The 144,179-nt window shown below is 41.4% G+C and overlaps 2 protein-coding genes across 4 annotated transcripts; one reads left to right on the top strand and one right to left on the bottom strand.

Annotated features, from left to right (window-relative positions):
- Positions 1 to 52,082: 52,082 nt before the first annotated feature.
- Btg3 (BTG anti-proliferation factor 3) lies at positions 52,083 to 68,011 on the top strand. 2 transcript variants are annotated; one of them, XM_051191777.1, is made up of 5 exons: positions 52,083 to 52,102; positions 55,022 to 55,199; positions 59,662 to 59,799; positions 63,586 to 63,793; positions 67,341 to 68,011. In XM_051191777.1, exons 2-5 carry the CDS (start codon positions 55,027 to 55,029, stop codon positions 67,578 to 67,580), a joined length of 759 nt encoding a protein of 252 aa, XP_051047734.1. In that variant the 5' UTR covers positions 52,083 to 52,102; positions 55,022 to 55,026; the 3' UTR covers positions 67,581 to 68,011. The 2 variants fall into 2 exon arrangements, with proteins under 2 accessions (XP_051047734.1, XP_051047733.1); XM_051191776.1 differs by lacking the exon at positions 52,083 to 52,102 and adding an exon at positions 52,511 to 52,571.
- Positions 68,012 to 68,399: 388 nt separating this feature from the next.
- Cxadr (CXADR Ig-like cell adhesion molecule) lies at positions 68,400 to 114,818 on the bottom strand. Of its 2 annotated transcripts, XM_051191775.1 has the most exons (8): positions 114,629 to 114,818; positions 92,427 to 92,593; positions 88,973 to 89,177; positions 84,777 to 84,932; positions 83,967 to 84,089; positions 83,318 to 83,456; positions 81,836 to 82,022; positions 68,400 to 68,643 (listed from the first exon to the last, which is right to left on the bottom strand). In XM_051191775.1, exons 1-8 carry the CDS (start codon positions 114,669 to 114,671, stop codon positions 68,602 to 68,604), a joined length of 1,062 nt encoding a protein of 353 aa, XP_051047732.1. In that variant the 5' UTR covers positions 114,672 to 114,818; the 3' UTR covers positions 68,400 to 68,601. The 2 variants fall into 2 exon arrangements, with proteins under 2 accessions (XP_051047732.1, XP_051047731.1); XM_051191774.1 differs by lacking the exon at positions 68,400 to 68,643 and having other exon boundaries at positions 77,616 to 82,022; positions 114,629 to 114,817.
- Positions 114,819 to 144,179: the final 29,361 nt, after the last annotated feature.

Genomic DNA, 144,179 nt, shown 5'->3' with positions numbered 1-144,179 from the left:
CCCTCTGGTCACTACAATCCTTCCTCCCTCTCTTCAGCAGGGTTCCCTGAGTGCTGCCTAATGTTTGGCTGAGGGTCTGTATCTGTTTCCATTACTTACTGGATGAAGGCTCTCAGATGACTATTGGGGTAAGACTTAAACTTTTAAACTTTTAAACTTAAACTTTTAAAAGATGGGATATTTTAGCCTGCACACCTTTAATCCCCGTATTTGGGAAGCAGAGGCAGGTGGGTCTCTGTGAGTTGGAGGCAAGCCTGGTCTACAGATCTAGTTCCAGGACAGCTAGGGCTATTACACAGAGAAACCCTGTCTCAAAAAGGAAGGAAAGAAGGAAGGGAGGGAGGGAGGGAGGCAGGGAGGCAGGGAGAAAGGAAGGGAGGGGAGAAGAGAAAAGAAAAATTGAATATTTTAAAAAGGCTGAAATTTTGATGTTTAAGTGTATAAAGACTGTGGGGCTTTTAAAATTATTTATCATGTTAACGTGAGGTCTTGGGAATGAATAAGAAAGGAAGGGATGTGGCTTAAGAGTGATATGTTTGTGTGTCAAGCTGACAAGGGGTCAGTTTTACTGGCTGGTTTTGTGTCAATTTGATACAAGCTAGAGTCATCAGAGAGGAAGGAGCCTCAGTTGAGGGAAGCCCTCCATGAGGTCCAGCTGTAAGGCATTTTCTCAATTAGTGACTGACTAGAGAGGTTCCAGCCCACTTCCTGTGGTGCAATGCCTGGGCTGGTTGTCCTCCTACAATCCTCCCCAAAACACAGCCAGGGTTATCACAGCCATACCCACTACCTGGCACCAATTTGTCTCAGTTAGGATTATCTACTGTTGCAATGAAGCACTATGACCAAAAAGCAAGTCCTGGAGAAAATCGGCAAAATCTGATTATTGTTTTCAAATACCATAAAAATGACAAAGCAAAAGCAAAACAAACAAAAACAGAACTATAGATTCCATGTTCAGCGGCTGCAGGAGAGCAAACAGGCTTTGAGTGTCAACTCACTCATCTTTGAAGTACCAGCATGCCCTCTAGTGGTGACTCACAGTTACTGTCTTTTCCATAACATTAATTTAGTTGGTATCCACTTTATGATTCGTTTTACAAGACGCCACTTTATCTTACATCTCGTCTGTGATGGTTTCATATGGAATAGCAGTTAATAAAGTCTGATTGAACTTTCTGTATCAACTTCTAAAAGTACCCTGGGCAATGATGAAATCTGATTAATGCTGTTTTACACCCACCAAGACTTTCTACAAACAGCATAAAATCTAACATCCACTTTTCACTCTCTAGAAACACTGTTTAACAAATAAAGTATTTATCACTTTCTTGCATGTTGGAAATTATTTGAAAAACAAATTCCAACATGAGGATATGAATTCACATATAAGCATGAGTAACTTTGTTCTGGGGCAGAGGAGATTCTCTAAGTTAAAAGAGGGAGGGGGCATTGTGGGAATCAAGTCTACATCCCAGTTTCTGGCTGCCTCTTCTTAACAAGAGCTCTGGGTAGCTGCTCCAATCGGCTGACCTTGGGAATGCACTTGACATTGGATATTACATAGCACAGGAGTCAGTTTGTCCCCTCAAGGACATCTTGAGTGGAAGCCGCACTCCCAGTGACCGAGCTCCGAACATGGCACAGGTAGCTTCTCTCTCATGACCTATTTTCCTTGCTCTGTTTATACCATCCCCTCTCTCCCTATCATCTCCCCAGGCTCAAGAGTGCAGGATGCTTCCTTTCTTATTTCCTTCTTTCTTTTGACTGTCTATGTCAACAAGTGCCACACTCAGTAGTGTCGTGGCTTAGAAATTGTTCCTAAGTTCACTGAGTACTTTGCACTGAGGGCAGTTTCCAGTTTTCCCTTGCCCATCTCTGAGATGAACCACAGAAGTTGCAGTTCCTCCCTCTAGGGCAGTTAGAGGCTGGTCCCTCCCCTTCTGCAGGCCAGAAGCCCAACAGAGGCCATTCTACCCTGTCCCTGTTCTTGGGGTCATTTCCAAGGATCTGTCCTGTCAAATGGAAGGAAGGCATGTCACAGAAGGAGTCAAGAAGAACTGGACAGGCCATGCAGGGCTTCCTCCCTCTGGGGACAGGTCATCTGTTGGAACATTTTGTCCAGTCACATGTCTAAGTAGTTCCTCACTCTTGACCAGACTCCAGCATTTAAAAAAAAAAAAAAAAAAAAAAGCAAGCTTTCCTGGGAGCTGGAAAGATTTCTCAGTCAGTACACTTCTTTCTTCCTAGGCAAGCATGAAGACCTAATTTGGGATCTCCAATATCTACATAAAAATCTGCCTATGAAGCTGGGGAGATGCTTAATCAGTAAAGTGTTTGTCAAGTACGAGGGCTTGATTCCAGATCCTAGGCACCCAAATAAAAGCTAGTCACGGTGTTACACATCTGTGACTCTAGCACTGAAGGGTAGAGGACACGAACAGAGCCTAGCTGAATCAGTGACTTCCAGGTTCAATGTGTCGCAAAACTAAGATGGAAAGTGATAAAGGAAGACATTGGTCATGGACCTCTGGCCTCCACACATGTAAGCATCGGTGAGCATACCTGGCATGCACACACATCCACACACTATACTTATACAAGGAAAGTCAGGGATGTGACACATATTTGTAATCCCTGCACTGGGAAGAAGAAAACAGAAGGATCCCTGGGGCTCTCAGGCCAACCATCCTAGCCAAATCAGTGAGTCAGTCCTAGGGAGAGACCCTGTCTCAACAACTAAGGTGACCAAATCCTGAGGAAGGACACCCAATACCTGCACATAAATCACCACATACACACATACAAAAATGCTTGTACTACACACTTCCTGAGTCTTTGGATTCTCATTCCTGAAGATTTCTATGGCATGTACAACTGTTTTATCTTTGTTAATCCATCATTGCTTATAGGATTATTGGCTCTGAAGCTTATGATAAGTAATGATGTTATCATGCCGTTTTGCCCATATGCACCCTCTGTAAACAGGCAAGGCTATGTTCATCATCAATAAAAAAAGAGATATTAATAATGGTAACCACCTATAACTGTCATGAGGATTAAATACAATAACAAAGCTAAGTATCTAGTATGAGACAAAACAGGCTAAAAAAAAGTCTAATAGGTAAAAATCAGTGTTGTTTCTGGATCATGTAAATACATTCTAGCACTGTATTCTCTCAATAATCCTCTTATCATTTTTTTTTTTTTTGCATGATTCAGCTTTGGTCTGCTTTACTGATTTAGTGTGTTTGTTTTGCCTGGTATGTGACAACGGAAATAAAAGATTTTAGAGTATAGATTCTTGTTTCAGAATCTTTAAGATTTTTTTTAACTATCTGTATGTTAAATAGTTAAACATGTAGAGATCAGGCAGAGGGAGAATGGAGGAAGAGAGTATGGGCAGAGAACAGTGGGATTAGAGGGCACTGGGAAGGGGGATGTAGAAACCTAGTACAATAGAAACCCCGGGATTCTATGAGGGTGACCCTAGTGAGGACTCCTAGTAACAGAAGGTTCAGACCCTGAACCAGCCAGCCTCTGTAACAAGGTAAGTGGCCACTAACCCAGCCACAAAACCTTTCATCTACAACCTGCCCTGCATGTAAGATGTGCTGGTGCAATGGGGGCTCAGAGCATGTGGGAATGGCCAACCAATGACTGGTCTAGCTAGAGGTCCACATCACCAGAGAGGGAGGGAGACTATGCCCTATACTGCCTGGATGGCCAGAAGTAGAGACTGAACAGTTCAGAGACCTAAGGTAGAACCAAACATGACTGGTCAAAACAAACAAAACCAATGAAATGATTCCTAATAACACTCTGCTATACTCATAGGCTGGTGCTTAGGCCGATCATCATCAGAGAGGCTTCACCCAGCAACTCATGGAAGCAGATGGAGACACAGCAAACATTAGATGGAGCTTGGGAACCCCAAGGAAGAAGGGGAAGAAGGAATGTAAGGGCAGAGGTTAACACACCGGGAAAATCAGCCCACGGAATCAACTAAACAGGGCTCATCTGTGCTCCTGGAGACTGAAATGACAAACACAAACCCTGCCTGGGTCTGAGCTGGGTCTTCTGCATATATATTTTAATTGTGTAGCTTGGGGTTTTTGTGGGACTCCTAACAGTGCAAGTGGGGGTGTCTCTGACTCTTTTGCCTGAACTTGGGGTGCTTTTCCTCTTACTGGGTTGCCTTGTCCAGCCTTGATATGAGATGTGGTGGCAACTGGAGGGACTGGAGGGAGGGGAAGCTGCAGTTGGGATGTACTATATGAGAGAAAAATTTTTTAAAGATTTCTTTTTAACTGTTTGCATGTTTATGTGTGTCTGTGGGGGTCTAGGCATATGAGTGCAGTGGCCAGAAGAGGGCATTGTATCATCTTGAACTGGAGTTCACGGTGAGTCACAGGATGTGGGTACTAGGAATGGCATCTTTCAAGAGCAGCAGGTATAAACTACCATCTCTCCAGCTCTCTTCCAGAGTCTTAAACATGAGTGGAATTAATGAGTACTATTTCTCACACAGGCCAACTGTGTTGCACAGCCAATACCTAGAAATGTAAATAGGATATTTGGGGCTACTCAGGTCTGACTCTTTGGCTACCTTCCATTAAAACTGAAAAGGACTTTTGTGTTTTAAAAGTAAGAAGAAGCAACACATGTAAATATGTGCTGTTTGCTTTTATAGTGTTCAGAAATTCTTTTCTATTTGACTATAAATTTCTAGTGCAAGTTGGTTTTGTGAGGAAAAGCTCTCCCAGCATCTCTGCTGAATCTTTAATATTTTTTGTAGTGCTGGGAGTGAGCCCCACAGTCTTGCCTAGGCTAACTGAGAGTTCCCTGTACCAGTGAGCACATCAGCAGCCCTGTGTGCTCAAGCATAAAGAGTAAACATTGGTATAACGTCACTGGGTTGAACATACACTGCATCCCTGAGAGCGTTTCCTGCCCCATGGCTTCCTCCAGCATCGACAGACTTCCTAGGCCAGCTGCTGCTGAAAGGGGCTTATTTTAGTTCCCTAGTTGTTTGTTTCCTTAGCAATGTTGTGACACCATGCCCACATCTTTGCACACAGACCTAAGGTCAAACATGCTTTTTCATTTTCTTTGTACAACCTATATTTGGAGATGTTTCCATCTCTTCACTAATAAGACCCACAATATGAGGGGGTGGGAAATAAAATAGCATGCTTTTAAATAGGTAATTCAAAATAATACTTAACAGATTTTTAATCGTGTCCTTCCTAGTACACACAATGTTCCCTGTTGCCTAGGAATGAAAATGCAGAACAGCAGGTACGATCACCATGGTAACCTGAAGAGCACTGGAATATTGAAAATGGAAACCAAGTGAATACATTTATCAGCTTGTTTCTACAGGTGCTAATTTCCTTCCACACATCTTCCACGTATACCCAAGGAAGCTTTCTTGCTAACTTTTCAAAATCATTCAGGTTGTCATGAGATCATGAATTCAACCGCTGAGAAGATTAAAAATAAAAACAAACAAGCATGTGCACACTAGCAAGCTCTTTTTTCTTCTCTTTTGTTTGCTTTTAGAAAAAAACAAGGGTGGTTTTTTTTGTCTTTTTTTTAACATAATTTAAAAAGTAACATGACCCTGTGTTATTTAGACTTCAGTGGATAATAAATAGTACAGATATCTTTTTATGGACATACACTTTTAAGTCGTATTATAAGATCAGAAACACACTGCCTGACCTGAACTGCTTACTGTCACTCATTTTAGATGACACTCTGTAGTAAAAACTTCCCTACCCACAAACAATCTTCTCCCTACCCAGGTAAGATCAAACACTACAAACTTACATGTTTGTAAATTTGGTCACATAAAATGCAATGTCTTTAGAAAATAGACAATGTAGATGTTTGGCATCGACGCAGAACGGTCTGCTGGGTGTGTATCTGTTCTCAAACTCCAGGCAGTCACTTTCTATGGTTTCTTCTCTACTTCCTTCCCCTCTGCCTCTCTGAACCAAACTAAGGACCTGGATGTTACATCTGACCTTCAGTTGTGCTTGACTCTTGGGAAAATACTATGTCTAATGGAAGGTCATTCTGCTTCTTTGAAATACCTGGTCTTGCTTCTTTAGTGGTGTTGACACAAATCTCTGGGCCTTGCCAGTTGTCCTACAAATAGTAAACTCTTGAAGACAGACTGCACAGCTAGTGAGACAGCTTGCTTCACCCACTGCCTATTGTCTAAAAATAGCAGCAGCTCACAACTAAAGTGAAGGTGACATTCTTGGATTTTACCTCTGGAAAACTCCAGTGAAGGGCTGGAAACTATACAATATTGGAAAGGGACTGGTCCCAAGAGGTAGTAAAATAAACACATGTTCAAGTTTCTTATATAAAATGGCTTGATATTTGACTATAACCTATGCACACCCACCCTTCATAAGTCAACCTAAATCATACCTAATTCAATGTGTGTGTGTGTGTGTGTGTGTGTGTGTGTGGCTTTGAACTCTCATCTTCCTGCTTCAGCTTCACACACACACTGTGCACCACTGGTGCCAACTTTAGCACCTAAAATAACACATATCCTAAGTAATTAGTGTTATAATAAATTGTTTACAGAATGCTAAAAAAAAAAAAGCCTATATACATTCAGAAGCTTTGATCCATGGGTAAACCTATAGATTCAGTCAGTGCTCATGGATAAGAAAGGATAACTATAATTTCTTAACAACCAGATCCTCAGAGTGAGCAGAAAGCTTCCCCCAAATTCATACTGGGCCACTCACAACCCTCTGTAATTCCTTCTAGAGAATTCATTGTCTTCTTTTGATCTCTGCAAGCACCTGTGGGTGTGCACACCCACGCGTGTGCATGTGCTGGCGCGCGCGCGCGCACACACACACACACACACACACACTCACACACACACAAATGGAAGCAGAAGAGAGTTTACAAATCCATGAAGGAAGTGAAAGAAAAACAGGGAGGAAGAGTCTGGCAATCCATGAAGAGAGTGAAAGGAAATCTGAAAAGAATAGAAAGATGGGTGATTGACCTGGAGGAAGTTAGCCAATGGCAGCAGGCAGCCCCTGGCAGGGTGTGGTGGTATGACTGAGAAGTCTCCCATAAGCTTGGGCATTTGAACACTCAGTCCCTCCTTGGTGGTAGGATTCGGCGTTTTGGCCTTGCTGGAGGAAGTCTGTCATTGGCAGTAGGCTTGGGGGTTTCAAAAAACCCCAGTCATTTCCAGTTAGCCCACTCTGCTTCCTGTTCTGTGGTTGAAGAAGTTCGTTCATCCTCAACTGTCATCTGTTGTCCCAGCTGCCTGCCACATCTACCTATGCTGTGCAATCATGGATTGGAACCTTCAGGAACCCTAAGTCCCAAATAAACTCTGTCTTCTCCAAGCTGCTGTGGTCTGGTGTTTTATCACAGCAATAGAACAGTAACTAATACAAGGGGGAAAGGGAAACAGAAGATGTTTCCAAAGGGAAATATAGCAAGAGACAGACAGGCTCACCAAGACAAGCCTCAATTCCAGTTGAAGGCTTCACTCCAGCGAATGGAGGAAGGGCATGAAGAAACCCATTCTGACACCCAGTATGACTTGGAGAGCAGCAGAGGGCCATGTGGAGGGGCAACCTACTATTAAAAGCTGAGCTATGCTGGAGGCCTGAGAACAAGGAACAATCAGAGGGCCAGAAGATTTAATTTGGCCTGCCACTGCCCCAGGGTGAAGGAAGGCCGGGGAGGCAACTGTGGAGAGCATGAGAGCCAGTACTGACAAGCCAAAAGGTGCAGGTGGGCAGGAGGCTCAGCTCAGGCAGGGGACCTCTTAGGTAGGGAACTGCTGCTCTGTGTGATCAGGAGCCCGGAGAAGATCTGGGCAACCGATAGCAGTAACCCTGGAGCTCAGCCTCAGGTCAGGTAGGTCAATCTCTAGATCACCTGGCTCCCTTAGCTGCTGCAATAGTAGAACACACTGCTCGATGTCCACAGATCTACCCTCCAGCAGGGCCATTAACACTCAGGAGGCTGTGAAGGTGGAGAGGCAAGTGCTGCCCCTCAACAGACCTCAGGGAGTACTCCCCACACTGCCAGTGCACCTGGGAGACTCTCCCCCAGCTAGCCCATCTGGGGGATGTAATCTAAGGAATCTGAGGAGGGTAAGAGAACATTCTCAACACCTACATCACAAGCCAAAGCACGGCAAGGCAGCCTCTGGAACTCAAAAACTCCGGCAGGTGTTAGCCATTTGTCAAATACAGAGATTCATCGAGGGAATGAAACAGAGTAAAGACAAGTGTTCCCAAATGCAGCCTCCCTACATGTGGCATACAACTAATGGTCCCCAGTTCCTGAGGCCACAGGAAGTAGCCACACTAACACTTCTTTGATTCTAACCTCTTTTCTTGCCCTTTCTTTCTTGTTAGTTTGTTTTAACCAACCAAGATTGCCTTGGTTGTACTACACTTATAAAAATAAAATGTATCATATGTTTTTATGTCTGATATTGTCTTCATACACTGACTTAATTTTTGTTTCAACATTTTTCATCATCGGATATTACATTCACTTAGTTTTTTTTTTTAATATATATATTTGCACTGATCCTTTTTTCTGCTTTTAGTAGTAATTTGGCTTCATTAATTTTCAAAAATACTCATGTTATTTTATTTTTGATCACCTCCCATTTAGATAAATTATTGTTACCGTCATTAATATTTTCTTGGGGGTAGGAAGAGAGAGAGTGTGTGTGTGTGTGTGTGTTTGTGGAGATCAGAGGACAACTTGCTGGAGTTTGCTCTCCTCTCCAACCATGGGTTCTAAGAATTCAGTTCCCATCAGCTTTTCCCCACTGAGCCATCACATCGGACCCACCTACCTAATTTTATTTCTGTACCTTTTATTATTGGCAAATCTTTTTCTCCCCGTTCTTTTTTGTTTGTTTTTCTAATTTCTAGCTCATTTTTCTCTCCACTACAATAGTCCCCACTCCTCCTGTTTTATGTAAACTCGCCCCTCCTGTTTCCACCATTATCCTGCTGCCTTTGTTTGAGGCATCCATTACCTGTTCCCATCGTTACTCTAAAGCATTTAATAATTTTAGCCTGTCCTGTGATAGTTTTTATACTTCCGGTTTCATGGCCATTGTGTTGTGTTTATAATTGGGTTTTAATTTCTTTCAAGCACATTTCATGTCTTATATGATATGATGTTGTATACATCCATTCAAGAAATTCAGATATGAAACCAGGAATAGCAGTAGGTGTTGAAGCTACTGAAATGAATAATTTATGTCTACAATGCCAGGGCCTCTGGATTCAGCATTCTACTGTGGGTGCAGCAAAAGTATAAAGAGGCAATAAGAAATCAATAGTGAGGCAGCCCTGTAAGCACTTGTGTCCAGATAAGACCACTATGTGGTGTTGGCCTGGAGGGAGCTATTCTTTCCTAGGAAAGTTTCACAAGTTGAAAGCAGACACAAGAACACAAAGAAAGCATGTTCACTGAAAATGGTCCTGGGTCGTAGCTTGGCTCAGCCAGTTCAAAGTGGGTCTGTGCTATTTTGCACAATAGGTTCTCCTTTTCTACCCCAGTGTTGAACAGCTATGAAACAGAAAAGCTGCCAGATGCCAAGAGTAGAAAGGGCAGGAGGAAAAGGCAGCATGGATCTGAATATAGGTCTAATGTCTAGGACTATGGTGTGTGAACTTGGCAAAGAAATACAGCCTGAGTGGGCTACACAACACAAATGTATTTCTTCCCGGTTGTAGGGGTTACCAGTCCAAGATGCAGGAGTCAAAATAGTTGGTTTCTTATGGGTTCATCTCTCTGTCTCTGTCTCTCTCTCTCCTCCCTCACTCTGTCTCTTTCTCCCTTTTCTCCTTCCTTCCCTCACTTCTTCCCATCTTTCCTTGGCTTACAGATGTTAATACTTTTGACCACGCAACATAAGAGTCATGGCTGACACCCCTAAACACCTGTGCTGCAGTTTGGATCTTGAATATCCCCCAAAGACCTATTTCTTAAAGATTGGATCCCCAGATGCCTCTATTGGGGGTGGTAGAGGTACAGCTCTTTAGAAGCGGGGCCTACCGAGAGGACCTTAGATCACAGCAGCTGTGCCTTTGAAGGGGGTTTCTGGACCCTGGTCCTTGATGCTCTTTTGCATCCCATGGTGAGGTAAGCATATTTGCTGTCGTCACATGCTGCCTTGCCCCTGGCCTAAGCTAAGGGAGCCAGCTAACCATATACTGAAACCCCCAAGACTGTGAGCCAAGGTAGGCCTTTTTCCTTTGAGATGACTCTCTCTGTTAGAGTGACATAAAATCAATGTAACAAATTTATAAGAGAAAGAAATAACCAATGTATTTCATCAGAATTTCACATGGCAATGAGGCATCAGAAAATAAAACCCAAAGGCTTGATGAAGAGTGGACACCTTTGTGGGAATGTGATTGTAGCCTAAGGGAATAGTGACCAACGTGTCCAGGGAACTTAGCAAGTTCTAGGAGTTCCAATTCTCCCTGGCTGCCTTGGGTATCAATCCTACTTACAGACACAGGACAAGACATCAAAATCTTTGCGGAGAAGGGCCAAGGTCAAAGAGTGGCACTTGTAGGTTTTGTGGCTTGTTTTGGTGAAGAAGAGTCTAGCTTCTATGACCCACCTCAGAGGAGAGAAATTTTGGTTTCTATGACTTGCCTTGGAGAGAGAAAGGGAAACTCCAGAAAGGATGGGAAAGAATTACAGAGGTACTGCTTCAAAGACCCTTCCGATCATTCAGTCCAAACTGCTCTGTAACCAATATTCTCTGGGGTGGTATGTGCTTAGCCCCAACACTTGCATACTCTATAACTTTCACAAGGTCTTTCCTCTCTGTGGATGTTCTTGCAAGGGCAATAATCACACTGACTTTATGGCCTAACCATATGATCTCATTTTACCTTAATCACTCCATGTTGCTGTTTGAGTTCCCTAGCAGACTCATGTTTTGAACACTTTATCCTCAGCTGATGACAATATTTTGAGAAGTTATATAAACTTCAGGGATTAGGACCTAGTTGGAAGAGCATCATGGAGGATATATCTCAAAGGTTATATAGTGTCCCCAACCCCTTCTGGTCTCTTTCTCTCTACGTCTTTGTCTGCTGTGAGGTGAAGAGTGTTCCTCACCATACACTCCACTGCCAAGATGTTCTTCACAAGTGTGTATTTACAAATGGGGCCTAATGGGAGCACTGAATCTTCTGAACTGTGAACTGAAATACCTACATCTCACCATGAGACCTCACTATCGCATCTGTAAAGAGGAATCACTCTCCTCTTTAGGGACACTATATGAAGCAATGCATGCAACATTATTGTTTCTCTTATCATTAGCCTTTCTTAGGGACTACATACAGTATTATATATAGCATATGTAGTATATTCATATATTAGCATTGTATATCCTAAACATTTTAACCTTTGGCTTATGTACCTTATTTACTGTATTTAGTCTCATGAAAAATAAATCATTACCTCCAGCATTATAGTATCCCACTGTCCCTTGCTATTACTGATCACAAATCCAATGGGAAAATTCATAAAGGCTTATACATTCTGAAACTGTCACAGCAATTAAAAATCTGTCTTCCCCCTTTTTAGAAGGTGCATTCTACCTGTGTGTACCTGCTTTCCTAGTACAGTTCCTATGACATTTCTCTGAGATGTTTGCTCTTTCCAAGTGTCAATAGTACTGTGGTCCTTCCTGTTACCAAACAAATAAGCAAAAATACATTAGTAAGATCATAACTAAAAGGCTACCTTTCTTTAGTGATAGCTAATCTCAAAACGATTCTACAATGCTGCATCAACCAAGACAATAAATCCCTTTGAGCTGTTTCCTTAAATGTTACAAAGCCCCATCTGTGCTGATCCATTTGCAGCACAATTATTAGAAACATATACAATTAGATGTTGTAATGATTAGGCAATCATAAGCACCAATTCAATACAAAACAGAGAGATTTTGAATGCTGAATTTTAAAATTCTCTCCTTTACATGTCTTTTGTCTTTACTATCTGCTGTAATTTTCATAACCATATTCTAACAAGTGAACAATGGAATCGAATGTGTAACGAAGGCATGAACTGGCAAGTGAGATTTGATGATGGAACTAACTAAGCGGCACTGAAAATTATTTATTAGAATGTGGACTTCACTTCCAGTGGGTATGTGTGTGCACACACATAGGGGATGGGGGTTGTTGGATTATGTGGTATGTCTTTTAACAAAAATAAATTTCGTATCTCAAAAACATCAATACTTATGAATAAAAATCAACACAAATTTACTATGTAACCTGTTAGAGGAACTTTAAATTTGGAAAATTAATGGAATTTAAGTTATGTAATATGAGAAATTAGGTCTCTATTTTTGCAGGAGCAACATAAACTGACACCTGCCTGGTCCCCAGTGCAAATGGAAACTCCACTGACCTGTTCATCATTAACACTCCTATCTCTAGTGAAGCCCTTCCCTGTCTTTATTTCAAGTATTTGGGAGATATGATGGTGTTGTGCCTGCTTCCCAGGAAACAAACAACCTGTTTGCTTAATAAAGCAGCCTGGGTTATGCCTAAGAGTAAGAAGGACAGTACAGAATTCCAATGACTTCCAGTGCGGTCCCCATCTAATGACATCTGTGGAACTGCAGATCCTCACTCTGACCGTCAACACACTTGTAAGGAGCAATGTGTCTAAATGTCCTTCCGACACACTGGTGTTTATCTTCATTGCAGTGCTTATGGATATTTATGCAAATCTTCATGCTAACTTCCAGGCTCATTTCCTCCCTCCCCATTCAGTAGATCTGATTTTTTTTTTTTTCTCTTAGGGCAATTTAAAGTTTGCATTAAAACTAAGTAGAGAGTACATGGTTCACATATGTCCCCTACTCTCCTGTTTCCCCACTGTCAATATCCTACTGTAAGGAGGTGCATTTCATTACAACTAATGAATCTACATTGATCATTCAAAATCCTGGTTTAAAAAAAAATAAGTCACCAAAATTTAAAGATGCAGTAGGCATTCATTTGAGCTTTCAGAACTTGATAACACTCATTCTGAACAGTAGAATGTTGTGATAAATAGAGAAAGGGGAGTTGACTTCATATGCAGAAAAGCAAGGAACACAGAAGATCACTCATATAAAAACTCGCCTACTTAATGGCAGACTTCTTTACTATGCTGACTCACGTTGACTAAAATCTCCTGTTACTTGGAAAAACTGTATCATTTCAAAATTTAGTTTGATGATGTCAAACACTAGTGACAGAATTCTGGCTTGGTCTGGTCTGCTGGGGGCTAGGAAGCTCATCCAAAGCAATGCTTTCTTTAAACTTAAACACCACACACTATCTACAGATGGCACTAAGGTTCATTTGGCCGATGTACATTCTGAGTACGTTATGACCTAGATTGAGGAGTAATACCAAACAGAATATTCTCTCTGCTTTGCTAAGAATCCTGCATGTTTTACCTATTCATCTTCTGACAACCCCTGATCTTTCTATTACTTTCCTTACAATTTTATAGAATTAATATGCAGATAGCTCCCTATTTTTGATGGTTTATCTATTCAATAAAGACAGGATTTTGAATTTTGACTTTTTCTTAGGCTATTAAGCCTAAGCACATGTTTTCTTGTTACGGTAGACAGCTCTACTGTTCCTTACCTTGGCTACATCCACATAACACTGTGAAGGAAGCTGATTAGAAATATTTGAGATTTGCTCAGAAAAAAAAAAAAAACTTTAAAGGCCTAAAGGTACAGAGGAACAAAGAATTGGAAGCTGTTAGTGTTAAAGCTTTGCAAACAGTAAAACAAATTCACTAATTAGTATTTCAAGTTTTCCTGCTTCGTGGAGTGATCCCAAGCTGCTTAGACACAGCTACTTATGTCAGTTTTGTTACCCTGTTATATGCTGCAGACAGCTCACACAGCTGGCTCTTAAGACTGAGGTGCTGAGTTTTTATAGCCACTTATTAGGTAGAGCTATTATTAAAAGTGAAATGATATAAGCTTCCAGTGCTGGTCTGGCATGGTGCTGTACACCTTTAATCTCAGCTCTCAGGAGGCAAATGCAGGCTGATCTCTATGAGTTTGAAGTCAGCTTGGTCCACATTGTAAGGTACAGATGACTAAGGCTACACAGTGAAACCCTGCCTCAATAATAATAATAATAATAATTTCCATCATTTCCCTTCATCTCTCTAGAGAAATCCTACCCCCACTTGATATCCCAAAACATTTTGCAAGAAGGTGTGATACAGTGACACTGGCATTGTCCCTGGTTGGCATTTTTCACTAAGCTACCGTCCAGCCTATGGGCTTGTCAATAAGATTTCTTGTTCTTATTTGTCTCTCTGGCTAGTTGAGAGCTTGGCAGGTGGTAGGAATTCAATAATAATTTTGTGAGTGAATGGAGGCTAAAACATTTTCCCTTTCTGATATCTTGATGTCATCCCTCTACCCAGAAACACTCTATTTCCTCCCTGCACCACCTCCACCCAACCCCCAATCCGTTGTACTCCCAGGAACCTGAGCTCTTCCATCCTTCCATCAATCGCTACCATGCTAAAGCTTTGTTTCTCTCCCAAAGGGTCCCACTTTCATTCTCCGGGCCTCTTTCCTGGACAAAAGGCCTTAATACACACAGGAAAATAGAAGAATCAGAAGTGAGCTGGGCTTATTGGGTTAGGGCACTAGCTGCCAAGTCTGATGACGCCCTCCCCCAACGAGTTCAATCCCTGAACCCACAGGAAGAAGAAAAGAGCAACATCCAAATATCGTCTGACCTACACACACACACACACACACACACACACACACACACACACACACACAAATACATATGCATGCGTGCACAAGCACATGTGTGATGTGTAATAAATAGAGTTGAGAAACAAGGAAAGGTACAAATTCCCTCAGGTACAGAAACAGAGTGAATTAGAGTCTAAGCCACCATACAGTATTATGTTTTGATGCATAAGCCTGAAATGGAAGGTCCACATGGGCTGGCTGCTAAACCCACAGAAGCCTCTTTTCAGCTCAACTGACATTTTTGAAAATAGAAGTGGATAAGGGGATGGCTGACATGTAGAACTGGTAAGTGAGTCGCTTAATGGAAAACTAGCCAGGAGAGTTGCTCATAACATGCATACACCTGGAAAACATTTTTTAATACCTTCATAACATTCTGGATGATTCATGACACAAATGTACCAATGAAAAATAATTAAAAATAAATAAATAAAGCAAAGGTTGAAAACCATTCTCTTTTATTTCAGACTATTCAACCTCAGAAAGAGAACTGCTTGACCTAACTTCTGATTCCACAAACAGCTCTGGGGAAATGGTTATTGCTTTGCCCTAGTCTTTCTAGAACAAGAACCAAATGTCCCTAAGGGCACCAAATGATACCACCACCCCACTGCCAAGCTGGCATCAACAAAGAGAGGCTATTTGCAGAGCGTGCCGCCTCTGCTGTGAGTGGGCAGTAAGCTACCAGGGAGTTGTTGAGTGCTGCAGGCCTGGAGACAGGGTTGCTAGGCGCCTCTGAAGTAGTGAGACGAGAGGTGTGCGTTAATTCCCCCACGCTTCTTATTTTACACACAGACAGTTGCAGCCCAAAAACAAAAGTGAAGAACGGTGTCTGTGGTGTGAGGAATAATGGCCGGGTACCCAAGTGCCCTGTGAGGCAGAGGGAGTAGGGGTGAGGCTTTTATCGCAAGCAGCAGCAAAAGTAATGTCATTGGGTTTCACCATAATTGCTTAAGCAGCCTGTGTGAGAACTAATTATGAGTTCATCTGGCTCCAGAGAAACCCCACCTCTTCCCTTCTCTAGAATGCTACTAAAATACCAGCATTGCATCACCACACTCACTCCCATTGGCAGCCTTAAAGAAATCAGCGCGGTCTGTCACCGAGAGCCACTGAGATCTTTACAGACCCAGGAAGTCACAGCTTTCCATTACAAACAAAATGTCCCTGGCACTCATTTCACCTGAAAACTCAGTGCTGGTCAGTGCTGATTTTAAATTCCGAAGTGGTGAATCTGCAGGTGAATGAAGCCTAAGTTGCATGCTTTGTATCATTACAATATTCCTGTTACTGTTCGATCCAGAAGGGTTCTGAATTTCATAAATGCAATGCTCACTCATATCTTAACTCTTCCTGGCCTTTACCAGACCTCAGTGTTCCTAAAGAGACAGATATTTTTGACCAGCAAGCTAAATGTACAGTTCTGAGGACAGGATAAGACTGGAATTCCATGACAAGTTTTAGTCCAAATTTAAAATCTACATGAAAATTAGGTAAGACTGCTGTTCTTTATTTGCTTGTATGTGCTGCCATATGCATGCTCTGTGTGAGCTCTGAGAATAAGTAAGCTGGCATACAGTAGTGGGGAGCATGGAATTAGACCCCACATTCAACCTGGCCTCAAGTCCTGACTCTGATGCTTAATATGCAATGGTAACATGAAGGTTACTTGCCCTCTCTTTCTCAGATCCCACCAGCAAATCAGGAGGAAATAGACCTTCCTTGCCTGGTTTCTGTAGGGACGAGGAGCATGTGAAATGCTTACATGGCACTTGCAGGAAGAGATGCAAAATAAATGGTGGTACGTGTCATAGATGTGCCTCTCCTGAGAGTCTCATCTGAGTCCTCTGCAAGCAGCTGGGGAGGGGGGAGCAGGTTATAAAGAGGTTCACTGCCTGACTTTCATCTTGTAAGCCATCACAGTTGGGTGAAATGGAGACGGTGAGAGTATAGGGGGTAGTGCCATCTGGAACAAGCAGTAATAAAATGACACTACTTAATTAGAGTCCTGCTCTTCCTGTGTAATTTCTAGTTGGGGTAGGAATTCAGGGGAAAGGAAGAAAGATGAGATAGAGCAACTTCTTATTTTGTACCATTCTTTTATTTTTATTTCATTTTTTTCTTTAAACTTTGTAGACCTTTAATTTTGATTTTTTTTTAAATATTCAATGGTAAAACACACACACACACACACACACACACACAAAAGAAAAACATGCTGTAGAAATATTGCATGAGTGACTACTTACAACTTAGAGAAAATTCTGTAATGGCAACATCAAGTTCCTCCTAGCCCTGGAGTTGCCATCTTGCCTCTAAGATTCCCATAGCTTTTCTTACTGTCGCACATGACTCCTGCTTCCAAATCCTTCCATTCAGTTTCCCTGTGTCCACCCTCATGATTCACCAGCTTGTGTTCCTTGTTGAGAGATAGGAGCATACTAATTATGATAATTTGACATACTTACTTTGCATGCCCGATTATAACATAAAAATCTTGAGAACTAAATGTATGTCTTATGTTTCTTTGAAACCCTAACACCTGATTCCAATCTTCTTTAATATTTATTTTTAATCATGGGTATATGTTTTGGGGGTGGTGGGTTTGCACATGTGAGTACAGGTACTCAAGAGTCTGGAGAGGGCAACAAATCTCCTGGATCGGGAGTGATAGGCAATAGGTGCTGAGAATTGAACTTGGGTCCTCTGCAAGAGCAGAAAGTACCATTAACCACTGAGAAATCTCTCCAGGTCCCTGATTTCATATGGATACATTCACATATGAAACAAATACAACTGTAATACAAGGTTCATCGTATTTAATGCTGAAATGACTCTACAAGAGGAGTTTAATAGCTACCATTTTGCACATGGTGAGGGAAAGAGAAGGCACTGAAAAGTCAGCCTCAGCTTTGGATGGAAGAAGTATCACCATTTCCTTATCAGTTTAAGCTACCTGACACAGCAATCTACTGGCAGGAAAATCCACTTCAATAATTTGTGAACTTCCCTCCTCCACTTCATTTCCTGTTGGGGGATATCTGATCACACTGTGAATCTCAGTTCCTATCTGTAGAGCAGATGGACAAGCTTTTGGGGGAGATGCCAGCAAAGAGAGAAGGTTAGCTAGTTCTTCCACAGCCTTTCTGAGCTAACAAGTTTTCACCCCAGCCTTTGACTCTCGACTCTTATTTATAAGTAGGATGACTGAGATTTAATAGTAGCAGGCAAGAGAGCTGGTGCTCCCAGGAACAGAATTCCCACCAGGCTGTGGCCCGAGTGACAGGGCCACTGCCAGAGAAGTAGGTCAGTAACTGCAGTATCACGGTTGCTGGATAGAATAGCATCAAATTAAGACACAACCACTGTAAAACAACAATTTCCAAGTAATACAAAAATTCAGAGGTGTCTTTTGCAGTCCAGAATACTTAAATGATGGTCTGAAGCCCCAACTGGTCCCCACTGATACCCATATTGGTGCTGAGATCAGGCTGTGATGTAAAACAGTAGTTTCTCAGACTGTACCTTGCCCTGAGAGACTCTGTAAGCAGCTTCTGACTACATTCTGAGGATGGAGGATGACTCAGCACCTGGCTGGATAAATGCACACTATCACATGTCTAGCACCACACCCACAGCACAAACTGATAATTTATACCTGGGAGTAGAAAGGGTACCAGTCTATATAAATTTATCAAAGTGAACTGGGACTGTAGGAGCACACTGGAATATTAAAATCATATCATGGAAACTGGGCCCAAGATCTTATCAAACATACAAATGAAGGGTGCATTTCTTCACCTGAACCCCATAGAGATGTGGATAACTAACACAACAATGGTGTTAGCCCCCACTACTCTGTCATCATGAGTTTATTTCAATAAACCCCAAAACAAAGAATTCCTGAATGTCCCAGGGCCTTAATCTCAGGTCATTTCCTGCTATTGACAAGGCCCACTCAACTATTTTATGCCCTTCCTCCTACTCAATGGTATATATATCTGCTGTTCACCCATTCACCTGTTCATACATCTGAACATAGTCCTGCCCTTTGCTTTAATCTCCTCTAGCAGCTTAACCCAGTCCCAGCATCCTGACTCTACAGCCAACAACCAGCAGTCAAAAAGCCCTTTTTTACCTTCCACAGCTCATTGTGTTAGTCATGTCACCAGTACAGACTCTGATTGCATTTCTATCAGCTTTACAGCTGCTCAGGCTTCTGCAACCTCAACTTAGCTGTAGCATCTTTAACCTTCTGCAATCATTCTGTAACCAATGTATAGTGTATATGTACATAGAGATCAATTTACTGTGGCACATGTAGTGTGTGTTCTGAAATTTAATAAAGGTAGGAACGAAAGAATTCATGTTCCCCTTGGGCTATCAAAGAAAGAGAATATCTGGCAAATAGATACCACTGAAAGCCCTCGTGTCAATTTGTTGTTATTCTGACATTGTGGAAAGATACAAATGTGTTCCTCCCATGGGGTGTGATGCCTGAAGAGAGAAGTGCTAATGATTATCTTGGGAAAGACTTGTGGACCTTTTATTCCAGAAGATCTCCACACCATAGCCACTAGAGTCTGTAGTCTAAGAGTCTGTAGCAATTTCTCACCAAGTGAGAATTAACAGGCAGGACCTCCACTGCCCTCTTTAGAAGCTACCCAAGCCATCTTCTTTCTTTAAAAAACTGTCACCTGCAGTCATTTCTGCCAGCATGTCTCAGCACCTGCCAAAAGACCTCATCTTCTCCTCCATTCTCTGGCCGATATGAAATAGTTATGACAAAGATTCTAATCTCTCAAAACAAAATAAAACAAAAACAGAAAAAGGCTGTTCTATGGCAACATCTGCTTTCTATTTAGCAACCCAAAGCCCCTGGGGCAAAAGAACACAATGGCTTGGCTACTTTCTTGGAAGGGGAAGGGGAAAACACCATTTAGCAGTGAAAACAAAGCACAGATCTGTACTACAGAGCAGGGGTAAAGAGAGCACTTAAGCATTTCAGGGAAGCAGAGAGAATAAATCAAAGACTATAAAGTATAATTAGGAAGAATAAACTTTGAAATCTATGGCATAGCAAGGTAAATACAATCAATAACAAATAATAATGTATACCATATTCAAAACACTTGATAAACTTCATATGTATCACTACAAAAAAGGCCAAGAAAGTGAAGGATATGCTAATTAGCTAACCCTTGTTCACTGTATATAAACACAGACATCACACAGCTTCCTTAAATATATAATTATAGCATTAATTATAAATATTAGTACTTATATGTTCCAATATAAGCAAATATGCACATTAAAATAGAACCATAGGAGAGTAGATATATATGTATAAAGTGATACTCATGAAACACTTGAAAATGTTGTGAAAAATGAGGTTTTGATTGTAACAGAGCTGTTATTAAAAGACCCTGTTGCATCCTCGATTGCAGTACCATTACCTTTGAACTGCATTCCAAACCCTGGGAAAAAAACATGTTTATAAAACTGCAGAGATCATGGCCAGTAATGGAAATTGATTTTACATGCTCGGCAAAGTGTTTCTAAAGCCATGGAACAGTACAAGGGAAAAAGAAATCTATTTAATTACTCAACAGTCTTTCGTTGTCCATTACAAAGGCTCCACAATCGTCTACTCCCCTGAATCAACTTAACATAAACGCTCCCATTACAGAAGGGCTTCTTAGAAATTGCACGAGTGAACCTTCAGAAGAGATGCAAACTCCAGAGGATGAATTCAAACAGAAAAGAGCTGTTCCTGCACCAAGATAAACTGCATCTTTCAAATGTTTTTAATCAGCCAGAAACGTTCACTGCTACCTGCCTGCTACCAGGCCCTGTGAACTTGTATTTTTCTCCCTTCGTTTTCTCTTTGATTGGATAATGTAAGAAAAATCAATAGTCCCAGATTCAGGTGCAATTGTGATCTATTTTTTACCTTATTCTGTTTTGATTATTGTCTATCATGTTCAACACTAAATTTTTTCTGTATTTAAAAAATTCATGATTTGAAATAAGATTTTACTCTTAAGAACTTTTAGAGCATTTTTAAAATCTTACCATTTTAGAAGGGATATAAGTATATAAATTAGTTTTAAGGAGTTGTGATTGTGATTGTGAATTACTAGTTGCCTCTACTATCCTGTGACAGGTCAATAGGCAAAACAGGCCCCAAGGATAGCAGTTCTAGAACGACAGGAAGGCAGACTGAAAGTCCTTCTACAGGTCACTATAGTCATTCAATCATTATTCTATTAATTCCATTTCATTAAAATTTCTGAAGTTCATAGTCAGGCACTGTGTACATGAATTTTAGTCATCTTTCTAAATCAGCCACAATTAATTAATCACACATTAACTGTAATATATAGTACCTAGTCAAGGATAGTAACATGGAAACCATGACAAATGTCTCTTACTGCAAGTAATGGCTTGAAAGACATACAGTTCAGATTGATTGACAGTAGTCAAAGACTGGACTTTATCCTAACTGTTATGGCAAGGTAAGTTTTCACCTATGCTAATACTACTTCTGTTGATTATCTCAACTGGAGTGTAGCTTTTCTGATTCTTTCCCCTGCAACCCACTGCAACAGCATCTACTTCCTGCTAATCATCCCAAACCGGAGAGTTACCATTTATTCTTCCAGAGGACAGTTCCCAGACATTTTTGTTTAAGCACACTTGAAACTTTATACTGATCTTTTGAAACTCATTAGCCAGCCCTCTCAACTGTTCATGACTTCCAGTAAAGCTCTGAATTTCTAGGTCACTTTTATTCTCCAATACGAACCCTAAAGACAGCAGGCCATGGCCTAATCCCAAAAGTCTTTGTCACCTTCACATATAGGATTAGATGAGGCTCTTAAACTGAGGTGATTCTCCTGGATTAACTGGGTAGACCCTAATGCAGGGGCATGTGTCCTTGTAAGAAGAAGATCTGGCACATGTGGGGATAACAACATGAAGAGAAAATGAAAAGAGACAGGGGCATGATGCCCTTGAAGACTGTAGACACATGACCGCAAACCCTGCAATCCTGTGACCTTTAATACACTTCTTCATGTTGTGATGACCGCCAATGATAGAATTATTTTCAATGCTACTTCGTAGCTGTAATTTTGCTACTATTATGAGTCGTAATGTAAATATCTTGGTGTTTTTTGATGGTCTTGGGTGACCCTGTGAAAGGGTCATTGACCCCCAACGGGGTCAAGACCCACAGATTAAGAACCACGGCTCTAGAGGCAAGCGGCCATACTGACATTTTGACTGCAGCTCACCAATACTCACTCTTTACTTGTGGCCTCCAAAACCATTACACAGTAAATTGTCAGATCCCATTGAGAGCACAACCCATGCCATAAACCTTAAAGTAATTACTCCTGTTCTCACTACTAGAAAATGATGTCACAAATAATTTGCAATATGAAAGATAATGTGAGTAAAGTGTTATTTGTGTCAACCATGTTTGAGATATTAGAAGATAAGAAAAGAGCTTAAAATGTTTATCAGTAGAAGATACATTATATAAATTATTGAACAACCATATGAAATACTATGCAGTAATCTTTTGAAAGGGAAATGTTGCATGTCCTGATAAGTTCTTTAAAATAAACAAAATAAATTAAAGGTTTTAGGAGTGAATATAACGTTCTGTCGTTTGTTTCTTTAGAAACAAAAAGTTATGTATGAATATGCATACATGCTCATGTATATTCATATTATTGTATGTCCATAAAATATCTCTAGAAGGATATGTAAACTCTGGTGATAATGAGTTGCTTCCAGAGGAGGGGAATAGGGTACGAGGAGACACACAGCAAATATGAGTCATTAACGTTCTCTTTGATGAGGAACCACGTGTCTTAGTACTTTGTGATTTGTAGAAATGACTGGATTCACTGAACAGGGTAGTGTGGCTTAGATTTGGATACCATAGAACACAAAGAAATAGGGATTTGGGTCATGGTCAAGATATAAAAGTAACTTCGGTTTCATCTCCAGAACTGAAAAGAAAAATTAGAAGTGATGGTGAGGGTCTAAGTGACTATCACCTCCTGACGAAGAAACACGGACCAAGGAAGGCTGTACGACTTCTTCAGAGAAAACTGCCTGAGCATCAATTGGTATCCATTGGGACAGGATCATGGTGAGTGCCATGGGGAGTATAGTGATCTAAACAGGAATGGCCCCATATGCGCTTGGTCCCTAGTTGGTGGAACTGTTTTGGGAAGGATTAAAAGGCACAGCTTGTTGGAGGACATATATCACTAGAGAAAGCTTTGAGGTTCCCAAAGATGGAGATTAAATTATAGACAGTAGGTTGAACAACTGGACGAAGTCGGAGCAATGCCAAAATCTGGAAGAATTCAACAGGGGGGAAAACGCATGTGATAGCATATAACTTAATAAGGTGGCACTTCTAAGGGAAGGGTTGTCTTAGGATGTCCCAGTTTATAGACTGTAGGTGGGAGAGGAAGTAACTGGGAAAGAAGGGCAGATAGAATAGATAAAGCAGACCTGAGGAACTGAAATTCCCAAACAAGCAAACTAGAGTTGGACACTAGACACATTGGCTCCTTCCTGTAATCCAACATGTGGAAGCTGAGAAGAGGTGTGCTAAAAGTTTGAAGCCAGCCCCAGGATGCAAAGGGAGTTCCAGGCTTGCCAGGCTACAGAGGAACACCTTGCCTCAAACTCGTGCACACACACACACACACACACACACACACACACACACACACACACACACCAATAACAGTTTCGAGTTAAATAACAGAGCAGGTTTCAAGCAACGAGAAGCCAGGAGACAAGCTTCATTGATTTCAAGTGGCTTAAATTATGGAGGCTGAAGTACAGGGCAAGGCGAACATAGAAGAAATTTATGACAGCTTTTCTGGGTGTCATGACAGGGGACAAAGAAGGGTGACATAAAGATGAGCTTTAGGTAACGTGAGTGTGGAATAGCACCAGTTGCCACCATTAAATGTCTTTCCAAGCATGGCATAGTCACATATAAATGAAGTGGAACATATTCCTAGGGTTATGCAGATTAAATGAAAAAAAAAATGAAGTTAGAAGAGGAAGACATAACTACTCCTAAAGTATTAAAAAAATGTATTGTAGATATAAGGGTGAACATAGACAGAGAGAAGAGTTCAGACTAAACATGGCTGTGAGAATAAACCAGACCATAAGAGGAAGAGAGGGGAGGGAGAGCAAGAGAGGAGCCATGGACAAAGAAAGGCAGGGGAGGCAAAACAGCAACACTTCTTTACATAGTTAAACAAATGTAGCATAAACAAAAGCAACACATCTTTATGTAGTTAATTATTCTGCAACACAAACAAATGAAATACATCTCTACATAGTTAAACAAATATTCTATTCCATAACAGTTAACTCCTTGTACTTGTCTTGTACAGCTTTACTTTCGTAAAGCACATAGATAGTCTCCTCTTAACCAAGCACATGTTATCTTCTAATTACCTACTGAATGATGCAACCTGCCTTCCCGGTTCTAACTCCCCCACATCCTATTCTACATTACTCATCATCACCAGAATGTACCAGTGCTTTCCCAACTCTCATTTTATTCATACTGCTCTCACCACCTACAATGTCTTCATACCATTATCACCATTCAAAAGGACTACATCTTTCATTCAAAGTCTGATGGATACCCTGGCATCTATGAGTTTCTTTCCTCATCAACTATGACAAACTTAATTAATGCATCCTTTCTCTCTCGCTGAATCACTTACAACATGGTAAGGAAAAGTATTGCTTATGGAATCTAAGTGCCTGAGTGGTGCCATCCATGCATCTTAGGCATCAGTCCCTACCAGTTAAATGAAAAAACTGTTTCCAACTCAATAGCTTATAATGAAACACCATGCAGGCAGATATTAATAATAGTGATGGAACTGGAGAGGGTTTTGAAGCTGTGGATTTTCATTTCACATTTCTCTTTAGGGCAGCAGTATCCTTGCCAGTCACTCACACCATATGCTTTGGTTAGCTCTGACTCCATCCTAACTCCTTTTGGCACACTGGAAACAGTCCTGACCTGTCACACTTCCAAAGCCATAGCAACTTACTTCAGGGTCTGCAAGCTGATCCTGCTTAAGCCAAAGAAATTCAGCAAGACGTTTTCTTAGACTTCCAATACAGAAGTAGATACTCCTCTAGGGGACTTACAGCTAAGACGATGTAAAGAATAAAGCTACTGTTGCTATCACAAAAGCAGAAGTTATCTATCTAATTAGCTTTCTATTGTGGTGATAAACACCATGAGCAAAAGTAACTTGAGGAGAAAAGGGTTTATTTTGGAAGGAAGTCAGGGCAGAAACTCAAGGCAATATCCTGGATGTCATGTAGGAGTGCTGTTTACTGGCTTGCTCAGCCTGCTTTCTTATAGCACCCAGGACTATCACCCCAGGGGTGGCACCACCCATAGTGGGTAGGGTCTTCCATATCAATAATCGATCAAGAAAATGCACCATGGGCTTACCCACAGGCTAATCTGGTGGGGGACATTTACTCAATTGAGGTTTCCTCATCCAAAATGACTCCAGCTTGTGTCAAGTTGACATAAACTACCCATCACACTATCAAAGGGCAATGCCAGGCAAAAGGAGAATGGAGTCTAGGAAAGAGAAATTGGTCCTAATGGCATCGCCTCGGTCTCTATGGCTGACTTTCAGTTACAGATGCAAAAAAGCCTTTATCTTTGAAGAAGAGTAGTTAAGATTCCTATTCAAAGAAAAGTTCCAATTGACTAAGTTATTATAATTGATAGAAATGTCATTATAATTTACATCAAAATAGAAGAAACTGGGCCAGTGGATAAAGGTGCTTGCTGTCATGACTGATAACCTAAATTTGATTCCCTGTGACTCACATAGTGTGAGAACCAACACCCACAAGTTGTTATTTGACCCCTACAGAGGTATTCTGACGTACAGATACCTGTGTACACTTGTTCCTTTGTGTAAGCATGCATGTGTGTGTGCTTGTGTGTGTACACACATACAATGAAAGAAATGTAAAAGAAAAACATACTGAATTAAATTTAAGAAACTAACAGATACATAGTTAATTCTCTATAATTATACCAATCTGACAACTACTTTTGCAGTCTGCATATTATCTCAGACAAATAGAGATACAGTTAAACTACTTGACCTAAGAAGAGGCATGTGTGAAAATCTGCTACAGATAGTAAACACCAAAAGACTGAATTCAACCCGACTCTCATGTATCAATAACAATTCTTCAGTGAAACAGGTATAATATGATATAAATATATACATACATACATATGCACATACATACACAAATACACACATACATACATAGCAAAGAATTGGCTCATAGGAATATAGAAGCTGAAAAATCCCATCATCTGCAAGCTGGAGAACCAAGGAAGTCAAAAGTTAAGGCTGAGTCTGAAGGCTGAGAACCAACTGAACCAATTATGTAAATTCCAGTACAAAAGAAGAGATAAGATGTTCCAGCTCAAGCAGCCAGGCAGAACAAAAACAAGGAATGGGAGGTGAATTCTTCCTTCCTTTGCTTTTTGTCCTACTTGAGCCCTCAACAGATTAGATGCCCTCCCACATTCAAACACGCTAATCTCATCTATCAACAGATACATGCACAAATATGCTTAATCTAGGTAGATTGTGACCCAATTAAATTGACACAAAATTGTTCTCCCCGGATATCCATGCTAACTATCTCTAATCAACATTTTACAGAAAGTTCTACCATTATAACAAGACAAGAAAGAAATTGTAGGCAAACAGATTGGAAAAGAAGACATTTATAGATAGAAGGCATGATTATCCATGTTAAAATACTAGAGATTAACAACTATGGTATTAGCACTAAAAGTGAATGTTAAGTACCAGTCTGTTAAGGTGATATAAAAGACTAATTATTGGGCTAGGGGTATATAGTACTTATCTATCATGCGTGAGGTTCATAGGCTACCACCACCACACACATATACACACTCACATGTGCACACACACACACACAGTATATTTCTAACTGTTAGAATGAATATAGGAAACTGAAAATAAAACAGATTTATATTCGCATCAAAAATATAAAATGCAACACAAAAAAAATGTACACTGAGAACTACAAAATATTGCTCAGAAATTTAAACAGAAACACATATTCAACATATTCCCATGTTTAAAGATTACATGTTGTTAAGATGCCATTTCTTTCCAACTTTATCTACAGGTTTAAGATTTCCCAATTTAAAAACAAAACAAAACAACAACAACAACAAACCCAGCATGTTACTTAGGTTACTTTACAGAAGTGACAAGCTGATTTGAAAATGTGAACACATCTAAAATAGAGACAACTATTAAAAGAAACAAATGGACAAAGGCAGAGGGTGTGTGTGTACCTGACTTTCTTTTGGGGGGGTGGGGGACACCAACCAGCTCCCAAGTCATGATACAGAGGCTTATTATTAGTTTTGAATGCTCAGCCTAGCTTAAGCTCTTTTCTTGCTGGCCCTTACAACTTAACGTGTTTCTCTTCATCTACATCTTGCCTCTGGGCTTTCTTACTCCTACTTTCTTATTTTCACTGCTTCTCTATGTCTGTCTGTCTGGTGTGTCCCTCGTTCTCTCCTCCTTCTGTTCTCTCTTCTTTCAGCCTAGATTTCTCTTTATTCTCTCTGCCTGCCAGTCCCACCCATCCTTTCTCTGCCTAACTATTGGCCATTCAGCTGTTTATTAAACAAAGCAGATGCCTTAGGCAGGCAAGGTGAAACAGATGCAGCATCTTTACATCATTAAACAAATACAGCATAAACAAAAGTAACACACCTTTACACAGTTAAAGTAATATCCTACAATATAAACAAATACACATCTTTGCCCAGTTAAAATAATATTCTACAGTGTGTGTGTGTGTGTGTGTGTGTGTGTGTGTGTGTGTGTGTATAATTGTGGGTTTGTATAAAGTATCTTCCTGGAAAGTAATTTATAGCAGTAGTTTTAGAGAATGAGATGAATACATTTATTAAAATAATATACTACTAAAGTAAATCTTGTACTAAAAACCTTTTGGTTTAGAATACTTCTAAAGTAAATTGGAAATTTTCATCAACTTGAGAAATGCCTGAGTGGCTTCCCCTTTGGAGACTGTTCCTTGGAGGCCCCAGCTTGCTCATACCTGGCCCAGGAAATTCCCCATTCCTGTCTCTTTCTCTCTCTCCAAACCCAACCCACCCAGAGGGTCTCCCAAAAAAGTAAAAGCACCAAAAGCCACATTCTTCAAAAGTACTGCAACTTCCTCCTTGGATGCCACCAATTGCCCAAGAACCCTTGCCTAAGCACTCAGCTTTTGAAAATACACAGGCATAAACCCAGCTTGTGACAGACACGTCATCACCCCTCACCTAAAATCTATAAAACCTCCCTACCTTAGCTCTCACACAACTTCCCTGGCCTTGACCTCTGTGACCAGTGAACCCGCCTGAGAGTTGCTTTGCTCTCCATATACCTGTTGTTATATCTTTTCAATTTTGCTTGATCTGGCTTACTGTGTCCCTGTGTCAGCGGAGAAACTTATTGGGGGGAGGAGGAGGAAGATACAGAAAACCAACTAGAGCCTAAGTGAGAATCAAATGAGGTGAAGTCAAGTGAAATTACTAGTCATATGCATGATGGACATGAAAAAATACAATTTGTAATAATATAAATATTATAAATGATCTATAATATAGATATTATAAATTAATGTCGTGGTAATTAATGAAATTACTAATAATACAGGAAAATATCCTATTTTTGAGTGTATCCTTCAAATATTTCATAGTTATAATTGTGTTTTAACAGCATAAAGAGTAACTAACCTACCACCTATTAACAGAGGTTCTCTCAATGAACACTTGTAAGTAAAGATATATGGACAGAAGAAAAGTAGAGGCTCTAGAAAGCAGCTTGAACTAAGAATTTGCTGAAATAAACTTCACTACTGAATCTGTTAATAACCAGGCAGTTAGTTCACTGTTGTGGTTTCAGTGGGTATTCGTTTGTACCAGCAATTGAAAACTTTCCCTTTTTAGAAAAGATATCCTCTTCCATGGAGTTTCCCAATATTCAAGGGGAGGGACTCGATGGAGATCTTCAGTTTAGACTCCACACAATGTCTAGCAGTGGGTCTCTGTAACTGATCCAATCTGATGCCAGAGGAAGCCTCTTTGATGAGGCAGATCTCTGTAAGTTCAAGGCTAGCCTGGTCTACAGAGCTAGTTCCTGGGCAGGCTCCAAAGCAATACAGAGAAACCCTGTCTCGAAAAACAAAAAGCAAAACAAAACAAAAACAAAACAAACAAACAAAAAAGAATAATTATCTCTTCAAAATGAACAATATTTCAGATCCAAACAATGGTCAGTGTGATTGCTGGGGGAAAATAAAGAAAAAGAAAAGATTAACAAATGTTGAACTATATTGTATTTAAAAGGGAAAAATGTATTTTTTGTCATTTTAGGCATATGGCTTGGTTAAAACAATATTCTGGCTAATTAAAATGAACTTCCATTGGAATATCTCAAAATTTTCAAGTAGAAGGTAATGTATCAATAGAAAAATACTTGTTCTATGTCCAAACCATATAATATACTTGTTAAATTTAAGCAGGGGAACTAGATATATACAAGTTCAGGGTCATATAAGTTTCTTATTTTTTGTATAATTTGAACATAAGCTGTAAAAGAAGATATATGGTTTGTATGAGTATGTGTATGTATTCACACATACACACATATATATATATGAATATATGAGCCTGTTTGCATATGTGTGTGGTGTGTGTAGGAATATGGTTTCTTCCCATTATTTTATTAGATTGGCTAGGACTTACATTAAAGTTTGCTGATAACCTCAGACAAATGTTATGACTAAATGGATTGAATGAAAAGCAACAAGCCTCAACAAGCACAGTGCAAACACTGGATCCCAGAGAGGAAATACTTTTCCACTGTATTGATACATGGAACCCACCAGTGATAACTGCATAATTCCTAATGAACAGACAAAATCAAAAGCAATGTGGCTTCCAAATGCTCATCATTAAAAGAAACAGAAATGGAGACTCATTAATGTAGATAAGTCCTTTGAAAGTACTTGGTGAGGGTGCTCAGAAAGGACAGAGAGAGAGAGAGAGAGAGAGAGGGAGGGAAGGAGGAAGGGAGGAAAAAAGGGAAGGAAGGGAGGGAGCAAGGGAGGCAGGGAGGGAGACAGGGAGGGAGTGAGGAAGGGAGAGAGGGAGGGAGGGAGGGAGGGAGGGAGGGAGGGAGTGAGGAAGGGAGAGAGGGAGGGAGGAAGGTTCCTTATTCACCACTAAGAGCAAAGGCAATGTGGTACTCATTTATGTAGCCAACCTGGTCCAGCAGTATTTCTGACACACCCTGAACAAAAGACTAAACCCCTTACATAGTACTGAGTTCAGGTATATGTCAAGATTGAACAGACTGCAGCCAGAAAAGTGAGCTCTAACCATAATATAAAATCTCTTCTCCTGACTACTAACCAGTGTTTAAGTTAGGAGGAGGAGCAGTGGGGATAAGAGAGATTAAAACTTTGTAATGTTTCATTTCCTTTTATGCAAATGTGAAAAGAAAAAGAGAGTGAACCATCTCATAGAAACTTAAGAAGAGTAATGTACCATTTGTGTGTTAATTTACATGGAAAGTCTTAAAACACCATCACTGCCCATCCACAGGAAGCCATTTTAGGGTGTATGCCTCATATAATTGAGGAGGGGTCAAGTAAAATACTTTCTACAGAATTACCTTAGCATACTCTGGTAGTTGGAATGTAATTGGCCCCTATATTCTCATAGAGAGTGGCACTATTAAAACGTGCGGCTTTGCTGGAGTGTGTATGGCCTTGAAGGAGGAAGTATGTCACTGTGGGGACAGGCTTTGAGGTTTCTTATTCTTAGACTACCACCCAGTGTCTCAGTCTACTTCCTGTTGCCTGCAAGATATAGAACTCTCAGCTACCTCTCCAGAACCTTGTCTGCCTGCATAAATACTACCATGATCCCTACTGTGATGAAAACTGACTGAACCTGTGAAACTGTAAGCCAGCCACCCCAATTAAGCAGTTTCCTTTATAAGAATTGTCAAGGTCATGGTGTCCCTTCAGAGCAATTAAAGCCTAAGAAACACAGCTTTTAAAAAGCTACAGACACATAATCTTTGAGACTGTCTAGTTTATATGATGAACCAGAATTTGAACTCCCACAGAAGGGCAAATCCTTCAGAGCCCATAGACTCATACTTTGACATAAATCTATCCCCCTTGGTCTTTATGTTGTTGTTTTATCTTTTTTTAAGATATCACCTATCCCAGGCTGGCTTCAAATTTGCTATATAGTTGAACTTGAGCTGCAGCTTCCACCTCCAAATGCAGGGATTACAGGCAGGTACCACCCTGCTCTCCTGAGTCTTACAAGCAAGCTAAACTCTAGTGACTGCCAGAACTGCCAGCTTGGTTTGTGTATCTTAAGGCTGCCTGCTGGAAAATCTGACCAGTTTGTTCCAATTCATTTTAGCAGAGCCTACATATCAATATGCAACTCTGTTACTCTGAGTATCATCCTTATCTGTTCTTTTAACAGCTCTTCCTCTCCTCAATCTTTCCAAAGAGAACAGTAACCCACATTGACTTCTCTGAAGTTCTTTGATGTGCCTTTAGTCTTTGCTGTTCACATATATAATCCAGTTCCAATCTTCACTACAGATCATACATGCCCTATGCCTGGAGAGGTGTGTGCATTTTGTTGACCTCAGATTTACTCTTAATCTTTCCCTTTGTAGCATGCAAGCCAGAGGTGGATGAGTGAGTTATCAAGTCTGAATTCTCACAGCCCCACTTTTGCTCTCTGCTGAAGCCTGCAGCAGGCAGGCATTTTGAACCAGTGTGAAATGTCTCGTCTTCTTCACTGACCCTGGGAGCAAGTGTAATTAGGGGACCACACTTACCTAAGGGAGCGAGTGTAACTAGGGGACCACACTTACCTAAGGGAGCGAGTGTAACACGGGGACCACACTTACCTAAGGGAGCAAGTGTAACTAGGGGACCACACTTACCTAAGGGAGCGAGTGTAACTAGGGGACCACACTTACATAAGGGAGCAAGTGTAACTAGGGGACCACACTTACCTAAGGGAGCGAGTGTAACTAGGGGACCACACTTACCTAAGGGAGCGAGTGTAACTAGGGGACCACACTTACCTAAGGGAGCGAGTGTAACTAGGGGACCACACTTACCTAAGGGAGCGAGTGTAACTAGGGGACCACACTTACCTAAGGGAGCGAGTGTAACTAGGGGACCACACTTACCTAAGGGAGCGAGTGTAACTAGGGGACCACACTTACATAAGGGAGCAAGTGTAACTAGGGGACCACACTTACCTAAGGGAGCGAGTGTAACTAGGGGACCACACTTACCTAAGGGAGCGAGTGTAACTAGGGGACCACACTTACCTAAGGGAGCGAGTGTAACTAGGGGACCACACTTACCTAAGGGAGCGAGTGTAACACGGGGACCACACTTACCTAAGGGAGCGAGTGTAACTAGGGGACCACACTTACCTAAGGGAGCGAGTGTAACACGGGCCTACACTTAAATGTGGAAACTAAAAATGACAAGAAGAGAATAGGAAATGAAAATCATCAACTCTGCCATGGCAGCTTGAGTAGGTTTTGGTGAGAATGAAGAGTTGATGCTTGAGGTGTTGCTGGAGTCTGCACTGATCACTACTGTGCAAGAAATTTACAAAGGGGTCCTGGAAATGTTTTAATATGTTTAGAGTTCATAGAACCGTTCTATTTAAAAACATACCAGAGTTGGTATCTGTGAGTGCTATCCACACTTCAGGAAAAACAACCAGCAGCCAGCTGAACTTTTATTTGACACTGAAATATTTGGCTTAAAATGAACTCATGCACTGAGCCACGATAAGCAAAAGGGCAAAAAAAGCAGCAGGAAGATAGGATTGGGGAGAGCGAGACATTTTCAGTTCAACGTTTTATTTTATGGTCTAACACTGTAAAGGCAACAAATTTTAAAGCTGTGTTGTACTAACCTGGTTACTACAACTGGGCTTGACATGATGCTACAATAAAGTCATAATCTATCTGAATGAAAAATGAGGACCTGGCTGTTCCTAAGTATGGGTGAGGAGAAGGTTTGCTGTAGATGTGAGGGAGAGAGTAGCCAGAGGCTTCTGGAAGAGTCCACATTGAACATGACCAGCAGACTGGGGGGTGGCAAGGGCAAGCAAGAGGAGAGGGCAAGCAGACCAGGAGAGATTAAGAACAAAGCCAGCCAGGGGTCAGGGCCTGGGAGCCACAGGTACTGAGTGAGACTTGTCCCGGGTTCCTTTGAGTCCTAACACTACCCTTTTCTAAAGATGAATGTATAATCTATGTTCAGCCTAAAGGATCGCCAATGCTAATGAACCAATGTTCACTAGTTAGTGGGGAAAGCATTTAACTCTTGGTATTCACTTTTCCTAGTCATTTAAGACTGACTCTTCTACAAGCACCTCAGAGTTTCAACACCTGGCATGTCTATTAAGACTGGAAAAATTACATCTCAAAGCATGACACTTTAACAATTACAGACTTCAAGTCAGGAGAAAGTAAAGGTCTTAAATTAGCTGTCTTAGAGCCAAGGTTTCTCTAACCTCTTTTTTATCCTCTGACAGAGAGGGGCTTTTGTGAAATTCTCTTTCTACATGAAGACCAGATCTGCCAAAAATCACAAGACTGCCTTCATTTTCCTTCTCCAACATCCTACCAACCAGGAAAGATTAAACTTGTATCACAGTAAGGAAGAATGGGAATGTCACCATGCTCACACAAACTTTGTCACAAGTTCATTGAAGTCCTTCAGCCCATTCAGGTCTGAGATCTGGACCAGTGTCCTTCAATGAGCCCACTGAAACTCAGACAATCATTTCCTACCCTCCACGTGCAGATATTTCCCTCACATTTACCACCATTTTCACCAATTCCATTCATTTCTTTGCCTGGGTTACAGGTAGACCAGGATATACTCAGTATCCACTACACACACACACACACACACACACACACACACACACACACACACACACACACACACCGGCCCCATTCCTTCGTTCTCTTGTTCTGTATCCTGCATTTCAAATTCTGCCAGTCCTTTCCCTTTTCACAAGGTCTGGAAAAGATCTCTAACTTCCAGGTCCAGCAAAGCAGAGCCGGGACCAGAGTAACACAGCTCAAACATGGGACATTTTAAGTGACACCAGATCTGACTTCGTCAACAACATCAGGAGTAGTAGGAGAATCAGAACAGGGAAGTAAGCTCATCTCTAAAGACTTTAGTCAGGATATTCTAGTGCTATACAGGACCTTGAACAGTCCAATTAATCAGCTGTACAAAGGAGTATTTGAGGCACTTAAGGCTACTTTAATGGTCTACACACATGTATATACCAAAATGGTATTAAAACATATCATTACTTTTAGGTATAAATGGCATTAAATTATTTTTTTAACAGTATATATCTGGGGATGTATTTTGAAGTATGTGGAAGTGACATGGAAGAATTTCTCAGGTTTGCTTCCAGAATGTAGCAAAGCAAGAAAAAGAGATTCTGGAGGTATGGCGTGTATGTACTCTCTAGTTGCATGTTTAATTTTTTTATTTTACACAATTTTCAATATTAATAATTAAAAATGGGGAAGGGAGATGGTTCAGCTGTTAGGACCACTTGTTGCTTTTGAAGAGGATCCAGGTTCAGTTCCCAGCACCTGAATGATGGTTCATAACCATCTGTAACTTCAGTTCCAGAGGGCCTAACACCCTCTTTGGACCTATGTGGACACCAGGCAAGCACATGGTATACTTACTTACATTCAGCCAAAATACTCTTACACAAAAATTTTAAAAATTAAATAATAATAATAAAAATAATAATAATAATAAAGAGCTTTGTTCTAAGGTAAATCACGAATCTCAGAAATTTTCACCTGAATATATTCTCCATTAAGAATCAGTCCAACATATTATGGGCAGCCTTGATTTCTCCCTAGACTCTTACTCTTCACTGTGGTGAGATTCTACCTTCAAATGCCCATTCACTTCCCATGCAGAAGAACCTAGGGATATCCTGAGTGTTCTCAAAATAGCCAGAGACCTAATATCCATAAAGAAAATAGCACATCCAAGTCTTTTACTAAAAATGCTGCCTTTCTTCTGAGTATATTGACTTCACCTTTCTCCACAGGTTGACTTAATCATTCTGTCATTTCTATTTTCATAACATTTTAAAAATAACTATATTGAAGCACAGATTAGAAAAGAAACCTAAGATGTTCTAAATTTAATGACAAAGAGCTAGAATAAGGAGGAAAAGGGGATTGGTTTATAATCTTGAAATTTTAACTCAAATGTTAATGTGCTATTGTAGCTGCCATTCTAAACTGTTTACAAAGGTAACTAGTCCAGAGGTTATAGTGACTTCCCTTTGTAGACTGACCTTCTATCCCAACTGTTCTTCTGATAAGCCCAACCCCCTAGTCAACAGGAAAGTGTAAGTCCACTATAACTAAGTTGTTTCCTGCTCAAGTTCTCATTTTAAAATATTCTGTCTTCCCAAATCTTTTAGGCATTGCTAACAGTTCTGGGAACTTGTCCCAGGACTCTTCCTTTCTTGTCTGGACAGTACCTCCAATGTTTCAATACACATCTCTTGATCTCAGGAGTTGGGTTTAACATCATTAAAACTATGTGTTACCATTTTACCTTTCTGTTTACTCTAAATTAGAAACTCCTTGAAGACAGGAGCGGAGCTGTGAGGACTAAATGTAAGTACGCACTTGACTGGGCTCTCAGACATCTAGTCACATGTTATCGGTGTTCCTGGAAGGGTGGTTTGGATGGGTTTCACATGTGAATCTATGGGTAATAAAGCTCTAAGAAGTGGGCATGGCCCATGGAAGAGGAGGAGGAGGTGGTGGTGGTGACCTTCATTTGATTGAGAGAGGACCCTTCTTTCCTTCCCGACTGTCTCCAACCTGGACATTGGGACATTGGGCTTTTTCAGATATCCAGACTTTCCAGACATCAGTTCTTCCTAATACATATGACAGAGAACCAATATCTGTTCTCCTGAGTTACAAGCCTGTGGATACAAACAAGATCCATCCAGTGAGTCCTGGAACTCAATTTCCTGACTCATCCAGAAGCTGCCATCGCTGAACAAGCCAGTTTTTTGAAATGAGTGATTTGTGCATATTACTACACATCCTGCCTGTTCTGTGTCTCTGCAGAACACTGACACAAAACCATGTAATTCTAAGAACCCAAAAGTTGGCACAATCTAACAAAAGCAGATACTTCAAGGCATGGTAAATAAGTTGACATTTTGAAACAATATTCTTATAATAGCCTGTTATAAATTTGGTTTAATTTTTTTTGTTTATTAAAGCAGGAAGAAAACTATAGAGAAAGTTTAGAGAAGTCAAATTATGCACTGATGTGAGAAAAAGCGAATTACTGGCTTTTATAAACAATACAACCAGAAAGTTACCATGGAGCTAGGCTAGAATTAAGCATGTTATGTATTTTATTGATCCAAACTTTGAATTTGTTCACACACCCACCCTTTCCTCAGCCCAGATCTTACTTTTGCCTTCCCAGACCATGGAGTCTGTCCCTCCAATTGTGTCTCCTGACTGTCATCTTTCTCTCATTTCAGCTTGTCCTATGGCAACTGCAAGCTAATAGTCTTAATATGAACCTTTTATGTTTCCCAAAGGTTTTGGTAACTGTCTAGCATCCTCGCCTTTACTTTGATATTTGAGTCACTCACGATTTGATCACCATCCATTTGTCAGGCTGGCCTTTGATCAGTCTCTCAAACCCTCTGAGCTTCTTCCTATGTGGGTTAATAGAGAACTGACACACACAGAACTAAATTTACCTACGTTTCAGAACATCTCCCCAGTTCTTCTCATCGAGGCCAATTATCTCAGTTGCTAAAGAGTGACGTTGGAGACCTGGATTCCAGAGTTCTCCTATACTACTGTGATCTGTGACAAGTGCAATTTTGTCAATTGACATCCTTGATATCAAGTTTCCTTGATAATGGAGAAAGTTTCAGTTAGAGGACAGCATATTCACTTTTTGGAGTGACTTTCATTATTAATACAACAAACAGGCCTCAAGTGCCCCTTCTGAGCAATAAACATCCAGTTCTCACTTTCACCATGCAAATTCCTGGATCTAATTTGGGTGGGTGCTCAGGCTGGACAGCAGGCAGCTATACCTGCTGGGCTGGCTTGCTGGCCCTGTAATAGCTCCTTAAACTTAGACCTCTATATATGTGCCAAAAAAAAAATTGTCAGACTTTGAAAAGTGTAATGTGAGATATTTGCTGGAAATATATGTAATTCCCAAACCTCCATGCCTTTCCAATTCTGATTCAGTAGCTAGTAACCAATATTATAATGAGCAATTCTCTCCCTGACCCATGGTTCTGATTCAGGACTCCATCAACCACACTCTAAGATGAAAGCAACCTCTCCATCTATAAACAGCATGTTGTTCTGTCCTTACAGCGACTGTAAACTATATGTTTCCATCTGAGGGATAGCAATACTTGCGTGGACAAAGATCCAAAATAGCAAATGAGTCATGAGAGGCAGGTAACTGTAAACCTGACAGCACATGCTATCAAAAATAATAGGGAGGGAGAAAATTCAGAAGACACAAGGCACACTGGACAAAGTGCTGTCTGATGTATCAGCTACAAGTACAAAAGGCAGTGACTGGGACCTATTACAATGACAACAAGAGGCAAAATGTCAGACACAGCTAGTTCGTCACAAGCAGAAGCTGAGCCAAGTTCTGACACAGACCCTTCAGGTTCTCTTTCCTGTCGTTCTTTAATGCAGGGGAAACTCAAGTAGGAAACAGCAAAGCCAGTATCCTAAGGAATGGAGTTAAAGAGAAAGAGGAATAGTTATTTGTCGTCTTGGGGTACACGGTTCTACTCTCTGAGGAAATATTTTAAAAAGTACCCAAAACTGGCAAACATGTTCATTCCTGGCTTTGAAAGAAGGGAAGAGGTAGATTCTGAAAGCTGCAGACCTGATCTTTAGTTCAGCCAAGATTGTAGCACACTGTACTAAAATCTTTGTGGCTTTTGTGTTAAGAGCCTTCAGTTAACATAAGCCCACCAAGGGCAGTATTGCCAGGCGGCTTGTTTGTTTGTTGCAGACCCGGAGATACTTACAAAAGTTGCTAGTGATGCCTTTAACAGGCATTTCACAAACTAATGATTTTCTTGTGAGTAAGATCTCTTTCAAGTGATTCTCAGAGGTCAGTTTGGAGTTAGTTGCCTCATATTTGTCAGAAATAATTAGCAACTGCAGTCTCTGGGGCTTTCTTTCATTATTGGTAATTTGAATTCATGCAACACTTAACTGCACATTTTACCAGTATCAAGGACTGCTCTAGGTAGTGGGAATCCAACAGTAAAAAACATTATAGTCTCTGCTCTCATGAGTCACAGATAAGAAGACAAAATGCAATAAAAGAAAGAAAAAAATTCAAAGTGAATAAAGGGTAAGTGAAGAATGCTTCCTTCGAAGGAAGACAAGACAGAGAGCAGAGTGTGGTGATAACGAACGGAGCAGAGAGAGACTTGAAGGTACAATGGCACTGGCTCTGTAATTATCCAAGGGAAGACTATTCCAGGTAGTAGGACCTGGAGCGCATGGACGGGCAATAGATATCTGCTTAGCTAAGAGACCATCTCTCATAGCAGAAGCTTAATTCCCCAAGTATGTTCATGAATGTATTATTTTGTTTTGCACCACTGCAACAAAAATACCTGAGACTGTATTGCTTTATAAAGGAACAATTTTCATTATCTTGCAATTCTGAAAAGTCAAGGAGCCCAGATGATGGCAGCTTGCTTGATGCAGTTCTGAGTAATGCCTGCCATCACATAACCAGAAAGAAACAGTGTACATAAGTTTGTGTGTGCCCCCCACCTTCTTACAAAACAACCAGCAGGGGGCCATTCTCATGGACTTACCTGATGGGAGATGTCATTCTGTAAATATGTTTCTCTTATTGGTTAATGAATAAAGCACTGTTGGCCAATAGGAAAGGAAGATAGGAGGGACTAGGAGACAAGGAGGAAAGAGGAAGTAGTAGGGAGGAGTCAGCATGGGGAGACCAGAGAGAGTAGACACTGGCCCCATTCTCCAGTAAAATGAGACCACATAGAAATACTTAGATTAATAGAAATGGGTTAATACTTAAGACAAAGCTGGCCAATAAGAAACTAGTACCTGGCCAAAAGCATTATATCCAATACAGAGTCTCTGTGTATTATTTGGGGCTGACGAGGTGGCGGGACCAGGCCAGCAGGGAAAAACCTACTCCTAACACCTATTCCTAATCACTCCCCAAAGGCCCCATTTCCAAATACTAGAGTTGAATTACAGTTTTGCCCTTTTGTTAGTGTGTTTGATATAGGGTCTCACTATGTGGCCCTGTATGGCTTAGAACTTGCTGTTGCTGGCTGGCCTTGAACTCACAAAGATCTTCAAATGATAGCTGAGATTAAAGGTATGGGCTGGCACACTCAGCCTATTTCGCCTTTCTAATTCCTCATAAGGAGGTTACATTTCAACATATGAAGCTTTGGGGACACACTCAACTCATACCTGACCCTCAGTAAGGCACTGCTTCTTGGAACATAGGAATTAGTTGTATTACATGGCAAAAGAATAGTTAGACATAGAATAGTTTCAAACCTCAAGATAAGAGATAATCCCATATTATCCAGATAGACATAATCTTTTCACATTCTGTGACTGCAGCAAGAAGAAGTATTCAATACAAAAGGAAATCAGAGATGCTAAGTAGGAGGAGGACACCATAGTTGCTGACTTGAAAACACAGGGTCCCACCAGTGAAGCCTGAGCAGAGGCCTCTAGGAGGTGAGGACAGCCTCTGTGCCACAGCCAGCAAGGAAATAGGCACCTGGCATGTGCAGATTTAAGGCTCTGGATTTTGCTGACACCCAGAGAAAATGCCTAAGCCAACCCCAACTTCCAGCCCAGACCCGCCTGATAATAGATGTGTGTTGTTTTAAGCTGTGCAGCCGGGGGCAATCTGTGATCATTTGTTATGACAGCAATAGCAGAGTCATACAGATCGTGACACCAGACTGAAACAAGGGAGGAGCATGGTAAGAGACCAGGAAAGAGAAGTAGAGGGCATGGGCAGGCTTCCTGGGCTTTTCAGACCGCTCTAAAGCCTTTGTCTTTTATTGGAGGGAAAGGTGGGGCCATGGGCGTTGGGGGCAGAAGCATGGTATATTTACACTTATAGTATATAGACCATTTTTAATGTTCCTGTGTAGAATCCAGATAGACACACGTCACCACAGTTCATGCAACAAGAAATCATAATGGAGACTGTATTAAAGTCTCCTCTTAAGTGGATCCAAAGTTGGAAACAAAAGGATGAGTTAAGAGATACGATGATGGGCGGCTTACCGGGTGTTGTAAAAAGAGAGGCGTCACTGTCGGCACCATGATCCTGGGCCTGAGCCATGAGGAGAAGAGTTCCACCGAGGTAATAAAGAATGCAGGGCAGCAAGTTTAGTGCAAGCTGGGTGACAGAGACAGACACAGGTTCATCTTGGGACTTGTTATGTATAAGATGCCTGTCAGACAGCCAGAAGGAGAAGGATATTCATCCAGCTGCTAGATATACAGTCTGCATTTCAGAGGATTTTCTGGAAGAGGAGCCATGAGGCCAGTTTAGAGAACACTGGCTCCTCCTGGCAGACTCTTCATGAACACCTTCTATAGAGTATAAGGCTTTTTTGCTGACTTGTGACTACAATTGTGTGTGTGTGTGTGTGTGTGTGTGTGTGTGTGTGTGTGTGTGCGTGTGTGTGTTTGTGTGTGTGTGTGTGTGTGTGAGAGAGAGAGAGAGAGAGAGAGAGAGAAAGAGAGAGAGAGAGAGAGAATATCTTGGTATGTATCTCTAACTTTGACATCAGATTTTTAATCCTCCTGCCTTCTAATTGCTGACTTTACAGATGCATGTTATCATGCCCAGCTTCAACAAAAAAGAGTATTATTATAATTATATTTGTTTGCATATGTGCGCACATAATCCATAGGCAGAGGTCAGAGGTTGGGTCTAGCCTTCTGTCAGCTCTGGGGACCGAACACAGGTCACCAGACTTAACAGCATATATTTCACCCACTGAGACATCTCACTGGCCCAAAACAAAATACATTTTACATTATTTATATATTGATTGAATTGATTTCTTAATTGTATTCCAACTGCTGCCACCCTGAGACCTCCTAATGTCTCAGAACTGTACACTTTTTCATGCAACAGTCATGCTGACCATCTGATAAGAAATATTATTCATTTCAGTTCCTCGGTGTTATAAGAATTCAGTTTTTATATGTGTACAATTGAAAACAAAAACAAAACAAATGGAACACCAACCTGGCTCTGGGTTCTACTTTTTTTCCCTTGCACTCAGTCCCACTGTGTCACAGCTAGCTTAGTGCCTTCACTGACGGCCTTCTAGAAAGAAAAAATGTGAGCACTTTAGTATAAAAACACTGACAACAGATCTCTGTTATAAATTCTCTTTCCATTACCCTTAGAAATAAAGTACACACACGCATGCACAGCAGTGAGGAGAACCCTGCCCTGCTGCAGTTACCTCCTAAAGCGCTCCTATAAGCACACCATTAGGAAATATTTTTGCTAACCACATCACAAACAATTATTAATGTGCTAACTTTAGTCCATGCTTTCAGCTCCGGCTGGATCAGGGGCAGGGTGGGAACACGCTCATTATGGAAACATCTCATTGGCCCATCTGCTGACATGGCACCTTTGTGAAGCCTACCCATAATCATTCTAATTAGGCCATCAAGTGTCAGGACTTGCTGTGTGAATTTCATTAATTCTAGCCATCTCTGTGGTGTAACTAATGCTGCCTGCATTAAAGGACTGACTCTGCCTGGGAAGCAATTTCCTTATGTTTATGGCTGCTCCTGGCTACCTGCTGGTACTGAGGAAGGCTTATAAAGATGTCCTCACACATCTGTCCTCACACATCTGCAAAACTTCCTTCGGCTGGGAGCCCAATCCCATCCAGACACTTTGATACACCTATACTACCATTATGGTCTTTACATCTTTATCTGGCCCTTAATTAGTAATTTAACCTGTAAAATCTGAAGTGGGATGTTTGCATGTATCTGTGCTGCTTTGGGAAAATCCCAGAGACTGAGAAACTTATTTTTAAAAAAAAGAAAATTTAAATTTATTTTCCTCAGCCCCAGAGAGTAAAGCTCAAGAAAAGGCATCAGCAGGAAGAGTCCTCTGGTGAGGGCTCCTCTGCATCCAATATGGCACCTTAGGAAGGCTTTGCCCTCACTCTGGAAGACCAAAGGGCAAAGGACACAAACTCCACTAAGTCACTGTATAAGGGTATCTGCTGTGATCTGCAGCGGGAGGGTCACTCCTATGGTTAAGTCTCTACAAGGATGACTGACTGATGAGGAGTTCCTGACTGCAGGAATCAGATCCAGAGGCCATCTTCATTCAGTCTTTTAACAGTCCTTCATTGCCCATGTCTTTGTCTCTTACCTAAATCCTTTTACCTACCAAAGGGAACATTTTAGAATATATTAAAGCAATAGATGCCTTGCATTTACCAATCCAAATGCTGTAAGAATGCCATCATATAGCATCTGAGACTTATAGTCTCACTTTGGTGTAATTCGCCTACCGATGTTTCCACAGATGTATTTGGAAAGTTTATTGATTTATGACTTTCTGTTCTTTAACAATAATAGTTCATGAACTTTTTTCTACATGGAAACACATTATTTGGGACAACCCTGTCTTGTATTGTAGAACAATATTGTTCTATTGCTATGAAGAGACACCACAACCAACAAAACTCTTACAAAAGAAAGCATTTAATTGAAGGCTTGCTTACAGTTTTAGAGAAATGAGTTCATGGTCATCATGGCATGGCATTGGAGCAGAAGCTGAGAGCTTTGCATCCTCATCTGCAGGCAACACACAGAAAAAGACTGGACCTGACATGGGCCTTTGAAACCTCAAAGCCTACTTACTCCCAGTGACACACCATCTCCAACAAAGCCACACCTACTCCAACAAGGCCATGTTTCCTAATCCTTCCCAAACAGTTCCACTAACTGGTGACTATGCAGTCAAATATATGAGCCTACGGAGGACATTTTCATTCAAGACACCACAAACTTGAATCTGTGTTCCTGGGGCAGGATCACTCACAACTGGCTCAAGAATAAACTATCTTCTTAGTCTCTTTTAAGGTAGGGACTATGTTTTGCATCAGTACAACTTTCATCTAGGAAATGAGTCTTCTCAGTAGCCTCATCACCTAGGAAAGGCCCCTACCTCTCAATACTATCGCTTTTTTGGAGGGGACACATTGAAACCATACTAACATGTTTCTACCTTTGAAGAGATTTATTAGCTCAACTTTTGTCCTTAACAGCTGCACTGTCCCCAGTGCTGTAACAAGTATTTGCTTATACAAAATATAGCTTCTAAAATCAGACATCCAATCTTCCCTCCTCCACTTCTAATGTGGTTGTTTAAATGAAAAATGCCATCCACTCCCACTACATGCTCGGGCACTTGAAGTCTTGGCTCCCAGGTGATGGCACAGTTTGAGGCGGTGTGAACTTGCTAGAGGAAGAATGTTACCAAGCTGTGCTTGGAGAGCTTAAGTCCTCACCCTACTCCCAGTTGGCTCTCTCTGCTTCATGTGTGGGTCAAGATGTGAGCCCTCACCTTCCTGTTCCTGCTGCCGTGCTTGATTCTTACTCTCTGGAACTATAAGCCAAATAAACTCTTCCTTCTGTAAGCTGCCTTGGTCATGGTGTTTTATTACAGTAACAGACAAGTAACTAATACACCTTCCTGCCTTTCCTTCCACAAAACTGTTAAAAAAAAAAAAAAGATCTGATTTAAATACCTGAAGGAATCTGTTTTCATTGTGTATGAGTGACTGTTTAGTTGTGAGGGGCATGAATGTGTATGCCTGGGCATATGGAGACCAGAAGAAAACTCTGGCTGTCAATCTCAGGCACCATCCACTTTGTTTTGGGAACAGAATCTCCCATTGTCCTGGAACTGGCCAACAGAGGAGGCTGGCTGGCCAGTAGGCCCAAGAACACTGCCTGTCTCTGTAAGGAGTACGGTTTTTTCCTCCCGCCGCCCTGTCTTGTCCCGCCACCACGCCGCCAGGCCCAAATAATGCACAGAGACTCTGTATTTGATATTATCCTGTTGGCCAGTTACTAGTTTCTTATCGGCTAGCTCTGCCTTAATTATTAACCCATTTCTGCTGATCTATGTATTTCTCTTACCAGGGAGCCGGCGGCATACTGCTTTCTCCATACTCTCCATCTTGACTCCTCCTCACTACTTCCTATTTCCTCCTTGTCTCCTAGTCCCTCCTATCTTCCTTTCCTATTGGCCAACAGTGCTTTATTATTAACCAGTATGAGAAACATATACAGAATGACATCTCCCATCATCTCCTCTTTTCTGTCTAAAATAACATGAAGGGTTTTAACCTTAACATAGCAAAATATATCACATAACAGTTATCAAATAATCACAGTTAACACTATTTAGTCCATTAACATTTAGCAAGATTTGAAGAAAATATTCCATCATCTATCCTATCTTTGTGTGTCTAAAGTAACTTATCTTTAATACTAAGGAAAACTATAACTATAACTATCTGTCTTCAACTCCTTCAAAGACCACAGAAGGATAATATATAAGCTCTAGAAATGACAGAGACATCTTGCCTTTTCAGTCACCCGAAGTTCTTCTGTAATCTTCCATCTTCAGCCCATAGGCCATAGTATGTCTGACAGACTCTCCAGTAAAGCAGAAAACTTTAAACTGTCTTCTTTATTGGCAGTTTGTCAGTCACTTTTCTCCGTGTCCTGCATACTGTCTCGAAGACTCTTCCATGAAGCAGGATCTCTGTAGCAATGTCCATCTTGAATCAGGAGTCACTTTCCTGTGGGTCCTGCATGTCCAGTTTATACATCACAAAGTCAAACAGTCCAGACGAGAGCATTATCTTGTCCACATGGCTAGTCTTGCCATATTGAAAGCAAACTCCATAACGAGTTTCTTCAATGTTCATCTTCCTTTCTGGTGCAGGTGGTATTGCCAAGAGCAATTATGTCTCACTGTCATGAAAACCCTAAACCACTTTAAATGCCATATTTTGTAGATCTTTGAAATGTTTGAAGAATGCCTATCCATCTCAAATATGTCTGTATATCTAGAAATACTAACTAACTTAACTATAAGTTCTAACTATCATAGGTAACTATCTATAATCTGTAGTACATTATACAATATGTTTCTGAATGAACTATATAAACACAATACCTAAACAAAAGGAGAAATATATACATCACAAAATTGACCTTAAATTGTATCAATAAATGAAAATCCATTACAAAACAAAGTATTCATATCTATACCATAATTCCCTTTTTACCTTTAAAAAGAACTGGCTGTGATCATTAACCATTTATACCCAAGTCCATTTAAATGAAAACAAACATTTATAAATAATATTTGGGAATTTGGGCGTCGTTCTTTCCAAACTACTTCCTGCTGACAGGGGGCGCTGTCATGGGGGATCCTGAGAAGACGCAGAAATCTTGGCTGTAGTCTGCAAGGCTTCTTTGTTCAGCTGTTTTGAATGTAGGATCACCTGGTACTCTGTTTCAGGCGGTCTGGCTTGCTCAAACCACATTAGTCTGGAAGGAATCCACAGCTTTTTATTTTCTGTGGAAACAAAAATAGAAATCCTTTTCCCCAGTAACTTGTCCTTGAACTTAAATGTTTGAGTCAAAGCATTTTTAAAATATATAAATTGAATTAATCCAGCAACATTTCCTTTATCAATTGTTGTTATTTTTTCAGTAGTCAAAGAATGCAGAGACAACACAATAGCATACAGTAACCAGATTCTCTCTGAGCTTTTCATCTTTATGTGGCTTTATTATTACTCTGTTTCTTTTACTTTTTATTTTTTGAGACAGGTTTCTCTGTGTAACTCTTATCTGTCCTGGAATTCACTCTGCATACCAGGTTTACTTTGCAAATCACAGAGATCTGCTTGCCTCTGTCTCCTGAGTGCTGGGATTAAAGGTGTGTGCTACAACACCCAGTTCCTCTTTGTCTCTTTAAAACCATTTTTTTTCATGTCTACGTATATTTTAAAACACACTGTAAACCTTTAGAGGTTTTTCTTAATATGAATCTGTCTTTGCTGTAAATCTTTATCTTTGTCTGGCCACAAGTCTTTTATCTGGTAAACAACAACATTGCTAAAATGAAAGTCATAGCTGTGTCAGCCACGGTTTACCAAAGATGGTGGCGGGTACTTTTACCGCCAGCACGGAAAGCTGTGCTCACCACCTTGGTCTGCGCTGCCACCCAGAAAGCATGCTGCCGGCTTGGAGATGTGGTCACTGCCATTGCCATCTCTCATACACACCAATAAATTGTTAGCAGAGTTATTTAAAAGCTGTGCGTTTTTTTCCCGCTTATTCAAAGTAAGTAATCTTCCCTTACAGGAGCCAAGCGAATATCTGCTTGTCTCTAGCAAAGCAGAGCTCAACTGAGAAAAATGCTGCTACCAAGAAACCTTGCTTGTCTCTGTTCTTTTGTTTCTAAAACCTGTTTTTAAGCTTTTGTTAAATTTTAAGTGGAAGTTCTTATTAACCACGTGGGCGCCATTTGTAAGAGTATGATTTTTCCGCCTGCTGCCGCTGGTCTTGTCCCGCCACCACGCCGCCAGCCCCAAATAATACACAGAGACTCTGTATTTGATATTATCCTGTTGGCCAGTTACTAGTTTCTTATCGGCTAGCTCTGCCTTAATTATTAACCCATTTCTGCTGATCTATGTATTTCTCTTACCAGGGAGCCGGCGGCATACTGCTTTCTCCATACTCTCCATCTTGACTCCTCCTCACTACTTCCTATTTCCTCCTTGTCTCCTAGTCCCTCCTATCTTCCTTTCCTATTGGCCAACAGTGCTTTATTATTAACCAGTATGAGAAACATATACAGAATGACATCTCCCATCATGTCTCTGCCTCCTTAGCACTGGCATTACAATGCTTAGCGTTGTTTTTTGTTTTGTTTTGTTTTCCTAGCTTCTAGATATAGAACTTGGGCGTACCAAGTGAACAGAGCACTTTACAGATGAGCTATGTCCCCATCCAGGGGTTTGTTTTCCTAATGAATCATGCTATATGTGGTTCATTTAAATAAACAAGACAAAAAACTTCTGGTTTTAATCTTATCAGAATGTCTTTGTGAAAACATTAGCTAGTTGTCGTCTTTGGTAACTGGTTTTATGTCAATAAGCTCATATAGTACTCAGTTTGCTCAAACACTATCTAGATGTTGATGTGAAGGATACTCTGTAAATGTGATTAACATTCATCATCAGTTGCCTTAAGTGAAGGAAGTTACCCTCAATGATAGATCTATGCCTGAATCACTTGAAGGCCCAAAAAGCAAAATGGAAATTTCTCAAGTAAGAAATCTACCCTCAATGATAGATCTATGCCTGAATCACTTGAAGGCCCAAAAAGCAAAATGGAAATTTCTCAAGTAAGAAATCTTGCCTTAAGACCTTAACATAGAAATCTAAGTATAAGTGTAGGGCTCAAGTGATAACTTCAATTATAGATGAGTTTCTAGACTGAGGGACTTATAGATTTTGAATTTTCCATCTCCTATAACAATACAAACCAGTATTCTCTCTCTCTCTCTCTCTCTCTCTGTGTGTGTGTGTGTGTGTGTGTGTGTGTGTGTGTGTGTGTGTAGATGTATACATAAGGCTGTACTCACTAATAAAATTCAGTTTCTTTTATGAACTGGAAAAACAAGCAATGAGAAAGGAAGATAACAGCAAAAGGACGTCCTCTCCTGTTAAAGAAGGGAAGTTTGCATCGGGCACTTCCAATATGAAGCTTTCTGAGTCCAATGCATCTGGCCCACCTAAGCAATATGCTTATCCAGTTCATATACTCTTAAATTTATCAATAAAGCATATGAGAAGTCTGATCAAAGTATTTCCTTCTGGAAAAGGCAGATCATGTCTAGGACATGGCTGAGGCAGTCAAGTTTACACAGTGAGAAAAAATAAAAATTGATATGCCAAGATTCTATTCCTCATCCACCATGTGACTGTGTGACTTATGGAAGTCAGCCTCAGTGCATGATAAATGGAGAACATAAGCATTATTTTTCTTTATGCTTGTATCTTTCAAACTACCAGTTTACAGATATTTAGACAGCCAAGAGCAAAGGAAGCAGATTTAGTTCAATTTAGGGAAATAGCTAAGTCCTAGAAAATCTTGAGACTATGCTGTAGTTTGATGTTCAGCATCCCCAAAAGTCCATGAACTAATTTCATGTCCTACATGGGACTTGGTGGGAAATCATTTCCTAACCATGATTGTGGGACCCTTGGTTCCTGAACATGAGGTGAGCAGTTTGCGGTGTCACATGCTTAGGATGCTGCTATTTAGCATACCTATCAGAGGGCTACAGTATTGGAGTCATCTGATCTTGGACTAGGAGCTCCAAACTGAGAGCCAAAACCAAAGCTTTTCTCTTTGGAAGTTCATTTTCTTGAGATTTAATCAAAGGGATGGAACACTGGCTGCCAAAAGCATTATCTTTAGACATAAGCATGCTTAGACCCCCTTATTTGATCTCCAATGATTCCCTAGGACTATATTGGTGCAGAGCTGTTTTCAATATAAAAGTGATAGATGTGTACTCAGATTCAAACTAAACATGCACACTGAGGAGACTGTACCTGAAACAGATATATCTCCTTTTTGAAATGTAGTTTTATGTGCAGGATGAATGTGTTTGCACTATGTGTGTGCAATGCTCCTGGGGACCAGTAGAGGGTATCTGAACCCCTGGAACTGGAGTTACAGGTGCTTGTGAGCTGTCACGTATGTGTTAGGAATTGAACCCAGGTCCTAGAGAAGAGCAGTTATGTGCTCTTAACCTCTGGAACACCTCTCCAGCCTCAAGACTGTTCTGATATTCAATGCAGAACTTCCCTGAGTTGAAAGAAACAAACGGTTATTTTGTGTAAACAAAAGTTAAAGTAATACTGTTATTTACTGAAAATGAGATTTCACAGATTTGGTGAAGTATGATTTCTTACTAGGAAACCATATAAAATTTTCTGAGGATTATGTGACTGTTTAGCTTCAGCTCTATCAGGATGGTTCATTTTAAAAAAGAAATCACTTGTACTGAGGCATATCATACTAAGAGCCATCTAAACGAACATTTTATGTGAGCTGTGAAAGGGAAACATTAACATATAATTGTTTACATCAGCCTTGTTTCCTTCATGGTTCATGCTGCTATAACATGAGGCCAAAGGCTGAGTGAAGATTGGAAAACAGAAATTATTTTCTCACTGTTCTGCAAGGTGGGACATCCAGATCCCTGTACTTCCTGGCTTGCCCTCTGTCTTCTGCATGTGTCTTCTAACAAAGAAGAAACAGCGATCATGTCTCCCTCCGCTGTCTCTTTTAGAAGGATACACATACCTAAGGCAAGCTACACTCACAATCCAGTCACACCCTGAAGACCTTGTCTCCAAATACCATCCTGACATGGCTGAGGTATTCTAACCAACTCAACACAAATTGCCACTTACACACTTCCTGCAGATAACGGTCCCACTTGCAATCAGAAACCAGATATGTCTGACCATCCAGAGATGGAGTTACCGGTCCAAATGTGGGTGCTGGGAAACCAACTTGGATCCCCTGTAAGAGCAGCACATGCTCTTACTGGCTGAGCCATCTATCTCTCCTTCAATTTGTTACTTGTTGATTTTAGGGACTAGAACTGGGAGTAGTTCTGAAGTATACAGACAGGCTAAAAAAAAAAAAAAAAAAAAAAAAAAAAGCAAGGCAAGTTTGTATGTATCTGAGTGTTTTGCCTGTATGTATGCTATGCACCATGTATGTGCCTGGTGCTTGAGACAGTCAGGAAAGGTCATGGAATCAGCTGGAACTGGAGTTACAGATGGTTGTTAGTCATGTGAGTGATGAGAATCGAACCCCAGTCTTCTGTAGGAACAGCATGTCCTCTTAATCACTGAGCCACCTCAGCATGGGCAAGTCTTTGAAAAGCACAAAGGGATCTACCATGTGGGAGAAGTCTGAACGAGAGAAAACAGAAATGTTTCAGACATGTTTGGTACCACTGAACGTGTGAGGTTTCAGGTTTTTGTCTTTTGTTTGGTTTTAATACCGTACTTTTTCCTGAACCAAGATTAACAAAGATTATGTAGGGATCCTAGCCAGGTGTGGTGGCACACACCTTTAATCCTAGCACTCAGGAGGCAAAGGTAGGCAGACCTCTGCGAGTTTGAGGTCAGACTGGTCTATAAAGTGAGATCCAGGACAGGCAGCGCTATTACACTGTCTTGGGGAAAAAAAAGAAAGAAAGAAAGAAAAAATGAGGACAGGGAAAAAAAAGATTTAGAAATTTACTGACAATTAAAAATGTTTGTAACTACCTATTTTATGGAAGTGTAGGGTTAAAGGCCTATATGTGTAAAATAACCTCAACATGATGATCAATTTTACACTCTTATACCATCTCCTTCAATGGCCCAAAGACTACTTCAACTGAGAAGCAGCCTTAGTTCTACAATAACAGAAATGCTTCTCATCAAATAAAGGCACATTACACTAGTTTTACAATGGCTTGAGGGTTGCATATTACTGGTTTTAAAAAAAAATGATCATTTTTGAGTTGCACAGGCTACAATCCCCAACATCAGTTAAAAAAAAAAAAGTTTAAATATTCATAGAGCAAGGCCCTAGTTAACAACAAGAAACCTGGTTAAGATAAAGCTTTAACAGTTAGTTCTAAATTTGTATTTTTAGTCTTCTTTTCCTGAGTGTCGTGTGCTTTTCCTGGCCTGTTTGACTTAACTGCTGTCAGAACGCTACCACTCTGTCACCAGTTCCGCCCCAGGGATGGGAAAGCCACGCTCCCCTTTCTCGTGTTTAGTCAAGACGTAAGCCTTACTCCTGGGAAGTCCTCGAGTTGAAAGCGCCTCAGAAACAGAAAGTCACTCAAGGATGCTTCCTTCATCCACCGGGGCGGGCCGTCCCTGGGGCGGCTCCTCAGTCGCTGCCCAGCAGACCCAACACTCCGCAAGAGAATGCCACGCGTGCTCAGACGCAACTCTGCCAGCAAAATCCTCAGGTAAGAGTTATCTTACACGAGCCACCTCCCGTACGGGGAGGAGAGGAGGGGGACGGGCGGCCAGTGAGGACGAGGCGCGTCGGGGCCAAGCTGCCCTCAGCCGCCCGGTGCTGCCCCTCGAAGCCGGGTGGCTATCCCGCCCCAACTCGCCCTCCCTCGGGCAGCAGGGAGGCGGGTCGTACCCAGGGAGGGAGGCTCGCGTGAGGAGGAGTGGCAGGAGAGCTGAGGAGGGTGCACCCGGCCGGCCCCACCGCGGGAGGCCAGGCCCTCGGGGCCCCTGCCGCGGGCACGGCGGCCTCGTGCCAGCGTCGCCGTCGGAACCCAGGCTCGGCGCTCGGCCCGGGGCAGGAGCGGGCCACGCGCACGGGGCCGGGCGGGGGCGGGGCCGGGGCGGGGCCGGCGGAGAAAACCCCGCCCCCGGAGCGCGCCCATTGGTCCGTCCGCCGCTGCGGGCCCCTGCCGGCCGCCGCCCCTCCCTTCTTCCGGGCCTGGAGCCCCCCGCGCGCCGCGTCGTCGGGACCGCGCTCGCCCGCCCGCCCGCTCGCTCGCTCGCTCGCTCTCTGGCTCGCAGGCTCGCTGGGCCGCGCGCTCCGTCGCCCGCCGCTCCTGGGTCGGCGCGCGCTCGGCGGCCGCCCGACGACGCAGCAGCAGCGGCGGCGGCGGCGGCTCGCGCTCGGCTTCCCCGGGCCGCGGGGACGCGATCGCCAGCCGGCGAGGGTGCAGCCAGCCCCGGGGAGGGGAGCGGCGGTGAGGAGAGCAGCGGGCCGTGGGGGAGGACGCGGTGGCGGGGAGCGGGGCCGGGCCGGGGGGGGGGCGACGCGGCGCGGCCGCAGGGCAGCGGGGACAGGGCTCGGGACGCGCCCGCCGCCGCCACCACGTCGAAAGCGGAGCGGCCGAGGGATGCGCGGCGGCCGCGGGTCCTGGATGCGGAGGCGGGCGACGCCTCCTCGGGCGCGTGCCACGTCGCCTGCCGCCTCCGGGAAGGCGACAGCGGGCGGGCGTCGGGCGGCCGGGCAGGGGCGAGCCGGCTTGCACCGGTTGGACGCGGCGCGCAGGCCGTCTGCCCGGCAGTGTGTCGGGGGCTCGGGACCCCGTCCCGCCCGCATCCGGATCCCGCCGGCCACGCTTGCCGCCCCCTCCGCCTTGGCAGCGTCCCACCCGGAGAAAGACATGCTTGTTTCTGGAAATTGCGACTGGGCTGTTCGTTACCGGGGAGGTTGGGGTGTGTGTGTGTGTGTGTGTGTGTGTAGGGGGGGGGGAGGTTGGGTTGGGTTTGTTATCTACAAAGTTATGAACTCCTAGAAGGCCGGGCTTGTGGAACAAAGTAGAACTTGAGGAGCAGCCGCCACGGTGACGACGTCCCGGGATGACGTCACCGAGCGGGGTTTAAAATGGGAGCTTTGGGGGGGGGGGAGGAAGGAGTGTGGGTGGCACTGGGCGCCTGAGGTCTAATGGGTCCCTCCTGTGGTGGCCCGCCCCCTCCCCCATCCGGCTTTAGACACCTCCCCCTCCCCCCCCTTTGCCTTTGGTGTTCCTGGAACACTGATAAAAGGGGGTTAATTTTCAGCTTATTCCAGTCATCATTCCTTCAGACAGAAAAATAAGTAAGTCCGAATGACTCATCTTCTGTTACAAACCAAAAGCAACCACTAAGTGGTTCTTTCCTTCCTTCCTTATTTTGTTTATTTATTGTTGATGCGAAATTGAGCAAACAAAAGCAAATCCCCCCCCCAACTGTTATGTAGCACAAATTGGCTGAATTGATGAGTGAGAATGTTCTTAAGCATCAGTACGTTCTTTAGTGTGAGTCTTTTATTTTGTTCGGAGTGCAGCTTATGTACTTTCCATCAGCAACTTCCTTGCCCAAATTGTGTATTCGGTTCCGGTGGGTTTTCCGTTCCGTCGTGGGTACTCTAGCATAAATGAAGCTTCATAAAGTGGAAAGTGCCTCACGTTTTTCCAGAAGGGAGGTTGTATAGTAGTTGTAATAGACAGTTCTGTGTGCCCACACTGCTTTGTGAGGATTCCATCCCCCAGCTGGTGATAGCAGTACGTGAATTTGGCATTCTGAGAGTCCAAGAGGAAGGAAGGTTTGGGTATCTCTCTCTTCCTGTGCCAGATCAGAGTGAGTATGGCTGCCAGGACATGTCTCAGATAACTATATAGAATTTGTTTCACATCATTTGCACACAGTATAAAGGAATCACATTAGACCAGAAACTTAGGAGCAGTTTAAGAAACGAAAGATAGAAGAACCAGGTGTTTCTCAGTTTTTGTCGTTGGTTTTGATTTGGTAGAACAGACTGTTGCTAAGTTCACTGTTCTAATCAATACAGAAGGCCTGTCGTTGGCGCCCAGAAAGATGACGTTATTTAGTGAACGCTGCATCTGAATGTCTCCAAGTTACTTTCATCAGCCAAGTGAATGAGCTCATCTCAAAACATATATATATTCAAAACAACCCAGAACAGCCTTTGTGGATTAATCAATGACAATTCAGAGTTTCTATTTTAAGAGCCCTTGATGCAGTTCCAAAGCATAAGTGATTATTTAATTTTTTGAGTGATTCTGAATTTATGTTCTGTTGAATGTGTTTTAATACTCACTATTTTGTCTTAGCTTTTTAGGAAACTGTATCTGTTCCGGAAAGAGTATGTACAAAACACTCGCTGCAGAAAAAATTTCAATGTGTAACAGCTTTTAGCATAGTCAGAGTTGTAAAGCCAGGACAGTACTCAGCTTTAGGATAGTTTTTATTATAGCAGAAAGTTAACCTTGGCGTTCCTAGAAGTTTCTTTCCCTCCTGTTCCTCCACTCCTCCTTCCTCTAGGCCTCCCAGTCTGTTTTCTATCTGTATAGACTTAACCTGTTCTGGACATGGATATATCATACGTTTTATTATAGCTGGTAGAATTGCTGGAAATGTTATAGCTCTTCAACCTTCTGGGGGACCTACAAAAACTTCTCCAAAATGGAGTTATAGTCTTTCTTTCTTTCTTTCTTTCTTTCTTTCTTCCTTTTGTTTTCTTTTTACTTTTTATTTGTATGGCTGGTGTTTTGCCTGCATGTATGTATGGTCACCACATGTGTGCCTGGTGCCCATGAAGATTAGAAGAAAGAGGCCCTGCAGGTGCTGGAGTTACAGATAGTTAGTTATTAACCACCATGCAAATCCACCACAAGAATAGCAAGTGATCTTAACTGTTGAGCCATCTAGCCAGCCCTGGGTGCTAGATTTTACACAATGGACTCCTGTTTTAAATTTTAAATCATTTCACAGAATTTGTAATTTAAGTTAGAATTTGACTTATTTAGTAAAACCCCTGTGGAATTTATTACAGTGATTCTTTTGGGGTGTTATCTGCTTTTATTTTAGTTATGAGAAGCAATGCTATGTGTTCTTCATTGAACTACTGCTTAGAACTAAGTAGCAAGAATCCCAGTAGTATTTCCTAATAGAGCTCTAAGGACTAAAAACATTAGTGATAATTACTGGACATGAATACAAGATTAAATTGAAAGGAGGGTAATCTGCAAGGGGGCATATTGTGCCGGCCTTTATTTTCCTGTGTAGGGGGTGGGTATATGTGTGTGGGGAGGTAGTTCTTGTTGTTGCTATTGTTTGGATTTGTGTGTTGTTTGTAAGAAAGTTTTTTATCTTTACAGGGAAAATGAAGAACGAAATTGCTGCTGTTGTCTTCTTTTTCACAAGGCTAGTTCGAAAACACGATAAGTTGAAAAAAGAAGCAGTTGAGAGGTTTGCTGAGAAATTGACTCAAATACTTCAAGAGAAATATAAAAATCATTGGTATCCAGAAAAGCCATCAAAAGGACAGGCATACAGGTAAAGAACTAGATTGGATGGTTGAATTGGACTAAGTGAAGCTCAATTTGTGTAATGGCTACAAGGCCATAGGACTAAAGGTTTAGAGCATGCCTATTATGATTTTATCTACAGAATATAAAACTTGGGGGTGCCCGGATATTCTCTTGTTCATCTTTAAGTGCAAGTATTTGCTGATGGGTCCAGTTGTTCAGTCTTGGGAGGCCAGAGCTCTAGATACATCAGTTAGCTTCTTGGGCCAAGTCTGGCTCCTGCTTAAGTACACTTTGCTGGATACTTAGGGTTTTTCACAAATCTGTAGGATTCCTAATCTCTTCTAAATGAGTGTGATTAGTTGAGGGAGATTAGTCTCTTTGTATCTAAAGATATGTTTGTTTTGTTTTTGAAGAAGGTGGTGGTGGTGGTGGTGGTGGTGGTGGTGGTGGTGCAGCACACCTTTAATCCCAGCACTGGGGCAGAGAGGCAGGCAGATGTCTAAGTTCAAGGCCAACCACCTGGTCTACAGAGTTGAGTTGTAGGACAGCCAGGAATACACACAGAAACCCAGTCTGAAAAAGCCAAAAAGAAAAGAAAAGGGTAAAATATGATAATCAGACAGAGCCAGACATAGTGGCACACGCCTTTAATCCCAGCACTCAGGAGGCAGAGGCAGGCCAATCTCTAAGTTCCAGGTCAGCCTGGTCTACAGAGCAAGTTCCTGGACAGCCAGAGCTGTTACACAGAGAAAATGTGTTTCCAAAAAAGGAAAAGAAAGAACAGACACCTTCTCAAACGAACAGAAAAGGGTAATTATCATAACATGTTCTTCTTGGCTTTACAGTGATGATCTCATTTATGTTATGCATCTTTTGTGGTATAAATCAGTTGAAGGTAACTCACCTATGTACTTCAAGTGGTAAATAGTGGCCTGGGGATTTTAAATCAAGTGGTGGAATGAGGCTAGATTTTCATGAGCTTGTGTACATCATGGTCTTGGCACTAAGGAAGAGAGTACCTATTTGCAACTGACTTGTAATGTAATTGTAAGTTACATGTACAGCTAGACTAGCAGACTTCACTTTAAGCTGTATAAGAAAAGCATGCCCTGGCATGTTCACCTTAATAACAGATGTATCTACTGAAAAGCTGAGTAAGTCATTTCCTAAAACTAGCTGTCATACCATAATGGGGATTGTGGACATGGCCTCAGTGTTTAAAATGAAACACTGGTTCGTTTGTGACAGCTACAGAAATTTATTTGTGCATACTTGTTGTCCCCACAAACCTATACTTAATGAGCTTTTCTATAAAAAGGTCTTGGTTAGCCCTTAAAATTATAGAACTGCTTGAGAAATCTAAGACGGAAGTGAAAAATACATTTTTATTATTTCTCACTTAAAGCCAATTGAAATGTAATAGTTTGATGACGGGAATAAACCAAGATAGTTTCTGTATTTTTTCTTAATTTTTACCAGAAGTTTTCTAGTAAGTTGATCAATAATATGAATACAAGTAGACATGTAACTATTAATTTAGACTCAAGTAATTTCAGCTTCTCATTTGATTGCCTTTTTTTCCCTGTACACTTTCATTTCTGACAGTGAACAACTTTTATGAGTTAGGATTATTGAGGCTTTTTACACATTTAATTGATGTTGGATGTATACCTTTAGAAGTGCCAAGCTTCTGAAAAATGGAAGCACTGTCAAGTAAATACAGCAAGATCAGAGAGTGTACCATTCCATTTCCCTTAATTCTGAAGCTTGAGAAAAAATCAAATAAGACTAAATCGGCATGTGATCAGAAATGTCATTGATTCATTTTTAAGCTTCCTTTTAAGTAAAAAGCTGTTGGACTTCATGTTAGATTAGAAAATGGAGACTAAGTTAAAAATGTTTTTCTACATTTTATGCAAGTGAGATATTTATTTGGACAGGACAGTTTGGCAATGTAAGACCTATAAAAATATTCATATTCTGGACATGAATTCTCAGAATGTAATCTGGAAACATAATCAGAAATGCATACAAATATGGATGAGTACAGAAGTCTCTTACATATTGTAATTGTCAAAAAAAATTAAAACAACCATCAGCATTGAGCAAATAATATACTATTTTCATGCAACTTTTATAATCTTGTATTTGTAGAACAGTTCATAGAAAAGTAGTCCCAGTATGTAGGGTTAAAAAAAGGAAGGAAGGAAGGAAGGAAGCATGAAAATAAGGAATGAACATAAATTTGCTAAAAGAGACTTTACATTAACATTAGAACTTGTAGGATGGGTCCATCTATAAAAAAGATTTAAGAAACAAAGAACATAAAATAATGCTTTTTACTCTGAATTTACTGTCTTTAGTAGTGCCATTAAGACATGATTGGGGTAGGGTGGACTGGAGAGATGGCTCAGAGGTGAATAGCACTGGCTGTTCTTCCAGAGTTTCTGAGTTCAGTTCCCAGCAACCACATGATGGCTCACAACCTGGCATGGGTATAAGTGCCGGCAGAACACTGTACATAATAAATAAATGTTTAGAAAGAAAGAAAGATGACAGGATCTGGGCAGTGGTAACCGCCCACCTTAAATCCTAGCACTCCAAAGTAGAGGCAGGCAGATCTCTGAGTTTGAGGCCCACCGGGTCTATAAAGTAGTTCTAGGACAGCCAGAGCTGTTACACTGAGAAACCCTGTCTTAAAAACCACAAGAAAATAATAGGGAACTATGATGTGATAGAGCTTTAGTAAGAGAGAGATTTGGATGCTGTAGATCATCCAGATAGGCTAGTATGCTGTTTCTAAGGTGTACATGAACTCTGGAGTTGTTAGCCTGTATTTGAAATGTAGATTCACTGGTGTGTGATAATGGACAAGTTCCTCAACCGCCTTTTTCTCTTGAAAGGTTAAAATAATAGCTAGGTCATGGAATTACAAAACAAAAACAGAGTTAATAGAAACTGTCTATTGTATGGTATATGGTCAAGAAGAATTTACTATATTCTAGAAATATTTATTATTATTATGAGAACTTTTCTCAATGAAGATTAAAATAAGCTAATGAAACAACTTTAAAAAGTAAATATCACATTAGTATTGATTGTAACACTGTTTGAGAGGTCTTTTTGTTAGTTACAGATTATATCACTATTATTATTGGGTGCTTGGAATTCAGCCCAGTAACATTAAAAACTCAAAGCAATTGCTGACCACTGAGCTATGTCCACTATATCCTAAAAGCACATTATAATGGATAGTATCATTGTCAGTTAATTTCTGTATGCATATTTCATAGCTTCAGGTATGGTAGAGATGTGAAACAATTATCTAAACTTACCCAGTAGATAAATTCCAGGGAATAGTACTAATGTCAGATTGTCTTGGTTGAGTCTTGATTAAAAGCAATACATTTCATACTTTCTGTTGTAGGTACTGTTTTTCTACCTAAGCAGAATGCATGTTGTGAGGTACATTTTTGCATTCATGCTACTATTTAGTAGTCACTTGGCAAAAAAATTTTTTTCTTTACACAGTCCAAGGAGGCAGTTAGGTGGTAAGCAGGCTGCTGCCTACTCTGCTAGCTATATTTTCTACATTCATTGGTGTTCTACATTACATTGGGTTAAAATGTAACAGGCTTTATTAATTTATAATTTTTATTAACTTATTTTGGCAACTTCTATGAAAGAAAGTACTATATAAAACAGGTTACATCAAATGAAGCAATAATGTTTTAGGATTACATGTTAATAAGTATGTGTGATAGGCATGGTTGTATTGTCCTTGAATAATTACTTTTGAAACAATTATAGATGAAGTAAAAGCTGTCTCCCTTAAGATTTAACCTTATTACCTGGGATATAAAAGCAAGTTAGTAGCAATAAAAGTGGTCACCAAAAAAATTCCATTAGTGTTTGAAGAACTGGTTGGAGTCTTTTATTAGTTACCTATCTTATTAGCTTAGTCTGCAAAACTTTGCAATGTTAGGGCTAGGGATATACCTCAGTTGGTTGCGTACTTACCTAACATGAAGCTTAGGGTTTACCCAAGCATTGCAGTAAACCAGGTGTGAGGATTTACACCTCTAATCTCAGCACTTGAGAGGTAGAAGCAAGAATATCATAATTCAGCTCAATAGCAAGTTTGATGCCAGCCTGGTATACATGAGACTCTCCCTCCCTCCCCCAGCCTCCCTAAATTGTTAATAAGTCTAAGTAACCATTTTGGTCTCTGTTTAGTTAATGTCCATGTGCAGTTTGTGGTCTCTGATAACTTAGGGGACTGGTAATTGCTCTGGGCTCACACACGTACTTCTGATATCACCAGGCTGGGCAGCCTTTGCATTGCCTCTCTTGCAGACAGTCATACCTAACAATCTGTCTCCAGGTTCTCCACAGGGTGTTTTGTTATTACTCACATTCACATATGTTGATAAGATTTATGATTGAGATTCAATTCTAATTATTAATTTAACTCTGTTTTGTTATAGATGCATTCGTGTCAACAAGTTTCAGAGAGTTGATCCCGATGTCCTGAAAGCCTGTGAGAACAGCTGCATTTTGTACAGCGATCTGGGCTTGCCCAAAGAACTGACACTCTGGGTGGATCCCTGTGAGGTGTGCTGTCGGTGAGTCTTCCATGTTTAGCAGCTGAACCAATTTTACCACTCTCTCCTGTGTGCTGCATCTATGTCTCTATAGCCAGGGGCTGGCGCTCTGGCTTCCTCAGAAGAGGCTTATGAAATTACCGGTGGAGAGGTGTCTTGTACCACGAAGAACTCAGAAACAGGTTTTCCTAGAAGTTGGCCAAGGACTTTATTGTACACCCAGAGGTAGAATGTGTAACTTAGGCACCTGCTCCTCGATGGCCCTTTCTCTCATCTGATCAATCCCATCCTTCAGGTGACCTTTAGTTGGTCTCCGTCTGCCTCTTGTTTCTGTTTTTAGGTGACATGGTAACATTTTAAAGATTTTTAATCTCATCCTTCTCTCTAACAACTGTAAAGGGGTTAGATGTGCAGTCTGTTAACTTTTAATAAAAACATAATGTAAACTAGGCAGCTCTGCAGATTCCAGAAAGGAAAGCAGCGTTCTTCGGGTAGTTCAGGGTAGTAAGGGAGGGGAAATAGAAATAGTATGCCCATTACAATGAGGTATTATTTGTGCCTGATTAGAAATATCTACAAAATACAGTGTTAGGTAACACAAAGTTGCAAAGATGACTGAGAGGGCGGTGTTTGAGCTGCAGTGTGGAAGGATAGTGAAGGTGACAAGGTAGGGAAGCTGTTTTCTCCGGGAAGAAAGGCAGGAGAAACCAGTGGCAGGAACTCCCACAGTTTTCCTGCGGTGGTGCCCATGGAGAGTTTCTCTGTGTGTGTGTGTGTGTGTGTGTGTCTTTGATATGTGCAGGATCTTTGTGTATGTTATAAGCCCCATTATTTGAACTCTCTTAATTGCTTGAGTTATTTCCTTCAGTTTCTTTCCATAAAGACTGTACATTCTTAATACTAAACATATTTCTCACACAAGATACATTGTGTGTGGGTTTGCATGAATGCATGTCTATATGCACTGTGCATTCCTGGTGTCTGAGAGAACCAGAATAGGGAACTGGAACTTGAAATGCAGTTATTGATAGTTATAAGCCTCCATATGGGTGCTGGGGACTGAATCCAGGCCCTTTGGAAGAGCAGCAAATGATCTTAGCTGCTGAGCCTTCTTCCTTCCTTCCTTTTTTATTTTTTTTCTTAAAGGCAAGGCCTTTCTATGGTACACTGACTGTCCTGAAACTCAACTGTGTAGACCATGCTGGCCTCAAACTCAAGAGATTTCCCTGCCTCTAAGGTACAGCTAGATTTTCCGTTGGATGGACAGACCCTCTCTGCTTCATACCTGTTTGTACTGTGAACAACTAACCTCTTCCCCGTATCCCTGTGTAAGAAAGTTTTGTGATCTGTGAGGCACGTAGCAGCTGTTGCCAACTTCTTCCTCCCTACAGTAGCTGTAGTTTGGACATACTTATTTTAAATATCTAAAATTTTGGTGCCCAAACATGAAGGCTTTGTTATATGGATAGACTACATTACTAGATAGTTCATTCTTTTTTCCCCGTGGCAGGGCTCTCTGTAGCTGTGGCTGTCCTGGAACTCAACTCTGTAGACCAGGCTGGCCTTGAACTCTGATCTGCCTCCTGAGAGCTGGGGTTAAAGACAAAGGTATGTGCTACAGTGCCCATCTAGGTAGCTCATTCTTAGTAATGGCAGATAATAATTGCCTACTGCTGTTCCTTCCATCTTATTAGTTTATACTTGTACCTACTAATAGGTTCATATATGACCATGATTTTTCTCCAAACTGGCTACTATGCAGAGCTGTTTTTGTTCTTTTTTCCTTTCTGAGATAAGGCCATGGGTCCGTATCTGTTTTGTAGATCAGGATGGTCTCAAACTTAGACAGCAGCATGCCCCTGCCTCCACAGTGCTGGAATTGAAGGCATGCACCACCATGCCTGATGTGTTGCTGCATTTTTTAAAATAGTTAATATAAATTAGCTTAACCCTGTAATGTATACACTCTGAAAACAGAACCCTCCCACAGAACAACATAACAACATGATCTATGTAAATTAATAGAGAGCACCAAGATAAGGAAATGTATTTTTGAACCCAAACTGGAAAGATAAATATTCTGAAATTTAGAATAGTGCTGATGTGGTAGACATATAATTGAAAAGTATCTATCTTCAAAAACAACAACTTGGGGCTGAAGAAGTAGTTAACAACATGTACCTACTACTCTTCCAGAGGACTCGCTTGGTTCCTAGCATACATGTAGGTAGCTCAGAACCAACTGTCCATAACTTAAGCTCCAGAGGATGTGATGTTTCTGGAATTCAAGGGGGACAGACTTTATATGTACATCCCCACAAACACATACATAATTAAGATTAAAAATAAACTTTATGAAATACTTGAAGCCAAGGTGGTATAGTCAAAACTGTGATGTATTTATAGAGAACATTCTTCCTTGTCATATAGAATAACATAGAGCTTAGTAGGTTATCACTTGGTGAAATACTGGAAGATATATAATAAATGATTTTTTTCCTATGAAGAGAAAGTCTAAGAATAGCTGGCAGCTTTATCTGTTCAGTATTATTCTACAACTTTGATGTAATTTATACAATCTTTTTCTGTTAAGGAGCATTAAGTAAGCATTGATTTGTCTCATAGTAACAAAATTAGCCCGGATATTTTAGTAGTACATCATTTTGAATGGAAAGTTTGAAAGATGTCCATTACAAATTCTCATAAGGAATTACCTTTTTATTCTTGCAATAATTTCCTTTAGTATGACACCCTCATCCCAAAACACTACAAAGACTAGGATGTGCAGTTTAATTGGTTATCAGAGATCTGAGTTCATACAACAGATCCTTCAATTATTATATGCATGCCTTTGTATTAGAAATCTATTTCTACAAAGGCTGTAATTTATTCCCTGCCTTTCTGTTTCACATTTAAGCAAATGTGGAATTATATATACTACATGTACTCTATGTTATGAGTAAGTCACCCATACTGCTAGGCATTTTAAGTTAAGAATTGCTGGATTGAGCTGGAGACATGGCCCTGAATTACCTCTGCCTTCCTCATCCTCGTGGGAAACTGGGACCCAAGGAGATTTGATGGCTTGCATTTATATGGTCACTAGCTTCAAGGCTCATGATTTTCCTGTCTTAGCTTAGGAAGTGCTAGGATCACTGGCGTCTTAAAAAAAAATTTTAAGGTGTTTAAGTTTTCCTAGAAATCTCAATAACATAATTTAAGCAAAACTCCTTTATTATCCTCATCATTTTTCCCTTTAATTTCAGTAATTGTCAGAAATCATTTGTCTATAAATTTGAAAAACACAGGCCCTAGCCAGGTGATGGTGGCAGCATACACTTATAATCCCAGCACTTGGGAGGCAGAGGCAAGCATATCTCTGTGAGTTCAAAGCCAGCCTGGTCTAAAAAGGTGAGTTCCAGGATAGCCAGGATTGTTGCAAAGAAACCCTGCCTTAAAAAAAAAAAAAACCAAAAAATCCACAGGCCCTGTCAAAGTAAAATAGGAAATTACTAGTTGATTTTGGACAGTGGCCATTTAGAAATATATTAGAAAAATCTTACTCTACAGAAAATTTCTAAAACAGTTTTTGATGTCAGTAGAGAAGAAAATATCCACTTTTATTTATATTTCAGTAGACTGGCTATAAGAAAATTATAGCCTACTTGTGCGTTGGATGTTAAATGTGCACAGTCCTGGAATGGTTTCTTTATTGCCATGGAGCAGGGGCGTGACCAGACCTGTTGTTTTTTACAAGCAAACATTTCTTCTTTTTATATGATTTGTAAGTTTTTTATGTATACCTAGGTATGGAGAGAAAAACAATGCATTCATCGTTGCCAGCTTTGAAAATGAGGATGAGAACAAGGATGAGATTTCCAAGAAAGTTAGCAGGGCTCTTGATAAGGTGACCTCTGATTATCATTCAGGGTCCTCTTCTTCAGATGAGGAAACAAGCAAGGAAGTGGAAGTGAAACCAAGTCCAGTGACTGCGACACCAAGCCCCGTGTACCAGGTAACCGTGGGACACTTGCTGTTCCCGGACATTGCCAGACTACGGGGCATTAGTGGGGCTTACTGGGTGGTCCAGCTGTCCACGCTCGTGCTTCCCAGGGTTTCTATTGAACACTCGGTCTCTGGCTGTTCCCTGCTACACACAGACGCATGTGGGTACTCAGTCACTCCCCCAAGTGTACTCCACTCCTCAGGAACTAGAATAAATAAGTTGTGTTATTGTGCTGTCCTCCAAAAGAGAAGTCATAATTAATAAACATTCCTGACTATTTAAAAAGTCCTTTTATTCAAAAAAAATCATCAGTAACTTTTTATAATCTTTTATACTTAATTTATATCTTTAGGTTGATTTTCTTATTATTCCCCTTTTCCAATATTAAAGACAAATTTTACTGAATTATATATTTTGGTTAGTTTCTATAAAAATGAAAAGAAAGTCTCCCTTGTTCCTCTAATCATGGAAACATCGTATAGCAAATACCTTTGCATTACAGATTCACTTACTTTATACCTGTATATTAATTGGTTTCTAGAGATTAGACGAGCAATATTCCTCTTTAACAAAAGAAAGACAGGTATTTTTAGTTGGACATTTATAGAGAGGTTTTGAGGCGCTTTACCCATGTACTGCTTTATATTTTTAGTGTATTTTAAATGTACCTTCATTTATTAGTCTGAATTAGATGTAATTTAACATGTCAAGTTTATGGTAAGATAGGTGTTAGAATGATACAAAAACTTAGACTTCATTATTAAGAAACTTGGGAGTATGAAAGAATAAATTTTCAAATTCATATTATCACATAATGAATATCTTCTGATTGAAATGTAATTTCTCCTTATCTTGATTGTTTAATTATCCTTCCTTGGATTGACAGGAAGGAAAAAATGATTATTGAATATTGGAGGTAGGTGTGTGTATATATATATATATATATATATATATATATATATATATATATATACATACACACACACACATGCTTCCTTTTTATAAAAATTTTCTTTTGAGGGAAGTTTTCACTTTGTAGCCCTAAGTGGGCTAGAACCAACTATATAGATCAGACAGATCTTAGATTCAAAAGAGATCCACCTGCCTCTGCCTGCTGGGTGCTAGGATTAAAGGCATGTGCCATCATATCTAGCAAAACTCTTTTTAGAAAATAATTTATTAAAACTGTTTTTAAAAAAGAACTTGCAAATACAAACAGTAAAATACCGAAGTGTATTAGATAGAATAATAGTATATTCGCTCTCTCTCTAGCTCCCTCTCTCATGCCTTTCCATGGAGTTCACCACCAGATCTTGCATTTTGTTTTGTGGTCCTTCCAAAGAGTGGTTGCCTTACAGATCATTTTTCAAATCTATGCCACAAATACTAAGGGCATTTTTCTCTCAGTATGTTGCATTATATATTACAAATTACTTTTATTAAATTTCCTGGAAATCATCTGAATGGTGATTTTGTTTTTACTCAGTCAAGCAAGAATCTGAGTCCCAAAGTAAACTGACTCCTGTTAATTCTTTGTAAGTAAATTGACCTTTAGGTCTGAAACCAACTGACATTTATTTTTCCCTATTACAAAAGAATATTAGAAGAATAGAAAGATATGAAAATTAAGTATCTTACTTGCTTTTTTGGAAGACATTTCTCTTTGGCATTCTACTCAGCAAAATATTTCACAACATATATGTAGATACATATTGTTTACTATATATAACTGCCCAAACCCTTGTGTTGAAAGTTAATACAATTCTACTTTATCTTGACTCTGATAGTAGTGGGGTTTTGGTAATTGGAGTGTTTTTTAAGGTATGATGAGAACATATCTTCTGTGATCGGATCATTTTCTAGTTGTTCTTTTCTAAGGGGGGGGGGTCATCTGATAAAGGCATAACATTCATAGCTCCTGGCAGGGGATGGTCTTTGTTTGGCATTTCTGGAAACCACTCTCAGTCTTTCCCCAAAGTGATCTGTGCACTCAGTTCAGTCAAAATCCCAGAAGTCATTAACATGCTGATTCTAGATTTCTAAGAAAATAAAATTGGAGGGCTGATGTGAATATAAAACTATGCATCATGGTTACTAGTAGTTTAAGGATACATTAATATGTCATTGTAACAAAATAGAAATTCCAGAGTAAGTCACTTTTGTATTTTTATCCCACTCACCAAGATCACACTAGAATACTAGAGCAATTAGGGGGAAGTCTTGAATGAGTTTTAAAACAAGGAAGGAAAAGGCCAGAATGAGACCAAGTCCTGCTGCCTGACAGCCATGCACCAGATACTGTATTTGAGATGGTCATAGCTCTCTACATAGAAGAATGTTTTATATATGGAGAATTATCTTGAAAATGTCTTCCCAGGGTCAGAAAAAGTATTAAAAAAAAGAACCGATTTTTAGGAACCAAAAAAAGACATCAGAAAGTGAATGATCAGATCACAGGAAGTGTATTCTTATTACAGATACAAGTTAAGGACATGTTTTCCTTAAATAAAAAAATTAGTAGGCCTGCTGGAATAGACGGAGGATGATAAGTTCACAGCAAGTGAGACCCTGTCTCAAAATAAAACTGGACTAGAGAACTTGAGTATATAGCACTTGCCTTGCATGCACAAGGCCCAAGGTTCTCTCCTCAGAGTTGCAGTAAAAGCAGTAGTAATAGCAGTAAAAGACAAATGACCTAATCAATAGGCAGAAGTTAGAAATACTGTGCAAAAATTGTATAAATAGCCAGAAAGCACATGAAAAGGTGTTGTATCTCACTTTTTCTCAATGAAATACAAATTAAAATGAAACTAACTAGATCTCATAAGGAGTATAAAGTACACTGTGCCTAGATGTGCCTAGGTATAAACAGAGGATCTCTTCAAAATCTACACAAAATTGGTTCATGCCATTCACACTATCTGTGTTAAATGCTCTACAGAGTTCCAGCTACTGAAGAAAACATCTCACATTTAGAGGACAGATTAGAATCTGAAGCTGAAATTCATAGGGTGGAACATTCTAACCAAGAAGTCAAAGTGCTGATGAGAAGTTAAGAAATGTGAACTTGATGTCCATTATCTGACTTACAGTATATGCTAAGATTCTTGGGCCCAAGTACTAAACGGGCTACCGCAGAATGAGCTGGAAAGTTGTGTTGAAATGCTTGGCCTCTGTTCCTAACTAAGATTTCATGATTTTTAGTATACCTTGGGTACAGCATGAAAACTTATGCTTCATAGTTTCCTGAGTGACTCCTTGCTTAACTAATTACCCTCAAACCTGTTTTGTTCTTAGGGTTACCATTAATTCTGTGTTAGATCATTGTTGCTTGAAGATTAGTTATTTCTTCATTCAGAAAATACACATGACCTATTGATGAGGTGTGGGTTTTTCTTCATGTATTTAAACATAACCAAATGGACTTCACTAGTGGCCATCTTTACTGAAAACATGGATTGGTTTTTTTGTTTTGTTTTGTTTTTTTTTTTTTTTTTTTTTTTTTTTTTTTTTTTTTTTTTTTTTGAATTTACTTAATGCTTTCTCTTTCCTACAGATTTCAGAACTGATATTCCCACCTCTTCCAGTGTGGCACCCATTGCCCAGGAAAAAGCCAGGAATGTACCGAGGGAATGGCCACCAGAGTCACTACCCTCCTCCCGTTCCATTTGGTTATCCAAATCCAGGAAGGAAGAATAAACCATACCGTCCAATTCCAGTGACGTGGGTACCTCCTCCTGGAATGCACTGTGACCGAAATCACTGGATTAATCCTCACATGCTGGCTCCTCACTAGCTCCTCTTGACTGTGTTGATGTCTTGTTGATAGAAGAATATTCCTTACTATATACTAAAAGTTCATACTTGTAGTGAAGTTAGATGGACTAAACCATCAAACTTATTTTTATAGAAAAGTTATTGAGAATAATCTTTCTTAAAAAAGTCTATATATATGCACTTTAGATACATTGAAATAGTTTGAGAAACTTTATTAAAGTTAGTCAAGTGCCTGAGTTTTTAATATTGGACTTAAGTATTTATATATTGTGCATTGACTCTGTTGGATACAAAAACACTGTAGGAGTGGGCAATGTGTTCTAGCACCTTTGAGCATTTACTTTATGGAGAGTATGTAAGTTATTTATACACAAGGAAATCTATTTTATGTCATTATTTAGAAGAATTGCGTGAAATCATGTAGTTGCAAATAAAAAGTAGTTTGAGGCATGACAATGTGTGGTTTTGTTTTATACACAAGAAAAGGAAAGGGCTGAAGAGATACCTGGAAAATAACTAAAATGTTCTTTTTTTAAAAAAATACAAAAAAAAAATTTATTGAACATGTTCCCCAAAGGCCACATATCAAAATATACATGTAAAAAAAAAACTATATTTACTGGCAGTAGCTAGTTGAAAATATAAATGCAAATAAAACGCTTTCAAAGTCAACATACATATATGGGACCTTTATCACCAGGATTTTGGCCCACGATAATTTTATAGGACATCTGACTTACAGGTCTTACACCATTAGAGAAAGCAGAAATGTTCTTGTAGCCACTTTTAATCCGCCTTCTAAACTGGGTATGGTGACCACTGTCCCATAACTTGAAGGGTGTGGCGGAAGGAGCAGGATCAGGATGTCAGGGCTTATTTAGCTACACATCAAATTCGATGCCAGCTGGGTGAGATGAGGCCTTATCTCAAAAACTGAAAACAAGGAGACTTGCTATGCTTTTTCCCAAAAGCATTAGTCTTTACTTGAGTTCTAGAGTAACAACGCATGATACTTCAGGTTCTTCAGTAGTCCTTCGTATTTATACCACTGTAATCCCATCGGTCTTGTAAGTGTATTTGAACTACAGAGGAAAAAGAAAAGAAAAACCATCTATGAGTTTGGGGCTTCTAAAAGTAAACTTAACCAAACTAAGATCAGCAATACTTTTCCCATAATCTTTAAATTTTTACTCTGAAATTATTCAATTAACCTAGAGTGACCACAACTTGTTAGTAATTGATTAGAAGGCTTTGATTATTGCAAACAGTCCTGTTGTCAGGTCTCCGTCTCATTTAGTTTGTTTTGGTTTTCTGAGATGAGGTCTCCATGTAGCTCTAGCTGTCTTGGAACTCGATGTGTAGAGTAATAGGCTGGCCTTGAATTTGCACATATGCCTGTTTCCTCTGGGTTGGGATTGAAGGTGTTTGCTGCCACGCCTAGCTCAGTTGTTAGCTTTTAGTTTGGGGTTTTTTTGTTTGTTTGTTTGTTTGCTTGCTTGGTTTTTGTTGTTTATTTTAATTTACTGTTTAAGTACAGAAGATAGGAAGAATGAAGTTAAAACTCAGTGGTGCGAGTTTGTAACTTCAGTTTGCTGTGTTTGAAACTTCAGAACATACATACATGTTCCACCTGCATGTATACCTGTGAGGGTGTTGGTTGCCCTAGAACTGGAGTTACAGTTTTGAGCTGCCATGTGGTGCTGGGAAGAACAGCCAGTATTCTTAATTACTGGGCCATCTCTTTAGCCCCCAGAACCATATTTTAATCAGCAGAAATTCCTAGTTTTAGTGTGTTTTGACTTTTAAGCCATATCAACTTTTCCCCTGAGTATTTTCCTATTGGTAATTGGCATCACAAGGAAGATCCAAACTGCTGATCTCAAATGATCCACCCCAACACCTAGACCTAGTGTGGCACTTTAGGCATGTGTCACCATGCCCCAATGAAAACTAAGCTTAACTGTTAAAGGCAATTGCTGTTCTGTTTGCATATTAAAGGCTTTTATGGAGATAATGACAGATTTGTGAGCACTTTATAAAGTTGGAAAGGTTGGAATATTTTTCTAAGAAAAGAGCATTTATTTGTTCTAGGAGTTTGCTTATGTTACAGGTATATAAACTTATTGGGAAATTTGAAGTGTGATAGCCACTAGGGAAGAGAAGCATTAATTTTAGCACTCACTAAATTTAACTCTTTGCACATTACTACAGAATAAATACTGTCAGCAAGATGGCTCAGTGAGTAAAGGAGCTTGCCACCAAGCCATGATCTGACTTTACCCTCTAAGACCCACTTGGTAGGAGACAGGCAATTGCAGCAAGTTGTCCTTTCCCTTCACATGAATGCTGTGACACACACAGTAGTGTGCATACAGAGAAATACATAAAAAATATACCATATATATATATATATATATATATATATATATATGATAAAAGTGAATCCTTAGCCCTGACAACTAAATGAGGGCACTTGGGGAAAGCTGATATTTAGATTTATTTTTTTCTTATTTTATGTGAATGGGTCTTTTGTCTGCAAGAATGTCTGTGCCCATGTGCGTCATGCCTGGGGAAGCCAGCAGAGGGCATCGGGTCCTCTGGAACTGGAGTTACAGATGGTTCTTAGCCACTCTGTATGTTCTGGGAGAGAACATGAATTCTTTGCCACAGCAGCAAGTGCTGCTAACCACTAAGTCATCGCTCCAGCCCTGGAAAAGCAAATTTTTAACTTATCGGCATTTTAGATAATTTTCTGTGTAAGGGTACGAACTTTATTCTTGGTCAATCCTTGTTTTAGAGTTTAAGTTCACATACTAGTAAAACTTTTCTTTAACTATAACAATTTCTGTATAACTATTGAAAGCAAATTACCGCTCAGCAGGTGGCCCTTAAATGCTAGTAAGACATTAGAATTTCTAACCACCCAGTCTTAGTTCCTTGTTACAAACTGTTCACTTAAATCTGAGAAGGGGCATCTGATTAGCAGTTTGGTTTGAACTTCAAACTTCAGTAGCATTATGGCCTAATGGACAAGAAAACTACTGGCCAAGGAGAAAGATCACACATAAGAGAAGTAATAGTAGCAATGCCCAAAATGAGCAGTATTTTGCTTTTTTCTTAGTTATCAAATTTTGGATAACTTAACCTGGAACACAATGTTAACATAATGTGACAAATCAAAAACATTGGAATTGGACAAGATAAACTAACAGAAGAGCCCAAAAGAAGGCACGAGAATCAAAGACCTGCTCTTTCGCACACTCAGAAATCCCATAAAAAACTAAACTGGAAGTGATGATTCCAGAACTCTTTAACTAGAGGGGTAAAAACAAATTTTAAAGCACTTTACATCCACTGGGTTTATTGGTAACAGATGCGAGATGAGAAATAGCCTATGGACATGCTTGTAGAAATAGAGTTGATATGCAGAGTGCTCTGTTGAAACTTGCAGTAATGAAGGATTGATCTCCATCCTGTACAGCAGTATGAAGCCAGGGGAAGAATGACAGGCTGGCTGAAAATACATACAAAAGGGAATTGGAATAGGCTGTGGTTTAGAGGGCTTTGTGTGCTTGTTTCTTAACAGTGTAGCTGAGAATGACCATGAATTCCCAATTTCTTTGCCTCTACCCCGGAGTGCTGGGATTACAGGCATGAGCCATCAGGCCTGGCTGAGCATTGTTTATTATGAGATAACGTACATAAGACACTGTGGTACCTGACGAGTATTATCCTTATATGTTTACATGAGGTACCTGAAAGGGGAAAAAGTGATCGGAAAAACAGGACTGCTTATTAGCTGTCCATGGTGACACACACATGGAAGTCTCAGCATTTGCGTGGCTTAGGCAGGAACTTGCAGGAAGACTGCAAGTCTCAGCATTTGCGTGGCTTAGGCAGGAACTTGCAGGAAGACTGCCAGTTCAAGGCCAACCTAGACTACATCTAGCTTGAAGTCCAATGATTATTACTACTGTAGTTCATGTGTATGCACACATCTAATAAAGAATTTTACCTAACCAAGTACTGTAAGTACTTTCCATTCCATGATAAACCTGTGTGTGTCCTCACAGAAGAGAACACTGAGTATTTAAACTACCAGTTTTTATGACTAAACTTTAAACTCAGACATTGTAACTGTAGGACACATGCTTTTAAGAGCTGGGTGATAGAAACGCATGCAGTCTTAAGTTGAATGATGCTATGTAGTTTTTTGTTTTTGCTTTTTATGGAAACAATGACACATATTCTGGTAGATCTGTTAGGCCAGATTTCAATGAAAAATAAAACACCTATAAAAGTTCTTGGCCACAAGAGGGCATCAGATACTTTTTAAGTATCAAAGTTAAAGGTTGGCTTCCAAGTATGAATATCCGCCTTGATATGAAAAGGCTGGTGGTTGTAGACCGAAGTAACACTTCCTATAGTAATGGAAATCTTTAAGTGTTCCATGGTTGGATACAATAAACATTTCTTTATTAGTTGTTTGAAGATAACCTGAAACCCTTCATCCCTTTGGCAGATAAAGCCACTGCTGAAATTTTAGAGGATGGAGGGGAACATCCTTTCTTCCACACAGGTGTTTTAGTTTTCTTATTCAGACTGCTAATATCATGTTCCTTAATTGGTTTAGAAGTCTCTGCCATTAGATGTTAAGCCGAAGAGGTCTTGGAAATGTCGATCTAGTGTCTCAGTTTGTACTTTCCAGTGCTAGTGGGGATCCATCTCCTGACGGCCAACTTTCACTGTGTGTATGTAGATGGAGGTAACAGCAAGTGCTTCCAGAAACCAGAAACGAATGTCAGATATCCGGAAAGAGGTCCAAGTGTTTCTGCCCCCTAAGACCAAACACTGGTCCCCAGAGAAGGCATGAAGCACCCTCATTTGCTGAGCCATCACTACAAGAGGGGAGCAAGTTCAGCACAACAGACGAATGTGGGTTGTTGAAACTGAGAACATTGTTTTTACACATTATAGAGTAACAACTAGAAACATCTTCCACAGAAGTAGAAATTCAGGGGTCTGGGGGACTGTCTAAAGTGCTTTGCCTACCATGTATGAGGCCCTAGGTTGAGCTCCAGCTTGGGCCTCAGGAAGCTGAGACAGGAGGATCTATCCAAGTTTGATGCCAGACTGGGCTACATAGTGGGTTTCAGGCCAACCTGGGTTACAAAGTAAAGGCCTTTCTCAAAAATATTTTTTTTCTAATTTTTTTTAGCTTTATCTAAAATGACTGAAACATGGAAAATGAGTTAGTGACTGAAACCTACTCTGTACGATTAATTGTAACCTGCTGATTGTGCCTGCTGTGCTTCAGCAGAGAGATGCCTGATGAAGTAGTAATGGCTAGTCTAGGAGACCAGGAGACTGGATTTGAGGCCAGCCTGGATCCCTGTCTCAAAAACAACAAAAAGAGTTAAGCCAGACAAAAAGAAACACAAGTTATTGTTACATCTTGATAACTATAATAATTCTTGGGCAACTGATTTTGATCATAGCATTTGAGTACTTGATGAACTGACAGATATTATTGCTAAAATACAGGATATAGCAAGGGATTTGTGACGATCAAGAGTAGCAACCAAAAGGATCTAAGTGCAACACCGTTAAAATATACATCTGATTATTAATTTTTTATGTAAAGATGTTTTTATGATTGTTACATCTTGATAAGTTCATCAGAAGTTGAAAATACTATAACTTGTTAATGCATTATGTCAGTCATAACTTAGCAACATGGTACACCATCCACTATCAGCTTGTGACCATGTGGCTGACGGGAAGGTACAGCTTGATACCACTGCCTACCAATGCCAGCAATGCGGTGCCCTCTTTTACAGTCCAGGAAAACACTGAAATTAAAAGTGTGATTGTGCTGAATATACCAGCGAAGAGAATGGGAAAGAAATCCACGTTAGGAACTACATATAACTTTTCTGTTTAGGGGGTGTTGCTCAGAGGTGCAAGGCTTGCCTAGCGTGGTATTGTGCATACTGAGCAAGTGTTCTGCCCTTGAATTATTTATATACATCCCTGGCCCCAGATCAGATTTTTATTTTTACTATTCCCTCACTGTGTTTAACATAGCCAGTGTGTACGGCTTATTTAAAGAGTGGAAACGCAGCAAGTAAGACAAACAGTTCACTCCAACCTGGACACCACTTAGCTCCTGTCAAGCACACACTGCCCTGGGACCCCTGGGACCGTCAGTTCGAGACTCTTAAGATGAGTTAGTAACAAAAGGGACTGGTGAGGACTGCTGTTGCCAAGAGAGAAGTTGGGTAAGGTGCAAGAGGGCCCCATACTAACTCTTCAGTTCCTGGCAGTTTCCCTCATTGCCAAGAAGCCAAGGTTTCTACAAACACATTAGACCACAAATCAGGAGACATACTTGGTTTTGAGGCCTTGTGAAATCAAAATACTTTTGGATATTGCCTTTTTTCCTCTATGTATAAAACGATGACCCAAATAATGTATAGTAATATTTCTTATACAGGTTTGACTTAACTTACCTTTATGTGGCTTAAAAACAAACACCTATAAAATCCCAACCTTTATCAAGGTTTCTTCCCTCAGATATGTCCCCTGCTTGGTCATTATGAGAATAGTACTTCCAGATTTGCAAATCTTCAGTAGTAAAATGTGAAAATAGCAAGGGCCATATGGGTTTACAGAACAGTGTCCAGATGGATATAGGATGAGACAGTTCATGCATTAAGCCCCCTGCACCAAGCTTTCCTCCCTTAGAATACTAGCTTTACTGCCATACAGGCAAGGCAAGACAGAAGGCTGACTGCATCTTTAGTAGAAATTGTCTGTACTAGCAAGCTCTAGTTTGTGGTCAGAATGGCAGAAAAAGGCAGGCCGTTAAAACCCATTCTGTGTGTGATGATAACGGTATGAGCAGGCCTGCATTTCTGCTCCAGAACTCACTCCAGAATACTTCAACATAGCCTCAAAGAAGCCAAAAGGAATCCATGAGACAACTGAGATAGGGCTAAGGCCTCATAAGCCATCATCTTTAAGCAAACTGTAGAGCTGTATCCCTATTTTAACTTGCCAGTGTTTTAGTGATTAACCATTTAAACAGGCGGTCCCTGGTGGTAAGGGTTGTGGAGTCAATTTTCAACTGTTGGCATGAGTAAATCACTGATGGTTTAGACATACTGATGGACTTATGTGTTACTCTACTACTAATATGCATGATGTGCAGAAGTAATGTGTGTTGGAGAAAATGTCAAACTCCTCAAAACCCTTAAAAGTTTAGTGCCATTCCAACGATTGTCATAGACATTTATGTTTGTTTGAATTTAACATTTTAAAGTCTGTTGGCATTGCTTTTTTGTAAATTTTAACTTGTAAAATTTAACTATGACATAGTGCTTGCCCATAACGTTGTAAGAAGCTTCAGTCAAACTCACTAACATTGAAGCCTTGTTAGCCACTACACAGTACAGACTTTGTTGTGAACATGACAGATAAGTCCTGCTACATGCTACAGGATTCTCATCTTTACAACAGTCTACACGCTACAGTTACTGTTTTGATTCCTGTCCTCCCCATGCTTCCTGGAAATGTCCTTACTGTTGACAGTTCTGGGACTATGTGACAGGGGAACTGACCTACTTAACATTGAAAGAACACAGTGCCAGTGGCCAGAATTCATCTTGGGATAGTGTGTAACAGCTAACCTAATATGTCGTCTAATCACCGTTTCAAGGGCAAAATAATTCATCCATTCACTTTGTGCTGATTGCATAAAATTGTTCAAGGTAGAAATTCCAGCAACTTAAGAACCTAAATATAAACACATATGGTAATGACTTAGTATGAATAAAATTAGAGAAAGTTGTAATTTATCTACAACTAGACTACTGAGAATCTGTTTGGTTGAACATCTTGATGTAAAGGTGTATCCAACTCTGAGAAGTGTGACATCTATTTTTTTGCTTGTTTGTTTTTTTTTTTTTTTAATCTTTTGCACTGGCTGATAGTACTGGATCCTAAATACCTACTCAGTCATATTCTACTACACATACACTCATTTTCGTGCTTCCTCTTAGACTGCAGTACCTATAGGGTTTGCTCCCTCATCTTCATCTACATTTAAGTGTGATCACCAACACACACTTGCTTTTAAATACCAACCTTTTATCTCCAATCCAGCATTCTCATGCTCCAGATAAACTTAGGTATTTCAACATCGCCAGTTCTCTATTCAAGTAAATTCCTTGCATTCAGTATGTTCAAAACACGGTTTCTTAACTCACTTCCAACATTTACAAATCAAGGCTGTAACTGACACTTTCCCCTCTGTATTGTCTGCCGTGGTTATGTGCACTTCGATCTACCGTCTTGCCAACTTTTTGTCTATAATAGTGCTGATTTTATGTTTTGGTCTAAGTGTGCAACTGGGTTACCAGTTATTTTACCTACATTAAAAACACTTCATGTGCTTTATGCCTATAACAGACCTGTGTCCAGCATATTCCAATGTTAGCCTTCAGTGTTCTGTCCCGATTCAGTCTTCCACTCAGTTGCTCCAACCTAAAACCTAAGTCTGCCTCCCTTGTGATCAATCCTAACACTGACTTAAAGATAAATAGGATGTGTTTTAAGACACATAAATTAGTTCCCCTGTGTGTATGGAATATTCCTGGAAGGAAACATAAACCAATCATACATTCTATTGTATACTTGTATACTTTGTTCTTTGAATAACCTATTCCCAAACTAATAGAATTTAAAGTGCAGCTTTTTGAAGAACTGGGAATAGAAACAAGTACCGGTGAGGGGGTGCCTGGTATTTCACACTATCTCCTGCATTGTTTCCTTTTGAAGTACTAAAAAACTACATTCAGACGCAGCCATCCTTAACATAGAAAAAAACCGTACCTTTACACAGTCTTTCCATCTCATACCTTGTTTAAAAGCTAGACTCTGCACAAAGGATGACGTAAGTGAAGGTACTACTTTTTGTTGATATTAAAGCTGGGTAGTGAGTGGTGGCCCACACCTTTTAGCCCCGCACTCAGGAGGCAGAGGCACGCAGATCTCTTGAATTCAAGGCCAGCCTGGTCCAGAGAGAGTTCCAGGACAGTCAGAGCTACACACAGAGAAACCCTGTCTTGAAAAACAAACAAGAAAAGGAAATATAGGCAGGTAAATTACAGAAAAAAAAAAAAAAAAAAAAAAAAGACAATGCAAAGCATTGGAGAAAAGACCCATGTAGCACCTGGGATGGAGGCCAAGGGTATTATTGACATCTGAGTAGGTGCCACTACCATTCTACAATACACAGGACACCTGCCTACAGGTGACAGTCCGCTCCAAAATGTTGACACCGTTGAGTCTGAGAAAACTTAGTAAACAACCAAATTAACGTGTATTCTTACAGAAACTATAATGCCCCATTTTCTTGAAATCACGTTTCAAGCCTTTCAAAATAGCTTTAAACCATGAGGATTGTTGCTGTGATCTGATGCTTTTCTGAAATTTTCACATTGAACTCTCAATGGCTAATGGGACAAAAAGTTAAAGTTTGGAAAGTGACAGCCAGGAAGGCTCCACCCTCTTGATTAGAATGAATGTCCTTATGAAAAGGATGAATGAGCTCCTCTGCCCCATTCCACCTTGGGAAGACACAACAGAGCAAGCGCTCACACTCCCGGTGCTATGGCTTGGGTTTCCCACCCTCCAGAACTATGAGCAGGGTTTGTTTATAAATGGCCCAGTCTAAGACATTCTTTTAATGCAGCACAAAGGGACCAAAACACTTCTGTTTAATATGTATTTATACACTTATAATTCATCTGAAAACATGGGTTTATTTCTAAAATAATGGGATTCCAGAAGCTTCAACTTCAATGCTGTATAAAAATAAACACTGGAATGCATATATGTGTGTTTCACTAATACTCACTGATAACAGTCTGTATTCTTGTTAAGGGATATGAGGGTGGAAGGAAGAGGCTCCATACAGAAAAGGAGGAAGCTGAAGCTTTAGTAGATGTCGGTAAAAAGCAAAATAAAGCCACACCACAAGGCAGAAAACTACTTTCTTCATTTTATTTCAAAAGTACACAAGGTCACAAAACTAAGAGCAAGTTCCTGGTTTTAAACAAAATTGTTCTTACAAACTTTTAAATCTGCATCATTGGATATGGAAGCCAGAAATTTGAAAGACAAAAATCTGAAAATGACACTACCCATACTCTACTCTGCAAATGTGGGGTGTCAAATTAGTATTCTTGGTACAACTGGATTTATTGCCAAAATTCACAGTTAGGGACAAGCATAAGTCAATCAGTGAATTGGGGTCCTCTTGACACCTGTATAGTTCAACAAATGAGCAGAAGCCACAGAGCTGGTCCTTAGCAGAGTCTTGGGTGTCCTCACACCAACCCAGCTGATGGCATCTAGATTACAAACTACAAACTCAGACATATATTTTGTAAGCTTGATCTTAGGGTTTAGAGTCAAATTCCGGAAAGTAAATGGCTGGCCTTCTAGAAGGAGAACTCCCCACAATTCACAAATTTACATATTATCTTTCCTTCTTTCTGTAATATTTCCAAATGGAGTCTTGCTCAAATAAATATACGTTATGGTAGTGTCAAGGTAGGCAAATACAAAATTCTATTGCAGAGCATGTTGCCTTTATTGCTGGAATATCCAGCGGCATTTGAGATATTAAAACTTGCCCAGAAGATTTATACTACAAAACACAAGGATGCTGTGGAGAAATATGTACATATATAATATATAATGTCACAAACCACCTAATATCGTGCCAGCATTTTTCTACACACTATTCTGCAAGTGACATGTTTAAAGCGTCCACCACATAAAATATGGACTTTTTCTGTTCACTGAAATAAGGCAACTGAGAGCACTCTAAACACAGTTGAAACAAAGTTCAGAAGAAACAAAAACCTATGAACAACATTCACATAGCTTCAAATTCACATGCTGCTTACACAGAGACAGTATTTAATAAGTCACACATTAAGTAGCCAACTCCATGCAGTGAGTTCTTTTTAATCAAGGTTTACTTGCCTCTTCACTTAAATTCTAAATCCCCAGGACTCAATCTGAAATTCATTTCTTTAAAGAATTCAGACTCAAACCTCAGTCTGCCTATTCAAGACAAAACCCTTGGACACTGAGTTCAACCCCAAGTGTTAGGTCTCTCAGTGTGGCTCAGGCTTGCTTTGAACTGGTTACTGGCCTCAAATCTAAGATCTTCCTGCACCTCTAGAGTTCTGAGATCAAAGATGTGTACAATCACATGTACCAGAAATTAGGCATTTCCATAATCTACAGGAATCTTTCCCCCTAAACACACTCAAGCTGTGTTAACATTCTAATAAATCCTTAGCTGATAACTCAAACTTAAGGAAATGCTTTTCTATATGTAACTTGTCAGGGAAATCAATACAAGACTTGTGAGCCTTGTTATCATACTCATAAGTTTCTGTGTAATGTATGTAACCCAGTGTCATTTCTCTCCAGATTACCCCATGTAACATTAAAATAGGGTTCTAAGTCTGTCTAGTATAAAGTAGAATAGAGAGGTCTGTCTGCTCTGAAGACACAGTCCTGGCCCTGACTGTTACTAGTGCTCTAGTTAAAATGCAATAATAAAGTTGTTAACTGCTGAACACAACAAGTATTAATTCTAGAACAAATACCTGCTCCCTGATTTAATTAAAATCAGCAATGAGAACTGTTTGGGAAACTACTAGTACTTGTCTGAGCTTTTGGGTAGAACTGAAACTTACAATGAGAATACTACATACCAAAGCTGAAAATTTAACTGTAGCTCTAATTCTATGTCCTATAGGTCCTTTTCTATTTTTCAATTTTTTTGTTGTTTTGTTTTTTTTTTTAAACAAGCTTGACTTTCAGTTATAGTTACTGCAGATCTGGACTGAAATACTCAGATACTCTACGTTTTGTTTGCCTTTAAATAAATACCAAGTATGAGGAAAGGAAGATCATATACATACACCTAAGTGATTTCTACCTAGCATAATCTTAATTATGTAAAAAAAAATTAAAATTTACATTTTAAATTTTCTTGTATTATCTTGTAAAAATGTCAAAAATCTGACCATAAAACATGGCTATGGTTATAAATCAGAAACACGGTCAAAGAGTACTGGGGGCGTGATTATTTTTTTTTAATCTTTATACACAATGGCGTCACTTAAGTGACATCAAAAAGAGAGCAGAGGAGAAGAGGCAAGATTGAGACTCTTAAGGGTAGGAAGAGTCACAGGGATGTGCTTTTGGAAATAGTACCTTCACCTCTAAGCACCTCCCAGGTAGGTGATAGCCAGCTCATAGGCACCAAAAAGTCCTAGTAGAAATCAAATGACCCAAAAAGGCACAGATGAAAACATTAACACAAATATAAAAGGTAATTTTATGTGAGGTTAGAACCTATTTTACAAAATGCTTCCAAATATGTAAAACTGTACACTAATCCATTGCATGGACATTCAGCTTAAATTCACCATTATAAAGTATACACAATACTCTGCCTAATTGTAAATGCATGCCAACATTAATTTACAATAATGTAGCATTTACCAGCGCAGCACCTGAAGAGATGAACAGAAAACGATTCCCTGGGGGAAAGGTTTTGAAGTTAATGGAATCTTTTATTACAGACCATATCTACTATAAAGAAACTGCTGGCTCATTATAATCTACACACACTCCCTCACAATCTTAAGGGAAATACAATAAATTCACTTTTTTCTTCTACAAAAACTATATTTAATACATTTGGCAGGTAGGAGTATTTCCCTTTACTCCTTTTTAAAATTTCTTTTAAAAGTATGTCACTTCACAAAACTAAAATCAAATTTGATTTGTGAGAATTCTAGAGGCAGGTCTGGCCACAGGACAGCAAGCATATTGCCCCAAGTCTGGAATTTAGGGCTGATAAAAACACTTAACTTGCCTCAAGTATATTTGTTCACTGAGTCTTGGAGGAAAATAACCTCCAGAACTGTACTCCAGATAATAAGCCTGCATCACATGTTTCTACAACATAAAATGTGAAGTACGGTAGATCACAAAACAAAAATACAAATTTAAAAATCAATAATTTGAGAATTCTCATCTATAACTGCCAGATGATAACTTTTTTTTGTTGTCTTTCTTTACTTTCTTTTTCATTGCAAAAACATCACCGAACACGGAAGGTTAGTGTTTAGCTTGGACTGACAAATCCTGCACCGTCATCTGTCTGGTCAGCTTTGCAGATGTCCACAGGCCTCGAGGCACTGGACATAATTAAGGGTTTCACCCACAGGCCCCAAGGCACTGACATAATCAAGGGTTTCACCCATAGGCCCCCGGGGTACTGGACATAATCAGGGGTTTCATCTCTGTATGGAGAAGCAAATGCTTCTGCTAAATCTCAAATGTGCTCCTTTTCCATAGCACATAAAGGCTATTACTTCCTGTTGCCTCTGCAGTCTATCAGTGAAATACTTAAGAAACTGTTCTACAGCCAGTATAGTAATACAGACTTGGAATCCCAGCATTCAAGAAGCTAAAGCAGAAGGATCATGATTCGAGGCCAGCCTAAGCTACCCACTAAGACCCTATCTCAAAACAGAACACAAAAATAAAAGAAAGAAATTATCTCATAACATTCATGAATGACTTAGAAAGGAAGCTAGTCATTTCTAAAACACTGTAGTGTCTCCTACTCTTAGAGATATCCTAAACACACTTAGAATTCTCTGAGAGACTTATAAAAACAAATTCAAACATTGTCATTTTTCCATGGATGTTTCTTAAATTTGGGGGATACTGTTGTTCATAACTAGATTATCATTTTGGTATGTCTGTAAATTCACAAATTTCTTCACCTATGACATCATATTCAAAGTGCCATTGAAATCAACTTATTAAGAAAACTCGTCTTCTCCAAATGATCAATGCCATTACTATTAAGCCTTTACTGTTTCACTATAATCCAAAAAAAAAAAAAAAAAAAAAAAAAAAAATTGTGGTGCATGTTCCTTCCTTATATAAGGTTTCTCAATAACTTCTTTGTGTGTGTGTGATGCGCACACACATACATTTTGGGGCTGCTGTTAGCAAAATTTAGACTAGAATAAAGAGAAGAAACGAACCATGGAAAACAATAGAAAACAGAGATGCAGAATTCTATACTATAGACCCATCCTTGCTTTGCGCTGGAATCATCACCGGAACCGCTCCCATTCGACTTAGATTAGGGGCAGCTACCTTAGCCGGTGCCAGAGTAGGACTCTGAGGAGGAACTCGTTCAAAGTCTTCACTGGGCACTTGGTTATACTGAGTCTTGGAATACCCTTCCATGTTGGAAGGGGACATGGATCCCAGGGAGGAGTGGTTGCTGCCAATGTAGCTCCTGGCAGTGGATGTCCGACTCTTCGGAGGCGGCACATCTTCCCTGCAAAACAAAGACCCCAACACAGGCTAAAACGTTAGCTTCAAAAAAAACCTACAATCGTGTAAGCCACACATCATGGGTAAGTATAAAAATGCAAACACTGAGCAAGGCCTAACATGATTAATTGTGTACCTGTCCCAATTCATTATGTTGGTGAAAGCACAAAAATCAGTTAATGAACTATGGGTTTTGTACAAATGCATATGGTTTCGTAACATCTAATAAGAAAGAATCTCAGTTTTGTATACTAGCATCAACGATCATCTAGTTAGCCACATATACATACACTCCTAGCCCCAAAGGAAGGGAAGAATTCCTTTTCACTATGAAAGTTCTCTAAGACTTTAGCAACCACAGATTTCTGTTTTCAAAACCTGAGAATTCATAGCTAAGAATTTTCATCAAGCACTGACATAGACTATAAGCTGATGGGAGATGTCTTTCCGTATGCTATGACTATATGTTTCTCTTATTGGTTGATGAATAAAGTTGTTTCAGCCAATAGACAGGTAGGATTTAGCCAGGTGGGAAATCAAAACAGGGATAGAAAAAGGTAGTAGGTGGAATTAAGGAGGCGCCATGTAGCTACCAGGAAAGGTAGGAGGCCCGGGCATTCTCTGGTAAGGCCATGTGGAGATACACAGATTAATTGTTATGGGTTAATAATAATTAAGAGAGAGCTAGCCAGTAATAAGCCTGAGCAAAAGGCCAAACAGTTTATAATTTATATAAGTCTCTGTATGTTTATTTGGAACTAAAGGACGGCGGGACCAGGTGGAACAGAAATCTGATCACCTTAGGTTCATCTTAAAAAAACAAGTGCTACAGTTTCCAACCTCCAGACCCAACAGCAATTTCCAGGTTGTTAATCCATTTAAGTCATGTGTACAATCCTAATTAAAACCTACCAGTTTAGAATATTTAAGAAAATAAGCCATGTGTGGCAGGAGACTGGAGCACAAGGGTTAGGAGTTCAATGTCAGTTTGGGCAACTTGGTGAGACTTTCTCAAGAGGAAAAACTGCATTCCCAGTCCCACAACTACCCACGCCGCTAACGACAAACAAGTCTTTCCATACGAAGCCTCGGGTGTTCTTGAGACAACCATTTTGCGTAATTCTCAAAATAAGGAAATGGGAAGGGTGGTGGGAACATGAATGCCGGGAAATGATTTGAATGAAGGGAGGAGCCAAAGTTTGTACCCAGTTTTCGTAATACTGTCCGTTTGAAGGCTTCCAGAACTGACACTTACAAACGCTGGCTACATACCTGTCAAATCTACTTTCACTTAATTACCTGATATCGTGATGAACTTCCTTCTCATACTTCTCTTCTCTGCGTTTTCTGTGACAGCAGAAGAGGATGGCACCAATGAACACAAGAGCCAGCAGCGTCCCTATGATAGCCCCTGCAATTGTCCCAGCTCGGTTTGAAGCTGGAATAAGATTTCAACAGGATCAGTAAGAAGAAGAAAACCCACACACATGGCCTACTACTGAAAAAGTACAGCATATAGAGATAGACGCCTCTCACTGCATGTAGTACCTTTCAAAAGACTGATCAGCAAGGCTTTTGTCTAGCAAGAAAGACAAAATATGTTTAAAAAAATACTTTTTTGAATGTCGTATCACCAAATCTAGAAAACTGATGTAATTTGAGTCAAGGCTATCTTGATTGGCACACAAAAGTGTCATAAGCTCCTCCTCCTTTATTGGCTAAATAGTGTACTGAAGCTGATTTGACAACTTTCAGTTACACAAATGATGGTCTTATTGCTAGAGTGACATGTCTTTTCTTCTGCATGAACTAGAAGAGACAGTAAATACCCACAGCGTCCTAACCAAAGTGAGCATGGTATCCTTGCCTTCAATACGCCCTCACTGACTAAATTAAACGAGGCCATGAGATTCTAGCAGAAGCAAAGCAGATGAAAGAAACCACTCACGAGGGACGACGTCCAGACGCAGCATACACTGGTCAGAGCCCACTCTATTTTGGACTGTGCAACTGTATGTTCCAGAATACTCAGAACTGGCATTTTTCACAGATATAACTGGTGAAGTCATTTCTATGGAAAAAGAGGTAAGGGTGGGGAAGCAATTATGTTTTTACAGGATGTACAATTACTCTCCATTTTTAATAAAGATAATAAGACTTACAGAAGTTTGACAAGCAGAAGGCATCCAGTGTCGGATACAAACACACTGAGAGAGCCAGACGCACATTCCAGATTCATGCAGTCAGAGCCTGCAGGCTCTACAAGCAAGCTCACAGTTACCACAACCCCTCAGTCACAGCCTCGGCTAAAGCAAGATGGCTGGTCCACTAGGTAGCAGTTATATTATCCTAAGCGTGATTACATTTGGCCAATTTGTAACTCATGTCGCTTCACATAGGTTGTTTGGTTTATACTTGCGTGGGTAAGTTACTGTAACATAGTAAGAACCCAGGCAGAACAACCATGACCCCACTGATTGCTTTGCCACTAATTTGACACCTTGAACATTACTCAACATTAAAAAGATCTGGCAAAATAACTAATTACAATATACTAAAGGTGAAATCTTTTAGAAATATTTCTTCTTTGAGAACACTTGGTTGTGATCATAAAACAATGAATGACATTCATGGTGATTTGGATCGTTCTACATAGATCAGGGAATTTAAAATGTAACATACACATACAAACACTCCTAGGTTTAAATCCGTATCAATCAGTGGCCCCTGGGTACCATTCTGTGTCGGGGGGCAGTACCTGCTAACCATGGAGTAGGCATCTTCTGGGAGTCTGACAATTTCTGCCATTCATATCGCAATGGAAGTGAACCTTCTTTGGGTTCACATTTTAATTTGAAGTCATTTCCAATCTCTTCAGATCCATCCACAAAACATCTCGTACCCGAAGGCTTAACTGAACAAAAAGGAAACAAGTCACCGCTTTACCTAAGAGAGTGGGATTTGTTTTTCTAAGGGATTACTTAAGAACAAAGTATGATGCATAGCCACTGACTCCTTTATCAGCCACTGCCGGGCTTGCAAAGCACAAGAGAACAAAGAATGATATGCTGTCAACACCAGTTTATGCAGCTGTATCCAACACAAACAGGCAATGAGCTCAGGCAAGCAGCCATGGCATAGTTTGGCGACATCTCAAATGCAGCTCAGTGCATGGCCATTCCATTCCGTAGCCACAAGTCAAAAAAAGCATGGCGACGAGGCTGGGTGATGATGCTCCCAGGAGCTACCTTCCATTCCTTACCTAGTAGTCTCTGTCCTTGAAATGCATCCATCTGTGAGTATGTGCCAAATCACAGCTCTCTAGGTGTCGTTACTGGACAAGCTGGGCACTTATTAATAACGCTGATAATTGGGACAATCCACTTTAGTGCAGCACAGACCATTTAACGTTAGGTATTACATGAATTCAAGTCCACTCAGACAGCAGCATCATAAAAAGTAAATTGGAGGTTATCTTTCAGACTTCTGAGCAGCGGTGTAGAGTAAAAACTAATCTCATTATCTTCACCGCACCCCAACTCTGGCCTAATAGTTTGGCATTGCGCCGTTCTGCGTCTCCTTGAAGCATGGCATTTATGAAGTCAAATTAATATCTTAGTCAAATGTGTTTATATAATCTTTGTATAGTACTCTAGTCGGTAACTGGTTTCAGGACCATATGGGTATAAAAATATGAGGACTCTCAACTGTTTTACATAAAATGAAATAGTTTTCACTAAACCTACTCCTGTTTAAGACATTCAATTACCTATAGATTGCTCATAAATCTTATTACAATGTAAATAATACTTAGTTGTTATAAGGAGTATGACTGGCTGGAAAAAAAAAAAATCACTAAAAGTCTGTACATAAATGTCTCCAAATAGTTTTTGATCCATGATCGGTTCATTGTGAAGGTATGAAACCCAGGAATAAAAAAAAAGACTGACTGTACATCCACTAAGCAAGCAGCCATGCGACAGCCTTACTTCTAAATCTGGCTAGCTGGTCAGATTTCTATCACATAGCATAGATCTTTCCTCCCTCTGGAATCATGACTGTAATGAAGAATGTTATGAATATTTTTGGTCTTCTATTCCATTAAGTTTTTTAGAGTAAACCATGTTGTGTATATGAGAAGTCGCCTTCATGAAATGCTGATTACCCTTCTACTGCACCAGCACAACACAAGTGTGACTTCCCATTCAGCTACTGATGACCTTTATAGTCTGGGGACAGACAACTGTAAAACCTCCTTAGCCGAGAGCACCAGGAGCAAGCGCGCTGTCTGCGAAATCAGAATCAACAGCCAGGGAAGTATAGAATGCTGCTACAAGAGGCAAAAACCTATAAAGGATTTTGGGGATGCTCTGAAAAAAGCAGACACCAGCTCCCAGGCAGCTGTTTCTGAGGAGAGAGCAGGAGAGTGGAGACTAAACATGGAGTGGGTCATGTCAGGAGGGAGGGTCCATTAACGGTGAGTATCCTAGTGAAGAGGGGTAGGGTAGGGCAGGGTCGGGCTGGGAGCAATGCTGGCCAAACACTACGTCATTCTTTTCATTTTGCTTTTGGGAAGAACAATGTTTGCTGCAAAGGCTGTGGTTGGCTTAACCATCTGCCATTCCTGTCTGACAAGTGCCGGAGCTGTTGATTTTCCTCAGTCTAAGTTGATTCTCGTGTGCCTTCGGTTGTACGTTGAGTTTTCCTCATCTCACCTGTTACGAATAAACGTGAGCACTGGAACACTTATCCACACTAAATTTTAACGGCCATTCATTCCTACTGCTACCGCAAGTGTGCTTAGCCAAATTGCCATCGTGTTGTTCCACCTACAGAAGGCATGCCTGTCCACAGTCACTCTGAGAATAGAAATGCAAATGCCACTTCTTCCCAATGTACCCTTCCCCAATTTTTGATAGCCAGCTGTCCATCACATTATGAAGAATATGAACACCAGTATGAAATGCTCGACAATTTATCTGAACTCAGTACTTCCAGGATGGTGCTGGAAGAAGGTAGCATCCGCATCAGATCTGAGTAAGAGTTCAGACCTCTGGTTTGAAGAAACTGTCAGCGGCTTATGCAACTGACGAACATAAAAGAGTCCATGTTTACATGATATAAACACAACTAGCATTTCCAATGATGCCACATTCCCTTCTCTGGAACCTTATTCAGGTTCGCTTTCACATCATAGGAAATCCTTTTAACTAGAGCCATTTAAGATGGCATGTCTTTAAGATCAGAACCCCTCGGGTGCCAAGTCAGTACCAGCAACTAAGACAACCTCAGCAGTTGCCATTGGAATGCAATGGACAGCGCCTAGTCCCTGTCTGCTCATACAGGCACGCTTTAGCAGAGGCTGTGGCCAGAAAACTTACTCATCCTACCCTAAATCTCTTATGTATTTATTCCCAAGATTATCTTGAGTAATTCTAGTAATCAACTTTTCCTACAAAAAGTGTGTCTCCCTGAACATAAGACTTTTGAGTGCCAAGGCAGGGAAATTACTAACATACAACAGCTGACAGCTGTGTTTTACTTGATGGAGGTCAATACACACTGAGTATCCAGTCTACCACAAGAAGTTTTAGAGATATATTTGAGTTATAGGCTTTCGGCACCTCCCAAGTTGAAGAGATTAATTGTACACATTATTTAACTTTCTAAGGATGAATGACTAGCCTCTGCAGTCTTTGACAGCCTACTAAGAAGTTGACACATCTCTCGTGTAGCTATGCAACGAGAGTTACAAGACATCCCAGCAACCATCTAATTCCCTCAACTGAAGAATAAAAACAGTGATTGCAAGGAGGGAAATAACACCTCCATCCTTATTCCAATCCCTTCTACCATAGTACATCACCTCCAACTGAAATACTCCAGCAATTTGAGGACAGATGGCTCCGTGGATGCCAACAAGTACTCATTAAAGCTCTTGCAGAGGACCCAAATTCAATTCCCAGCACCCACATCTGACAGTTCCTCACTGCGCATGACTCCAACTCCATGGGGCTCTGACCCTCTGGCCTGCATGGGCACTAGAACACACATGCATACCCACACACAGACATCCACATAGACATACTTGAAAATAAAACAAATCTTTAAAAATACAATAACTCTAAGTAATTAATAATAGAAACTTCATCTATCCTTATGAAATTAAAGGTTTAAACATAAGCACTTTAAAACTGAAAAATATCTTAGGCTTAATGATAACTAAATCTTTTATGTTTCAAAGGGATAGGATGAAGTCAAAGGAAATGACAAGTTTCAACTAATTCTCAGGGAAATTTCTGAAGATAAAACAACAGTAACCAAAAAAACAAAATAAAACAAAATCTTATAGCAGTTAAGGTTAACCCCTGGTTTAGTCTGGTTTTTGTTTGTCTTTGTTTTCTATTGCTATAACAAAATACCTAAAGGTAAGGAAATTTATCTTGTAATCCTCGAGGTCCTCCAAGAAGATGATGTCAACTGTATCTGCTTGGTTTCCAGTGAGGACCTCTCATGACCAAAGCAAAACTGGCATTTGAAGAGAGAGCCCTGAAGGGGTCAAAGAAGTGTGACAATCTGCCTTCTCTGTAACTGATCTAGCATCAATGAAACTACACAGATCCCTTCACGACAATGGAGGCTTACCTAAAAGATCCACCCACTTTCTAAGTCTCAATGAGTTTTGGTCACTACATATTCAAACCATATTAGGGTTCTACTTCCATTGCCTAAGACCTTTTCATTTACTTTCACAAGTAGGCAGACCTCTTCCTTTCTCCATTCAAAAAAAAAAAATATATATATATATATATGGACTAAGTCTGTTTTCTGCTATCCAGCGATATCACTTTGTCATTAAACCAGCTTTGTCTTCCATAGATGCTGATACTACATGCTGTAGCCACTTTCCCTGTACCCATGGAACCCCCATTGACACAAGGAATGATAACTTACCAAGAACTGTCAGCAGAAATTTCTTATTTGCAACCCCAGGAGCTTTCTTCACTTTGCACTGATATGTGCCAATATCAGATAACTGCAGATTCGTTACATTTATAGACGCATCGCCAGACGTGACATCATTACTCGTAAAATGTACTCGTCCTTTCAGATCTGGATAGTAGTTATCATAAATTTTGTCTCCAGAATACAAAATAATCTAAAACAAAAAGCAAAATAAAACAAGGAGATAACAAAAAAAAAAAAAAAAAAAAAAAAAAAACTACCTCGTTTCCCAACTGTCCATACTTCCCAGTACAATCCCTTGTTCTTGCCCTGAGACTCAAGGGCAAAGAGTAGAACCAAACTCAAACAACAGGGCCATAGCTGGGCCCTCTACACATAAGATTCTTATTTGAGCAGTATGGGGGAAAATGACACACATGAATACCTTTTCCCCAACATTGATGTAAAATGCAAAAACAGAAAAATGTATTCTGAAACACCAGCTATCTAACCAAACACAGGATGAGAAAGCAGGAGAATCAAAAGGGACTGAGCTCTGGCATCATGCTTCATTTCAGAAGGGGACACCAAAGCGGAGTAGGATTACATCATATGCCCTACCGTGGCTGGGAAAAAAAACAAACAAAAAACCCCACCCACAAACACAACCATAATCTACACAGACTTCTTGTCGAAGATATTAATTATGTGCGGGACAACTAGAAAAGATCTCAAGGATATCTTTTTCCTGAGCGCCTCTGTGTTTGACTCCTTTTGGATGTCTGCTAACTGCCCAACTCCAGGTCACACTCAAGATCAGATTGCTGAGTAAACACACAGAGCAGCTGAAGCTGCCAGCTCTGGGCCTGAATACACTAGCCATTTCCTTGCTCCTTAGTCAGGCCACACCCACTGACCAACGTCGACATCAGTCAACATTCATGAGCCCATAAACAAGACACTCTGTCTTCCTCCCTATACAAGTTTTTCACTCGACCTGTGAAAAGCTATAGAGTTCAACCAACTCTACTTCAAAAGACATGACACACCCATCCCATTTGTGTTTTAAGAAGCACCACACAGATACTGCTTTCCTATGACTGGCTTAAAAAAAAGGGGGCGGGGGGGGGGACAACTAGCATTTACCAGGCAATTTTACATGTCTTTGCTGATTTCTTGCAACGTGGCAAGGATGGTGGGATTGTCCCCTTGTAACATTTATACTAAGAAACTACCGGTCCTCGTTAAGCTATAAGCCAGTCCTGCGGGGAACAGTATGAGACTAAGACTAATGCTTCTATATTCCTTCCAAGCTGACAAATAATTCTGTGTGCAGTATTTCATTAAATTCTTCTAAGAGGTAGCTGGGGCATATGACCGCCCCCCCCCCTTATCAGACTTATGAGGAAATGGATTTATGGAACATGGGAGACGGAAGGACAACGCAAATGATAACAAAAACACGGGTGTGAGAACTGCAGAGGTCTGGGCTCAAATCCCAACTACTAGCTAGATGGCATTGGCCTCGTTCCTTCACATCTCTGAGCCTGTTTCCTCACTTTCATAAGCATAACCGTGCGTACACTACAGAGCCATTTTTAAAGCTTAAACAAGTATGAAGAGTCACGTGCTGCATACAGATGTCTGTCAACCCCTGAGTATGGAGACTACGGTGTGGCAGCATGACTACTTCCCAGTCATCTTACGTCTGTGCGTTCTATGAGGTTCAAATGGTTGTAAAATCTGACGTTGATATTCTCAGAAGATGTTCTTCCTGCCGAAACGAGCATGGCTATATAACTAAAGCTTGGCCAGGATGTGGTACATAGTAAAGTGTCACACAGAGATTAGACTAGGCACTTCTCCAGCCCTGTCTACCTGCTAAGTTACCTCTAACTTAGTGCAGCTAACATATGATATAGCTAGAATTCTCTTCTCCGGAGATCTCTCCTTACCTGCCATCTTCCCTTTCATCCGCTTTTACCGTGCATTAAATATGAAGCTGGAATTTTAATCCAGAAACGGCCACTTCAGACCAAGAGCCCCTATCACAGTTTTCTGCTTCGTTCTTAGCTTGGAAGATTTGAGACCCTCCTTGCATGAACTGACAGGCTCGGGGCACGCCTTGTCAGCCCGTCTCTACATACAATTCATCACAGACTTCACCTTCTCCTGTAACTCAGAAGGACTGAAGGCCCATGCTCTCCTGGGTTAATCACAGGTTCAGAATGCTGAGCAGGACGAGGGAAGGGAGTGTCGAGCCTCCATTAGAAATGTGTGTTCAAAGTGCAGACATCCTCACTCAGAGACTGGGGGGGGGGGGTGTTGGGGGGGGGGGTTAGAGTGGACACAGCCACCGGGTATCTGGGACGATGAGAGTCAATGAGACAACTCTTTGTTGGGGCTCCTTTTGCTTCGGAAACAGACGCTTCTGGTCAAAGGATTGGGGCAGAGGTAAATCCATAGCCCTTGTCACTGACAACTACGGCACGTTCTTCTGCCTTCCTTCACAAATTTATCAAAACAACTCATTTCCCGGCTGCACTAATCCAATCATTACATGGAAGAATTTCATTTCCAGTTGTAAAATAACCACTTCCCTCTTATTTGGACAGTAAGTAAAATTGTTTTTTTTTTTTTTTGGAAAGTGGTCACACTGTGGAGCGCAGTCTGTCTTCTGCCTCGGCCTCTGAGCAGGAAAATGGGAAGTGTACACCGCCACGGTCAGCTCTTATCAATCCTTGTATCACCAAACCCCCATAAAATCTTGAACTACTTTCTTACCTCTGGCCTAACAGCTTTTGAATGAAACCTGTCAGATGACATTACCACATAACATTCTAAATAAAGTGAATCCTAAGCTTGTAAGTAAGCATGTTAGGGGTTTTGTTGTTGCTCCCCACCCCCACGCCTTTTGATCATTTTGTGTGCTAGGAAAAGGAGCTTATCACTGAGAAGGAGAACCTGACTTCAACCCCAGGGGTCCACATGGCGGAAAGCTGCCTCTAACCTCCACCGGCTCACCGATACAGCACTCACAGGCGCACAGGCATACAAATAAATAAAAAGTAAAACAACAAAAAAGAGATGCCATTCCCTTCTTATTTAACTTGAGGAAATATGGAAAATAGGCTCTAGCGATAATATGGTACATCTTTCTTACAGTACATTATTATCTTCTATCTTCTTCTATCAAAGTCCCAGATACCGTGTACACTTCCGTCTGCCTCTGTTCCCTCCTTGGCCCCTCATATGCACATCCAGACTTGCAGAAGCTTCCCTTGGTCCTTGAAGTACCCTTCACTTACTTCACTCTTCACATAGCCACTATCTGCTTGGGGGTGTCAACCTCACACACCTGAGCGGCTGGGGGCTTCCTCCTACCCCACTACACCCGGTCTATGCCAAGGCACGCCCAACATCGGCACTGACGTGTGCAGTGGCCGGCACTGATCAAACTCACCACTTGGTCCACCTTCTGGTTATCAGATGGAGACAGCAGCCACTCGATGTCCAGTGGTCCCTGGTCTTCGGGACTAAGTGTAAACTTGCATGGTAGATAAGCAGTTTCTCCTTTAGCCTTTTCGATACTCTGTTCAGGAGTAGTGATGCTCAAACCTCTGCTCACATCTGTGGAAAGAAACACATACCTGGGACTAAGCTTCTGCTATTGCCCGGGCACATGGCCCTGTGACCATTCATGACAGCACGGTGATATGGAGTTTGCGTTCAGAGCAACAGAGTTCTGGGTCTGTGGTGACTTTGTATTGAGTGCACTGATACTAAGATATCCACACAATCCCCTTTCAGAGCACTGTCAACTTCCCTTCCCAGCTTGTGGGCTGAAGCCTGGAACTCATAACCCTGTCTCAGCGGACCAAGTATTGCAATTACAAAGGTGTACCACCAAATGGGCTAGAAAATTAGTTTTGCTGGAGATGAAGATGCAACTCGGTTGCCTAGCACCTACACATTCTCAGGAATGTGAACAGTTGTTTGTTTGTTTGGAGTGTCACTGAACATGCATATATCTTTAATTACAGCACATGGGAGGCAGAAGCAGGAGAATCAAAAGTTAAGTAGGCCAGCCTGAGATACATAGTAAGATCCTGGCTCAGAAACAGAAGAAAAAAAAAAGGATTTGCCATCAAAGCCAAATGTGGCAGCACATTCATGAAACCCAGCATTAGGGAAACAGGAGCATTGAGAGTTTCAGCACCCACCCCCAGAAGCACAGGCAGAGAGAACACACCACCATGGCACCATGGTAGAGCACTTGCCTAACATTTAAAAGGCTCTGTGAGTTGTGAGTTCTATTCCCAGTACCATTAAAATAATAATAATAAAAAAAAAAGGCAGAAAAGGAAGAGGAGGAGGAAGAGAGAGAGAAAGGAAGGAAGGAAGATTCAGCGGTGGTGGTGGTGGTATGGGCACAGGAGAGCTGATCCCCAACGTCTACCCCATCAGTGACCTGCTGGAGCATGTGAAGTAATCAATCGTACAGAATGACAGACAGCCACAGGGTTCCCATGACTTGGGCCATAGCAGAGTGGATATCTAAGAGGACTTTCAGTGAGGGTCCAGTATTTGATGGTGTACTAGAAACCACAGGCCTCGAACCAGACCAACAACTCATTGCAATGAACATTTGCAAGTAAAGCTGTTTGGGCAGTAATCATGTTACCTGAGATTTTTGTGACACCATAGAAGACGCTCTGTTGCTCATTTTAATCTTCTAGTTTGAAGCTTTTACTTGTATGATCCAACTTCGAATGTTTATAGCAAATACTTTTTCTCCATCTTAGCTCCCCCCTCCTTTTTTTTTAGGAAAACAAACCTCACTTTTCTCTAGGGGTTTCCTTGCTCAAGATAATTTGAAACTCTCATCTTTACTTCTCTTAAAAAATGAAGACGAAGGAGGAGGAGGGGGAGGAGAAAGAAGAAGAAGACATTAAATTTTCTCAGCATTTTGTACCTTTGCATGATTGAGAAAGCTCACAGAAGATCATGTTGATGGTTTAATGTCCACTGGGACAGTGTATGCCATCCATCCAGACAGAGCTGCCTCCCCTTGGAGCAACAGCTCCTTCCATTTCTCTGTTTGTGCGTTTCTCCATAGAATCTGATCTCCTACGGGCTTAGTAGGGGGTGACATCAAGGGCTGAAAAATACTCTTTGATGATGTCACATGACTTTGATGTTCAGTGAGACAGGGCAGCAGAGTCTTCAGAGACCCAAGGATTTAGAAATTGGAGATAAGAAAAGCAAGCAGAAGGCTGGAAGATGTTATTGCAATTAGTGTCCATGCAGAACGGGTGTCACTCTGTTTATTTATATACTCCAGCTCTGAGCACTCATAACTGGCCTCTGCAAGGAATTGTGGCTTGAATTTTGGTGCCGTTTATTTCATTAAACCCTGAAAATCCATTTAAATGAAATGATAAGATTTAATATTTGATTTCGTTTTCAAACTCTGTTTGAACCCAGAGTAATTTTGCCAGCTAATTTATCTGTTAGCTTACTGAATTATTACCAATTGACAGAGTCACTAAATGAGACCAAGTGTGTCTGTCTTTTGTTTTATACAGTTATGACTTGCATACCTTAGCCCTTGGGGGGGAAGGGAAGGATGCCTCTTCAGAGAGAGCTCTCGGTGTTGCTAGGAAACTCAAGAACTCTCTTGTGAAGATCTTGAGGTTTCAGTTCATTTTTAGCACAACACAATCATTTATGAGACTGCTTAAAATATCTTAAGCAGAATAGCATCTCCGGGTATCCGAGGGGCCTACTTACAGGCACCCACTCAATGCACATATAAAGGGAGGTAGTTTCTGCACATAGCCTAAGCATGTTGTCTACCAGCAAAGGGAAATCCAAGACAGACCACTTGGAATGGAGGAATCCCTTCTGGCAGATTTTTTCTATTTCCCTGACATTTCTAAATTTGATCTGAATATAATTCAATCTCAAATTATCTTCAGCAAATTTATAAGGTGATATTTTAAGAGACAAAGGTACTTACATGTTCCCTACCCCTAGGGAAGCTAATCATGTAATGGTAAATCGGATTTCTACCTTAAAAGGTCCCACACAGGGCAGCATTGGCAAGAAAAGCACATCAGCATTGAGGAAATGTGGCGTAATGTGGATGCTGAATCTTGATGGGTGATAATGGAAACAGGCGGTATCATGAGCGTGCCTAGAAGGAAGGACAGACAACTCACCTGAGGTGAAGAGGTGGTGCAATGAATGTGTTTTTGAAAATGAGGTAGGCATTGGACTGGATTTATTAGACATTACATAAAGGATCCCAAGGTTCCAATACCTCTTCAGCAGGGAGTCTAGAGATGCCACACGTCAGTGTCAAACCGTGTCTTAATAAACCAAATATGTAGGTAGGAAAGAGACTGAAGGCCAGCACACTTTCATGACAACGGTAAGCTGTTGCTTGATCTCAGTAGGTTTAGATGGTGGATCACCAACCTTGCTATGTGGAAAACCAGCCCCAACTCTAGAGACTTAACACAGACATCAGTGTCCATGACCCCCCGGTATTGGTAGGCTAGGACGAGAAGGGAAGGCCTGTGCTCGCTCAGGGCACTGCAGAAGCTGGTCTAGAAAGGCACTGTGGATGGTGTGGTGTGTTTGCATCTTGGGCTGTCACAGCTGCTGTTCACACACACGCCTCAGTTATTTCCTACGTGGATTGTTTGTACAAGGAAGATATTTAACAAAAGCCAAGACCAATAAAACATCAAAAACTGAGAATGTTAAGTAGTACATCCTATCTTGGAAACAACAGAGGACCTAGGAAATGGCTTTGTGCATTTTTAGGAATTGTGGCTAACTCCTACAGTGAAGATTTCTGTGTGTAAGGGCATTATCCACCCAAAAAGTTATTCCCTGAAGTACTATAAAGCAAGAAAACATCTGAAAGCAATCTCATTGTGGAAAAACAAGCAGGAGAGAGAGTTGAGTAATAAAGTCTACACAAGACAAAGGGCTACAGCAAATACACCAGGTGAAACCAGTCTCCAACAACAACAACCAAAAAAAAAAAAAAAAACCCAACCAAATTTGGTTTGCTGTGGCAAAACTGAATTTCACTCACATTAACAAAAGTATAGCTAAATACTGTTCTTTGGGTTCCGTTTCAATTATTTACCTAACCATTTGGTCAAATCACATCATTGAAAAGGTACATGGCCTTAATTAAGCTCACATGTATAGAAACTCACACTAATACAAGAATCACTTGGAGAATTAGGCTAATGAATGCTCCCACAATTTAAGTGTAAAAGTTCTGTTTTGTGACTTGGAGTTATGGCCTCTAAGGTAGAGATCTGAGCTGAGCACGGATTCTCCATCTTGTCAGGCAGAGATGAGAAGGTATCTGCCTGCAAGCCAGGGAGAGGCCCCTCACCATAAAACCAAAATGGCTGCCGCCTGGCCCTGCCTTTCTCAAGCCTGCAGATTTGTGAGAAAACCAGTTTCTTTACTTCAGCAATCCTCTCTGGTATCCTGTTTATGGTAGTAGCCCGGAGAAATGAATGCAGGTGACTGCCTCAGAGAACTCCATGGAACAGGTGTGCTATTTATTACAACAAAAACTCCCAAGTATGATGATCTAAGAAGCATAATGAGAATTCACAAACCTCATCAATGCATTGCCAGGACCATCTAAGATGGTCCCTCCAGATAAGCAGGACATAGTTTGTCCACGAAGGTATAGAGGAACTCCGTTCATTTCATTTAATTAAACTTTATTAATTTCCTGTAAGTCAGGCATCATTCAGGGGTTGTGAATGGACTTTTTGATTTAGCTGTTACAAATCCTCCAACAACGACACCAAACTGTTACTCACAGGAAATCCGGTCGATGGTCAATAGTACTGTCACCTAATTAACACTAATGTATAATGCAGAGGGACACAACAGGAGATTATAGAAGCACTGGTAGCAGAAATAATAATAATAATAAATAATGAAATACCACAGCAAAAGAATTCAGGAACAGGAAGTGTAAATACTGCTTAAGTAAAGATAACCTTTGTATATACAACAATTGAAAATGAGGAAGGCATGAGTCACCAATGGTTTTAAAGACGGGCTGGAAAACCATTTATGATGCAGCCCACTCCCTCAGTACACGACATCCTCTACCAAGTACTTACACTCAGATTCCTCCTCTGCTCCATCTCTTAGGCCAACTCCTGTTCTCCACTTCATTCAGTCACTTCTTCCAGGAAACATGCCTTTTACCCATCTATGGGCTGAACCAGGTGTCTCCTCACATTGAACCAGCTGCGGTGACAATGCCACCATAAGCATTTATCTTGCTGGTTCATGGTGGGTCCTTTCCAGTGACCACTTCACTTCTGACTTTAATTAAAGTCTTGGGCCACGAGAATCATGGCCTGGCCATCACGGCTCTTTTAGCATAGCAGATTTCCAAGTACACAGACAGAAGTCGGGAAGCATTTGCTAAGTGAGTGGCATTGACTTGTCCTTGTCCTGTCACTGAACAGGCAACACGAAGGTTTGGAAATGCATTTTCTGCTTCTGCCTATAGCCTCCAAATGAAGCCTGACCTCTAATGGCATGCTGGGCGATGTAAAAAAAAAAAAAAAAAAAAAAAAAAAAAAAAATCAAGTCGTGTGTAGAATTCAAGCAAGGGCAAGTAAGGTCTTTTTTCGTCTGGTGCTAGCAACTATGTGATCTATTTTACAGTCTGATCAATCAAGAAAGCAACCTATCAATTGTGGACGAAAGGAGGTCACAGTTCTGAGGAACTGAGGGGAAGAGGAGAATGCACTGGAACAATGTGTGCTTGGGTTAGAGAGGGGAAACAGAAGGTCCACTGCAGAGGAACGATCGTACATTTCAAACCGAGGGGGACACATACCAAGATAAGTGCAACTGGAAGGGGGTGAGAATGAGTCCTCGGCTCTCTGCTAAAGACATCAGTGACCCTCCCTTGCCTACGGTCCCCAGAAGGGATGCACTCCCTGGGGTCTGCTGTCCCTGGAAGAAATGACCCAGGAGATATAACAGGTGGACTAAGTTAGTTCACTTTCCCATCTTACTAGAGAGCATCTAATCTGTCACCTCCTCCCTGGAGCATCCCTGGTCTCCACAGGCAGTGAATGGCAACTGCTTTCTCCTCCTCTTACCCAATCCCTTCATTCTAGGTAATTGTTCGTCCTTCCCTGAAGCACATATTTTCACTCGCTTACCCGTACCTCTGAGCTACATACATTGCCGGGGGATGTGTCCCAGATCTCCCTCAATCTCTGCACATAGCAAGCAAATAAAGCTGCTAAACTGCAGTGGGAAGGAGAATTTGAACAGAGGCAGGTGAAATAAAGGGACCAGCAGACCTTGCGGGAAATGCAGGAGGCTGTGGACTTGGGAAGACCGTGAGGACACAGAGAAACAGTCAAGCGAGCCTGGTCATATGCTTAGACGCAGACAGAACACTTGTTATTTGAAGGAAACGCCGGCAAATCTGGAAAGAAGCTCACATGTATTGACTTGCTTTACATACAACCATCTAACAGTCAGAGGTGGTGTGGAGAAAACCTTTGTGGGAAGTTATTCTGGAACAGGAGGAAAGTGGCTTCTCTTTCAGGTGTCCAAGGAAATGAAGCAGTATGAAAATGAGGGCACAGGAAGGTTCTCACTCCAAAATCTAGCCTTTCCCAAAGTATTAGCACAAGAGCAAAACACCTAGGGCTTGGTGGCGGTTGTTTTAAATCTCACACAGCCTTGGCTGGCCTTGAACTCACCCACACAGCCTAGAGTGACCTTATGCTCTTAAACTTCAGATCCTCCTGCCTCCACACCTCCTAAGAACTGGGACTACAGGTATGCAGCGTCACATCCATTTACGCTTTGCTGGGGATCGAACCCAGAACTTTGCACATGCTAAAAAGTCTCTACATGCCCATCCCTTTTTCTGGACTTTCACAATTCCCTCGGTAGTCTATGACAGTCACAAACTCAGGGAAGTCTCACAAAAACCAAACCTTTTTTTTTTTTTGCTACCAAACACCTTCCATGTTTATTTAGTTTCTCAGGAAGGGGTGTTAGAATGACTTTAATGTCAACTGTCAACTGTTATAAAGAATTCACTCAGTAGTCTGCTTTTGGAGAAGTGTCAAAGCATGTGTCCCGAAGGTGGCTGGTTTTTGTTTTGTTTTCAAGACAGGCTTTCCTTGTGTTACAACACTGGCCGCCCTGGAACTTGATTGTGGACGGGACTGGCCTCGAACTCACAGAGATCCACCTGCCTCTATGGCGTGCACCACCACTTCCAGGATGGCCGCTGCTTTAAACAGGGGACAGTAATCTTGCTGAGTTAGGACACGCCATCATCCACACAGTTGAAAACACTAAGAGAAGAAACAGTGGCCGAGCTAACTGGAGACAAACCCTGACTGCTTTCCCCTGCTCACCTCCTCTCCATGGCCACCTTGCCAAAACACAACAAGGCCGATGGGGCTGATAAAGGAGATAAGCCCAAAAGAAGGGAGGGGGAGGGGGAGGGGGAGGGAGGGAGGGACCAGCCACAGAAAAGACCTGAGGAGCTATCTGCTACACCTGCCAGCGCCCAAGCCTCAAAAGGTCTGTGCAAAGATGGGAGAGAAGATACCTGAAGAAGACAGAGAATAAAGCTGATGGGAGCAATGCTGTAGAATGTGGAGATGCCAAAATGGACCATCTGTTGGTGCCCAGGCGCTGTGTGAGATGCACAATTTTCTTTTTTTTTTTTTTAACAGCTGTGTGCATCTTATGACAGCACAGATGAAAATACTAATTTTTAGTCAAGTTCTGTAACAACCAAAAATTGTTTTACTTTTTTTTTTTTTAATTAAAGCCACACAGACATCTCTCCTTGTTCTTTGGGTGAAGTTACACATGTTACTAACAGAATGTCTCCCAAGCGAGATGACATGATAATATTCTTATCTCCCAGGACTCTGAAGCTGACTCGCCTAGCCTCCCTGCCTTACAGTGTGGGAGAACTCCAAATGCAGTTTATGTCCTCCTCTCCCACCTCCACCACCAACACAGTCTCAGCTTCCTTAATGTCAGAAACCTGTTTGGACCTGAACGGGGTTTGCCCAATGTCAGGCAATCTGCACGGACAGCACCGAAATATCCCTCAGAAGAGCACACCAGTCCCCTTTTCTGGAAGATTGTTGAGCTTCGGCTTGATAATTCTGGCATTTTTTGTTTCACTTCCTGAAAGTCGGGATCTGGTTTTGAAAACTGTTACACAACATGCTCACGTGGAAGGTCAGCCATGACCCCAAACCTTCCCTTATGGAGAGAGAATCCTATGAAGACTTGTCTGGATTTTACAGTAACTTTAAAGACAAAAGGACGACTCTCTTGACTAACTGCAAGAAGTAAATCAAATGAACCAGCAACCCACACATTAAAGTGATTGATAAGGACAAGCAGGGTTTTGTAGTTTAACCACTGACACTACAGACTTGCCATTGGAGAACACATCACAGATACGTCAGGCCTGTGCTCTTATCTATGCTCTTGGGATCGATTCCTTCCTGTTTCGCCAACCTGTGCCAACCTTCTTGCCGGGAAGTTTCTCTGGGATTAGTAACGCTTAGAAGGTCACCTGACTGTCTGAGATCTTCTACCAGAGAGGAGTTGGCGGGATGGCTGCACTGGGCTGGGCTGAGTGTTGTGACACACAGAGAATCCTGCCACTTCAGAGGCTGACACTGAGTATGAGGTCGGCCTGGGTCATATCAGGGATTTCAGGCAGCACTGAGCTAAACAGAGACCTGTCCTGAGGAAGAGGAGGGAGGGGAGGAGGCAAGGCAGATAGGCAGGGGTGTGGTTAAAAGTGTTAATTGCTTCAATTAGTCCTTTATTTGTGGCTGTGGGGAAGAAGAAAGGGCTCATGGGGAAGGAGAAATGGGGGTGGGGGCGGTGTCAATTATCACTTCTATCTGCCTAGATAAGGAAGTTAACAGATAAAGTAGCAACAGTAAGAACTAGCACAGGGGTACTGTGGTATTTTATAAATAGCAGGAGTGGACAGCCCACACCGAAGAATGGAACCTACTTCAGAATTAAATGTGCTTTAAGTGTCAACCAAAAAGAAACCTTTGCTTGCCATGATCCCCTCCCCACTCCTCAGCATGACAATAGCTTAGCAGCTCAGCATCTACCTCTCATCAAGTGCAGCTGCAAACATTCACAACCTGCATCAGGGAAGCAACTTACCCAATCAACAGCCAGGGCTGCAAGGTCAGATGTGAGTTCAAATTCAGAGTTCGTTTCTAAAATTGTCCGTAAGCAATTCATAGCCTCATGGCGACTGGATGCTTTCACGTTAAGGGGAACATTAATAGTAATAGTGCCATCTGGGTATGGTGGTATATTCTTAGATCCCAGCACCTGGGAGGCTGAGGCAGGAGGATCACCATGTGTCTGGGACTAGCCTAGCCTATGTTTGTGAGTTCAAGGCCAACCTGGGCTGTGCAGTGAGACCTTGTGTTGGAAAATGAACAAATAAATTGGAATAATGCCTACATTACTGTAGCATCAAATAAAATAATGCACATAAGACTAGACTAGGGTCTGGAGACTTGGCTCCAGGTAGATGGGGAAATTTAACTTAAGAAAAGTTGGCTAGAAACAAGCCAAGCTAAGGCAAAGCATTCATAAGTAAGAAGTCTCCTTGTGATTTGTTTGGGAGCTGGGTGGTGGACTCCCCAAAGAATAAAGAACAAAAACAACCAAGGACACACATTGCGCTCTTCCAGGGGTCCAGAGTTCTGTTCCCAGAATATTTGTCAGTCGGCTTACAAATGCCTGTACTGTCACCTCCAGATATCCAATGCTTCCAAACTCTCAGGCACGTGCACTCACACATGGACACGGAGTTTTAAAAACTGTCTAAAGGATAAGCCCCAGCAAAAACTGGTGTTCTCTCGTCAATAAACAGCGGAAATAGCAGGCAATATCCTGCCATCTTAAAAAAAATGGGAATTGCAGCTTAGTTGGCAGAGCGCTTGTCGAGCATGCAGGAAGCTCTGGGTTAGATCTCCACCATGCCATAACCTGGACATGGTGGTGCATGCCTATAGTATCTGTCTTAGTCAGGGTTTCTATTGCTGCAATGAAACACCATGATCAAAAAGCAAGTTGGGGAGGAAAGACACTATTGGCCTCTGCTTCCACAGCCCTGTTTGTCGTTGGAGGAAGTCAGGACAGGAACTCACACAGGGAAGGAACCTGGAGGCGGGAACTGAGCAGAGGTCATAGAAGAGCGCTGCTTACTGGCTTGCTCTGTCTGTCTTCTTGCACAGCACAGGACCACTTGAGCAGAGAATGGCCCCACCCACGATGGGCTGGGTCCTCCCCCATCATTCACTAATTAAGAAAATGCCTTATATGTCAGATCTCACGAAGGCATTTTCTCCGTTGAGGCTCTCTCCTCTAGGACAACTCTAGTCTGTGTGTCATGTTGACATAAGACATAAGCCAGTACAATATAAAATAAATAAATTCCCTCCTATTAGGATATAGACCCCTCTGGGTCTTTTATCTACAACACTTAATAATAGGGTTTTCCAAACAGAAAGAATTCAACACTTATTGTGAAAAGATGAGACACTAAAATGTGTCTACTAGGTTTAATAGTCACTGGTTTATCTCCCACTTAGCTCCCACTTAGTCTTCAAGAAGAGGACAAAAACAGCAGATAGATTGAGACCCTGTCTGGAAAGGATGGAATGGGAAATGTTGTAGAAAACGCTTGCCAGTCCATAGGAAAAAAAGGAAACCAGAGTGAAAAGGGAATACACACAGCAGAACACTCAGACAGAAAGATGAACCCCTAAGAGAAACAAAACCCTGGACACAGGGTAAGACACCTCAAAGACTGGAAACACATAGTACAATTATGGTTAAGTTGACACTGGGGGGCAAGAAATTAAAGAAGAAAACATCTGACTCCTTCCCAGAATGCTGCCTTCTTATCTCTATCTCAAGGCCCACTGCAACACCTCAACGAAAAAGACATATTACTTCCCTCAAACGTCCACAGGAATTGAGATTGCTTGTTACAAATATTTGCTATAGAATTTAGAAATGTAAACAATCATGGAAAGGCAGGCAAGGAGCACAAAGATATAAGCACGGCTAAAAAAGGCTTGAGACCGTTACACACACACACACACACACACACACACACACACACACACACACACCCGGCCCCCTCACAAAGATCCTCTTCTTGAAAGGATGCATTCACACTTCAACTCTGAGCGGCTACTCAAGCCCTTTCCTATCTAAGCCCTATATTGTTTTCCCCTTGGTCTCTAATACGTGGCTGCTAATTTCAAATGTGTCTAACAAAACAAATGCAAATAGGTCATTCTGCATTATGGGTAAAAGCAGAGTGGTAGCCACGGTGAATTTTCATCATCTTCATGAAATGCTATGTAAGACTGCATTTTAGGAAATCTCCTTTGCCCCCCTCCTTACTCAATAAAAACCTCAGCTTCCTTCTTCTTCCCTTTTCCTCAGCACAAGCCTGGAAAGAAACTACTTGGCAAAAAGCAGTAAGAAAACATTCGAATGAAATAAGAAATGTAACAAACAAATGGACATACCAAAATCAATAAATAGTGTTCTACCTTTTGAAAGAAATCCTAAATCGGTACAGAAAACGTCAGTTACATCCTGTGACATTCCTGTCTAAACCGACTGCTTTATTCATGGTATCAATGCCTTCCCAATGTCCCAAACTGAATCCAAACTCCTCCTCATCCATTACCATGGTCACTGCAGCCTGCTTGTTTGGTGAGTCTCCCCAAATGCATCTATTTTCCCCAAGGACAGGTTGAAGACAGTAATTTTTTCACATACATTTTATGTCTGTCTTCCACGTAAAATGCACAATGTTCATAAATATCAAGTAAGGGGTGCTGACATAATTTTGTCTGCATGTAAAAACTGCTCTGATGATTTAAAGAAACTAAATAAGAAAACAAGAGAATTCACTCGCTCACTGCCAACAGAAAATCCTACGTGACGCCATAATTATTTGAAAAGGAAAAACTCACAAGAGTCCATACACAGCCATACTCCTTTAGTGTTGATGACACCCTGCTTTTGTGCATCTTCAAAGTGTTCATTCTAGGGCTGGCAATAGCAGAATTATCGATTTGCATTCTAGATCTATGTGGGCCGGTATGGTAACTGCCAGCTACGGGACAAGTGACTAATGCAAGCTGAAATGACCTATGAATAGAAACACTAACCAAATTTCAAGCCTACGTGGGAAATAAGTGTTTACTACCTCAACCAATGTTTAACTTGAACATATATGGAAATGTGTTTTATACAAACCAGGTTAATTACTCAATTAGCTTCAGCTTTTCCTTTTAGAGACGGCTGAATGAAAGTTTCTAGTGGCATAATGTAGGCAGCATTTCATTCCCATTGTACAACACTGTATGACGACGTCGTGGACAAAGTAATTAGATGCAAGCTTTGATTCCTGCAATTTTGAATGATGAATGTCCTCCTTACCCTGAGGCTATTTACTAAGAGAATAGATTCAAATGAAATCATTTTTCACAAACAAGGAGGTCTGACTGGTGGCCCATTCCTGCAGTCACAGAACTTCAGGGGCTGTGACCAGCTGCAAGAAGATCAACTCCAGCCTGGTCTACACACTGAGATGGCATCACATCAAAGAAATTTAAAAAAAAAAAAAAACAAAAACAAAAAAAAAAAAACAGGGTATAAATCCACTCTTCTACTCCAGACTCAATGCATCCAGCTTGATTTTGTTTAGTTCTTTTGTTTATTTTCTGGTGTTTCAAGACAGGATGCCTCTGTGTAAACAGCCCTAGCCATCCTGGAATTCAACTTGTAGAGCAATCTGACCTCGAACTCACAGTTATCCATTTGCTTCTGTGTCCTGAAGGTTAGGATTAAAGGATTAAAGGTAGGATTACCCACCACTACCTGGCTCTTGATTGGTTTGAACTGATCATGTTTGCAATGAACATGTAAGAAGTCTTCAATTCTTACTGCAAGGCTACTCTCATACCAAACAAGGTGAAAGTTTAGGTCTGGCCCACTTGAAAACATGGGAACTTTCCTGGTTTTCGAGTTCTAAACATCGTTTACCGGTGGTGAGTGTGCAGACAGTCATCACTCGAAGGACTTAGCATAGAAGTGAGTCATGACATTTGTCTCACTGCTTCTGGCTAGCCCGTAGGAGTCCTTGAGCGGCTCAACTTTGAGTCACAGCATCTCTGTGGTGTCTAGCAAACCTGGAAATCTCCCAGGAAAGCACACCTGTGTCTTCAGAGGCAGGTGCAACAGTATTCCTTCTTGCAATCTAAATGTCTTTCAAGTCATGGAAATGGACTTATTTCCAAAGACATCTGTATGTCCTGGCTCTGTACATGTTAGTTCACTGAAGTGTGCCAGGCCATTTTCTCCAATACTACAAACAAACACTGAACCCCGAGAATGATAACAACGTATCCCAAAAGACACTGGCATGGTTTTCCTTCCTTCCCTCATGCCAGAGCAGGAAGCAGTCTCCTCCAAGCTCTGTGTCAGTTACAATCAGCTGTAAACAGGGCTGACTCCAGTGGAGACCTTTCAGGATTACACTGTAAACTAGCTAACCCAATTCCAAATAAAAATGGGTGAGACAAGGAAAGGAGAAAGGCTCCAGAGACACGGAAAGCATCAGAGATACAATGTCACCTTCTCTGTCCTCATCATCTGCTGCTACTAAATAGAAAACCTGTTTAACTGTGTCCTCCATTAGACAGGAGTGAGGAAATGTAAATCTGCAGAAGACTATGAGTAACGGAGTCCCAGAAGAACCAAGAAGCTAGCTCCAGTTTTCTGAAGGAATCCTATCACTATGCCAAGAGGACCACCTACACTGCTCATGTTCCTCCATCTGCAATTCCATCCCAGTTTGCAGATTAAGTAGAAAAGAGAGTTGGAGAGGTTACTTGTCTTTATTTCCTAGTCTCTAGAAAACTATCTAACCCCTGAGTCTCCATGGTAGATAGATTCCTGTAATCCCTTCACAAAGGAAAGGTGAGACCTAACAAGACACTGTGAATAAGAAAAAAGAAAACATCATTCGTGCGTGTGCGTGTGTGCGTGTGTGCGAGTGTGTGTGTGTGTGTGTATACACAGATACACATGTGGCTGCAGATATATATGTCTGTGGAGGTCAAAGGACAATGGCAGGTGTCATCATTGGGTACCAACCACGTTGGCTTTTCTGAGACAGTCTCTCGGTCTGGGAGCTCACGATGTAGGCTAGGTCAGCCAAGGACATGCAGATATCCCTGTCTTCGCCTCCAGTGCTGTGATTCTAAGGACACACCACTAACTACGCCAGGCTTTTGACATGAGTTCTGGGGACCGAACTCATGCTTGTATGCCAAACACCTTTTACAGACTGTGCTCTCTCCCTCTCCGGCTTCAAGAAGAAAATCTAAATCTAAAAGCCAACCTAACAACCATTTTAGAGCAATGACTCTCAACCTTCCTAATGTTGTGACCCTTTAATACAGCTCCTCATGCTGTAATGGCCCAACCACAAAATTATTTAGTTGCTACTTCATAACTGTAATTTTGCTGCCGTCATGAACAGTAATGTAAATATCTGATATGCAACCCCAAAGGGGTGGAGAGCCACTGGTTTGAGAACTGCTCCTTTAGACTATTCGGTTTCTTTTCCTAAGGAGGGTAAGTTAGGTGCAAACCAGGAAGCCAAGGCCCTCAGGTCATTCTGGTTAGCTGCTACTTGTTTCCTGGTTTCCTCTAATAATTATTTCGGAGTTCACATCCATGACTTGCTGACCACTGAACAAACACAATCAAAACCCCTAGCTTAAGTATTTCCTCTCTTTCCTCACAAATGGATCAGTTCTCGACTGATCATGTCTTGTGTGTGGACTGGAGAAATGTGGCAACCAGCGGAGACAAAGAACAGAGTAAAAGCAGATTCCTAAAGCTTGGGCTGATATGGAAACAGACACCTCCCATTCCTGAGCACCCAGGCAGAACTGACCCAGAGCTGGCCAGGTGGTAAGATGCAACCTGGCCTTGCTCATCTCTTCCACCAACCAGCTCCGGCCTTCATGGAAATGCGCTTTCCAGTCTAGGTCCTACCCAAGCACTGGGCAGACCTTCCTGGATGTATCCAATGAATGTGACGAGTTTCAGTTTAAGCTGAGGAGGGCATATACGGTGCCTTATCTCATGAAAGAGTCAGTCTGGGAAGGAAAACAATCGTAACAAGGTGTGCCCGGTGTTAAAGGGATAGGCCTGTCACACAGGGGAAAGTTCACCTAAGCGAGGCCAGAGGTGAACATATTTCAACAAGTTTAACAGATGTTACGTTGCTGCGACCTGAACAAGCTCATGGCTTCAGGGACGCACGTCTTAGAACAGATGTGAGCGAGCGGACGAGAGAGTCAAGTCAAATACCCACATTTCTGCCTGAGGGTTTGGTGAATGAAACTGTCAGAAGGAATAGTGCTCAGTGAGGTGTGAAGTCTAAGTGCAGATGCCAGTGGGTGGTGTGATCTGATGGGCAAAGGCTGCGAGGGACTAGACACAGAGGCAGTAAACATAGGAATGGTAACCGAAACCACAAAACCTGGGAAATCTGCGCTTCCGGCACGGGCGGGGAACAACAGCATGATGCGTCAAGAAGATTAGCAAGGCAGGAAAGAGACTGATTACCAGGTAGAAAAGAAGCAACAGCCCAAGAGGGGAAAGACTGTTCACCAGGGTTTGGTTTTCATTTTTAATTTTGCAAGCATGGCTACTTTGCCTATACAGGCACCACAGACATGCAGTGCCCAGAGGCTGGAAGAGGGTGTTAAAGCCCCAGAGACTAGAGTTACAGAGGATTGTGAGCCACCATGTAAGTGCTGGGCATTGAACCTGGGTCCTCGAGAAGAGCAGCCATAGCTTTTAACCACTGAGCCATGTCTCCAGCCCCAACAAAGGTAATTCTGCTGCAAGGTTTAAGAGGCAAGGTGTGATGTGGCCACAGCGGTCTTCGGTGCGCAGGACCACTGCAGTTTCACAGAATCATGTGAAAGGATGCGATGTGAAAAGACAACGGAGTCAGTAAACGAGGGCAGCTGCTTCAAAACATCTGGTTAAGACAGGAAGGGATGAAGTGATGAAGGCTCTGGAAACATGGATTTGAAAGCAGGCAGAGGCATAAGCTCAACCCTGATGAGGTCCAGACGTAAGAGGTGAGATAGGACAGTGTCATCCCTGAGCAACCAAAGGGTTTGGGAGTTCATCTTCAGGAGGAACAATATTCAAATAATGAGACTTTTGAGATTTTCAATCTGGAGAGGGAAAAGGCACGATCTGCTGGCTTCTTTCTGTTTTGGAATTAGGGCTAAAGGGTCAATGTGCAAAGTCCAATTTCTACTCGCCACTCACGGAACACACACACAACCTATTAAAATCCAGCTTTTCTTTCGCCATGACAGACACTGTCCTTGTGGAATCCATCGACCCCAATTTCACAACCGTTCCCCGGCAGTGGAACCAGCCTCATTTCTCCATCGGACTCTAGGACAACCTCCCCATCTAGCTCTCCGGCAAGCCTTATCATGCCTGGATGCTTCTATGTTCTCATCTTGTGAGGCTTACAGGATGATGTTTCCGCCACCACCTACTTCACCTTATCTTTTTATTCGTAGTTAACATCTCTCAGCACAGATCCTCAATTCAGGACTGCTCGTCCTTGCCTCTTCTGTGATTAGTCCTTTTTTAAAAATCTCCCCACTGGTGTGTTTGTTTTTATTTTTGTTTTCACTTTCTGTCTTCTTAAGATCTTGGTCAAAGGGCTGGGTGGTGGTGGTGGCTGCAGCACACACCTTTGATCCCAGGGCTCAGGAGGCAGAGGCAGCCAGAGTTGTTGTATAGAGAAACCGTGTGCAGGTAAGGTTGTTCTTGCTGAGGACCTGGGTTCTGTTTCCAGAACCCACACAGCATCACACAATAAGTAACTACAGTTCCAGGAGACCTGATACTCTCTTTTGGCCACCCCAGATACCAGGCATGGAGGGGTATACATTCATAATTTACAGGCAAAATACTTATACACATAAAGTAAAAACAATTAAGTCTTTAAAAACAAACAGATTGGCAGCAGTGATGGCTCATGCCTTTAATGACAGGACTTTGGGGGGGGGGGGGAGGCAGGTGGTATTGAGTTCAAGGCCAAGGCCAACATCACTGAGCAGTGGGTCTACAGGGGCCATTCATGCTCAGACCAAGCCAGAAGTCCTACTGGAGCTGGCAGTCCTGTCTCCAGAATGACTGCATTGTTCCCATTCAAGAACTTTCACAACTCCTCCAGCCTCTCAGGATCATGGGTATGCAGGGCTAACTTGACCAACCTATAATTTTCTGCCAAGCTCTCAAAACAGCCTTTACATCTTTGTCCACTAAACATGGTCAGTAGTGACATCATATGGCACTTGTTAACATTTAAGGGAAAAGAAAAAAAAACCCTCAGGCCCCACCCCAGGCCATCTTATGACTCATGTACAATAAAGGTTTCAACAGCAGCACTTGTTACATACTTTATATCCACTGAACTTGTCAACCTCCAAGACACATCATGAATCCTTCATTGCAAAGCCTCACGTCTCCATTAAGACATTTTATAACTTGCAATGTCATACACTATTGCAGTGACACCCAGCACAGGGCATAGTATATAATAAGCCATAAACACATGGATGAATAGACCCTTTGATCTATTCATTAATGGAAAAGTTTACTTAGGGACTTGGACAATCTGAGGTATGCAAATAAACACTGACTGTCGAACAGTGGAATGGTAACTCAGGCAGGATTGGTAGTTTATGCATATGATCCCAGCCCTTGGGGGGAGGGGGAGCTGAGACAGTCTGCCATGAGTTCAAAGCCAGACTGGGCTACACAGAGCCAACCTGCCCTGGCAACAGAAAGAGGCTTCGAGGCTTCAAAAGAATGAAAGAAAAATAGAGATGGGAGTGGGGTAAGGAGAAAGGGAAGTAGGAAAAGAAGGAAAGAAAAGGGAAAAGGTAGTTCAGAATCCAAAGTGAGTTGAGTTGGAAATTATCTTCACATAGTATCAACCAGCTGAAGGTGGCAGTGACAGATAGGTCACCCAGGTTTAGGACAGATTGTAAAAAAGGGCTCTGTGCCAAACCGTGGCGAAGCTGGAAAGCAGTGAAGGACAAGTCGACTGGTGGGAAAGAAGCAAAGCTAGGTGTCAGGGATCTCACAGAGATACACTCACGCTCACTCCGCACACAGCCATCTTTACCTTTGCTCACCGCAGCAGATGGCTTTAGGGCAGAGTACCCAGATGGTGGTGTGGAGCCCCACTCCTAGAACCCCATAATCCCAGCTTCCGGGAAGCAGAGGCAAGAGGGTGACAACCCTGCCTACAAAACAGTACAAGTGACCTAATGAGAGAGAGCCAGAGATAATGGGAGGAGGGGGCAGGGAAGGGAGGAGGGAGCAGAGAAGGGAGGGGGAGCACGGTAGGGAGGGGGAGCAGGGAAGGGAGGGGGAGCACGGTAAGGGGGGAGCAGGGAAGGGAGGAGGGAGCAGAGAAGGGAGGGGGAGCACGGTAGGGAGGGGGAGCAGGGAAGGGAGGAGGGAGCAGGGAAGGGAGGAGGGAGCAGGGAAGGGAGAGGGAGCACGGTAGGAGGGGGAGCAGAGAAGGGAAGGGAGGGGGGAGCAGAGAAGGGAGGAGCACACCAGTGCGCTCTGGAATGACTATATCAAGCCAAGTCATAGACAATTACCTCATACTTATTTTTTTGTGGTAGGAACAGTGAAAATCTACTCAACAATTTTCAAGACTATGTTATTAACCAGGGTCACCAAGTTCAGATACATCTCTTAAAGGCATTCCTCGGATCCACGGATAACAATGCATCCTTTAACCAACATCCTCCCAATCCCTCCTCCAGGACACCTGTTCTGCACGCACAAAGCAACTGAGGTATGCTTGAGACTGTGGCTTAGCAAGTGACTGGGAACCGGGGTGTCTGAAGTTTTGCTCACGCTGGTAGAGTGAAAACCAGGGGCATCCCGTTACTTAACAAACGTTCTGAAATGCTGGCACTCAAGGCAAGCTGTTCAAGTTTCTGTCACAGATGAGGAGGAGCTCTCGAAGCCTCACCCATAGCTGAGGAGTTGGGAGAGTCAGTTACCTTCAGGGAACTGCCCTTGGTAGGTTGTCCACCCTCTAGTGCATGGTTCTACATCCCTGCACATGTGGACATGTTCCAGTGCATGGCTCCACACCCATACACATATGGACAGCAATGAAGAGACTCACTCACTGCACTGGAAAAGGACATGACATTGGGAAAACATAGCAAAGGACGGAAGTCATCTGTGAAGATTCAAAGAGCAAATGGCAGGTTCTGAAGATCAAAATGCATCACACACATGTACCAAACCCTCAAAGAACTGGCTGTTTGGGGTTTGGGTATGTTTTTGTTTTGTTGTTTTATTTTGGTTTTGTCCTAGGCTGCCCTTGAACTCATGGAGATTCATCTGCCTCTGCCTCCAGATAGCTGGGATTAAAGGTGTGCACCATTACAACCAGCTGAGTTTTTTTGTTGTTGTTGTTTGTTTTGTTTTGAAGAAAAGAAATGCTGGTTCACATCTGTTATCTCACGACTTGGGAAGTGGAGGCAGAAGAATCAGGAATTCAAAGCCCATCCTTGGGTAGAGGCCAGCCTGAGCTGCATGAGACATGCTATGAAAATGACACTTCTTCAGGTACGTGGGGTACATTCAAGAACATTAGTTTCCAACAGGGTTCTAACCCTGGAAAAAATCTTGAATTCCTCAGTGACTCAAAGACACTCAACTAAGACTATGAAATTAAAAGGCTAGTCATAAAAAGCCTTCAATATTTGACACATGGTCAAACCAACAGCAGGTTCCTCATAAGTGACAGGTGCCCAGTGTTAGACTAAGGATATTAATTAGAGGTAATCAAAGAGAAAAGTGGTCGTTTCAAAGGTATAATCTCACAGTGACATGAGCAGGGTGAACAGCAAAACCAGAACTGTTGCACATGAATTTACATGACCACTCCGTGCCTCAGTTTCTCTACTCATAGAATAGAAATGATTATATGCATACCCTCAAGTGTTGCTTGAGAGATGAAAGGAATGTGTATACAGCCCTAGAGTCAAGTGTGGTGATATACTCCTGTAAATGCAGGAGGTAGTTGGTAGAAGCTCAACCAGGGCTGCTGCTAAATTTGCTGTCTACACATCTGAGGTCCGGACAAGCTTTGGGTCTGTAAACAACAACACTAACCATTAGAAGAGTGACACCTCTAGCTGGGGATGTATGTAGCTCAGTGGGTAGAGTGCTTGAAGCCCTGACTTCCTGGAAAAAGGCAGAAGGATCACATGTTCAAGGCTATGCTCCAACATAATCAATGGGAGGCCAGATTCGGTGGCTGGGGGTGGGAGGGTGGAGGGATGGGGGACTTGCTTAATAACTGTTTAGTCAAGGGTTTAATCTTACTATTACTCCAGCTTCACTATTTCTCATAACCATTTGACTTTGGACTACACAGGCAATAAACAGACCCACCAAATCCCATCAGCAACCAGGACATAATACAAAACTCTTTAAAACTTGCAAAGACTGGAGAGGTGGTACAGGGGTTAGGAGCACTGACTGCTTAATCTTATAAAGGACTTCGATTCACTTCTCAGAGCCCACATGGTAGATCACACCTGTCTGTAACTCCAGTTCCAGGGATTCTGACGCCCTCACACAGACATGCATGCAGGTAAATCTCCAATGAACATTACATAAAATTATTTTTTAAAACAACTTTCAAAGACAAGTCTATATAGTACTTGCAGTATTTAATAAGTAAAGCTTATCTTGCAAATACTAGTCAATTGTCTTAGCAATGAATAGACTTCTCACCATTGCATCTAAGAGCCAACACTCAAAGCCATACATCAATTAGTTTCTGATTGGGATTTTGGTTTGGGGAGGATGACTGGGGAATTCCTGAATTCTTAAGCAGAAAAACTGGCATGAAAATAGTTGTCCAGTTTAGAAGAAAACAACTGTCCTTTAATGATTTATTTACTACACCCTAACACCCATCGTATGAAATGAACAGCTAAGTATATTAAAACAGCCTTAAGGGGGTGCCTATCAAAGAGGTATTTCAGAAGAAAAAAAAATACCCCAATCCTTCACCAAAAAATAGATATAAAAAAGAAACTGTCTCCTACAGTTTCTGCTTTGGACTTGGTCTAAACAATATTTCTTCCAGGGAACTCAACCTCGAGTACTCAACTTTAGTTTGTTTTACAAAACAAAGGTGTGTGGGATACACTGAGCAGAATGGTTCAATGGCCCTTCATGTTTCCCACAAGATTTAATTTCCACATTTCAGACAAGCCTAGAAGATCTGTATCAAAAAATGTGGCGATGGGGAGGTAGCCTCGGATCCACAGATTAGACGTTTTAATAGACTGGTGACCCCATGAGTAATGTTCACAGCTGTGGCATCCAACAATGGAATTAACATTTCGACAGGAAGCAGAGAGCCATCCCAACAGACAGCCTGAGCTGCCACCATCAAAATCATCTTTGGTGACTACACTGAGTGTGCGAGCCTCCTAGAGTTGAACGTGCCGATTCTTTTTATGATTCAGTTGGTTTTAAAATGCTAAGTATAGTCAATGAGATCAACTAGTTAAAAAACAGGAACAGATCAATTTCTAAGTGTCCGAATATTTGTGCGTCCTGGAGTCCAGGCATTTTTTAAAATGCCGTTTTTTCCTTCTACTGGAAAAAGGCTCTGCAGCCGAAGGATGAACTAGACGATTCCTAACATCACACAACTCACCACCTGAACGTCGTCTTAAAAAAAAAAAAAAATCAACATTACAAATCCGGGCTAACTCCACCCCAACACTGACTTCAGACCGTCGGCTCCCCAACACCCGGTCTAGGGTTGGCTCGGTCGAGCTGCCAGTTCTTTTTGAGACCAAAATCCAGTCGGCTAGCGTAGCTTGGGTGCTCCTTTCCTAGAAGTAGGCAGGACGATTGACACCAAAAGGCTCAGTCTTCTCTCAATAATGGCGTTTGTAATTCAGCCTCCCCGCCTGGACTATCCGATACCTAAAAACTCGCAGACCGGAGGCTGGAAATCGGGGAATGCTGGAGGACACAACAGCCCAGGCAGACGCGGGAAACAGACAAGGGCAGATAAAGCAAAGTGGTCCCCCAGGGTAACCTGGCCTGGAGGCGCGCCCAGCACGCCGCTTCGTGAGCCCCGGCGGCCACCCCAAACGTGCGATCTGGTCCCCGCTCCGCAGCCGCCCCGACGCCCCACGCCCCCTGCGCGGCTCCCGGGGCAGATGCACTCTCCCGGCTGGCGCGCGCGGCCGGGCCAGATCACCCCGGTCGCATGGGTGCCCACCCGCCACCACCAGAGCAGCGCCCCAAATTGAGCCGCCCCCTCCCCCCACGCCCCATTGTTCCCGGGAGGCCGCGGGCTGCGAGCGCTAGGGACCGGGGACAGTGGGATGCCCCACTCACCCGCAACCCCGCACAGGAGCACGAAGCACAGCAGGAGCGCCATGGTGGCTGCACGGTCGTAGCTTGCAGGTGAAGGATCCCTAGCTGGGGACCTCGGTTTTCCAGAGCCTGGTACAGTCCCGACTAGCTCCCGGTGGTGGCAGCAGCGAAGGCACCTCTGCGCCCCGCCCCAGCTCGGCAGGTGAACGCGTCACTTCCGGCAGCAGCCTGGAGCCCCTTTGGCAAAAGCCCGCAGTGTTGGCGCCCTGGGGTTGCCATGGAAACTGGGCGCAGCGCGCGTCCCCCCCCCCCCCCCAGGGTACCTTCCAGTTCCCGCCGGCTAGCGCCCTACACCTGCTTAGGCGCACTGGGAGCCACCTCCAGCTCCCCCAAGCCTTCTTCCCTTGGTTAAATTGCTGCTTTGTGAACTAGGGGCCAGCCTGCCAGTCTCACCGCTGAAACTGCAGTCACGCCCTCCTCCGGGGACGGCTCCAGGCCAGAATCGCTCCCTCTCCCTAGACCCTGGGCCAGCCTCCTACGCGCCACCCACCCCACAGCGCCCGCCGGATTCCGCGGTCTGGGGTGCGGACCTCCCGCCACCCGTGTGCCCTTCGGCGATCCGACAGCTCCGCGAATCTGTCGCCTTCTTTTTGAATGATAGGTTCCCAGTGAAGGCTCGGGAGAGGCTTTTCTTCCGCTCCTGTATACACTGGAACCGTAAAATGCGGCTCCAGATTTAGCAAATACTTTGGGCTTTTCTCCTGCTTGCGTGTATGAGTCAACCCGGCCCTGAAATTACCCCACAAGGACAAGGGAGCTAGCTCTAAAAGTGGGTCTAAATGCATTAGGTGGGGTGAACTGGAGGTTCCTTGGGAATTAGGGATTTGAACAGTCTCAGCAATCTGCCCTGTGGCTCTCCCATGCTATTGTCCTCAGGCTTGTCCTCCCTGCTTATTCTTGGTTGCTCTTGCCAGATAACATTTATTTTTAACTGTAGAGATGTGGAATTTCACAAGAGCCCCGTATCAGGAGACAGAAAATAGAAACCACCAGGGCAATGGCTAAGACTTGGGGGGGGGGGGTTGGGTGGGCAAAGTGAGAGAGAAATCGTGCATGGAAAAATGCTTGGCACCCCGCAGAGCACATGGGAACTGCTCAGCAGGTAGCCGCTAATAAAGAATGTTGGGAATGGCTTGTTTATTGAACCAGAAGGGAAAACAAACAGGTGCGAAGGTGTGAATAAGGGTAGTCTCATTTGGCTTATATCTTTAAGTGCTTAGTCACCAGGGCGTGGCAATATTTGAAAGGATTAGAAGGATTAGGAGCTGCAGCCTTTTGGAGTAGGTGTGGCCTTGTTAGAGGAAGTGTGTCACTGGGGGCTGGCCTTGAGGTTTCAAAAGGCACAGATAATCATTTTCTCCCTGGCCTCTCCCCTTTTACCCCTGTCCCCTCTCCCCACACCCCTCTCTCTTCTCCCCTGTCTTGCCTTATAAATCAGCATGTAGTTGTCAGCTACACCTGCCATGGCCCCTGCAGTGATGATATTGAATTAACCCTCTCAAACTCTTTTCTATGAGTTACCTTGGTCATAGAATAATGATTAACATAGATGTATAACCAGACTTAAGTCTAAAAAAGCTCCTTCAGGGGGAAAAAGGGTGTAGTCCAGGGGGAGGTACACTACGAAACTAAAAAGCTCAAAGAGTTTGCTAATTTGTTCAAGCAGAAGTCTGGAGAATATATGTAGGGATAGGTTTTAAGTGTGTAAGATCAAGATGGAAAGACCATAAAGCTGGAGCAGGCTGCGTTTATTGATATGAGCCCTCTGAATTTGGACTCTAGGAAGCTCGAACAGTTAACAAAGGTGTCAAAAGTCTGAATAGTTAGCTAAAGCATTTGTCAAAAGATGGCCTCTGGAAATGAGTTGGAGATGTCTGATATCCCTTGGCTTGGTGATGATGAAGGATTTTAAGGCTCGGTGGACTGCATGAGCCTAATCCTCCACATTGGGAAGGTTCAGAAGATATGCCTTTCAGGAATTCTGTAAGGTGCAAAATTGGGAGAAAGGCCCCAGAACATTGAACAGGTTTGTTGTTGACACTTTTCCCATGCCAGACCTTAGGGTTGAGACCCTGCTGCTCATTTGGATGAATGGAATGAAATGGGTTTAATTGGGTGGTTACCGTAATGAGAAGCATAGACAAAACAATGTCCGAAATGGCCTGACCTGAATGGTCAGCTCAGGCAAAGTGAATTTCATGGTGGCCTGACTCATATAGCCATTTGATGCTGGCCAGTCAGTCATGGTGTTTCTAGGCATGGAACAGAAAAGAAGCCTACTGATATTTTGGATTGTGACAAAAGACAAAAGGTGGTTTCCAGACTTGAGCCAGTTTGCAGACCCAGAACTCATTGAATGAAAAGATGGCCAGGTTCCCCTTAGGAGAGACCTTGATAAAATACTTAAATGTTTTACTGCTAGCCTTTCTATAGTCCTTCCCCAGAGGCATCCGTGGCCTTTTTCAGGGATAACTGTACACTGGGGGAAAGAAAATAATCAAATACTCTGGGGTCTGTTGGATACTGGTTCTGCATTGGTGCTAATTCCAAGAGACACTCCAAAAATACTGGGACTTGGGAAAGTCAGATGACTAATGGGTATTGTGGTTAAATAAGGATCAGGATAAACAAATTGGCCAAACAGATGTTTATTCAGGGATAAATAACTTACAACCTAGACAGATGAACACCAGCAAGTTCCACTGGATGCTCTCCTCTCCACGACCTGCTGCAAGAGAGCGGTTCCTGGCTCTTCCTCAGACCTCTTTCCACAGGTCACTTCCACCCCTGGCTCCACCCCCCAACAGGCGTGGTCAGTGCCACAGAAGGAAACAAAGTGAATATTCCACTACAAAGTCTTACTTTCATACCTACAGGGGGTCCTCAAACTCATCCTGTGGTCCACTGGCCTCAGAGTATATAATTGAGATAAATAGAAGTCAGAATTCCAATATTGATTCCCTGACCAATGAAGTGAGAGCTATTATAGTTGGAAAGGCTAAATGGAAGCCTTTTGAGTTGCCTCTGCCAGGAAATATAGTGAATCAAAGATAGTATCACATCCTTGGAGGAACTGCAGAAACTCATGCTACTATCAAGGACTTGAAAGATGCAGGCTTCTGAATGCCGCATGCAGTTCTCTGCCTCTGCCTCTGTGTCCAGTCCTGTAGTTCTTATTGAACTCTGGGCCTCTTTTATTTACCCTGTTGTAATTATTATGTAATGGTGTGTGTGTGTGTGTGTGTGTGTGTGTGTGTTTGTGTGTGTGTGTGTGTAGAGCAATGTGTGCTCTAAGAGTTAATGTTAGTAATTAACTTTGGATTAGAATAATCTATAGTTGTTAACAGCTAGCAAGAAGATTCAGTACTAAATTGTGGTCAACAAAACTGATGTAACTTATGAACTTATTTAGTAAATTCTAATGTTGTAGAGATACAAATGATCCAGGTGTGATGTATTCACAGTGACAGAGAGGGGGTGGGGGAGGGAGAGAGAGAGACAGAGAGAGAGAGACAGAGGGAGAGAGAGAGAGTCATTCTGTAACAGTTTACTCCAAGAGTAAAACGTTCCATCTTGCAGGAATTTAAAGAAGGGAAACAATTGAAAATAGCTCAGGAAGTCTCAGAAACTGACCAGATTCGCTAGGTCCCTCCCTCACGGAGTACACATGAAACCTGGGAGTTCTCAGACAGAAGAAAGCTGCTCTACAAAGAGGTCTCTCTGATGAGCCACACTGCCAACAAAGCTCATCCAAGCTTAGATGCAGACCCAGAGACGAGACCAGCTGCCCGCAAGAAGCTGAAACCAGCCAGAGCTGTCTGGAAGAGGAGGAGACCAACCGAAGTTCCAAGAAAGGACATCCAACCTGTGGAGCTGCCTACAGGTGCAGTGTGCTCCAGGTTCCCGGCTTTGTGAGCAGTCACCCGTTGGGGTGGGCTTTGGTGATGTGCCTGTCTTTGAATCATTGCTGCTGCTGTAAGTAAACCTTCACCCGTATTCCCATAAGTAACCCTCATAAAACCCATTGGCTTACCAAAGTGCACTTGGTGATATCTGCACTTTGGTCTGTTGTGGGTTCCCTATCTGGAGTGAGTAGATTTGTATGTTACATCTCCCCAGGAAAAGTTTTGCCTCTCCAAAGCCTGAACCTCCCAATAATAATTCTAATGTAATCTGATTTAAATAGAATCCTAGCTTACCTAAAGGGAGTCCAAGTGTAAGAGTTGAGACAGTGTGAACACTCCCCACCCCATAGAGTGCCCATAAATTGAGGAAATAGGACTTCCACAATACAGCTGCAGATATGTAGGACTCAAATTGGAAATTTTTACCTTTTATTTTATGAAATCAAGCCATGCCTGGCATTGGTGGCACATGCCTTTAATCCCAGCACTTAGGAGGCAGAAGTAGGTGGATCCCTGTGAGTTTGAGGCCAACCTGGTCTACAGAGCTAGTTCTAGGACAGGCTCCAAAGCTACACAAAGAAACCTTGTTTCGGAAAAAAAAAAAAAAAAAAAAAAAAAAAAAACAGCCACTAGAAGTATTATTGAAGTTATTTGGATCCATTTCACAGCTGTGAGGACTTTTCTTCCTATTGATCTCTATGCTGGCTGATTGTAAATCAACTCATCAATTTGACATGGGCTAGAGTCATCAGAGACGAAGGAGCCCCGACTGAGAAATTGCCTCCATAAGACTCTGCTGTAGGGTAATTTTCTTAATTAGTGATTGATGGGGGGAGGCACCAGGCCGTTCATTGTGGGTGGGCTGGTGGTCCTGGGTTCTATAAAAATGCAGGTTGAGCAAACCATGGGGAGCCTCTGCATCAGCTCCAGTATCCAGGTTCCTGTTCCATTTGTGTTACTATCCTTTGTTCCTTCAGTGATGAGCAGAGGTTGGGAAGCTTAAGCTGGGTCACTCTGTTCCATCATACCAACTATCACCGTACCTTAGACAGTAGTAGCACGTGTTTGTCACAATACTGCTATTCCCATCTCCTGCTGTGGAAATCAAACCCGCTCTGTGAGGACCATGTTGGTCTCTCACTGGACTAAATCTTAGAAATTAATTCAAAGGGATACTTACTTATTTGACTCTCTTTCCTGGCACTTTTTTTCTTAAAGTCCTCATGTTTTAACTACTGGGATAGGCATTTGCATACCTGTTGATTATGTCTCCTACTCTAGATATTTCTAGAAATTGAGAAAGGCACATTGTTCATCTCTATCATTTATGTCAGCCGAGTACATAGTAGGTTCTATGCCATTTAAATAGAACCTTTTCAATATCACAGTAAATCATTTACATATTCAAACAAGCCATTGTACCTGGATATATCTTTGAGAATGTATGTTTTAAATGTTATTTATTTTATGTGTATGGGTGTTTTGTCTGCATGTATAATGCATCACATGTAAGCCTGGTACCTTCTAATACCAGAAGTCAGTGTCCCCTCCCCTGGGACTGGAGTTAACTAATGGCTGTGAGCCTCAGTGTGGGTGCTGGGAAACAAACCTAGGTTTCTTGGACAAACAGCCAGTGCTCTTAACTGCTGAGCCATCTTGCTAGCCCCTAGAATTTCTCAATGTAAACTTTACCCATGTGGTGGTTCAGGTGTATAATCCCAGCACATAGGAGGGGGGGATTCAGAAGAACCAAGCATTCAAGGTCATTCTCAGTTACATAGCAAGTTCAAAGCCACCCCTGTACTATATGAGACACTGTCTCAACCAACTCCTCCTCTCAAAATTTACAAAATCAACATTGTATGCTTCTTTATATTACGGAATACAAATTTTGAGGGCATGTTTAAAAAAAAATACAGCCTATATACAGTTAAGCAAGGATCAGTTTATCTTCTTTGGGGAACTATTCTTCAAAAAAATTTATGACTCTGGATTGTGACGACGTTTTCATGTAAACATTAAATAAAATTATGAGGGTAAGTGAAACCTGCTAATGATATCTTAAAATGCTTTTCTACTGGTCTGCTTGGAAATCATGCCTCCTGGAGACTCTAGTGTAATAATCTCATTAACTCTGGAATGTGCAATTTAGTCATTGTCTGGTATACTCAAACCAAACAAGCAAATAATGTCCAACCATTACATGGGTTTCTCTTTCATAGAGTGCAACTGCATATTGTATAGCCTGTAAACCAGCAGAAAGATGATAGAGGCCCATAGAGAAGGTAGCAATTAGACAGACATAAGTCACTCTGGTTAATAAACCATCTATCTTTCCATGAATTTCACGGTATTAACGATATGTCAACGCATGCACAGGTGATGACAGTTGTGCAATCAAGGTTAGCTTATACTTAGGAGTTAATGAATTTCCATCCCTTTCATTTCAGATTTGAGGACCTAAATAGACACATTCTATCACACATGACTGCCAGCTCCCCTGTTTCCTGGAAAATACTGATGTTACTCTTAAGATTTGTCCCTGGGTGTTGTATTTATATTACCAGCACATTGGTTTGATACATAAATATCACGTAAAGGAGATACATGTACACACACACACACACACACACACACACACACACATATATATATATATATAATTTTAGTACCCATAATTCTGAGCATTTCCTCTGCTCCTAATAAGAAATGGATGCATAAGTATAAGATTTATAGAGACCCAAAACTCAGTACTCACTGATATAATTTTTAAATATCCTTAACCATGAAAAATCTTTTATTTCAATTGCTTCCTTTTCTTTCTTCATACTATTGTTTTCTTCCCCCAATTTCTGGTACTTCATAGTTTTCAGCTCAAAGGTAAAACAGAGTAGTGGAGAAAAAAAAAAAGGAAAAGTGTATTGAAATCACTTAGCTAGGCATGGTCCCACACCCCTGTAATAAGATCAGCACTCTGGAAGCTAAGCAAGGAGGAATGTCAACATCAGCAAGTCAGTTCCCAGGCCAATCCAACATACACAGGGGACAAGGATTGGGGGATAACCCCACGATGATGGCTATCACATCTTATGCCTGAAATGTTTACCTTATGTATTGAATGGGTCTGCCTCTGCTTTTTGATAGGTGGTGTAAACTTTAGGAGGTGGGACACCGACAAGAAGAAAGTCCCTGGAGGGATGCCCGTGAAGGATGTGCGTGGTCCCCAGCCTCCCTCTCTGCTCCCTCTCCATCATGAGGTTAGTGACTTCTGTGTCGTGGTCCCATAGCTGAGATGTCCCACCTCACCACAGCCCTAGAAGCATGCATAGTCAAACACTATGAAATAAAGTATCTGAACCCATAAGCTCAAATACAACTTGAACTCTTAGGTTGTGTATGCCAGGCATTCTGTTAAAAGATGGCCAATCTTCAGTTTCCTTTGGGGCCAGTGCTCTGGAAACACAGTGAGAAACAAACTGGGTATGCCACATTTTGTACTTGTATATGAATTTTTACCAACCCCCTCTTTATTCACTGTTATACCCATCTCAACACCCTCCTGGATGTCCCTTAACCCAAAGACCCTCCTTCCCCTCCCTCCCACTGCTGTGGATGGAGTCCTACATGCTTTAAGTGCTCTAACCATTGATCTGTAACTCAGTCTCATTTGCTGTAATTTTAACATTTTCAGGAGGAGAGATAAATGCATATACTCTATCTCTACCATCAATTCAAGTGAAATATTCCCAAGAATGTTTATAAACTCTAAAGAACATGAACATCTTTCTATTTCTCCCAAATAATTATAATAATAACTTGGGCTATTTAAATTTAGAATGTACCCAACTTTTTTCTATTCACCTTATAAATTATTGTGCACTGAATATAGTCAATATTCAGTTAGATTTGTCAATGTGTCTCTGTTTACTATTTCATCTTGCATCTCAAATCACTTCTAAGATCTGTTTTCTTTGTTAAGGATTATGTCCTTCACAAACTCCTGCATTAAAGATCTCTTTAAGGTAAACATTATTTAAATTGGTTTAAAAGTGTGTTATATCTGACTGCTGGGAACACCTCAACAGTCAAATTCCTACTGAATGCTGCTTTTCTTATAGTGCCTTTCAATTTATTCTATTAACTAAATGTACATTTCATGCCCCCTTTGTAGTCACATGAACTTTGGGGAAGGATAACTAGTCCATATCAAAACTGTACCATAGGTTTTCATTTAAGTCACAGTTTTTATAGATATTTAATTCTTGTTTCACATTTATGGTGGTTGTTTCTTATTCTCTACTTGTATGTTGGCAGTTATGCCTTCTGTCTTTTTAAATATAATAAAGAAATAAATATTTAAATGTAGTAAATACATATATATGTATATATTTAAACATACATATACACATACATATATAAACGCATAATCTGAAATAATCGCATGACCAAATCAATGCCTTTGTGTACCTCACTTTTGTGTATATGTTTGTCAGATGATTCCTGTTTCTTTTTATGTATTTTATGCTTTTTAAAATTATAAACTCACTTGGGACTTAGTATGAATTACTTAAAGGGTTTTTTCTTTACTATTCAATGATGGTAAATATACACAACACAGATTTTACTACAGTAAGTACACAATTCAGTGCCACGAAACGTTCAAATATTTGTTGTACCTACTCAACAGACAGTGCCCCTTTCCCCTACTCCAGCCCTGCTGTCCATCGTTCTACTTCTTTTTAAACACACCCCCTTGCTCCTTCATATCTTTTCGTTTAACCTACTCAGTCAATTAGTGCTGTGATTGTGAGACCATACACTGGGGCACGGAATCCACCCTGAAAAAATGGGGCTGCCTTTCCCCCAACAGCCATTCACTACCAATGGCTCTCATCAGAAGTTGGGGCCACATGGTTGCCTCCCTAGACCTGAAAAGGTGAATTTTACCTTCACTCTTTAAGAAGTGACATAGTTGCCAGATGTTGGTGGCACAAGCCTTTAATCGCAGCACTCAGGAGGCAGAGGCAAGTGGATCTCTGTGAGTTCGAGGCCAGCTTAGTCTACAGAGTGAGTTACAGGACAGGCTCCAAATCATTATAGAGAAACCCTGCCTTGGGGGTGGGGGTGGGGAGGGGGGGAAGGTGACACAGTTTATCACAGTGGGCTGAGGCTTGCACACTGCAGCTGGTGGCATGGTATTGACAGTCAAGAACCAGAGAGAGAAGACCGCTGATACTCAGCTCACTCTCTCCTTTAGCCACTCTGGGACCCAAACCCATAGGGTGCCGCTGTCTGCTTTCTAGGTGGGTCTACCTTTCCTGCTCAATGAAATTGCATGGAAACAGCATCAGAGGTATGCCCCAAGGTGTGATTTCATGGTAAATCGAAATTCCCTTAAGTTGACAATGAAGATTAACTATCTAATAGGGGATTGACAGCTAGAATCTATAGAAAGCTCAAAAATTAAACAACACACACACACACACACACACACACTCACCATGAATGTGCATACACCTCAGGTACTCCTTAAGAAATACAAATGGCCAACACAAAACAATCTCAGTGACAGTGATATTTTTTTTTTTTTTTTTTTTTTTTTGGAGTACTTATTTCATTTTCTTTGGTTTGGCTTTATTTTTTTCTTATTTATCTATTTATTTTTATTGTTTTGACTTTCACTTTTGTGGGTTTTTAAAATTTTTGTGTTTGTTTTGAAAGAGAGAGATAAACTATAAAGTGGGGTGGGTAGGGAGATGTATTGGCTAGTTTTTGTCACCTTGACACAAACCTGAGTCATCAGAGAGGAGGGAGCCTCGGCTGAGAAAATGCCTTAGAAAATGACTGAGACAAATGCTGTAGATAATATTGTGGGGCATTTTCCTAATTAATGATTGGTTGGGAAGGGTCCATCCCATAGCAGGTGGTACCCTGGGTCCTATATGAAAGCAGGCTGAGCAAGCCATGAGGAGCAAGCCAGTAAGCAGCACTCCTCTACAGCCTCTGCATCAGCTCCTGCCTCCAGGTTCCTCCCCTGCTTGAGTTCCAGTCCTGACTTCCTTTGATGATGTTTCGTGATATGGAACTGTATGCTTTCACCCTATCACAGCAATAGTAGCCCTAGCTAAGACAGAAGATGGAGAGGATCTAGGAAGAAATGAAGGGAAGGGAAAACATGATCAAAATATATTGTATGAAACACATTTTTTAAATTAAAAAGTGATTGATAAATAGTTGAAAAATGTTAGACATCCTTAGCCTTTTAATGCAATTGAAAACTACTTGAGATTTTACCTTACAGAGTCAGGACGACTCTCAAGAAAACCAATGGCAAGTGCTGGTAATGACAATATTCGTGATAGGCAAAATCTCTATTTCTAGCTACTCACTCGGCCCACGTGAGTGTTTTCATTTTCTTGTTTAGGAGAAAGGAAACTTGATAGTAAACTCTACAAAGAAAACTAAAAGAGTTGCAGCGGCCAGTGTGAGACATGTACACTCCTGGGATATTTCGGGACTAGATGATTTCATGTTTGCCTAAGTGCTTTGAGCATAACTAGATCAAAGATTCTTTGCTTATTCAGCATTAAACATATTTAATTTATACCCGGCTATAAATATGATAGTATACACATCCTCATCTGTATTTTACTGGTTGCTTTTTGCCTGGAGACGGCCATCTGTCTGATAGATAATAACAACTCTTCCCATTTATAGACAGTAAAACGTCTTTCATCCAAGGAGTTAAAAGAACTCAACAATTATGACTCATTGTTCTTTACATTATCTGTACAAAAATGGGGGTGGTGCCAAGTACCAACCAGGCATTTCAGGAGTCAGAGACGCAATGCAAGTGCCCTTTCTTTGATTATGCAGCAGCCAAAAGTGCATCTCCCTTCTCTGAAGAGGTCTCCAATGGTTTCAGTTGTGCACTTATGATAGAGATAATGATTCTCACCTCTTACAAGAGTAGTGCTCCCTCCCTCTCCAAGCTCGTCCACCATTATAATTGTGGCTACTGTGGATAGTTGACCTTCTGGGTGCTAGTGATGTCATCATCTTTCACATTTTGTATCCATTGTTTCTTCCTAAAGGAACAAAGACAAGTATCCTGGTTAATTTAGATTCCACTGTAATTAGAGTTTTCAGAGCATAGACAATGATGTACAGATTGTTCGAGAGAATCCAGGATTCAGTGGGATGAATTGGCATTGTGTGGAGTGTTTAGGGAGCTTCCTATAGGGCAGATTACAACAGCTGCAGCTTCATACCTGGATTAGGCTATTTAATTTTATTAATATCTGTCTCCCCAACTGTAGGGTCCTTGAGTATAGGGAATTTGTCTGATTTCTCTTACTCTTGTAGCCTCGGTGTCAGTTTAGTACTTGGCTCTAAATATGAGCTCAAAACAGAGAAAATTAAGAGAATCAATTTTGATTTTTAGCAAAGTATTCTTTGGATATTTAAATCTAAATCTTCAAACTCCAACTTAAAACTGTAATCTAGATGCTAATTATTCCAATTTATTATTGTTATATATTTGAATAGAAAAGCATCATAAGATGCTTTAACAACTTATTTAAAATCTAGTAAGATGAAAGGAGACAAATTAGGAAAATAATGAACAGAGAGAGAAGCTCAGAAACCCAGTCAACTCCATGGTCTGTCATGTTGCTCAGCTCCTAGAAGGGACTCATGGTAGATTTTTCTGGGGCACCCAAGAGATGTTGAGAGCTGTTTGCTCTCTGGGCTTATTGAAGAGACTTGCTGAGAGTTGATGTGAGCGAAGGAAACCTCAGGTGCTCTCTGTGCTCAAGTGTGACAGAGTGGACAAGAACCATTTCTTCTTAAGTCAGTCTTTGGGTTAGTACGAAGGACCCTCCAACATGCGCTGCTGCCTCTTTGCTTAAGAACAGGGGCCCTATCATAACCTTATCTGTGTTTTGCAACGATCATCCCCAAGGGTGCTAATGAGGCAGCTGAAGAGAGAGCGAAGGAGCAGGAGCGAAAAGAACAGAGTTCAGGGAAGAGATTCTTGTCAAGGTCCCAGTAAAAGCCGGTGCAATTGTGGCAGAGAATGGAGTTCGGGGAGGTGTTTTGGAGGAGGCACTAGGAAAAGCTGAACCCAGTTGAATGGAGACAGTAGAGACCGGAAACAATGGGAGCTGTCTCAGGTTTCTAGGTTTGGGCTACTTGTGAATAAAGGTGCTTTTAACTAAAGAGGGAGGAGCAAGAAGAGCCGGTTTAGTGCAGTGCAAATGTTAGGTTTTCAGCGCCTGGGGGACATCCAAATGTAGATACCAGAAGAGCCAGACTGCCAGACTGGCTGGAGATCCAGGCTTGGGAACCTAGATTGCGCGCCTTTGAGGAATTAGTTTGCTTTATTTTGTTTTGGTGGTAGGTAAATCTCAACATATCGCACAGCAACCATGCTGCAAATGTGTTTACTTTTCCATGGAGGCCCACAAACACCATTTAGCCTGTATCTTTCCTGATAGAATATAATAAAATGCCATTTATGTTTATCAGACTGTTTCTCCGGGGACTCGCATTAACTAGGCCAACTCCAATCAAGTTTTTGTTTTGTTTTGTTTTGTTTTTTTTTGTTTTTGTTTTTTCCCTTGCTCCAGCATGGAACTTGTAGCAAACAGACTTCTTTCTTCTCTTAGTAACAGTGGAGCACACTCTGACCTGTGGAACTAGCACTGTTTGCTGTTTTAGAAAGACCTGACTACATTTTCAGCTCAAGAGGGGCAGGGAACATGGACAAGTATTTCATGTAGGAAAGCGATGGAGTGTGTGGCAGATGCTGTTGGCGATGGGGTGGGAAGTTGGAGTGACAGGGAATAAAAGAAGGAATAGCAAGATTGATGAATGGGAAAGCATAGGAACCACATGCCCTAGGTGGTTCTGCAGACCTCATTAATGAGTTTGGGAAGATGTCAGCCGTGCTGTGCTAATCGGCAACAAAGGAGAGAGAGAGAGAGAGAGAGAGAGAGAGAGAGAGAGAGGGAGGGAGGGAGGGAGGGAGGGAGGGAGGGGAGAGAGAGAGAGCACACTAGCATCAGTCAGAAAAATGCTTTGCTCTGGACACTAGGGGATTCTCTGGCTACCATGGCCACTTGTAAGAATACTCATTTAATTTAGGGTTGGTAATAAGACAACCTCTGAAGACTAGGTACCACATAAGCTTTGGGTGAAGGAGGACCTGTCTTTCCACACAGTTTCTATGTAGAGTTGACCTTGCCTGTCTCTGCTTCATAGATTTAGCAGCCAGCTAAGTATTGCTTATTCTTAAGTCCCCAAAGCCAAACGTACTGGTGCATATACACGGCCACTGCTATTGAGGACATGGAAGCAGGAGGATGGTTTGTGTCCGCAAGCTCAATGCAGACCTGAGCCACTTAGAGAAACCCTCATTAACACACACACACACACACACACACACACACACACACACACACACAAACACACACAAAAGTATTAGAAAAATCTTATCAGTAAAAGATGTTTTAGTGACTATCTAGCATGGCCTTGCCTTTATGTAAATATTATTGGTTAGAAAAAACAAACTGGTTGCTTTTGTTCTTTGTGGTTTCTAGTTTTTCTACTTCCGTGGGCGGGGGCTTTCAATCGGGACCACCAGTCAGCTCTGCCCCAACAGCCAGCTCCCAAATAACCACACAGAGACTTCTTAATTACAAATACTCAGCTGATAGAGTAGGCTTCTTACTAACTAGCTCTTACATCTTAAATTAACCCATATTTCTAATCTACGCTCTACCACATAGCGGTGCCTTCCTGCAACACTGCACGTTCATCTCCTGCTTCCTCTGCAACATGACCCCACCCTTCTCCTTCCCAGGATCCTCTCAGTCTGGCTCTCCCACCTAACATCTGCCCGCATAGCTGTTAGCCAGTCAGCTCTTTATTAGCAATGACAGCAACCCATCTTCACAGTGTACGGAATGGTTACTCCATAGCATATTTCCCTACAAATGGGGGAGTAATCTAAGAGAGATTACTACTATTCTGCTGCGTCAATGAATCAAACTTCAAATTTGACCGGATGGCGAATATGGGAATAGTAACTTAAAAACAATGACAGCTTTAAAGTAGAAACTCTTTAAAAAAAAAATGAGAAACTACATTTAGCATATTTAATTGTGTTAAATAAAAATATTTAGGAGGTCAGAGTTTACGGCAATTCTGACTTGAGTAACTAGCAGTGCATTCCAGGCATATTCTGAACTCTTACCGTGATAGGCATTTTCCAGATGGTATCCTTTAGATGTGTTAAGCCACAAAAAACAAGAAACTTACTTAGTATAATGTTACACATTTCTTATTTGCTTGATTGGGGATAGAAATGGACCTTGGGCAAAGAGTACTGGCATATACCACATTGCTCTCAACATAGCTGATGCAGTCCAGAAATTCTTCTTGTATAGATGCTCTATCATGCAGTAAAATTGCTTAATGGACAGGATAAAAGTCAAATTGACAAATATTGGCAACTCTAATAGAAACCCAGATGATAATTCAAAATGGACAATTAGATTTTACCCACAGACCTGAAAAAAAAAAATCTGTCAAACACCAGGCATCCAGTTTCCCAGAGCCTGGCTTCTCTTATAGTAACCAATGCTCCTATTAATGTCTTAAGAATGAAATCATAGAAGTGAGAAAGAAGAAAAACTGTCAAAACAAAATCAACCAGGTAACAGAAACAAGCTATCCAAAGTAGGTCAGGCTCTTCAATGAAACAAGATCAGTTAAAGAGTTATTCTCCCATGGTAATGTAGGTAAGCTTACTTTTCATCATTTATTTCAATTATTTTCTCCAATGCATGGGCAACTGAACATCTCAACATAACTGTGCTGAGCACAAAGGCTAAATTATGAGGATGAGAAATGTGATTTTCTATAAGCTCCTACCACCTCTAATGTTCTATGGATATAGAGAGCTGGACTACAAAGTAGGTTCTGGTGTACTGTCCAAGAAAGCATCAATGAAATACAAAGACGAATTTATCCAAAGACAGATAAAGAGCTTGGCCCATTTAGTAGACATCCTGATTTTACTATTGGGTGGTTTGAGTACAGGTGAGCCAACTAATAACAAGGATGGGTAATCTTTAATAAAACCAATGCAATAGTGATTTGATTTTAGATAAGTTCTCCCAGAATCTGACCCTCAGGTTCAGACAGGTTTAGAAGTAAGTTCGAAGGTGGTTTCAAGAAATACAAGTAGGAAAAGGGAGAGTGGCAATGGAAAATTAGCCCAGTAGATGACATCAGTTCTGTCTGTGGTCAGTCCCACTAGGACACATGGGGATACTACACAATAGGCTTGGAGTTGTCCAATCTCAGGGCTGAGGAGTTGGTATATTAGTACCCTAGTTCTTTTCTATCACTGATCAAAGGCTGTTCTCATCTGCTCCTGAGGGGACTGACACTCCTGCAGCTGGAGAAAGTCTTCAAGCAGCTGGCAGTAATTCTTCCCAATGGGAAAAAAAAAAAACACCAAGTGGATATACAAAAGGTGTCCATAGCTCTTGCTGTGCAATTCTTGAAGGATTGTGTGTGTGTGTGTGTGTGTGTGTGTGTGTGTGTGTGTGTGTGTGTGTATTGGCCACTTGTAGAATTTGGTTAAAGCTATGTATATCCTTACTAGAAAAATAATTAAGTACATATGTACTTAACTTGCATTCAATTTGCTTGGACTTACATATGAAATACCAAAGAGTTGCTACCTTTGGGAATGTATAGATAATTTTTACCTAGTCTCAGCAAATTTGCCAGATGAATACAGGGTGGTTGCGGCCAGCTAGGACATTATCAGTCTTGGTCAGGCTTACAAGAGGAAGTATGAGATGTGAATGGCAGAAACGTATTGTCGTATGGAGCCACCATGGTCTTGATGGCATAAAGGACGGTAGTCTTTGTAGGACTCAGATGTAGGAAGGAGAGAAAGCCAAGGAAAATTATAGCAAGTACTCCTCAAACCCCCTTTCCACTGACTCAATAAAGTGAAACAAACAGCTTGAGGGTCCTAAAATTACCACAAAGCTAATGGGTAAAAGTGACCACAGCAAGAACAATTAGTTACTCCTTTATGACCTAAACTTGACAAATAAATAAATAAACAAATAAATAAATAAATAAATAAAACGAAGTTTTATAGATGGATGCAGTTAAAAATCAACAATGGAATGTGGTGAGTCGCTTCTTATTGGACTGGTCCAAGGGGGCTGGAGCACGGTTTTCAAGGCTGAGGTTCACATCCTGGGCAGAGTGTAGTTTTCAGCATCACCTCAATAAGAGCCTTAGCCAACTCTGGAGGCACCTGCTTCTCTGCTTTCCCTGCTGTGCGATCCTTGCTTTGCTTCCCGTTTGTTAAAAGCTCTCTCACCCTTTCCTCTGCTCCTGCTTCATTCTTTGGGAAGGTGTTCTAGGGGAGCCATCCCCAAGCTAAGGACAAGGGGTTTTTTTTCCAGTCCGCTCTCTCTACTGACAGCATAACCAAGGCACCATTGTAAAAATGGGGAAGAGGGAAGGCGAGAGCATGAGAGGGAGTGAGTGGGAGACAGTGTCCTAGGGGCAAGAATCTCTTTCTTAAATTCGATGAAATATGAACTTCAATATGATGCTAGTAAAACCACCTAATATTCCTGTAAGAACAGCATGCTAATCTATTTTACTTTAGGTTGTTTGTTAAATAGGTAATGCGACACTATGACTCCAACTTCAGTAGATATAAAATGGTATGACAGTTGTTTTCCCTCCTAACTCTTGCCAGACAAGCAGACTTCCTCCTTCCTGCTATCACTCTCTAGCATGGTTGTATGGATGACTATAAGAGGAGGGTTTCCAGGCCTGGGAAAAGGAACCATTGAAGCAGTATCCACAACTGCTCCTATGTTACCAAGACTTTGGCGGGGGGAAGTAATATTAAATGGATAAACACAGTTAACACTCCTGCCTCTGAAAGACTTTCTGACTTGCCAGTTAGATTTCTGAGTTAGCACAGACTGTGCATGACATGACAGGTAGGTCTTCTTTCTTTGTGTGGAAGGAAGTGTCAACTACATATAATTTTTTTTTTAATAAATCTGTTGGCTTGTTACTAGAGTTTCTTATTGGTTATCTCTGTCTTAAATAATAACTCATTTCTAACAATCTGTTCCCATGTGATCTTATCTTTCCAGAAAGAAGGTCTGGACCTCTTCTCTTATGTCCTACATCTTGACTCCTTTCTATTACATCTCCCAGAATCCTCCTTGTCTCCTTGCCTTCCTATTTGTTAACAGTGCTTTATTCGTTAACCAATAAGAGAAACATATTTACAGAATGACATCTCCCATCATCTCCTCTTTTCTGTCTAAAATAAAAAGAAGGGTTTTAACTTTAACATGTTAAAATATATAACAAAACAGTTATCAAATAATAACTATAGTTAATAATATTTAATTCACTGACATTTAGCAAGATTTAAAGAAAACATTCTATCATCTATCCTATCTTTATGAGTTTAAAATCTTATATGTAACTTATCTTTAATCATAATGAAGGACAACTACAACCATAACTATCTGTCTTCAAAGACCACAGAAGGATAGTATATAAACCCTAGAAATGAAAGACAACTCACTGCCTGGTCAGTCACCTGAAGTTCTTCTGTAATGTTCCATCTTCAGCCTATAGGCCATAGTGTGTCTGGCAGACTCCTCAACAAAGCAGGAAACTTTAAACTGTCCATCTGTATTGGCAGTTTGTCAGTCACTTTCCTCTGTGTCCTGCAGAATGTCTGGCAGACCCTTCCATGAAGCAGGAACCCTGTAGCAATGTCCATCTTCTTTCAGCAGCCAGTTTTTTGTGGGTCCTGTGTGTACAGTTTATACAGAATCAAGTCAAACAGACTAGACAAGAGCAGTTTCTTGCCCCAAAATGGCTAGTTTTGCCATATTGTCACATCTTCCTTTGTGACTCAGGTGGTATCAACTACATATTCTAAGTGGAGTTTTCCTGTCCTAACTTCCCAGTCCCAAGTAACCGACTCAGAGGAGGAAAATGAAATTTGCTCAGCCAGTAGCTCAGGTTTGTTACTAGCTAACCCTTACATTTAAACTAACCCATTTCTACTCATCTGTGGATTGCCATGTGGCTCGTGGCTTTACCTGTAGTATGACTTGCTTCCTGGGCAGCCCTGACTGTGCCCTTCCTCCTCCCATCATTCCTTCTGTGTCAGGCTATCTTACTCAATCTTTTCTTGCACTGCTATCAGCTAATAAGTATTTTTTTATTACAATGAGCATAATCCTCCACAGCAGCAGCATGTCTTCTGTGTATGGATTATGACTTAAGAGAACCTAATGATCTACTTGCAGGGTTTTCAGTTTAAAGATGCACAAGCAGGTTACATAGGCAACACTGGCTTACTCTTCAACTTTGAGACAAGGCAGATATCATAAAATGAGGCCTAAGGATGCAAGAATGCTTGTTTGTTTCCCAAGCAGACTTGCTGTAGCAAAGAAGAATATTGATGGCAAAGTATATGATCTATATGGCTCTCATTTGGTACCTGAGTTACCAGATAGGAAAATGGAAAATACAAACTGATTTATGGCCCAAAGTTGCAATTTTGGACAAGAGGTGTATGAGTATTTAAGAACATTGAACTAGAAAATGATAGGTATTATTCCTACTTCTCAATTCATTTAAAAAAGGGGATAAATTACAAAAAAAAAAAAAAACAAAAACAAAAACAAAACAAACAAAAAAAATCATGGATAAGTAGGAAGATTTTTTTTCCATACACCGATTCTTGATAAACTGCTAGTATTTTCGGATCCTCTTCAACTACTTTAACAAACCCAATTTCCTCCAAGTTGTAACACCAGTTCCTTAAAGCTGACCTCATGTCCAAGGTGTTTTAGCCTTTGGTTTAGAGTGTGTGTATGAGTGTGTGTGTGTGTGTGTGTGTGTGTGTGTGTGTGTGTGTGTGTGAAGTGTGGTGTCTATACTAGCTCTTAGTCATTTGAGGAGAGATGTACACACAGGAATGACTGGAAATAGTGTATCCATATGGTAGTTCAGGTCCTTCAAGGAGCTGAATCCATGAAAACAGTCTAAGTATTCATTGACCAAAAAAATGAAGAAAATACGATACACATACACAACAGGATCCTATTCCACTATGAAAAATAATGAAATTCTATCATTTGTGGCAGTGCAAATGTATCTACAGATCATGAACTGTGTTAAATGAAATAAGCCAGGCATAGAAAGACAAATACATCATGATCTCACTCATAGTTGTCATCTGGAAAAATTGATCTAATAGACATTGAAAGCAGATGGATTGTTAGCAGAGGCCAGCGAGTGTGTGTGTGTGTGTGTGTGTTGGCAGTATTGATCAGTGGGTAGCTATTATGTCGCAGTGAGAAAGGACAAAGTTCTGATCTCCTATTGCAGGATAAAGTGACTGTAGAGAACAATAACATATTTTTCCAGAAGCCAGGAGAAAGTATTTATTTTTCAATGCAAATAAGTCATTAATGTATGTTGACACAGATATGAATTGAAATGTTGAACAGCATTCATCTATGAAAAAATTACATTTTGCCCCATGATCATGTATAACTTTATGCCTTTATGTGCCAGTTAAAATTTTATTAAAGGGTAAAGTAAAAAAAAATAGAAAAGATAACTTGATGTTAATTGAAAATATGAGTAAAGTACTTCCTGGTGGGGGGGGGGTGGAGAGGGAGCGTGAGGTGGGAGTTGAGGAGGTGAGAGCAAGTAGGAGGAGCGCTAGTGCACAGTGCAGGGGCTGGGCAGTTAGCTCAGCCATAGAGTGCTTGCTTAGCAAGCAGAAGTCCTTAGATTCAGTCTGCAGTACCCAGAATGAGAACAAAATTACAAAAAGGATATTCCCCCTCCCACCAAAGATGCCAGGAACCAGGCTGCAATGCAGAAAGGAGGGCCTCAGGATTCCTAATGTACCTAGATATTGGGAGGAAAGGAGGAATCCAGAGAGTTATTCAAGAGCTCTCTTGTCAAAAGGGTAACAAGTGGTCCTTTTTAATACTGATGGAGCATAAGAGGGTTGTTTGAGTTAGAGTTCTTTTCAGTGTGACCAGAGACCTGGAGGAGAATTCATTTTTGATGGAGTCCTAGTAGATCCTGTGAATATATGTTTGTCTTATTGGTTGATGAATAAAGCTGTTCCGGCCAATGAACAGACAGGATTTAGCCAGGCAGGAAATCCAAACAGGGATAGAGAAAGGTAGTAGGCGGAGTCAGGGAGATGCCATGTAGCTGCCCAGGAAGCAAGAAACCTGGGCATTGCCAGCAAGCCTGGACCATGTGGAGATACACAGATTAGTAGGAATGGGACAATAATTAAGAGAGAGCTAGCCAAACAGTTTATAATTAGTATAAGCTTCTGGGTGTTTATTTGGGACTAAAGGGTTGCAGGACTGGGTGGGATGGAAACATCCATCTACACACTTTGGATCATGAATCCATGGGGTTCAAGGACTTATTTTGGATCATGGATTCAGAGGTTTCAACCCAAGGCCTTGTGCTGTGCACTCAGGTGGAACATCATAGAGACGGGGGTGTAGGGTGGAGTGTGTTGTTCTTTACTTTGTCTCTGTGTCCTACTTCCTCCAACAAAACCACACTTCCTACCTTTCTGCATCTCCCAGTAATCCCATGGTACTCAGAATCACCAGAGGGTTAATCCAGTCACCCAGTCAGAACCATCATCAAAAGCATACTCAGGGATGTGTTTCCCTAATCCTCTAGGTATTTTTAATCCAATCAAGTTGACAATCAGAATTAACCTTTACAAGAGGCCATTGACTACAGGGATCTCAGCATTCCAGGAGGGGGAGGTAGTCACTGCGGTGAGGGCAAGGGGCAGTAGTCACGGAATGTTTGTGATTAGCCAGGTTGTGATATGACCTTCAGCTAGAAGACCATGAGGAACATCAAAAAACGACACTATAGTGGTTCATGGACAATGACTGGAATTATTTCCCATTCCTTATTTTGAAAAATACTGCTGAGTCCAGTTTCTGGGATTAATAACTTGATTCCACAATTGATTATCTAGTACAAGAGGAGCACATGGGCAAATGATAGTTGATGTCTATGAATTAGGTGATGTCAATATATGATTCAGCCTACATGCTTCTGAGATGCCAGGAGCTGGTGGAGAGATATATGGATACATAGAAATCAGTGTTTCATAGATGCTCCTTAAGCACTGTTAACATGGAGGCATTTACCCCTGAAGACTTGTCCTCTGAACTATTCATTTAAGTAAACAGCTTCCCTGACTTCATTTTTAAGCTTTTGGTACAGACTGACAGTTTGAGCAGTTTGACAAATTGATTGGTTTTTCAAGTCTTTCTGGATTTGTTGGATAAAGTAAGTACTTGCCAGGTGTGTCTAGTTTACTGTCGTGTCCTCCTCTGTGTGGCTTCGAGTCACCACGGGCTGTTTTCTCTTAGCTTGTTATTAATAAATCAGAGACATAGGGAAGAGGCAAGATTTGTTATCAGTTTTTCTGTCTTTGTGACAAAATGTCTTAAGAAGCAATTTGAAGGGTGAAAGATCTATGTTGGCTCATAGTTACAGAAGTTTTGCCCATGGTTGGCTGGCTTTGTTGCTGCGGAGCTGTAGTGAGGTAGAGCATGACAAGGACATAAAGGGACCCAGGACAAGACACAGAACTCAAGAAAATGTACCCGGCTCACTTTTGCTGGTGAGACCCCACTCTGCAAGTTTCCTGGAACCTCCAAAAATGCCAAGAGATTTTGGATCCATTAATCTAGTGATCCACTGACCATGGCATACTCCATGTGATTCAGTCACTTCTCAGTGCCTGCATTCACCAACTGGAAATCAAATCTTCAGCACATTAACCTTCTTAGGGACACTACACTCACACCATAATACAAACAAACAGTCCTTATTATTCCCCTTGCAAATGTTGCTGAGCAGGGGAACTAGTAATCTACTCAGAGATGCATAATTTTGCTAAAATTAGTTGGCAGTTTGAGGAACTGTGCTTGGTCAGCTCATTTTATGGCAGCATACATACAGGGAATAAAGGATTAAAACACTAATAACAATCAGAAGGCAGCTAGAATTGTAGTTCAAAGGTAGATTGCTTGCTATTGGTTCTCTGCACTGCAAAAATAATAAAAGTAATTATCAAAAGGATGAATAGGGCCAGGGACACAGCTCAGATGGTAAAATGTGGCCCTGGGTTCAATCCCAGCACTTCATAAAACGGCTTGGTGACTCAGAGCTGGAATTCCAGCACTCGGGAGACGTTGGCTGGAGGTCTGGAAGAGAGTCAGCCCTAGAGTGCTCACCTGGAAACACCTGCACTTGCCAATCAACCTCAAATTTTACTTTACGAACTTTTTAATGTTTGCTTTATTTATTTATTTTGTATGGGTGTGTGAGTGTGTGTATGGCATAGCGCAAGTGTGGAAGGCAGAGACAACTTGCAGTAGTCGGTTCTTCAGCCATGTGATTTCTGGGGTTCCATTAGGGCCGACAGGCTTGGTGACAAGTGCATTTTCCCACAGAGCCATCTGACTGAACCTTCCTTCATAGTTTAAAGGGCTTGGTGCCAACAATGCTACTAATAGTAATGTCTGCCCAGTTACTCTGGATATAGACACTGAAAATTGGAGCTATACTCAAGTGGCTTCTCGTGGTTCTGTTTACATAGCTGCACAAAAGAAGTCATCACCAGCATCACATAGATTTAAAAAAAAAACACTCAGAAAAACTATAGTAAGAGACAGGGTACCTTTGTCTTTGTAATGTGTATGTTGGCACAGGACACCCTGTGACTTTAAACACTCCTGTTCACCCCCTGGAGTTAGCATTCAGACCTTGGGGAATAGCAGTCAAGATCAATGTCCTGGAAACAAAAAGGTACTGTGAGCAAATGTGAATATCTAAGCGTGCTGCTGCCAACGGCAGAAAATGCCCTGTTCTGATTGTGGGACAGGAATGCCAGGGTCAAAGACAGGCCCGGTGATCAAGCCCTTCCTCTCACCTAGCATGAATTCTTGACTGATTAAAGTGCTGCCTTTAAATTATTTTTATGTCATTTTTCTGTTTGTTTTTTTCAACAGAGGGGTTCTTTGTGTGGTTTTGGGGCCTATCCTGGAACTCGCTCTCTAGCCCAGGCTGGCCTCGAACTCACAGAGATCCACTTTGTGTCTACCTCCTGAGTGCTGGTATTAAAGGTGTGCACCACCACTGCCCAACTGTAATTTTTTGTTATTTATTTATTTATGGTTTTTAGAGATAGGTTTCTCTGTAACTTTGGAGACTGTCCTGGAACTAGCTCTTGTAGACCATGCTGGTCTTGAACTCACAGAGATCTGACTGTCTCTGCCTCCCGAGTGCTGGGATCAAAGGTGTGTGCCACCAATGCCAGGCTAGTCTCGAACTCTTACTCACTTAAGTGACCCTCCCACATTGACCTTCCCACAGGTGGGACAGTGGGCTTGTGCCATCTTGCTAGCCAACACGGAGTTATTGAATGTCTACTGAGTTACTCATGACCGAGAACATGAAGACAGGCAGGAAAGTGGAGGGGTCCACTAACTCAGAACTCACATGGAAGGAGGAGAGAAGCTATTCTCCTCCCATCCCTCTGTGCTCTCCACTTCCATTAGCAAATGTTAAAAAAAAAGAAAAAAAAAAAAGATGGCTCCGCAGGTAAAGGCACATGCCTCTAAGCCTGAAGACCTAAATTCATTTTAAAAATAAATCTCAAAACTTGTTCCCGGGCCCCCACAGCTGTGCCATGCACAGGTGCACTCAAGCATGTGCAACACACACACACACACACACACACACACACACACACACACACAACTTTTGGCTGGTGGTACAGTCCTTTAATCTCAGCACTTGGGAAACAGGAAGAGGCAGAGGTGGGCAGATCGTTGTGAGTTCAAGACTAGCAAGTTCTGGGCCAGGCAGGACTACCCTGTTTCAAAAACTAAATCATTACCTTTTTAAAAATTACAGTCAGGCCTGGAAAAATTTATAGATTTTCATCATCAAATTTGTTTATGTAATTATACCTTGTTTAATTCCTGAGATTATTACTGACAATAGAAGATAAATGACAAGAAAATCTTCTTTATGATGACTGTCTTAGTTACTGTTTTGTTGCTGTGAGAAAACACCATGAGCAAGTCAGCTTACTGAAGAAAGCATTTAGTTGGGGGCTTGCTTACAGTTTCAGAGGGTGAGTTTATGGCCATCATGCCCAGGACTGTGGAAGCACTCAGGCATGGCATTGGAGCAGTAGCTAAGTGCTTGCATCTGCAAGAGAGAGAGACAGAGAGAGGGGGAGGGAGAAAAAGAGGAAGAGAGAGAGGGAGAGGGACTGACTTGGACTTGGCATGGCTTTTTTTTTTTAACCTCAAAACCAGTGATACACCTTCTTCAGCAAGGTCACAACTCCCAATCCTTCCTACACAGTTCCACTAACTGGGAATCAAGCATTCAAATAGATGAGGCTTTCAGATGTTCTCATCCAAACCACTACAATTATATTGTGGCTTTGCCACAGTGAGGATGTGACAATGGCTTGAGATAAATAATGTCATTTGCAGTAGGTCTCCATGTTGTTAATGATGTAAAGACCAGTGATGGTGGAAATGCGGCTAAGTGATGCAAGGTGTTAAACACCAATGAGGATACCCAGTTATTTATCCATTTTGCTTCCCCCACTTTTTTTCCTATGCAAAGGGAAAGCATTACCAGATAATGGTGCGTTTATCTGTGTAATTTTAAACCACCCTAGTTTTGCCTTCACTAATCAATTCTTCCATGTCAATACATTTTAAGAGTTTGATTTACTAAAAATATCCTGTCAGTTCTCTTCCCAAAGTGAATATCATAGCAAAGGTTGGAAAGGAAGTTGACTGGGCCAAATCCAAGTCACAGCTTCAGGAGTCATATGAGGCATGAACAACAGGAAGAGGGTTCTGCTAACTCCAAGGTCGTTTTGTGCTGTGTCATTTTCCTTCGTAATCTTTAGACCCATCGTAATCCACAGCTCCATAAATCTGTCTGCAACACTCCTGACAGGAGAGTAATTTACAGGGATTCATGGAAAATATGTAAGATATATGTGGAGCTTTATAAATAACACCGGCAGCCATTGTGTAGCTAGTTTCCACTGACCTCTACTTTTTTGCATTGGCACTTTAGATGTAATGAATTTTCTTTTTTCCTTCAACTCTTTACTTGGAATGTATTGCTGTCTTTATCTTAGAGAAAAACCAAAGCCAGTGCTTCCAGAATTCCCTCTAATTGTTTAAGTCGCTTGTTGCTATGCAAACAATAAACACATATGTAAAAGTGAACTAGGTCAAATTGATCATGGGAAATATTTCTTATTCCCCCTAGGATGATTTTGAAAGAATGTCTGGATTCCCCATGGATCATGTGATTGGACCCAGAGAGACACCAACTTGTGGCACCTTTTCCCCAGAGGCTTACCTGAGTCTCTTATGAGAAATGGTCATAGAATACAAACATGTACAAAGTTAAAGTGAGACAATTTCAGGTACTATCATTTGTTGTTGTTGTTGTTAACATTCAAATTTTTTTTTTTATTTAAACCTCTGATCATTTTTTTATGATCCCCTTTCTGCTCCCCAGAGAGGGTGAAGCCTTCCATGGGGAGTCTTCAAAGTCTGTCATATCATTTGGAGCAGGGCCCTCTGCCATGTGTCTAGGCTGAGAGAGTATCTTTCTATGTTGAATGGGCTCCCAAAGTCCATTCATATACTATCAGCTACTATCATTAAAAAATAGCACAATAGTAATATTCAGTATCCTCTTTCTTTATCTGTTTTATTTTATTTAAGATGTTTTCTTGTTACATTCATTATCCTGCAAATCTCACAATTTCATTTTTATATATGACTGTATAAAATTCCATTGCATGTATCACATGTCTTTATCCACTTATCATTTGATTGACAGATAGACTGCATCCACTTCCTTTCTACCATGGATGTCAATTGTATCAGTATGCTGGCTTAGAGTCCCTTGGGTTTATGCCCAGAGTGGGATATCTGGCTCAAATGGTTGTTTGCTACATTTTTGTTTTTGTTTTTGTTTTTTGAGACAACCAGATGTTGGTTTCCATAGTGGCTGTACCTGTTCACATTCCTACCAGTAGTGAATAATAAAACTTCTCTTGTTTAATTTCTAATGAGATCTTTGCAATCCAGCTAAAATAAATTAAAATCCTTCTAGAAAATAACTTAGGGACTTAGTGCTCCTACAATGTTATTTGCATTATTATTACTTACCCATTATCTGACTTTTAATGCTTGTTTTCTTCTCTGTATTAAAATTTACAAAGCCAAAAATAAATAAATAAAATTTACATAGCAACTTAGTGTCCTCTTTGCAACTGGTAAGAGTCCATTTTTAAACCAAGCCTCCTTTTTGACTGCTTTTTAAAACTGATGTGTGTCTTAATTGGCTGGTTTCCTTAAAAAGCTCAGCAGTCTTGTTAATGGATCCTGCCATGCCTAACATTTTTCACCTAAGAAAATATCTGTTTCTATTTTTTTAATAACATCTCATCTGACTGTACTATTCCTGGGTCACAATATATATTATTTTTGGATCATATTCTATTTCCCTTTTGGAGGATTGTTTTATTTATCTATTGGGGTGGAACAAATTAATGGAAATATCAGTCACTTAATCCAACAAGCCTTTATTCTTCTACATAGTTCCTAAGGATCAGGAATCTGGGAGTGACTCGGCTTCACAGTCTTGCCAAGGTCTTCTCTTAGGTTGGATTCCAGCTTCAGGCCAGGGCTATAGTCATCCCACAGTTTACAGGGCCATGGGATTTCCTCCAAGATGCTCACTCATGTGTGGGATTGTGAGCACAAGTCCTAGTTTGTTCTCTCTTTGGCCTTGACATGGCTGTTGTTTACCCCCATGGAACGATGATAGGGCAGGTGAAGATGACCCCTGCATCGAGAACCTGTGATCCTCCTGCTTCAACTTTTGGGGTATCTGCAAATACAGTCATTTGCCACCAGGGCTACCTTCTAATTACATTAATTATGAGTATTTCTGTCTTAGTTACCATTAGACTGCTGTAAAGAGACATCATGATCAAGGCAATTTACAAAAGGAAGCATTTGTGTTAGCTAGATGTATGTCAACATGACACAAACTTAGTCGTGTAAGAGGAGGAAGCCTCTGTCTAGAAAATACCTCCATAAGATCAGGCTGTAGGCAAGCCTGTAGAGCTGAGGGCCCAGCCCGTGGTAGGTGGTGCCACCCCTGAGCTGGTGGTCTGGAGTTCAATAAGAAAGCAGGCCGAGCAAGCTAAGTAGAGCAAGCTAGTGAGCAGCATCCATCCACAGCCTCCCAGCAGCTCCTAACTCCAGGTTCCTGCCCTCACCGTTCTTGATAATGAACTGTTCTATGGAATTGTGAGTGAAATAAACCCTGGTCATGGTGTTTTATCACAGCAATAGTAACCCTAACTATTCAATTCGGGGCTTGCTTACAGTTTCAGAGGGTGGGTCCATACCCAACATGGTCACGAGCTTGAGGCAGGTGGTCCAGGCAGGATGATGGAGCGGTAACCTGAGTGCTTACATCTTAATCTGAAGACTGGAGGCAAAGAAAGACAGAGACTGGGCCTGGCATGGGCTTTTGAACCCCAGTGACACAGCTCCTCCAACTGATCATACCGTCTAGTACTTCCCAAAACAGCTCCACCAAGTAGAGACTAGGGACCGAGCCTCCAAGTATATGAGTCTCTGGGGACATTCAACCACCACAGCCTCCTCCAGTAACAAAGAGCTTTTGAGTTTGTTTTAGTTTGTCTTTGTTTTTGAGACAGCCTCTCTCTGTGTAACAGACCTGGCTGTTCTGGAACCTGATTTATAGACCAGGCTGGCCTAGACTCACAGAGATCTGCCTGCTGCTGCCTCTTGGGTACTGGGATTAAAGGCGTGTGACGCACCACTGCATGGCCACTAGTACAGCTTTCTAAAAAGCTGCTTTTAGATCTCTCTCTGTCTGTCTGTCTGTCTGTCTCCTCTATCATCTCTCATGTTCCACTCTCTTGCTATCTCTGTGTGTCCACAAGTCCAAATGCACGTACCATATATGGTCACAGGACAGCTTGTGGGAGTTGATTCTCTTCTTTCACTATATAGATTACAGAGATCAAATTCAGGCCATCAGGCTCTGTGGAAAGCACCTTTACCTTGGCAGCTTATACAGGATTTGTTTGTTTAGTTTTATTTGTTTTGATTTTGTGAAACAGCTTATCTCTGCCTAACAGCACTGGCTGTCCTAGAACTCACTCACAGAGAAGATTTGTATTTTTTTTAACAAGTCTTAGTATGCCATAGTCTTACTGCCTAAGTCACATTATCCTGTTTCTGTTTCCTATGTGCTGGGATTGTAGGTATGTGTCATTATGTTCTATTTTATTTTGTGTAAGTCATGGCCCTTATGTAGTCTTGCAAGATTTGGTCAGAAAAACCAAACTGAAAAAATGCACAATATCAATAAATAATTCTTTATCTGTTTCAACTCTCGCAGGTCTGATACAACATAAATAAATATTTTCTTTGTCAGAAACAGTGTCACACACCTGCAATCCCAGCAATAAGGAGACAGAGGTAGTAGTATTAGTTCAAGGCCACCCTTGGATCCATACTAAATTCAGGGTCACCACAGGCTACATGAGGGCTGGTACAAAATAACTTTTAGATTAATAAATAAATAAAAAGTAGTTTTATTTCCCCTACCCTTTTGAGCATGTCAGGGACACATGCACATACACACACACACACACACACACACACACACACACACACACACACAAACATACACATACACCCCTTTCACTGCAGTAAGCATCTTGGTTGACATACTTATACTTATATTGTCTAATGCACATGTGTTGGTAGAATACATCCCTAGAAAGAATTCATGAATTTCTAAAGATATGTTGACAATGGCATTTCTCGCACTATTTTGAAGACATGGTTTACTTTATCTATGCCTTTCAGACTAAGAAACTCAACATTTTTGTTGTTTGACCTTTCTGTTTGTTTTTGAGACAGAGTCTCTCTGTTTAACAGCCCTATCTGTCCTGGAAATCATTCTGTAGACCAGGCTGGCCTTGAACTCGTAGAGATTTGCCTGCTTCTTCCTCCCAAGTGCTGGGATTGAAGACATTCACCACCACCACCCAGCTGTTGTTTGGCATTTTTGAGGCCCTCCTTAACAATGTACAAAATTCCCTGTAGATTATGGGCTTGTTTGTTTCTTCCTCTCTTTTTCTGAGACAGAGTATCACTATGTAGCCCAGGCTATCCTTAGATATGTAGTTTTACTTTTGACAACAGTTTAGATTACAGTCTCTGATGCTATCTCCAGTTCTCTGATTAATTTTAATTGATACTTGAAAGCAAAGGTTATTATTTTAGCAGGAATATGTAATTAATAAAGTGGGTAAATATCCTAAATACTTAGATGCTGGA

This window comes from Phodopus roborovskii, unplaced genomic scaffold (genome assembly GCF_943737965.1).
Source record: "Phodopus roborovskii unplaced genomic scaffold, PHOROB, whole genome shotgun sequence".
Lineage (NCBI taxonomy): Eukaryota > Metazoa > Chordata > Mammalia > Rodentia > Cricetidae > Phodopus > Phodopus roborovskii.
Note: the sequence above shows the minus strand (reverse complement) of the source record. Positions and strands in the feature narration are given on the sequence as shown.

Excerpts from the sequence above, each read along its gene's own strand:
- Btg3 (XM_051191776.1), top strand. The coding sequence starts at position 52,526 with ATGCTTGTTTCTGGAAATTGCGACTGGGCTGTTCGTTACCGGGGAG. Across the intron at positions 55,200-59,661 it reads TCAAAAGGACAGGCATACAG|ATGCATTCGTGTCAACAAGT; the intron begins GTAAAGAACTAG and ends GTTTTGTTATAG. Across the intron at positions 63,794-67,340 it reads CACCAAGCCCCGTGTACCAG|ATTTCAGAACTGATATTCCC; the intron begins GTAACCGTGGGA and ends TCTTTCCTACAG.
- Cxadr (XM_051191774.1), bottom strand. The coding sequence starts at position 114,671 with ATGGCGCTCCTGCTGTGCTTCGTGCTCCTGTGCGGGGTTGCGG. Across the intron at positions 92,594-114,628 it reads GCTCCTGTGCGGGGTTGCGG|ATGTGAGCAGAGGTTTGAGC; the intron begins GTGAGTGGGGCA and ends TTCTTTCCACAG. Across the intron at positions 82,023-83,317 it reads GAAGTTCATCACGATATCAG|GGAAGATGTGCCGCCTCCGA; the intron begins GTAATTAAGTGA and ends TTTGTTTTGCAG.